This window comes from Mobula birostris, chromosome 24 (assembly GCF_030028105.1).
Source record: "Mobula birostris isolate sMobBir1 chromosome 24, sMobBir1.hap1, whole genome shotgun sequence".
In the NCBI taxonomy this organism is placed as follows: domain Eukaryota; kingdom Metazoa; phylum Chordata; class Chondrichthyes; order Myliobatiformes; family Myliobatidae; genus Mobula; species Mobula birostris.
In genome coordinates this window covers 46,329,961-46,474,139 of record NC_092393.1, presented here as the reverse complement: position 1 = coordinate 46,474,139, position 144,179 = coordinate 46,329,961, and positions in this window count along the sequence as shown.

Here is a 144,179-nt window from a genome sequence, read left to right as displayed (position 1 = left end):
TTGCTGTCTAACCCAAATAGTTATACTTCCTGTCATTGGCTTCTCAAGACAATTCAGCCTATCTCTCCCGTGCTGCCTTTACTCAATCATAACATCCCTGCACTTCCCAGAAATTTCTGCAGATAGAGATTAGGCAAAGTACCTCCTCTCTAACCCAAGAACTGCACTGTAAAGTCAAATCATTCTACAGGCTTCCAGGATTCCATCACAAGTGATGGGATGAATATTCCTTTGAAAGAACAAGAAAGTAATTTCTTTCAATCAAATTGGCTTTTTTTTTTGGTGTTTAACTGAACCTTAAGGATCTAAGGACAATTCAGCACTGAAGATATACACGCTGAATAGTGAGGTCAAGGTTTTACCTAAAACTGAGAGCTTTTTTTTGTTCACTTATTCACTCACAGGATGTGGGCATTTCTGACAACATTACCTTTCATTACTTATCCCTAACTGCCCCTCATCTGAGAGGAGAGTTAAGAGCCAATAGTGCCTGGAGTCAGATGTAGGACAGACTGGCTAAGTACAGTAGGTTTCCTTCGCTGGACAACATTAGGAAACCAAGCATTTTCGTATAGCAACCCTATGACTTCATGGTTACTAGTACTTGATTATTTTAAATTTCAGAATTAACAAGATCTTTACTCCCTTCTAACCAATATTTTCCATGTTTCCAATCTAACATGTAAACTTCACTGATATAAGGAATGATATATACAGTATATGGCTTTGATATTTTTTGATTTTAACTGGAGACAGAAATCATTTTAATATTTAATTAATTTTAATTTAGAGATACAGCATGGCTTAACAAGTCTCTGCCACCCAAATTTCACCCATGTGACCACTTAACCTAGTAACACGCAGGGCTTTGGAATGTGGGAGGAAACCAGAGCACCCAGAGGAAACCCAGGAGGTCATGGGAAGAGGGTACAAACTCCTTACTGACAGCGGTGGAAAATGTACCCCGGGTAACGGCATAACACTAACCACTACTCTACCGTGCTACCCCAATATTGGCATGCTGATTTAAGTGTAGATATCATCTAGCACAGCTGTCAAATGTCTTATTATCAATTATGGATTTCAGATGAACCAACATTTTCACTTTAAACAGAAAATTAACCCAGAATGGAATTGATTTCCAAATCCACATCAATGATTTGGGTGCATATTTAGTAATAGGTTGGTAAGTTATTGTTGTGCCCAAAATAAAGAATGCAAAACAATTTCATTGTTAATTGTCTTATCTATTTGGTAGCGTAGAGGTTAGTACAACACTTTACAGTGCAGGTGACCAGGGTTCAATTCCCGCCACTGCCCATAAGAACTTGGATGTAAACATGTATGTTTTCTCCTGGGGCTACTGTTCCCTGCTGCAGTCCAAAGATGTACCATTTGGTTGGTTAATTGGTCATTATAAGTTGTCCTGTGTTTAGGCTAGGATTAAATTGGGAGGGGGGGTGTTGCTGAGTGGCATGTTTCAAAGCGCTGGAAGGGCTTATTCCATGCTGTATGTCAATAAATTTTTTTTAATTAAATAAAATTTGGCTATAAGAACAGAAATAGATTTTTTAAGTAGTTAAGATAAAAAAGCACAACTGAAGATAAGCAATGAAGCTCATCATAGGCTCAGAAAAAGTGACTTGTCTTTCTGGAGCCATCTGAACACAATAATAAGTTCTGATAATTAATCTGATATGTGAAATTTTTTTGATTAGCCTCCTATCACCCCTTCTACCTTACACCGTTAAATATTTTGCCTTTAGTTCTACTCCACCCCCCTCTTTCCTCATCCTATTCTCTCCTCTATTTCACTTTTCACTCTCCATTTTAAAACCTATTCAAATCTATCTCTCTTCAGTCACTATTAGTATCATTTGCCCTGAGGAAGACCAGCAGTTGGTCACGAGATCCTTCAAAAACATTCCATCATTCAGTAAGATCATGGCTGGTGCATTGCTATTCAGAATCTTTGATTCCCCTCATAACCAAAAACCTTATTTCAGCCTTGAATGTATTTAATAGGCTGACCTCCATATCTCTCCAGAGCAGAGAATTCCAAAGACTCTGAGAGATGGAGTTCCTCCTGATAACTATCTTAAATAGATCTCTGATTATTTGGCCTTGATACTCCGGTCCTAGACACAAATCCCATTTATTAATCCTGTTCCTCTCTCCACAAATGTTGCCTGACCTGCTTAGATCTGCAATATGTTATGATTTTACTTCAGATTTCTGCGATATTTTGCTTTGGCAAGGGTTTTGAAAAATTGCTTCCGTATGCTTATTTGATTCATTATAACTTTATGAGAACAATTCAGTGGCAAATAATATTGAGAATTTGATGTTTCCCACTCAAACAATTAACTTCACAGAACAGAAAAACTAGAGGATTTTTATAGAAATGATTAACTATGATACAAGATTATCTTACCTTGGACAGAATATGAATAAATGAGTGAATATGAGTGGATTTTTTTTTGTTTGGACTTTGCACCTTCTATATTTATAATGAAACAGAACAAGGCCACTCACACCATTAGGTTCATGCTAGCTCGTAACTGCATCATAGAGCAACCCTGTTAATCTCATTCAAACTCCCCTTACTTCTTTGTACCTCTAGGACCTCATCCTCTTCCACACATGCCCACTAGCCGGTTTGCTTGTGTAAAGTCAGGAAAGCGAGATCACTTCCGTGAGAGGGACAAGCGGAGTTCTTTTTATTCACTAAAATCTCATCACACCCATCAGAATGATACACTTCCAATGTTTATGCAACAAGATGCTTTGCGGAGCATCTGCTTTGTATTATTATTGACCACACACACACACACACACACACAGCTGGTTAGGACAGAACATTGCACACAATGACAAACCCCGACAGGTGCTGACTTCCATTTCATTTATCAACTGTTGGTCTAATCCACTGTCTGACAACCAACACTGAATTCTTACATTTTTATTTCTCTTTCTAATTACCCAATCAGTTATTTTTAAATTTAAAATTCAGTATAGATTATATTCCTATTATTGGGTTTGCAGTAGCTTCAATCAACATAATTAAATCACTCTGAACATGAGCAGCAAATCTCAGAGTGGATAAATAAGAAATTCATAATGTCTCAAAGTGCATTTAATGAGTCTGACGTGAGTTGTGCAATTTAACTCCAAAGAAGTCAACCTCATGCAATTTTTTTTACATGAATTATACTTTCAAATAGAGGTTTGAAACTGCAACAGAATCTTAAGGACAAAGTACAGCTCACCATCCACAATCCCCAAATGATTTTTATCATTAGTTTTTTTGTACACTTCTGGTATTGATATGATATAGTCTGAATAGATGCAGGATCGAGTTGTTGGAACTCAAACATTATTAAATCAAAAAGATGAGAAAGTCTGCAGATGCTGGAAATCTAAAGCAAAACAGACAAAATGCTGGAGGAACTCAGCAGGTCAGGCAGCGTCTATGGAAATGAATAAACTTCTCAGGCGAGACTCTTTTTCAGGACTGGAAAGGAAGGAGGAAGATCCAGAATAAAAAAGTTGTGGGAAGGAGAAGGAGGATAGCTAGAAGGTGATAGATGAGGCCAGCTGGTTAGGAAAGGTAAAGTGCTGGAGAGGAAGGAATCTGACAAGCGAGGAGAGTAGATCATAGAGAAAGGGAAGGAGGAGAGGTCCAAGGGGAGCTGATAGCCTAGTGAGAAGAGGTAAAAGGCCACAGTGGGGATTAGAAGAAGAGGAGAGGGAGGGAGATTTTTTTTTTTACAAGAAGGAGAAAATGATATTCTTCCCATCAGGCTGGAGGCTACCCAGACAGAATACAAGATTTTGCTCCTCTACCATGAAGACACAAGAGGAGGTCGTGGACTGACGTGCCAGAATAGGAATGGGAATCAGAATTAAAATCAGGTGCTCCATTATTAAACCTAATAGGTTGCTTTACATTCCCTATCACTTAAGATTTGCTCTGTCCGCCTTCAGTTCACAATATCTGCAGGCCGTACCATCTGTACAATGCAATATAGTATATTCATTAATGATTCCTCAACAGCTTCAGTCAAACCAGTGACGTTGAAGGGCAGCAGGCAACTGAAAATGCCCAACTTCAAGTTCCCCTCCAGGTGCATAATTACTTTCATTCATCACCATTCATTGCTTCATTATAGGTGGATTAAACTTTACACCTTCCCTCTTGGCCTACAGCAGCCGCAGGAAGAGAGCTGACCCCTGCTTTTTTTTCAAGCTCAGTCAGCGCTAGGCATTTAAAGTTATCCCTGCCTCTAAGGCCAGTATCTCACACATGAATAAAAAGAATACATATTGTACATTCAGCACCAACATTTCAAAAATTAACAAAATACACCCTGTTACTTCTACTGGGGAGGAAGTGCAGGAGCCTGAAGATGCATACATAACAAGTCAGTAATAGCTCCTTCCCCTCTGCCATCAGATTTCTGAACGATCCATGAACCCAACTGATTATTCCTCTTTTGCACTATTTTTGTAACTTGAGTGATTTTTATGTTTTGTACTATACTGCTGCTGCAAAACAGTATATTTCATGACTTCTGTCAGTGATAATAAACTTGATTCTGACACGTCTTCACTTAGATTGGCTCCTTCCAGCTCCTTCTCAGAAGTTTCTATTAAGAAAAATAAATCACTTTAAAACGTCCTCCACTACCACTTTCAAACTGAGAATATAAGAAGCACTTTCAGCAACACATTTATGCTTAAATTTTGGGGAATTATTTTAACTTAGTACATAGAACAGTATAACACAGTACAGGCTTTTCAGCCCACAATATTGTGCCTAGCTTTTAACCTACTCCAAGACCAATCTAACCCTTCCCTCCTACATATCCATCCATTTGCCTATCTACGAGTCTCTTAAGTCTCCTTAATGTATCTATCTCTACCATTACCCCTGGCAGTGCATTCCACACACTTACCACTCCGTGTAAAAAAAAAACTACCTCTGACATCCCCCTATATCTTCCTCCATTCACTTTAAATTCTGTCCTCTCATACTAGCAATGGGAAAAAGGCACTGGCTGTCCACTCTATAATTTTACTGCATTATTACAGCACAATTAACAGGGCTAAGACCTCTGCAGATAGAATACTTCTGTTAAAGGGATCTTTGACCCACTTTGTTATTTTTCATGCTGCTTTTGATATTCCACATTACACGTCCTACAAATGACTGTTGAAGGAAAGCAAACTGGTGAGCTGCAGGAAAGAAAATTCAATGTACAGTAGAATAACAAAATTGACCATATTAAGTATTCTCCCACACCCTTAATCAATCGCCAATATTGATTATTACTTGTTTACTTCTAGCCTTGCAAATTAACAATTGCATTGGTCATACATAACTCAATAACTAAGGATCAGTTCATTCCATATTGCCCTTATTTTGTTCTGTACTGCTGTCTAAATTAATTTTTTGTAAATATTTTTCACAACCTAAATGCAAGCTAAAGGTGTATATGTATCAATACAATCTGTCTCTTAAATTCATAATCACTTGACTTTGCCAATTTTACTTCACATTTATATTATACCTTATAATTTCATTTATTACATGTTATGAATTTATCATTTATTTTTCCTTTGTATTTTATTATTTACTTTATACAATTTAAATAACAAATTATTTAATACTTATTTGTTATTAATTAAGTAATAAATGTATTATTAATATACTTTAAAGCATTTTATAGCTCAGTTTATTTTAAGAATGGGGAGAAGGCTCAACAGGCCAGATGGACACCTCCTGCCCCTATTTTTTACATTCATTATTAAACAATAAAATGCACATTCAGAGGATCATTTTTAGCTAGTTTGTTAAACTGATGCAATTAAATCACTTTATAGTGATAATCAAATTGCAATTACCCTGTCTGCAATCATTTGCGTTCCCAAATTCAGTTCAACAGCTGGGGTGAGCGGAAGGTATAATGGAGAAAATGGTGGCATGTAAGCAGAGAGTGCTGGAAATGCTGAACAAGTCAGGCAGCATCTGTGGAAGGAAGGCCTTTTGTCAGAACTGACAAAATATTAAATCTGTTTCTCTTCCAACACATGCCGTCTGACCAATCGGGTATTTGCAGCCTTTCCTCCTTTTCTTTCACATTCCAGCATCTGTAGAGTTTTCACTTTCATTGACTTTATGGCAATGTATCATAAAGCAAAGAGCAAGCACTCTGCCGTATGATTGGCAAGTTTTGTAACAATGTCACTGCTTGATCTATATTATTGTTGAACCACTGTTGGCAGCCTGTTTATTTGACAGATTTTACTTTACAGATTTTATTGGAAATAATGAATCATTCTGAGCACTTCATCACCAACAAAACATCTCTGGTGGGGTTCACTAAGTGCATGGTGCAAACATCAGTACATCACAACATGTTAAATGCAGAACAATCACACTATTAGTCATTTCTTTGGAAAAGTAATTGTAAGTGACAACATTCACTGCAAAGTACCAGAAAACTGCTCTGGCAGCCAACAATTTCAATTTGGATCAAGGTAGATAACATTTCCAGGAAAAGAAACAAAACATATTTCACAATACCATCCCAAAGTGATACCACTTACACAAGACTGTTTGTTTCTTGAGTTATTTGTACATATTCTTGATTATTCTTGCAGCAATGAAAACACTAATTTCTCCTCTACGATGTTTTGCCTTGAAGTGGCCTTTTGTGCTATTGCACCAAAATTCTGGAATAATCTACCAACTGAAATACGCTAGGCTAGTGCTGTGGAACATTTCAAAACACTTCTAGAAACCTAATGTTTTAATTTGGCCTACTTATAGGATTACTTAAAGCTAGTTGATGTTGATTACAGTTAAATAATTCGGTATATTAGATTGCATTTTATTCTGTATAATGTGTGTCTTTACTTATGATATTAAATTTTGTCACATATTTTTATGACTATATCAATTTATCTTTACAATCTACGTAAAGCACTTTCAGCCTGCATCTTAATGTTTGATAGGTGCTTATATAAATAAAGTTATTATTGATGTTAACCATTTATTCTGTAAAACTGAACAAGAAGCAGAATATAGAGAAGAATAATTGGATAATGTTATTTTTTCAGGGAAAAAAAGCTTTTATTCCCAATCCTGGTTGGGATTGGAAGACCTAATGGCATTGTGATAAGAGTTTATGATGAACTTGTACTTTATTCCGTTACACTTGTCCATGTCTGACAAGCCAGTTGTCTGAACAGGTGAGGATCACTTCTTCATCCATCCATTGTGACACGAGAAATCTCCACACATTGAAGAAAGTAACTACCTCCACATTCACCAGCCCCCACCCCCATAAACCCTTCAGGATGAACACTCTCAGTCTCCAACAAGGCAAGGTTGGCTAGATGAAAGTTGGAAAGTGAAAGTAGTTACCAATCAGTAACTTGTGGAAGAGAAGATAGAGGAACTCTGGCTCTGATTACACATCAATGACAGTCTTCTGCACAAGTCATGGCAGGTGTGCATAGTTCATATACAAATGGGGAATACCTGACTGTGATGCTCAAGAAAGAGCATAAGATGTAGGAGTAAAATCAGGCCATTCAGCCCATTTAGTTCTCCACCAATCACAGCTGTCTGTTTTTCAACCCCATTCTCCCACCTATTCTGTTACCCTTAATCCGCTAATCAAGCGCCTATCAAGCTCTGTCTTAAATATACCCAATGACTCAGACTCTGAGGCAATAAATTCCAGATTGACTGCTCACTGGCTGAAGAAATTCTCCCATATCTCAGTTTAAAAAGGGCATCCCTTAATTCTGAGGCTATGCTCTCATATCCTAGACTCCCCTACTAATGGAAGTGCCCTCTCCATGGCCATTCTATCCAGGCCTTTCAGTATTTGCCAGGTTTCAATAAGATTCCCACCTCTTTCATTCTTCTGAACCTCAAGCACAGGCCCAAGGATATCAAGCGCCTGTCGTATGGTAGGCTGGGCTCATTCTTGTGACCCTCCTCTGGAATCTCTCCAGGGGCAGCACTTCTTTCATTAGATACGGGGCCCAAAGCAACACGACATGCTGTAATTCATAAACCAGATGAAGACTGGACATTTTCACTCGAGACGAAATAATCCGACATCAATAACCAGATGGCACGTGCAGGAACTGAAGCAAAAGACAAGCTCGGCATATTCAAACATCAGCAAAGGAATGGACAGTATTCTGCCTCAGATGCTGTTTGGCTCTCACTGTGTTCCTCCAACAATTTGCTTCCAACATCCAGATATGTGTCACTTGGAAGGGAGAGAAGTGTTAAGTGGAAAACTTAATTGTGCAGAGCAAAGCAGATTGCTTATGAGGTTTACATTTTTTTTTGTGTGCATAGGGATGTGTGAGTGGTTGGGGAGGAGTCAAGCAATGGCAAGGGATCCCAGTTATTATCTGAAAGAGCTGTGGAGTTAAGCACATTTGTGCATGTATTCCTCAAACAACATTAAAGATGCTTCCGTTCTTATCCAAAAGCCAGCAAACTTTGAATCATGTCCAAACACTTGATTATACATTGGAAACATTGATCCAGCTACACCCTAGGAGCCTCCAGAGAGGTTCAGGGAGTTGAGGAAAGAGATATACTCTGCAGACTTCATTACTTTCTCTTGCTAGCATCTTTTAAACAGACCCTTCTCGATGCTTAATTCTTGAAAATACCTCATAAACACCATGACGAGTGTTTCATTTCAAGGCCAGGCTGATGGAAACACTTCTAAGAGTGTCTGAGCAATTGACTACAATGTACAAATTGGCTACTGCTTTATAAAAACAATGCTGCTTCAAATGTCCTTCTCTCCTGTTTAGGGCTTAGAGACGCCTCGAGGTTGTACAAGCTGCTATATTTTTAATTGAGCCACACTTGGAGTTATCTCTTCCAGCTATCGAAGCCTATTCTTTTTACACTGGACAACTACAAACTGAAAATGCTTAGTTACTCTTAACAGGAACTTTAAGTGCCCGGGCATTTGATTACATAGCACTATTTATCTCACCACCACCCACTTAAAAAAAAATGGACTTTCCTGGAATGAAGAGTGAAAGCAATAGCTTGTCTACTCGTTTAAAGCACTCTGGAAATCCCACCAAATACTTCACACATTCAAAGACGTGGACGTGTAACTTAGGATTCCGTGGGTGGATGTCAAGCTGAAGAGCGCTGTGAATGAAGATCAGTGAGGAGAAAAGTTGATGGCCCCCTCAATTCACTGAGTCCCTCACGCTGATGAAGTTGAAAGCAGATGCAGAAGTTGAGGCCTGATGGCTAAGGCCCTGAGTCCGCGAGTCTGCGAAACCACTCAGGAAGGGGTGGATCCAATGTCTGCAAGTCCACGAGTCCACTGGAGGCTAGAGGTCTATAAACAGCCTGTCCTGAGCATGTCCTGAGAATGTCTGTAAACACTTGTGGGCTGCCCCAGCATGTCCTTCAGTTGTGCTGGCTATTAACGCAAGCATCCCATTTCACTGTATACTTCAATGTACATGTGATAAATAAATTTGAAACCTAATTCTGCATTAGATATACAGAAAATGCCATCATTCCAGATACAACACTCCTTTTGGAACATTATGTGGGAAATTAAACTATCTCGTTCTGTGGAGCAACATTGCTACTCACACTAAATAAAAATTAATCTCTATAGTGCTTCACCAGAATGGGGGCCTACTAAAGTAAATATTTTCTTTACTTCACTGGCTTTAAGACTGCTAAAAGTCATATTGCAATTCTAACTCAAGTCTTTGGGTCATCAGTCTAGAACAATGGTTTTATATTTTTCTTCCAACTTGATAATACAGCATACTTTGTCTCTCCACAAACGTGCTTGTCAATGCTTGTGAATGTTATCTGCTGTTTCAGTGTAAACCCCAACATGTCCTGGGTTTATGGAAGCGGAGGAGTGGTGCTCTGATCAGCAATGTCTGGATCGGTTCTCCTTGCTTCCAATGAGGACAATCTCTGCTCAGGTGCAAGCCTAACTGACAGGCAAAGTTCAAAGTAAGTATGGTATGTTATCAAAGTACAGATAGTAGATGCTACCAGATCCTACATTAAGATTCATTTTCATGCAGGCATTTACAGGAAAAAAATACAATAGAATTTGTGAAGAACTATACATAAACATACAAAGACTGACAACCAATGTGCAAAAGAAAACAAACTGCAAATAAAAAATATACTGGGAACATGAGTTCCTTGCTGTGTGGGGACTGTACAAGGAGCAGGTAAGGTTGTAAACTGGTAGAGAGATGCTGTAATTTTCAGGGATCTAATCATGGAAGAGTTATATCACTAGAAATTCTGATTGTTGGGAAGTTACTGGTTGAAAACAGTCTCCATCAGAGAAAATCTAGAAAGCTGCTTACCTTGGGAATGCTGGGAGCCTGCAAGCTAGTCTCAAAAGCCACTTAAACCCTTCAAGAGTATGGATTTCTAGTAGGCTAAATCCTGAATAAAATCTGAAGTGTGTTTAAAATATTTAAATAGGCCACCCACCTCCTGGGAGCTGATTAATTGTTCAGCATGAAGGAGTGGACTGCTTAAACATTGTAAGTCCAAGTTCCTTCCAGCATAAGCACAACACAAACTCAAAGCAGCCAGAAGCAATTTAGATCCTGCAAAAACGGTGAAGAAAGTTTAAAATCTACGGAACTATTGTTGCTGAAAGTCTAAAGTAATACAAAACAAAATACTGGAAAGACTCAGAAAGTTGGGCAGCATCTGAAGTAAGAGGAACAGAGGAAACATTTCAGGTTGAAGGCCCATCACATAGCAAAGTGTATCTACCTGAACTGCAAACACTTCCGGGTTTATGGTCCAATTCTATTGCATTGTGTGCAAAGTCATACAATGTGACAGAATTCTGAATCTTCTTTATTGCCTCAGTTTCAACAATAATAAAGCACTCTTTTCTGTCAACATTTTACCAGACAAGCTTCAAAAGATTTTTACAAAACAAACTTTAAAAATGACAGTGAGCCATGAACAGTGCTGGTCATAAAGCAGAAGAAAATCAACAACATAGCCTTGTGTGTGCACTCTTCAACTTGACTTTCCATTAGAGGGGCCTCCAGAAATGAGTGGAAAAAAATACAGGAATAATGTCCTCTCAAGATAACTAGGGTCAAAAAAGCAATTCTTTTGAGGAAGACAATAAGATGCAGATCATCTCTGGAAGCAATAAATGCATTGGGAACATTTGCTTTCCATTTACTAAAATTGGCAGCCCTTTTTTTTCTTGCATAATCTTGATCTTAAACTGAATAAACCCTAAAAGTCTTGCTATTGAAAATGCTTGTGCCATTCTTAAAATCACTCCCTTTAGTAGATTACATGATTAAGGTTCTAAGAATGTTAATCCAATCAATATACAGTAATTATTCAATATTGCTGTGTTCAAGAAGATAAAAGAGTTCTTTTTTAAGCTTACCCACTTGCAGATAACCATGACTTATAACTAGATCGTGTACAGGTGTCAATGCAATTTGTCTGTTATTTCCTGGGTATAAGATGCATGGGCAGAATAGTTGGAAACAAGGCCTCGCTGAACAAAGAATTGCAAGTGGTCTGGAGCTCAGCCAGTATCCAACTTCTATCCTTCCAAATAAATGTTACCGCTGATGGTTTATGTTTAGGGGAAGAGATACTCTGGTGTTCATTCAGTAGTTATAGAGCATTTTAAATCATCTCATTTTCATTCATATTATACATCCCAAGGCAAGAATTCATTGGCAAATAGCTAGGGATCTATTAAACATTCCTGATCAGTAATTTGACAATGCTGTATACTTCTATTGCCATTTGTATTATTCAAATGTTCTGACAGAAGGAGGGCATTTGGCCCATCATCTCTATGAGAACAGAAACAAGGACCTCTCCCACCAGAGTTATTCTCTCCTCACCACTGCTCTGTATTTAATATTTCAATAATACTTGAGTAATCTTGGATATATATTGTTTGATTAGGCATTCTTGTTCATTTAAGTAATTATGAGTTGTGTAAGAATACATTAATTGCCTACATTTTCATGCTACCATGTGATTCATGTACACCTCGATTAAAGTAAGCTTGAAGTTACGCCCTTATTTTCGTACTCTGTGTGTCTCCTTCGAATTAATTTAATATTTTGAAGTTACAAAATGTAACACTCATCTTTCCCATTGGGGAGAAGGTACAAAAGTTTTAAACACACACTAGCAAACTCAAGAACAGCTTCTATCAGACCATTGCATGGGACTTTCATATACTATAAGTGATTTCTTGATCTCTCAATCTACCTCATCATAACCCTTGCACTGTATTTGTTCACCTGCACATCACTTCCTTTGTAGCTGCAACACAATATTCTGCATCCTGATTTATTTTTTACTGCTTGATGCACTTGCATATCACTTAGAAAACGGAACACTACAACAGAGTGTAGGCCCTTCGCCCACGATGCTGTGCTGAATGTTTAACCTACTCTAAGATCAATCTAACCTTTCCTTCCTACATAACCCTCCAGTTTCCATTGACCATGAGCCCAAGAATTTCTTAAATGTGTCTAATGTATCTGCCTCTGCCATCACTCTGGCTGGGCATTTCATGCACTCACCACTCTGTGTAAAGAAACTTATCTCTGACACCTCCTCTCTACATCTGTTCAATCATCATAAATTTATGCCCCCTGGTATTAGCCACTTCTGTCCTGGGAAATACAGTAGTCTCTGGCTATCCACTCAATCTACAGTATGTCTCTTATCATTTTGTACGCCTTGATCAAGTCACCTCTCATCCTCCTTTGCTCTAAAGAGACAAGCCCTAGCTCGCTCAGATCTCCCCTGCACCCTTACTAAAGCTTCATCTTCCTACCTACCTATAATGAGGTGACCAGAATTGAACACAGCATTCCAAGACATGCTCTGCCTGGGTGGCAGCAAACAGAAGTCCTTCTCTGTAAATGAGAAAATAATAAAGCAATTCCAGATGCTTTAGTCCCTGCAATCTATTCTTCCTCACACGACTGTCAACACCCTTGTTTCTCCCACTACTCCCCTGCACTTTGGGCAATGAACCTACTAGATCATTAATTCCTGGGATGTCCGGACTGTCTTACGCAGAGAGGTTAGAGAGACTGGGCTTGTACACGCTGGAATTAAGGAGATTGAGGGGGGATCTGATTGAGACATATAAGATTATTAAGGGATTGGACAAGATAGAAGCAGGAAATATGTTCCAGATGCTGGGAGAGTCCAGTACCAGAGGGCATGGTTTAAGAATAATGGGCAGGTCATTTAGGACAGAGTTGAGGAGGAACTTCTTCTCCCAGAGAGTTGTGGAGGTGTGGAACACGCTGCCTCAGAATGCAGTGGAGGCCAATTCTCTGGATGCCTTCAAGAAGGAGCTAGAGAGTTATCTTATGGATAGGGGAACCAAGGGTTATGGGGACAAGGCAGGAACCGGGTATTGATAGCCATGATCTCAGAATGGCGGTGCAGGCTCGAAGGGCCAAATGGGTATTGATCAGCCATGATCTCAGAATGGCGGTGCAGGCTCGAAGGGCCAAATGGTCTACTTCTGCACCTATTGTCTATTATCATCTTTGGAGTGTGGGAGGAAGTCAGAGTCCCTGAGGGAATCAGGATTAATATCACCAGCATATGCCGTGTAATTTGTTGTTTTGCAGCATAAGTAGGTTGCAATACATTATAATAAAAACTATAAATTGCAATAAGTATATATAAGAAATTAAACTAAAAAAGCAGTGCACAAAGAGAGCAAAAGAAAACAAATATTGAGGTAGTATTCATGGTTTGGTTCATTGTCCATTCGGAAATCTGATGGCAGAGAGGAAATGTTGAACATGTACCTTCAGGCTCCTGTATCTGCCCTTTGATGGTAGCAATAAGAATAGGGCATGTCCTGGGTGATGGGGATTCTTACTGATGGATGGCACCATTTTGAGGCATCTGCTGTGCCTTCTTTGTACTTGCATCAATTTTGGGCCCAGGACAGATCCTCAGAGCTATTGACACCTAGGAATTTGAAACTGCTCACCTTTTCCACTGCTGATTCCTCAGTAAAGACTGGTGTGTGTTCTATTAACTTCCCCTTCCTGAAGTCCACAATTACTTCTGTCACCACATAACCAATCCTGTACGCCTCATCACCATCTGAAATTCTGGCAATAACAGTTGTGCCATCGGCAAATTTATAGATGACATCTGAGCTGTGCCTCACCAAACAGCAGTAGGTGTGGAGAGAGTAGAACAGTTGGCTATGCACACATTTTTGAGGTGCGCCAGTGCTGATTGTCAGTGCGGAGGATATGTTATTTCTGATCCCCGCTGACTGAGGTCTTCTCAAGTGGAAATCATGGATCCAGTAACAGTGGAAGGCACAGAAGCCCAGGTTTTGGAGCTTGTTGATTAGAACTGAGGGTATGATGGTGTTGAACGCTGAGCTATAATCAACAAACTGCAGCCTGACAGAAGTACTGCTATGTCCAGGTGATCTAAGGCAGAGTGGACAGCCAATGAGATTGCATCTGCTGTAGGCTTATTGTGGTGATAGGCAAATTGCAGCAGCTCCAGGTCCTTGCTTAGGCAGGAGTTGATTCTGGCCATGACGAACCTTTCAAAGCATTTATCACAGTAGATGTGAGCGCAACTGGCAATAGTTATTGAGGCACCCAAGCTTGCCCTTCTTGGGCTGAGGAATGATTGTTATGCTTTTGAAGGAGATGGGAACTCTAACTGCATTAGTGAGAATGAAGTTGTCCATTAACACTCCTGCCAGTTGGTTGGCACATTTTCAGTGCCCTACCAGATACACCATCAGGCCCTGATGCCTTGTGAAGATTCGCCCTCTTGAAACTTGTCTTGATGTCTGCCTCTGAGACAGAGATCCAGGGTTTTGCACAGGTGTAGTCTTAATTCTCTCTTTCAAAGTGTGTTATCTTTGCAGCCACAGGGAGGACTGAAGATCAGCACAGAATCTGGGTCACTGGAACTGCAAAGGTTCCAAAACGGCATGTAATATTCACCTATACTGACAATGTTGAGTTGAGGTAGTATGACAGATCTTCAAGATCCCAGTCATTATCTGAAACCCTGTGGATGAACCAGCATACCTTAGTAAGTAGATTCTTCAACATCATCAACATAGCATGATGAGGAAAATGAAGAGGGTAATGCAATGTCAATTTCATTTTGTAATAGGAGCAGAATTAGGCCATTCAGCCCATCATGTCTGCTCTGCCATTCCATTATGGCTGACTTATTATCCCTCTCAACCCCATTCTTCTGCCTTCTCTCCATAACCTTTGACGACCTTACTGGTCAAGAACCTATCAACCTCTTGTTTTAAAGATACCCAATGACTTGGCCTCCACAGCCATCTGTGGCAATGAATTCCATGGATTCACCACCCTCTGGCTAAAGAAATTCCTCTCATTCTAAAGGGATGTCCTTGTATTCTGCGGCTGTGTCCTCTGGTCCTAGAGTCCCACACTATAGGAAACATCATCGCCACGTCCATTCTATCTAGGGCTTCCAATATTCAAGAGGTATTCTTCTAAGACATTGCTTTCATTTATTTATTAATATTTAATAGAAATAAATTTTAAGGAAAACAAGGAGAGAAATGCAATCACGTTAATTTGATATACTCGCTGTGTACATTTCCAAATGGGAAAAGAAGTTACTGTACTCAAAGTGATCCTTGTGTTCTTCTAACCACCAAAATACTTTGGCTGGGTACACGCTGAACATGAGTGGAAGAAATGTCTGTGGATTTTCAGTAGAAATCAGAACAATAGTTCAGAGTGCTACAACTATACAAACAAAATCATCACAAGCCAGCAAATGGCAGCAAAATGATCATTGTGGGATTAAGAAGCACAGCATTACACAAAGTATACCCAATGAGATGGGGCAGCAAGTGAAATTAGGTGATTCTGAAACATCTGTTCCTCATTGAGAGTCAGAGTCATAGAACACTACAGCACAGAAACAGGCCCTTCAGCCCAACGAGTTCATGCCACACTATTATTCTGCCAATTAACCTGTACTTGTCCATTGCCCTCCTATTCATGGACCTATCCAAATTTCTCTTCAACGTTAAAATCAAACCCGTATCCACCTCATTCCACACTGTCACCCTCCTCTGAGTGGAGTTCCCCCTCATGTTCACCTTAAACATTTCACCTTTCACCCTTAACCCATGACTTCTCGTCTAGTTTCACCCAACCTCAGTGAAAAAAGCCTACTTTCATTTAACCTATCTATACCTCTCATAACGTTATACTCCTCTACCAAATCTCCCCTCAATCTCGTACACTGTAGGGAATAAAATCCTAACCTACTCAACCTTTCCCTAGAACTCAGGTCCTCAAGTCCTGGCAATATCCTTGTAACATATCACTGACAGTTCTGTAAGGCAAACCTATTCTGAAAAAAACAATTCGTTTTGAATTAAACAACATGAAGAAAGCAGGCGTATAAAAACTGTATCAGTATAGAACAGAAGTAAGGTTTATGCATTCGCTTTATTCCAGTTCCAGGTATTTTATAATGATTCTTAAAAAACATTTATATTCCCCATTGGTGCTGACAAATTGCCAATACAGATAATAGATTTCTACAGGGTTGTTGCATTTTATTACTTCAGGTTTCAGTTCTACATCAATCGTCCTCTTCTACTTTATAGATCTCACTGTCACCAAAACAACATTGCCTCATGTCTAAAAGCACGAGAACTAGATTATTCCCAGATGCTTAAATTCACTGAGCAGCCACCTCTCGTCTTGGGCCAAGGCTGCCGTGATCAGAAACAGAAGAAAGAGGAACTTGGCAGAATGTCAAGACATATCTTGACAGCAAACTCATCCTAACATAGCAACCGATACAGTGTACTCATTCAAGTGGATAGCCCCGCCAGAACACAACCTATTCCCATTCCTGTTCAGTGCTCCAACTAGAACAAGCAGGCTGCACTGAAGTGGGTTGTATTTCAGCTTGCTTAGGGCACACTGGCACACTTCTACTTGTCAACAGCACTTTACAAACAAAACCTCAGGGTTTATATCAGGCTCCCCTTAATTATCAAAGTCGCTGTTATTTCTGTTTGCTTATGAGATGTACTGTCACGGTGAATATAGGCTGCTTAAATGCAAACAAAAATTGAGGATGATCACAGAGCAAAACAAAAATCACAACATGATGCATTTTCAAAATTAAAGGCAGGCTTCAGCTATTCAGCTCTTGAACCACCTAGCTCAATTTTAATCACTAGGATTTAGCGACACTGTGACCACTATGATCACTTTGCACTAAAATGTTCATTTTTATTCATATTGTGTTCTTTTTAGAAATTGTGCCCAATTTACATTTAATTTTATGACGCCAAATACTCTCGGAAATTTCTACAAATGTACCATGGAGAGCATTCTAACTGGTTGCTTCGCTGTCTGGTATGGAGGAAGGAACACAGGATTGGAAAAAGTGACAGGAAGTTGCAAACTGAGCCAGTTCTTTCTGCTCTTTCTGCACTTCTTATTTACATGATTTTTAAAAAGCATATTTTTTATTGTAATTTATAGTTTTTATTATGCATTGCAATGTACTGCTGTGGTAAGACAACAGATTTCACAACTTATGCCAGTAATATTAAACCTGGTTCTAATCTATGTGTTTCTGATCAATGCTGATTATATGATGCTACTGCCAGTGAATTGTTATTGCCACTGTACATACAGTGACATGCAAAAGTTTGGGCACCCCTGGTCAAAACTTCTGTTACTGTGAATAGTTAAGTGAGTAGAAGATGAACTGATCTCCAAAAGTCATAAATTTAAAGATGAAACATTCTTTTCAACATTTTAAGCAAGATTAGTGTATTATTTTTGTTTTTAGAGTGAAAAAAAGGAAAGGAGCACCATGCAAAAGATTGGGCACCCCAAGCGATTTGAGCTCTCAAATAAATTTTACTAAGGTCTCAGACCTTAAATAGCTTGTTAGCACTATGGTTTATTCACAATCATAGGTAGGAAAGGCCAGGTGATGAAAATTTCAAAGCTTTATAAATACCCTGACTCCTCAAACCTTGTCCCAACAATCAGCAGCCTAGCACTCTGAAAATTAAAATAATTGAGCCCACAAAGCAGGAGAAGGCTATAAGAAGATAGCAAAGCATTTTCAGGTTGCCATTTCCTCAGTTCGTAATGTAATTAAGAAATGGCAGTTAACAGGAACGGTGGAGTTCAAGTTGAGGTCTGAAAGACCAAGAAAACTTTCCGAGAGAACTGCTCATAGGATTGCTAGAGAGCCAAATCAAAACCCCCGTTTGACTGCAAAAGACGTTCAGGAAGATTTAGCAGACTCTGGAGTGGTGGTGCTCTGTTCTACTGTGCAGCGACACCTACACAAATGACCTTCATGAAAGAGTCATCAGAAAAAAGCCTTTCCTGCATTCTCACCACAAAATTCAGCATCAGAAGTTTGCAAAGGAACATCTAAACAAGCCTGATGCATTTTGGAAACAAGTCCTGCCAACTGATGAAGTTAAAATAGAACTTTTTGGCTGCAATGAGCAAAGGTATGTTTGGAGAAAAAAGGGTGCAGAATTTCATGAAAAGAATACCTCTCCAACTGTTAAGCATGGGGGTGGATCGATCATACTTTGGGCTTATTTCGCAACCAGTGTCACGAGGAACATTTCACTTGTAGAGGGAAGAATGAATTCAATTAAATACCAGTAAATTCTGGAAGCAAACATCACATCATCTGGAAAAAAAAGCTGAAGATGAAAAGAGGATGGCTTCTACAACAGGATAATGATCCTAAACACACCTCAAAATCCACAATGGACTACCTCAAGAGGCACTAGCTGAAGGTTTTGCCATGGCCCTCACAGTCCCCTGACCTAAACATCATCGAAAATTTGTGGATAGGCCTCAAAAGAGTAGTGCATGCAAGGCGGCCCAAGAATCTTACAGAACTAGAAGCCTTTTACAAGGAAGAATTGGTGAAAATCCCCCAAACAAGAATTGTAAAACTTAGCTGGCTACCAAAAACTTTTACAAGCTGTGATACTTGCCAAAGTGGGTGTTACTAAGTTCTGACCATGCAGGGTGCCCAAACTTTTGCTTCAGGCCCTTTTCCTTTTTTGTTATGTAAAAGATGGAAATAAAAAAGTGATCTTGCTTAAAATATTAAAGAAATGTGTCATCTTTAACTTTATGCCTTTTGGAAACCAGGCCATCTTTTACTCACTTAGCTATTCACAGTAACACAAATTTTGAGCAGGGGTGCCCAAACTTTTGCATACCACCATACATGTAGTTGTTCATATGATAAATAAGCTCAACTTTGACTTTTGACCTTTATAAGGTCTGAATGGGTTTTTTTGAAAGAGGGGCTTGAATTGGCAGTTCTTCACCTGTGACTTACTGCCAGCCAGAGTGTTACTGGGAAATGGACAGGCACACAAATCCATGGGGCGAAAGGAAAAATGAAACACTGTACAGCACGGCACAATGATACTGTGCCAACTTCTTAACCGATTCCAAGATTAATCTAACCCTTCCCTCATACATAGCCCTCCAATCTTCTTCCATCCATGTGCCCAACTGAGAATCTCCCTAATGTCCCAAATGGATCCACTCCCATGCACTTGTCACTCTGTAAAACTGAAACTGCCTCTGACATTCCCCCGATTCTTCCTACTTTAAAATTACGCCCTCTCGTATTAGCCATCACCACCCTAGAAAAAAGGCAATGGCTATGTTTCTCATCATCTTTACACCTTTATCAGTTCACTGTTTATCATATTTTCTTCAAAGAGAAACACCCTAGATCACGCAACCTTTCCACACAAAACGTGCTCTCAGATCCATACAGGATCCTGATAAATCTCTTCTGTACCCTCTGTAAAGCTTCAACATCCTTCTTATAATGAGAGAAAATAACTCAAGCTAATCACTGAAGTTAGTACTCACACTTCTCTAAACAATCAATGGTTCACTCTCCCCATCCTCAAATATACCACTGCTCCACCACACACCCAATCTCTCTTCGCACTACTTTCTCTTGGTCAGAAATGCTAACTAATAGGCTTGCATCAAGAATGAAGCAACAACATTACCACTGGAGCAAACACAAAATGCTGGAGGAACTCAGTAGGTCAGATAGCCTCCATGAAGAGGAATAAACAGCTAGCTTTTCAGGCTGAGACCCTTCATCAGGACTGGAAAGGAAGAGGGGGAAAACCAGAATAAGAAGGTGGGGGAAGGGGAAGGAGTATAATCTGGCAATTGATAGGTGAGACGAGGCGAGGGGGCAAATAGGTGGGTGGGGGAGGGATGGATCAAGTGAGAAGCTGGAATGTGATAGATGGAAAAGGCAAAGAACTGAAGAGGGAATCTAATAGGAGAGGACAGTGGACTATGGAATAAAGAGAAGGAAGAGGGGCACCAGAGGGAGGTGATGGACAGGTGAGGAGAAGGGAAGGGGATAGAGGAGAGCTAGAATAGGGAATGGAAAAAGAGAAGAGGGAGAGGGAGTTTCCATTGACCTTGAGGAAAACGATTCTGTATGGAGAGACTGATTCCACTTTCCGTCTGGCTTCAGTTCAAAGTGAGCCCTGATGTCAATTATCTTATCAAGTTGGCTAAGCTGCCAATTATATTAATGAGTCACACATATACTAAACAAGGAAGCAACAAGGATGATTATAATTACTTTTATAAAATGATGAAGTAGAACATGCACATTAAAATAGAAACTTACTATCATAATATTGTTTTGTTTTAAATTGAAGGTCTCTTATATTATCAGAAATTAAAATACAAGACACCAGAATGCAAGTTATAGAACTGGTACCAGTGCATTTATTTGCATTTTTGCTGCTTGATTCTTGCTGTAGCTGCTAAAGAGTGAAGTTCCAATGAACCAGAAGGTAGCCTTTGTACAAAGCAATCTGTACTCGTTCTCTCATTACCTGACCTGCCTTCACCAATCTCCAAATAAAGATCTTCTTCCCCTCTAATATCAGATTTCTGAATAGACATTGAACCCATGAACACTATCTCGCTATTTTGTTTTGTATTCCTGATTGGGTTGAGTTAATCTCAGATTTTAGCAAGTTACATGCAAATGTTTCCTCGCCCTACAAAGAGACATCATCAATGCGCTGTTAATTGTGGTGTGTCTTCCAAATGCTTGACCTTTATATACTTAATAGGCTGATTGGTCATTACAGAAACTCAATTGTAACGTAGGAATATTTCTAGTTTTGCTTTACTTATTTAAGTTTTATATATACACACACTGTAGTTCGTATTTTACTATTATTACGTATTGTATTGTACTGCTGCCACAAAGACAGCAAATTTCACAACATATGCCAGTGATATTAAATCCGATTCTGATCTTGTCTTTCATTTTACACGTACTGTGAAAAGCTTGTTTGTATTCTATTCATACAGATCATTTTATTACAACTGTACATCAAGGTAAAAGGTGGCAAATCAATAATAGAATGCAGCCTAAAGTGCAACTGCTTCAGAGAAAATGCACTGCAGGTGCAAGATCATTATGAGGTAGATTGAGGTCCAGAGTACAACTTATGGTACTAGGGAACTATTTAATTCTTACTACATAAGGGTAGGACTAGTTCATGATCTTAAGGCTTTTGTATCTCGTGCCCAATGGGAGAGAAGAGATGTTTCTTCTCCCCTCTCCAAAGAAGAGAGAATTAAATGTTAACTTCTCTTAGCTATTGCTTGACTGAATGAGTTATTCCAGCATTTTTGTTTTATTCTAACCTTAGTATTCCAAGGCTTTGTCCTTCAAGGCAGCATGAGCAATTGAAAATGTCAAACAGAGTGGAATTCCTTGGGAATGAAGGATCATGTTGATTCCTGAAAAGACAGCGTTCACATGAAGAATTTCTTTAGGTGATCCAATATCTGCATATTAGTAGAGTGGATACAATTTGTATTCATCAAATGATCTGGGTTACTCAGAATGCTGATGATGGCTGCTTTCTCTAGTGGGAAGCCATCAACACTGGTAAATTTCGTCTCCAAAGCGCCACCTCTTCACAGAAATAAAAGCAGAAGAGAAGATGAGATTATTTCTTCACAAGCACAGTGGCTGAGAGACCACCTCCCCACCTCCCCGCAACCGATACAGCAAACCTAAGGTAATAATGTTAACTTTATTTGTCACACGTACATTGAATCATCGTTGTTTGTGTCAAATCAAATCAGTGAGGATTATGCCGGACAGCCTTTAAGTATCGTCATCCTTCTGGCCAACGTAGCATACCCACAACTCACTAACCCTAATCTGTTCCCCTTGGAAGGTAGAAAGGAACTAGAGCATTCAGAAGAAACTCACTCAGTCACATGAAGAATGTACAAACTCCTTACTGAAAGTGATGAGAATTGAACCCCAATAGGTGAAAGCTGGCACTGTAAAGTGATCTGCTAACTGCGACGCTGAAATTAGGAGACATGTTGGATTAACTTCCTCCTCAGGTTATAACAGGGTTCCGCTTGTAACCCAAACAGTTTACAGCAACATATTTAAAGGAAAGGATAAGCCAACGAAAAACAATGTGTAAGTAATCGAAGGCATGAAACTCAACTTTCCAACTTTGCTGCAAGGTGCAATGGATAACATAGTAGCACAGCAGCACGATGCTTTATCACAGCTAGCTGTAAGATCGGGGCTCGATTCCCGCCGCTTTATATATGGACTTCATACATTCACCCCGTGACTGCGTGGGTCTTGGCAGGGTGCTCCAGTTTCCTCCTACATTCTAAAGACGTACAGTTAGGGTTCTTGTCGCCAGAAGCTTGGCAACACTTGTGGGCTACCCGGCACAATCTTCACTAATCTGATTTGACACAATTTATATGTTTCAATGTGAGGCCAGTGAGACCCCCACAGCTGGTCGGGGTCAACCTTGAATATTATAGCCTAGCTATCTATGTGATACACAAGCCAAGGCAGTACGCTATGGAGAGCAGGCTATTAGGTCAGATTAGATTAGATTAGATTCAACTTTATTGTTATTGTGCCGAGTACAGATACAAAGCCAATGAAATGCAGTTAGCATCTGACCAGAACTGCAAAGAATAGTGTCATTTACAAAATAACTGCGAATAAAAAGTGCTACAGCACACAAATATAAAAGTACCGATATAGTACAATATGGGTGCATTACTGCTTAGCGCTGTGATGTGAGGTTCAGCAGGGTCACAGCCTCAAGGAAGAAGCTCTTCCTGTGCCTGTTGGTGCGGGAGCAGCGGCTCCTGTAGTGTCTACCGGATGGGAGGAGAGTAAAATGTCCATGGTTAGGGTGAGATGCATCCTTGATAATGCTTTTCGCCCTGCCCAGGCAGCGTTTATGGTAGATGTTCTCAATGGTGGGCAATTAGGTACCGATAATCTGCTGGGCAGTTTTCACCACACGCTGGAGTGCTTTGCGGTCCGATACGGGACAATTGCCATACTACACTGAGATGCAGTTGGTGAGTATGCTCTCAATTGTACAGTGGTAATAGTCCGTCAGTATCCTGGGACAGAGGTGAGCTTTCCTGATGCTCCGCAGGAAATAAAGGCACTGTTGCGCCTTTTTGATTAGGATGGAGGAGTTCAGGGACCAGGTGAGATCCTCGGAAATGTGGACACAAAGGAATTTGAAACTTGATACACGCTCCACTACAGCTTCGTTGATGTAGATGGGGACGTGAGTGTGGCTCCTAGTATCCCTATTGCCCAGGCAGCAGGCTCCCCCTCTCCAGGCAGCTGATGAATTCAAAGGAATGGTAGAGACTGATACAGTTTGCTACCAGTGGCATCACTGGACTGCGTCTCCAGCTCCAGATTTTTCCTCAGAGTTTACCCCGAATCCTTCCCCATGATTGGGTATAGCCACAAGACAGCTGAGGCTTGAGAAACAGAGCTTTCCTTCTCCTGGATGAGACGTCAACCATGGCTGACGAGCCCCATCTGCCCAAACTGACAGGTTTAAGGCACCACTAATCCACCTTTGTCCCTTCTCCTGTCAGTAGAAATGGTTCCGCCAGACTTGGAAGCTAAACCACACGTGAAGGCCAGGAGCTGGAGTTGGTTGTCAGAGGCTATTTGAGATGCACACCATAGGGAGCATTTAATAAGAAATGGGAGCTTATCCCTACTACCTTTCCCAGCTATGACAACACGAAGGAACCAATGTTTTGACATGCGTGTGACAAGCAAAACTTTATCTTCAGTCTAATATTACGGCAAACAGAGTTCCCACATGCCCGTTATGTCCTCAACTCAATAGCAGCCAGCAAATCCATCCTGTTGGTCTCCCAAATGCTCTCACACATATTAGGCTTTTGTAATCCATATCAGTTTTTAATCCATATAAACATGTTTATAATCCATATAAACATATCAGGATTTTGTAAACGGCAGCACGTGCAGCCTCTCCGGTGAATGATATCTGTAATCTGTCAAGTAAGGGACCGTGCACAATTCTGATTTGATGGAGACAGACGTGAGAGCACAGAGGAACATCTGGAAAACTTCTGAAATGCCCGCTTCGCTGCCGCTGCTACTGTGTGGTGACCGGAATCTCCGGAGCAGAAGGCCCTGAATCCTCGGGTTTGCTTGTTTCAGCGGTCGGGACGAGGTCGAAGGCGCTCAGCAGAGGATGGCGCTCCGGAGGCTGTATCGGAGCGGCTGGTCGGAGGCTCGAAGTTTTAGGACAGACGGACTCAGTGTCGGCTGTGGTCGGCTGCTTCCAAGGCATTGGAAAGTTGACGGTGCCTGGAGGTTTATGGCAGGGAGTTTCTCCCTTTTGCTGCCTGCTATTGGGGACTCGGGAGTCGATCAACTCGGGGACTTTGAGACTTTTTTTTCCGTGCCCATGGTCTGTTCTTCATCAAATTATGGTATTGCTTTGCACTGCTGTAACTATATGTTATAATTATATGGTTCTGTCAGTGTTAGTCTTCGGTTTGTCCTGTTTTCTGTGATATCACTCCGGAGAAACATTGTATTATTTCTTCATGCATGTATGCATTTCTAAATGACAATAAAAGAGGACTGAGTGTTCTCATAACCTAATCTAATCTGGGAAAGATGTTTATTTAGACATACCTGTTGTGAAGAAGCTGAGAATCAACAAGATCTGCCCTCCTTGAATAGAGCAGTGCAAGTATAGGATATTTGCTGAAGATTTTTACACAGAATTTCAATATCTCAGTGATGACTGCCTTGGAAAATCTGAGCACAAAAATACATTACCTCCGGTAAGGCCCTCTTGGAATGAATACCTCAGCAGCTAAATGCTGGAGACAACAGCCCCTGTTATTTCTCACGCAAATTGTGGACTTCGCAGGGTGCTGGTCTCTGAATGTCAGCAGTCCCCCCTTGAAAAGCAAAAAACAACGAACACATGAGGTGTGCTCCAATGAAGACTGTTCCAGAATTGTCGCACGTTGCAGCTCTTTGTTTCCACTGATGATAGTCAGGCAAAAGCTGGTGTCAGGTGAATAATGAAACCATTAGGTACACTAACATGAAAAATGTACAGAAATGCCTAGTCCAATTTCATGTCTAGTGTTATTTCACCTGGAAGTGATCTCCAATATGATCTATGTAGCTTCCCGAAATGAATGCCACATGGTTCAGTTTCTAGGTTTACTTCCCACCGTTTGCTACTTTGACTCTCTTTAACCCCAACATTTAGTTTCAATTTTGCAATGATCTTTCTACTGGTCTTGTTATGTTACCCCTAACTCCATAGGTGGTGTGATGCAAAACTACACAGAGCAACCATCCTAGCCTTCACTGAGCTTGTTACTCAAGAAGCCCCCCTGGTCATTATGATCTCTTCAAGGAAAGACATTTATAAGTGGCAGGATTGGCCTGTATGTAATAACACTGAAGATTAATAACCCACCCATTATCCAACCTTAATGCATAAAGAATGGTTTTTTAGGATTCAGTGAACTGCCAGTGTTCAGAGCATATTTCTTTCTAAATCATGTATCTCAGGGGAAGGCAAAAATATGGAGGAAATGAGACATCTTTCTTTTTAGTTCTATCTGTCTCAAGGATCAGCTGTGTTCTGGTAGTACTCTTAACTCTGTGTTAGACAGTGTGGCTTTAGTTCCAACCACAGGGATGTTGGGATAAAACTGAACTTCCACCAATCCAATATCAAGAGTGTTACACACTGTTGGAGGTGCTGTCTTTCTGATAACTAAGACCCACAAAGATCCCAAAGTGTTATTCCAAGGAGCAGAAAAGTTGTTGTGGGTCTCCTATCCAATAGTTAGCTCACAGCTGGCATCACCGAGTTTGTTTGTTTATTGGTCACACTGTGATCTGTGAGATCATACTGCACACATGTTCTTGCTGGGGTCTCACATTGCTACAGGGACTACACACCAATTTCGGGTATGCTGATTGTGAGATGATAGGATGCCTAAAGCCCTTTCACAACTTAGCTATGAAGAAGAAGAAAAAAAGTTTCTTCAAAAGTTCGGACATTCTCTCTTTTGGAATTAGGTGAAAAATTGAGACAAAAAAATGGAAAATGATCTCAAGATTAGATTACTGAGCTCAACAATCTCACTCCAGGTGAAAGAATGTGATGGCTGACAGGAAGTCAAAGTTCAAAGTAAATTTATTGTTAAAATACATACAGTAAATGCCACGATATCCAACCTTGGGATCCATTTTCTTGTGGGCAATCACAGTAAGTGCAAGAAACGTAATAGACTCCATGAAAGACCTCACCCAGCAGGGCAGACAGCAACCAATGTTCGAAAAAATAACTAAGCAGGTAAAAAAAAAAGAAATAATAACAAATAAATAAACAGTAAATATTGAGAACACGGGATGATGAATCCTTGCAAGCGAGTACAGTTCAGTGATGGAATGAGCAAGGCCGAGTAAAGTTATCCCCTCTGGTTCAAGGGCCTGATGTCTTAGGGGCAATAACTGAGCCTGAACTTAGTGGTGTGGATCCTGAGGCTCTTGTACCTTCCTCCAGATGGCAACAGCAAGAGAGCACGGGTATCCCTGATGATGGATGCTGTTTTTCTGCAACAGCACTCCATGTAGATGTGCTCAATGGTTGGGAGGGCCTTGCTGGACTAGGCCATATCCATTACTTTTTGTAGGATTTTCCATTCAAGGGCAATGTTTCCATACCAGGCTGTGATACAACCAGTCAATGTACTCTCCACCACACATCCATAGAAGTTTGTCAACATTTTAGATGACATACTGAATCCTTGCAAACTTCAAAGAAAGTATAGGCGCAGCCATGCTTTCTTCATAATGGCACTTACATGCTGGCCCCAGGATAGATCTTCTGAAAAGACAACACCAATTCAAAGTTGCTGACCCTCTCCACCACTGATCCCCCCCCACAATAAGGACTGGGTCAAAGACCTCCAGTTTTCTCCTCCTCCGTGGTCTTGCTGACATTGAATGAGAGGTTATTGCTATGGCATCACTCAGCCAGATTTTCTTTTTTTTTGGCGTGTGCGTCCATGCATGTGTGCGTCTGTGCATGTGCGATGTTGGCAGGACGATGTCTTTTTCATGCCTTTACAAGGCGCAGAGCGAGAGAGAGAGAGCCTGGGTGGTGCGCCACTCCTCACACAGATATTTCGCAGTATTTTTCCTTTTATGTTACGAGGTCGAGTTGCGATCTCGACACTCAACTTGGCACAGATGGAAAGCATACTCGGGAGCAGACCCAGCTGGGTTTGAACCCGGGAACCTCCGCTCCAGAGTCCAGCGCTGATGTCATTGCGCCACCAGCCGGCCCCACTCAGCCAGATTTTCAATCTCCCTCTTATATGCTGATTTGTCACCACCTTTAATTTGGCCAACAACAGTGGCATCATCAGCAAACAAATATGGGACTGGAGCTGTGCTCAGCCTCACAGTCATAATTACTGTATAAAGCAAATAGAACAAAGGGCTGTGTATATCTGTGCTGAGGGAGGTTGTGGAGTAGATGTTGTTGCCAATCTGAACTGACTGGAGATTGCAAGTGAGGAAATTGAGGATCGAGTTGCACAGAAAGTCTTGAGACCTTGGACTTGAAACTTATTGATTAGTTTTGAGGAGATGATAGTATTGTACACCAAGCTGTAATCAATTAAGAGCATCTTGATATATGCTTTTTCACTGTCCAGATGTTCCAGGGCTAAGCAAAGAGTCAATGAAATAGGATCTGCTGTTGACCTGTTGTGATGGTTGGCAAATTGGAGTGGATCCAAGTCACTTCTCAGGCAAGAGTTGATATGATTCATCACCAACCTCTCAAAGTACTTCATCACAGTGGAAGTAAGTGCCACTGGACAATAGTTATTGAGGCAGGTTACCACGTTCTTCTGAGAGCTCAGTGGGATGAAGGCCCATTTCCATAATGAATGACTTTTACAGTCTCTATGACAACAAGAAAACCTCTTCTATCTTTGAGCGCTGCTAAAGTTTGTAACATTCTGAAAGCAAAGACAGTTTCATGAAATTTTGGATGGAAACCTCAAGGCTAATTAGTCCTGAGTAAGTAACAATCCTAGCTGCCAGTCACACTGGAACTATGATGAAAACAATAGCACTCAAACATCTTCACTTCTTTCCTCAGATACTTGTGAGATGCCTTCCAATAAATCAATTTACAAGGTCTTTGTTATCTTTAAGGGAAGACAATTCCATACATTAAGCACTCAGAGCAAAAAAAAATGTTCATCACTTAGTTGAGGCTTCCACTTGCTCAGTCTACACCTGTTTCCTTACATTCATCCAGGGAACTGGTAAATCAGTTTTAAAGCTCAAATAATGATGATAATGAATTGCTACATCTTGACACACACACACTCAGAGGGAGAAATTGGGGAGCCTTTTTTTTAATCTTAGAAAAACACATCTCCTTTTAGTTAATGGTTGAAGTTTTACTATTACAGGCTAGCCACCCATAGTCAATGCCTGTAGAGACTCCTTGCCTAAGTTTAACAAGGCAAATGCAAAATACTGATTTTCTTTGACCAGTCTTTCTGAAGTTGAGTGATGCAGCCTTGTGTTGAAGATAGGTCTTCAAATCACTTCATCCAGTTACGTGGGTGGATCCAAACAAGCCTCACGCATGGAACTTACCTGTAAGTCAACTGTCTGATCCCACAACTACTTTTGCTTGCTGTCTAGGCTGCCAATATTTTTCAATGCTTCTGCAACTATTAAAAAATAAACCAACTACACAGTTTTAAAATATAACATTTTTGTTTTAATAACTTAAGATTAAGTTATTAAAACCATTAAAATCACAAATAATTTGAAAGAAAGGAACTTTTTTGCCACTTCTCCATAATCCCTTGAGAACTCAATATGACTCCAGAGCACATTCTAAACCTTAGATACTGGAGAATCTCAAAGTTCAAGCCTCCATGGGACGTCCAGTGAGAAAACATAGACCGGTATTCTACCAATAATTGACTCTTCTGTCCAGATTTGCCACAGAGAGTATATGTCAATAATTTCTGAGAAAATAAACAAATAAATTACTCTTCAGTTCCCAATCATGTTTTTGTAAATCTTTGCTATCTCCATGCAATCCTCCTGTCAGTATTTCCTTGATACCAACTGACTCTCATATGTTAGATGCAAATTGAAAGAAGATCTCTCCACCAGAGCACAGCAGGCTGGCACATTCCTGTCTTCACAGTTATCTATTTATCTTGAAACACTGAATTGTACAGGTGGGAGCTATTAAACCCATCAAGTGTGTATTGGCCTTTAATTGAGCAATTGGTCAGTTCATCCCAAAACTCTTTCCCTACAGTCCTGTAAATCATATTCCCCCAAATGCCTGTCCAATTCCCCTTTGAAGGCACTGATTGATTCTCATTCCACCACACTTAAAACAGTGGGCTCCATATCATAACTATATAGATCAGTATAACAGAAGCCACATTTCACTGTATGTTTCAATGTACATGTGATAAATAAACAGATCTGAAGCATGAAAGTAGGATCATCTATTATTCATGACAAGCCTTTTATGCAGCTGTTTGAGAAAGTGAAACCACCAAAACTATTTTGATTTAAAGACTCTTCCCAGTTTATTTTTCCCCTGTTACCTGAAAAGGGAATTAATTTTAATTCTTGAGATGACTATTTTCTTCTCCAAAGGATTTATCTTTCAAACTGCAAGGAGATGTTCAATAGAAATGAGTTCATCTGATAGATTATGGTTAAACCACTCCAACTGGGCAGCAGAAAAATCCCCAGGAATATTTCATTTATTCAGCATAATGACACAATGATTCACTCGGGAAGAGTCTTTAGCAAAGCTGGAATGTCCCTAGCCCTTGATTGGAGCAAACAAAAGACACAACTGGCTTTGCAAAAAAAAAGGTAGCACTCAATCAGATAACCAACATCAAAGGAATTATAGAACTATCAGGATATGAAGGTTTCAAGTGTAAATTTCAGATCCCAGCAGCTGAAGGCACCAATGTTGAAGAGATTAACTTCAGAATCAGATTATGCTTTAATATCACTGGTGTACAATTATGTCATGAAACTTGTTGTTTCTGGCAGCAGTGCAGTGCAAGACATGCTAATAGCTATGAATTACAATAAGTATATATAAAAATAAATTAAATATGTAACGCAAAAATGAGGTAGTGTTCATAGGTTCGTTGCCCGTTCAGAACTCTGAAAATGAAGGGGAAGATGACGTTCCAGAAATGTTGAATGTGTGTCTTCAGGCTGCTGTCCCACCTCCTCAATTGTAGCATTGAGAGCAGGGCAGGTCCTGAGTAATGGGGGTTCTTAATGATGGATGACACCATTTTGATGCATCACTTTTTGAAGGTGCCCTAGGTACTGGGGAGGCTATTGCCCATGATAGAGCTGGCAGAGTTCACAACATTCTGCAGCTTTTTCTGATCCTGTGCAGTGACCTCTTCATACCAGGCAGTGATGCAACCATTTAGTATGCTCCCTATGGTACATCTGTAGAAATTTGCAAATATCTTTGGTGACTTGCCAAATCTTCTCAAACTCCAAATGAAATGTAGCCACTGTCATGCACTCTTTGTAACTGAATCAATATGCTGGGCCCCACGCTCAGAGATACCGAAAGGTGAAAGGCGTTTGTGGAGTGGATGTAGAGAGGATGTATCCTATGGTGTGAGAGGGTAAGACCAGAGCACACAGCCTCAGAATAGCGGGGTGTCCTTTCAGAACAAAGATGAGGAGGAATTTCTTTAGCCAGAGAGCAGTGAACCAGCTCCAGGGACCAAATGATTGTGCTCATGCCAGTCGGTTTAGCGAACAGAGCGGCGGACACCCCTGATGAAATCTGGAGGAAAACACACAGAGGATGCAGAGGGGGATCAAAAAGGCGAGGGAAGAGGACCGGGTCGAGACAACAGAGACTGATGGAGAAGAGGAGTTATAAGCCGTGTCGCCCCTCTCTCATTATGGACAATGTGATATCACTGGGTAATAAAATGGACGAGTTGACGGTGCTAGCCAGGAGTCAGAGAACATGTCGGGAGTGCAGTGTTATGTGTTTTACTGAAACGCAGCTGCACGAGGACATACCCGACCAAAACGTTTCCATAAAGGGCTTCCAGACTGTTCGGGCTGACCGGAAGTGCACTGAGAGCGGTAAGCGTAAAGGAGGGGGGCTTGCTGTGCTGATTAACAACAGATGGTGCAGTCCTGGTCATATTACGATCAAGGAACGTGCTTGTAGCCCGGATATTGAACTTTTTGCTGTTGGACTCCGACCATATTATTTGCCAAGGGAAATCTCGCATGCAATTGTGGTTGTTGTGTGCATCCCTCCCTCTGTCAACCCGACGTTGGCATGTAACATCATTTACACCATTGGGCACAGGAGTACATTCAACCAGAGACTCATTCCACCGGGATGCAGCACTGAGCGTTATGGGAAGTCATTCCTGCCTGTGGCCATCAAACTTCGCAGCTCCTCCATTGGAGGGTTGGACACCCTGGGCCAATGGGTTGGTCCTGGACTTACTTCCGTCTGGCATGGTTTACGTATTATTACTTGATTGTTTGTGCTTTTGTATTGCTATGTTTGTACTCTGTTCTTGGTTGGTGCAACTGTAACGAAACCTAATTTCCCTCGGGATCAATAAAGTATATCCATCTATCTATCTACCTATCTAACCTGCAGAATTCTTTGCCACAGGCAGCTGTGGAGGCCAAGTCCTCATGTATATTTGAGGTAGAGGTTGATAGATTCTTGATTGGTCAGGGCATGAAGTGATATGGGGAGAAGGCAGGAGATTGGAGCTGAGGGGAAAATTGAATCAGCCATAATGAAATGGCAGAGCAGACTCAATGGGCCAAATGGCCTAATTCTGCTCTTGCATCTTATGGTCTTATAGTGACACACAGGAACTTTAAACTGCTCATCCTTTCCACTTCTGATCCCTCAATTAGAACTGAGATGTGTTCCCTTGACTTCCCCTTCACGAAATCCAAAATCAATTCCTTGGCCTTATTGACATTGAGTGCTAGGTTGTTACTGTGACACCACTCAACCAGCTGATCTAACACACTCCTGTACGCCTCCTTATCACCACCTAAAATGCTGAAAACAAGAGACGTGTCATCCGAAAATTTATAGATGACATTTGAGCCGTGCTTAGCCACAAATTGTGGGCGTAGAGAGTGTAAAACATTGGGCTATGCACACTTCCTTGAAGTGCACCAGTGTTGACTGTCAGCAAAGAGGAGATATTATTACCAATCTGCACAGATTATGGCCTCCTGGTGAGGAACTCAAGGATGCAATTGCAGAAGGTGGTACAGAGGCCCATGCTTTGAAACTTGTGGATTAGAACTGAGGGTATAATTGTACTGATGTAGGTGTTGCTATTATCCAGGAGAACCATGGCCAAGAGGAGAGCCTTTGAGGTTGTATGCACTGTAGATTTATTATGGCAATAAACAAATTGCACTGGATCCAGATCCTTGCTTAGGCTGGAGTAGATTCTATCCATGACCAACCTCTAAATGCACTTAGTCGCAGCAGATGTGAGTGCCACTGGATTATAGTCATTGAAGCAATTCACTCTGCTGTTCTTGGGCACTGGTATGATTGTCATCCTTTTCACTGCAGCAGCAAGATTGAAGATGGTCTTGAACACTCCCACTAGCACAGGTTTCCAGAATCCCACCAGGATAACCTTCATGGCCTGATGCCTTGCAAAGGTTCACACTCTTGAAAGATGTTCTGACATTGGCCTCTGAGACAGAGATCACAGAGTCACCAGATGCTTCAGGAATTTGCACGTGTAGTTCTATGCTCTCTTACAAAGTGCACATAACAGACATTGAGCTCAACTGGGAGTGAAGCATCACAGCTATTCACGATGTCAGATTTTGCTTTGTTGAAAGTAATTATCTGAAACCCTGCCAGAGCTGCCATGCAACAGATACTGTCTAACCTCAACTGGAATTGTTTTAGAACATAGAAAACCTACAGCACAATACAGGCCCTTTGGCCTACAAAACTGTGCCGAACATGTCCTTACCTTAGGACTACCTAGACTTACCCATAGCCCTCTATTTTTCTAAGCTCCATGTACCTATCCAGGAGCCTCTTAAAAGACCCTATCGTTTCCGCCGGCAGCCCATTCCACACACTCATCACTCTCTGCATAAAATACTTACTCCTGACATCTCCTCTGCATCTACTTCCAAGTACCTTAAAACTGTCCCCTCTAGTGTTAGCCATTTCAGCCCTGGGAAAAAGCCTCTGACTATCCACATGATCAATGCCTCTCGTTATCTTGTACACCTCTATCAGGTCACCTCTTATCCTTCGTCGCTCCAAGGAGAAAAGGCTGAGTTCACTCAACCTATTCTCATAAGACATGCTCCCCAATCCAGGCAACATCCTTGTAAATCTCCTCTGCACCTTTTCTATGGTTTCCACATCCTTCCTGTGGTGAGGCAACCAGAATTGAGCACAGCACTCCAAGTGGGGTCTGACCAGGGTCCTATAGAGCTGCAACATTACCCCTCGGAGGTAATTTATCATTTTTAAAATAGCCTACCATGGGTCATTCCTTGTATATTTCTCGATCACTGATCTTGAATGCCACAGATCTAGCCCTCAGCATACTACGAATCTTCTTGTTCATCCATGGCTTTTGGTTTCTGCAGGTGCGGTACATTACCGAAGGCATACACTCGTTCACACTGGTCTTGATGAAATCAGTGACAACTGTGTATATTTATTCAGACTCAAAGATGAATTGCAGATATCGTCCAGTCCACCAACTCAAAGCAGTTCTATAAGTGGACCCATCTCCCTTGACCATACCTTTTTGATCCTCTCCACTGATGCTACAGTCTTTAGATTTGACCAAAATGTTGGGAATAGAATTACAACCAGATGTTCCGACTTTCCAAAGTGTGGCCATGGGATAGCATAGTAAGCGTTCTTGATGGTAGGAATAACAGTGGTGAAGTGTGTTGATTCCTCTGGTTCCACAGGTGATATATTGGTGGCAGTTGTTCAGAGACTTCTTCAAGCTGGCCTGATTAAACTCTCCTGCAATGACAGGGACAGCATCAGGGTGCGCAGTTTCGTGCCTGCTGAATGTATTGCTCATTTCCTCCTGTGCCTGCATGATGTTGGCCTGAGGTGGAATACAAACCACTACCAGGATGGTGGCAGAAAACTCCCTAGGCAGAACAAATGGAAAACAGTTTACTGCTGGACGTTCCAGGTCAGGTGAGCAGGACTGAGACAGAAGTGCCAAGTTTGTGCACCATGATGAGTTAATCATAATCAAACTCCACCTCCACTGACTTTAAGAATTGTAAAGGCAAGAACAAGGCACAATAAGCTAAGATGGATGCCAATATGCGCAAGCAGGTACAAAGACTTGTGGCATGATGTGGTGTATTTAATATTTCAGTAATATTTGGATAATTTTGTAAATATATTGATTGGTTAAGTATTTGTTGTTGACATAATGTATGTCGGTTATCTGTAAAAGTACGTAAATGGCATATGTCATCATGCCACCATGTATTAAGTACCTGCTTCACTTACAGTAAAAACTAAGTCAGACTCACAAGTCAAACACTCCTTCTTTTCCTTTAAAGTATTTTTTTTATGTTTTGGAGTTACAAAACGTAACAGTGGCGATGAGGAAATTTTAAAACAAACTTAAGACAACTACCTACCTGTTGAAGCACAGCGAGAGGAAAGATTTAAAAATAAGCACAATGAACATACAAGTTTAAAAAGAAAGGCAGAAAGTGGACTGATTCATAGGTTTATAAACAGTGAGTACTGGAGTACCGGGTATAATAATCATAAATTAAAAAAAGAGCAGAAATGGCTAGCTACATTGGAAAGATATACAAATTCAAATGCTCAACAGATAACTGGCTCATGTATACTGAACTAATTGAGTAATATTTTGAAACAAATGAAAAAGGCAATGAGAAACAAATGACTGTCTTGCTGAGTGCACTTGTTTTAAAGTCATTCAGTCTGCTTAGAAGTTAGACTTCTCCAACCAAACCAGCCAAAATAAGCTTTGCTGATATCTTGAAAGTACTGCAGGAACATTTAGAACCAAAACCATTGCTGTTTGCAGAAGCCTTTAGGTTTCGTAAGTGGAACCAAAAGAAGGGAAGCACATTGCAGCAAACATGGCTGAATTAAAAAGATTGTCTAAACATTGTCAGTTCAATTATGGGCTTAGTGGTGCATAAGATATCTTTCAGTTTGTGGAATCTAACAGCAAAACATTCAAAAACAGCTCCTAACTGAAGCACAACTGACATTTAAGATAGCAATTGAAATAGCTGTATCAATGAAAACAGGATAAAGAGATAATTGTATCAGGAACATATCAGGATTTGTCATCAGGAACGAAAGTGAGTGTGAAAAGAATTGCAACATCCAAACAGAAACTGGGGAGGCCGAAAAAATTGTGTTAACCTTGTGTCGGGCTCACATACACCAGACCAATGCCGGTTCAAAGGTGTAACTGGCAGAAAATGCAACAAAATAGGACACATACAAAGAGCATGTTAGACAGACAGAAATAAATAGGCTGCACAGGGAAGAGAAAAATCTAAGAAGTCAAGTTTCAGTTTCAAAAACAGCATTAATCTGCACGCAATTGATGAAAAATCTGATAATGGGAGTGACACAGGATGGGGTAGCATTGAGATTTACAATATGAAAACTAATAATGGACAAGCAATATGGCTTACACCAGATGAGAATGGCAAATCAATTAAAATGGTATTGGACACCGGGTTTGTTGTTTCAGTCATTCCACAAAATGAGTTTGAATTGCACTTCAAAGATGCTAAACTGAAGTCTCCAGATATCCAACTAAGAACTTATACTGGAGAAAAGGTAACTCCCGTAGGTATAACATTTGGAACTGAGATATAACAACCAACAAGCTATTTTACGCTTGTATGTGTTTAAAAAAACCAACAAAACAGGAGGGCCAGTATTGCGAGGTGTAATTGGAAATCCACACACCATTTGTATACCACATCACCTGCAGTCGACTGAAGGCAAATTAAGAAAGGTACTGGGTGATGCCACGCAGTGTTCAAGGATCTTATTGGAAAACTCAGTGCTAAATAGTATTAAATGAAAATACCACACCTACATTTTACAAAGTCTGTTCGGTTCCTTATACCAACTGTGATAAAGTAGCCAGTGAGCTAAATTACAGGGAGGCTGAAAGAATTCTTCTCAATGTTGAGTGGAGCCCATGAGCAAAGTCCAGTTGTCACAGTAGCCAAGAAAAATAGGTCTGTCAGGATCTGTGACAATTTTAAGGTTACCATCAACCCAGCACTGAAATTAGATCAATACTCCTTCGGCCAGGATAGAGGATATCTTCTCAAACCTTTCTCGAGGTAAAGACTTCAGCAAAGTCTGCCTTGCTGAGACCTACTTACAGATGGAGATGGAAGAAGAGTCCAAAGTGTTTCTCACCATAAACACTAATAAGGGAATTTATCGCTACAGTAGACTTACATTTGTAGTAGCATCTGTACCTGCACTCTGACAGAAGGCCATAGACCAGGTGCTGCAAGGCTGTCTAGGCACTCAGCGTCACTTGGATGGCATTATTATTACCAGGAAGGATGACAAGGAACATCGCCAAAATCCCAAGACAGTTTAAAAAGATTAGAAGATTACGGTCTCAGAGCACTATGCATCAAGTGTGAATTCTTAAAACCAGTGGTCCCCAACCTCCGGGCCGCAGACCACTACATTGCCATGAAGCATGCAGCGGTGCAGCAGTAGTTGGAACGCACCCAGCACATCTTTAAGAAAAAAGCCGAAATAAACAAGCTAATTAATTAGGTGCTGCCCGGCACGTAAATGTTGGCCCAGATCAGAGGCGATTGCCGATTGCGTCGCCTCTGATCTGGTCTGACATTTACATGCCGGGTGGCACCTAGTTGTTTACTTCGGCTTTTTTCTTAAAGATGTGCTGGATGTGTTCTGACTGCCGCTGTACCGCTGCATTCTTTGCGACAATGTACCGGTCTGCGGCCCGGAGGTTGTGGACCTCTGCTTAAAACGATTTACTGTGGTTACACCATCAACACACAAGGATTGCACAAGTATACTGAGAAAATTTAAGCAAGGGAGAATGCCCCAAGGCCAAAGAATGTGTCACATTTGCGGTCCTTTTGAGGATTTGTCAATTACTACAGCAGTTCTTGCCAAATCTGGCTACTGTGCACCACCCCTTGAACTCATTACTATGGATCAGGAAGAAATGGCAATGGTCAAAGCAGTGTGAGGTGGCTTTCCAAAAGGTAAAGGAAATGGTGGCATCAGACATGGTACTCACACATTATGATCCACATCATCCAGTGAAGCTTGCCGTGCACTGTTCGGCTGCTAACACGTACAGAAGAAAGGTATCCAGAGTTGTCAGGACCCTTTTCCTGCAGTCTCAGAGTCAACTCCTACAACCACCATGGAGGGGGCCGCAGAGCCTGAGATTGCTTCACAGCCAACAAGTCACTCCAGCAAACAGAGACACAAGTCTTCCCTGCAAAACCCCTTGTCAGGAAAGACATTATCCCACAAAAATAAGAACACCTCCACAGCAATTTAATCTTTAGGCATGAATATGACAATTTTAAAAATTACTATGCTGTGGATACATGCACGCACACACACACACACACACACACACACACACTATATACATATAAATCATAGCCTCACTCTTTAGCCAAGAACCCAGTCACCAGTCAGAATTTTGCTCAAAAATTCATCTGTAACATACCTGTGTGTGTCTTTGCCTTTATATAATGAAATTGTCAGTGCCTTTAAGTCTGGAGGGCAGTCATAAACTAAATACAATTGAGATCACATTTTAATTTGCCATACAGAAAGACTGAAATTACTGGACAAATTCAATCAGGGACTGCCAACAAATTTACTCATATGGTTAATGACATCCTCAAAGTAGTGAGCAACTTCCTCTTTTGGACTAGATTCAATTTTGGGGAATCTGTATCACATTATCATCAAAAGCAAAATATTGTGAACAGGAAAGAAAGACAGTTTCCATAACTACATATTTGCACAGTTTTCCATTATCCATTGACCCCATGTCAATAGTTTACTGCCTAACATGAGTACTGTGCCAAATGCACCAAACCAATCCAACTTTATAACATACAGTAAGTGTTTAAATTGAGAATTAACACCAATTGACTTTTAGTAAGTGAACTATAAAGGATATAAAGAGAGGTATGATAGAATAGCGATTAACATAATGCTTTACAGCGCTAGCTGTAAGATCAGGGTGCAATTATCACCACTGTCTATTAGGAGTTTGTGTGTCTCCCTGTAACCATGTGGATTTCCTCTGACATTCCAATGACGTACAAACTAGGGTTAGTAAATTGCAGGCATGCTAGGTTGGTGCCGGAAATGTGGCAACATTGGCGGGCACCCCCAGCACATCGTGGACTGTATTGGTCATTGTCGCAAACAATGCATTTCACTGTATGTTTTCATGTACACATAGCAGATAAAACTAACCTTCAACCTTTATAGCTAATCTTGAAGAATGCTGAATGTAAGAAAGAGAGGCTTAATTCCAACAAATTGCTTTAAGGCATTACATGGATCGGTAAGGTTAGGTGTTTATGGGCCAAATGCAGTTAAGTGGGACGAGATTTGATGGAAATCCTGGTCAGCATGGACCAGTTTGGAGGATGACCTGCAGGAAGATTGTTCCTAATGTTGGGGAAGTCCAGAACGAGGGGTCACAATTTGAGGATAAAGGGGAAGCCTTTTAGGACCAAGATGAGGAAAAACTTCTTCACACGGAGAGTGGCGAATCTGTGGAATTCTCTGCCACAGGAAACAGTTGAGGCCAGTTCATTGGCTATACTTAAGAGGGAGTTAGGTATGACCCTTGTGGCTAGAGGGATCAGGGGGTATGGAGAGAAGGCAGGTACAGGGTTCTGAGTTGGATGATCAGCCATGATCATACTGAATGGCGGTGCAGGCTCAAAGGGCCGAGTGGCCTACTCCTGCACCTATTTTCTATGTTTCTATGTTTCTGTGCTGTATGACTACTCCATTCAGTCATCAGCAAATCCCCCCTTTCTCCTAGGGTGTTTTTCCCTGTGTGAGTGATCGGTCTGTATTACAGATGGCACAGCCTAAAAGCTGTGACCCAGATCTTGCAGCCAGTGCCCTCACCACTGATCTGAATAAAAAACTCTCCATTAAGTAATAAGTAGTCTCTGAGTAATTGCCGTCTTCTGAGACTTGCTACCGAGATGTGCATCGGTTCACAGGGGAACCCTAACATTCCAAAATAATGATGTCATCAAGTTGCCAGAACAACAGCATTCTCACAGCACCACTTTGGGAGGTGTTTTTTTTTAAAAAAAGAGGACATTATATAATCTTTGGTAGTAACTCAACATTAAAAATGAACTTGGACATTTTTGTTCCTTTTATCATTTCCGTTTCTACAATCTAGTTTCTACACAGCCAGTCAAGCAGGTTTTCTTTTAATGTAGATTCCAGGCAGACATCAGTGCGCATTGGAGAATGGCCATGATCAGCAGCTAACAGTTAGGTGCTCTCTGTTAATTACTGATTAGATCAGAACTAATGTGTGTCCCACGTGAAGGCTTCCAAGGCAGAAACGACGGGAGGAGAAGATGGCGGCGTGACGTAGCTCGCAGCGGCCACTCCGGTGGTGATGTCTGTTATCTGTCAAGTAGGGTGCCGTGCACAATCCTGATTTGATGGAGACAGATGTGAGAGCACGGAGGAACATCTGGTGAAACTTCTGAAATGCCTGCTTCGCTGCCGCTGCTACTGTGTGATCCAGAATCTCCAGAGGAGAAGGACCCGAGTCCTCGGCTTTGCTTGTTGCTCAGCGGCCGGGGTGGGGTCAAAGCGCTTGGCAGAAGGGGGTGCTCGCTGCTCAGTGTCGGAGGGCTGGTCGGAGGCTCGAAGTTTTCGGACGGACTCAGAGTTCGCTGTGGTCGGGTGCTTCCAATGGTGCTGCATCGGCAAGTTTGCGGCATTTGGAGGTTCATGGCAGGGAGAGTTTCTCCCTTCTACCGTCTGCGTGAGATGATGGGGCTATCGGGACTTTGAGACTTTTTTTTACCATGCCCATGGTCTGTTCTTTATCAAATTATGGTATTGCTTGCACTGTTGTAACTATATGTTATAATTATGTGGTTCTGTCAGTTTTAGTCCTGGTTTGTCCTGTGCTTCTGTTATATCTTTCTGGAGGAACATTGTATCATTTTTTAATGCATGCATTTCTAAATGACAATAAATGAGGACTGAGTGTCCTCATAATCTAATCTAATCTAGTCTCACAATCGTTACAATTCTCCCAACATTAGAACGCAAGAAATAGGAACAGAAAGTGGTGATATGGCTTCTTGATGCTGTTCCACCTTTCAATGTGATCACCATTGATTTGATCTTGACCTCAGCTCTACTTATTCCCTCTAACCTGTTACTCCTTAATAGACTTGTGAAATTTGTGAATCTGAATTTCTAAGACTTTTTGGTTACAAATGGTTAAAGTTGATTCTCTCTGCACTTTCCCTGACTAATTTTTCAGCTGCAAGCTGCAGCAATGGTTGGCTCTTTCACTGTAGGGGGCTGTCCGAGCCTCCTCACCCCACATCCCTGATTGTTTGCTTAATAAAATGTGCAATTATAACACATAGTCAAAGCCTTATACACAAGCAGCTGATTTAATGTGCAACCCAATGGTAGTTTGCAGCTTTAGGCTGAACACTTTTTCTGCGTACTGTAAACAGGATAGTACAGTATATATAGCTTGGCAATGGACTGCTTCCTGCATGTAAGTCAATGCCAGGGTGGCTGCTTGTCAATTCCAGGCAAGACTGCAATGAGGCAGAGACAATCGTGATTATTAGCCAGTATTTTGCAACTTGCCCTACCCACAGAGTCATTCAGCACAGAAGCAGACCTTTCAGCTCATTACGCCCATGCAAACCTTCTGGCCCAGCTGCATTAATCCCTTGCTCACATGAGGTTTCCACAGCAGTTCAGTAGTGTAGTTCATATACTGCGATAGTGCCAGCAACCTGGGTTTGTTTCCTGCCACTGTCTGCTTGGAGTTTATATGTTCTGCCTGTGACCACCTGGGTTTCTTTAGGGCACTCCAGTTTCTTCTCATTTTGCAAAGACTTATGGGTTGGTAGGTTAGTTGGTCACATGTGTGTAATTGGGCAGCAGGGGCACTTTAGTCTGAAAAGGCCTGTTAACGTGTTGTATATCTAAATAAAAATAAAATCTCTTATACGAGGAAATCTGCAGATGCTGGAATTTCAAGCAACACACATAAAAGTTGCTGGTGAACACCGCAGGCCAGGCAGCATCTCTAGGAAGAGGTACAGTCGACATTTCAGGCCGAGACCCTTCGTCAGGACTAACTGAAAAAAGAGCTAGTAAGAGATTGGAAAGTGGGAGGGAGAGGGGGAGATCCAAAATGATAGGAGAAGACAAGAGGGGGAGGGATGGAGCCAAGAGCCAGACAGTTGATTGGCAAAAGGGATATGAGAGGATCATGGGACCAGAGGCCTAGGGTAAAAGAAAGAAAGGGGGGAGGGGGGGAATGCCCCGAGGATGGGCAAGGGGTATAGTGAGAGGGACAGAGGGAGAAAAAGGAGAGAGAGAAAAAGAATGTTTGCATATAAATAAATAAATAACGGATAGGGTACAAGGAGTAGGTGGAGCATTAGCAGAAGTTTGAGAAGTCAATGTTCATGCCATCAGGTTGGAGGCTACCCAGACAGAATATAAGGTGTTGTTCCTCCAACCTAAGTGTGGCTTCATCTTGACAGTAGAGGAGGCAGTGGATATCAGAATGGGAATGGGACGTGGAATTAAAATGTGTGGCCACTGGGAGATCCTGCTTTCTCTGGCAGACAGAGCATAGGTGTTCAGCGAAATGGTCTCCCAGTCTGCATCGGGTCTCGCCAATATATAGAAGGCCACATCGGGAGCACCAGACACAGTATATCACTCCAGCCGACTCACAGGTGAAGTGTCGCCTCACCTGGAAGGACTGTCTGGGGCCCTGAATGGTAGATCTCTTATGGCTTGCGCAGTCTATCTGAACGGTTCTTAAACAGATTTCACCATCTCCTCTGACAGTGAGCTTCAGATATTAGCCATCATCTGTGTACTCTCCTCAGCTCCCATTTAAACCTTCCCCCTCTCACCTTAAACCCATGTCATCTTGCTCCATCAAATTACTTCCCTGTTTTCTGGAAATTATTTGGTACCTTGTGCTCTGGGGGCCTGTCACTTGGGGCCTTTCCCTGAAGGGGATTTCCCTCATCTGTGCCTTGCTGTCCCAAGACTTAGTGGAGCACCCTCTACCCATGATGTACCATCCCATTCATGGCATCCACTTGGGTCAACTGTTCAATAAATCAAGCTTGGTAGAAGAAACAAAGAGCCTGCCACTGAAGTCACATTTATGGAGCTCAAAGTGGCAAAGGTTTATTATTGATTGAGGTTATGGGCACACATTACCAGTGTTAGCCAGCTTCTCTGAATGCACATTGCATATATAGGATTATTTTTAACTGCAAAATGTAGATATCACAGTGAGGACAAGCAATCATTTACTTAGAGACTGTGGCATGGTTAACAGGTCCTTCTAGCTCAACAATCCCATAATGCCCAATTATACCCATGTGATCAAATAACCTTCTAACCCGTAGGTTTTTGGAATGTGAGAGGAAACCAGAGCGCCCAGAGGAAACCCACGTGGTCATGAGAAGAATGCACAAACTCCTTAGAAACAGCAGAAGAAATTGAACCTGGGTTATTGGCATTATTGACGAAACTTTTGCGACCTAACCTCCAGGCTCTGTGAACTCTACCAACAATTTGCAACAGCATTTCACTAACTGCTATACTACCATTGCACTCGAAATTCAATGGCTTTGTTGTGACATTTCAGAGGAAAATTATGAGTCTAGAGTCACATCCAGGCCAGATTAGGAAAGGCTGCCATATTTCCTTCCCTGAAGGACATTAGTGAATCACATGGGCTGTATTTAACGAGCCCAATAATTTCAAGCTCACCATTACTGATATTAGCTTTATACTCCAGTTTATTTAACTTAAATTTATGATCCCCAGCTGCTATAGTGGGATTCAAATTCATGTCTCTGGTTAATAGCGCAGGCCTCTGGATGCTCGCCCGGTAACAACCACTAAGCTACCATATCCTTCACACCTTTTCATGTCACATGACTGCCAATAAATTGAAATCCAACCCCATTTCTTCTGTTATATGCCTTCCTCCTTGAGCTGTCTTGAACCTGAGTACTTTCAATTGGGGAAAGCAAGTTACCATAAAAGATGACGGATGTTTGCATATAATAGTGCAGAGACTGGAGGGGATAGGGAGAGAGGAGGTGCCTTTGGGATCCACTCAGACCTTCCCACTACAGGACTCCTAATACAAGCCAAAGGCCAAGTCTGCACTCAGTGCTAACTCTAAGATGCCTGTGGTTTGTCTCCTCGGGCAGTCCACAGGGCAGCACAGATTTCTTTTGGTACCTGAGGAAAATCTGCTGCCTGAGGCTCCGTTGAAACCAATGGTAAGAAGTTGACCCTAGAGAACAGATTGCATTTGACTGAATTTAATCAAAATTTCTTAATTGTTTTAAGTGTGTTTGTGCAATTAAAAACGTAATGTTGTCATTTGTAATCAGAGATCTTAAAGCGCTTACAAATGTTGAAATTAAACACAAGCTTTGACAGCTAGTGAGCCTGATTGCAGGGAGTCGCTGACTGCCGGCAGCAGTCTGGGAAAGAAACAAGTCATGAGCTGAGTCAGGTATTGTGCTATTCTGTGGTTCACCTCACAGAAGACGACTGAAACCATGACCACTCTCGAAGCAAAGGTCTGGCAGTGTAGACCTTTAGATAGGTTGAGTGAGCTGAGGCTTTTCTCTCTGAAGCCAAGAATGAGAAGTGATTTGATAGAGATGTACAGGATGGAGCATACAGTAGCTCGAGTAGAAAGAAGTACACCCTTTCCCAGGATGGAAGTGGCTAAAATGAGGGGACATAATGCTAAAGTAATGGGATGAAAGTAAAGGAGGGATGTCAGGGGCAAGTTTTTTCTTTAAACACAGAGTGGAGAGTGCATGGAACACCCTGCCAGAGGTGGTGGTAGAGGCAGATTCATTAAAGACATTTAAGGCATGAGGATGATAGAAAAATGGAGGGCAATGTGGGAGGGAAGAGTCAGGTTGACTTTAGACTGGATTAAAAGTTCAGCACAACATTGTGGGCTGAAGGGCCTGTACTGTTCTATGTTCTATTATATATGCCCTGCTGCCTGATCAGTTGGCCCTCCAATGGAAACTCTATCCACTGACTGGCTGCTGTGGTTCCCACATTACATCCAAACACACATGATTGGACGTCTTCCCCTTAGCTTTTCAAGTGTACCCTACAGAATTTTTAAAAGGGTAGCATTATTTGTAATACGTGCTTTGAAACATACAGTAAAATACATCGTTTGCATCAATGACCAACACAATCCAATTTGCTGGGGGCAGCCAGCAAGTGTCACCACACTTCCAGCATCCATAACTCCCTCAGTCTAACAGTACATCTTTGAAATGTGGGAAGAAAGTGAAACACCAGGAGGAAACTCACGCAGTTATGGGGAAAATGTTCAAACTCCTTACAGATAGTGGCAAGACTTGAAACTGATCAGTGATGCTGTAAAGCATTGCCCAGACTGCTATGTTTCCATGGGCACTCCATGATTTCATTAAGTATTGGGAGAGGGACAGAGCAGCAGAGAGCAAGACATTTTTCAGGGAGCATCGTACATACTGCAGGTCTGATCTACCAGTTTAAAAATGGTCATCCTCAACAAGGAAGGAATTTGAGCCAAGCTAAATCTAATAGATTAGCAAACGGAGAAGGTGGTGGCACGACGGCAGTGTGCACGGCCTTTCAGGTGATGAATATCTGTTATATGTTTAGTAGGGGACCATGCACAATTCTGATTTGATGGAGACAGACGTGAGAGTACGGAGGAACATCTGGAAAGCTTCTGAAATGCCCGCTTCGCTGCCGCTGCTACTATGTGGTAACCGGAATCTCCGGAGCAGAAGGTCCCGAAATCCTCGGCTTCGCGTGTTTCAGCGGCCAGGGCTAGGTCGAAGGCACTCGGGAGGCTGTATCAGAAGGGCTGGTCGGAGGCTCGAAGTTTCCAGACAGATGGACTCAGTGTCGGCTGTGGTCGGCACAAGTTGACGGTGCCTGGTGGTTTATGGCAGGGAGCTTCTCCCTTTTGCCGCCGCTATCAGGGACTCGGGAGTCGATCGACTCGGGGACTTTTGAGACTATTTTTACCGTGCCCATGGTCTGTTCTTCATCAAATTATGGTATTGCTTTGCACTGCTGTAACTATATGTTATAATTATGTGGGTCTGTCAGTGTTAGTCTTTGGTTCGACCTGTTTTCTGTGATATCACTCCAGAAAAACATTGTATCATTTCATAATGCATGTATGCATTTCTAAATGACAATAAAAGAGGACTGAGTGTGCTCATAATCTAAATCTAAATCCGTTGCCTTAACCTCCGCCACTTCACCAGTGCATACAGTTGGTAATTAGGCACACAAATGGTTAACAATTAGGCTTGTTCAACAGCAACTCTTATAAGAAAAGGTGAAAGGTGAAGGAGTTCATGTATGGACAACCAGCTGCACACAGAACAAGGAAAGCTAAATAAGGAAAATGATCAGGCAATGGAGAAATGTGTCAGCCACGGCAAATTTCCTGTGAGACACCACAGACTAGGTGAGAAAGGGACACCTGGGGGGTTGCCAAACAGCTCAGTAGTCAGAACATGCATTTTAAAAAGTTTGTATTATAGTCCCCTTCACGAGGCCAAAATATTTATTGCTACAATCCACTTGCCTGCTATTTTTAAAATCTGCACTAACTGTTCCTGCTCTGAAAGATTAAGGACAGCTCACACATTTTCTGGTGGTGATTCAGTAAAAATGTGCTACCAGCTTCTTGACCTTCAGAGCCAGGTAGTTTCTGAAATAAAAATATTGTCACCCCCCGCCACCTCCCAGTCCCTATGCTAGTCCTTTAATTTGAGGAGTGGTATTATCTCCCCTAGAACCCTATACATGGCACGAAATGAGGGCAGATTTCAATCCTTCATTTTCAGAAATGATCCTTATTAACACAGAGCAATGCAGCACAGTGTTGTGCTGATATATATAAACCCACTTGCTAATCAATCTAACCCTTCACTCTTACACAGCCTATACCCTTTCATGTTTTTTCAACCCACATGCCAATCTAGAAATCTCTTAAATATCTTCATTGTATCAACCTCTACCATGACCTTAGCAATACAATCCAGGCATATACCATTTTGTGTAAAAAAAACAGCAAAAGATCAGATCTCTTTCTCAACAAGGACCTTTGGTATGGTCACGGGACACTCTTGGCCCACTGAAATCCATCTCATTTGTAGACTGTCAGCATCATTTCCTCTATATCCCTCTCGACAATCCATCCACCATTCCAGGCACAAGAGATTCTGCAGATCCGGAAATCTCGAAAACCCAAGATTCTGGGGGAGCTTAGCAAGTCAGGCAGCCTCAATGGAGAGAACAAACAGATGACCTTTCAGGCCCAGACCCTTCATCAGGACTAGAAAGAAAGGGGAGAGAAGCCAGAATAAGAAGTTGTGGGGAGTGAAGGAGTACAAGCGAAGAAGTGACAGGTGAGACCAGGAGAAGAGGGGGCTGGGGAGAGGGAGGGAAAGTTGTAAGAAGCTGCAAGGTGAAAGGTGGAAGAGGTAAAGGACTGAAGAAGGAATCTAATAGGAGAGGACAGTGGACCATAGAAGAAAAGGAAGGAGGAGATGAATCAGAAGAAGGAGAAGTGTGGGTGAGAAGAGGTAACCAGAATGATGAAGGGAAAAAAAGGGAAGTAGCAAAGTTGGGGTGGGGGGAGTGAGTAATTGTCAGATTTTGTTGCTCATGCCATCAGGCTGGAGGCTATCTGAACAGAATATGAGATGCTGATCTTTCAAATTTATCAGAGAAAGCAAAGCATTATTAATGTTACATCCAAAAGACAGCACCTTCGACGTTGCAGCAATATCTCTGTACTGCAGTACAATGTTCACAAAGGTTCCTTCACAAGCAGCAGGCTCCTGTTTTTGTACTAAGATATTTAAAGAGTATTCAGGGGCATTTAAAAACAGGAGCCACAAAGTTTAAATTAGGAAGAACTGCTGTCAATTGTTAACATTTCTATGTGTTTTGCCTGCTTACTTACAAAGAATTTGTATCTCTCCTTTCCGACTGCTACCCATTTCACTGCTGCAGTAAGAACAGTAAATCTGACTATTGCACTCCTCCATCTCCCATGGCCAAACAAATACGACACATGGTTTTGGAAACTGGACTTTCAGTTCAATCAAGGTACTTCCCTTGATAAACCGCAGACAACAAACTCTAAATTGAAACCATTAAGCAACCAATTGAGGAAATGTGATTCAGTAATTTCAATCCACAGCTGGTTGTTTAAGGTAGGAGGTGACTTGGTTGTACAAAAGGTCGATGAATCTTGCCTCCCAAATTCAGATGGCAATCAATTATGAAAGTAAAGTGTTAATGCAATGAATCTGAAATAAAAATAGGGAAAGCTATTTTGAAACAGTAAATTGCCTAGGGATCAAATGTATAAATTACCAGCATGGTAGCGCAGTGGTTAGCACAACGCTTTATAGCACCAGTGATCAGCAATCGGGGTTCAATTCCCACCGATGTCAGAACTTCATATGTTCTCCCCAAGACTATGTAGGGTTAGGAAGTTCTGGGCAAACTTTGTTGGTGTTATAAGCATGGAGAGAATTGCAGACTGCCCCCAGTATCTCCTCAGACTGTGTCGGTTGTTGACGCAGAGTGGCGCATTTCACTGCATGTTTCAATGTTTTGATGTACACGTGACAAATAAAGTTAATCTTTATAACCTTTATTAAAAACAAAGTCAACAATGACCCTTCACCAGAGAGCTGCTTAGATTGATCTAATAATAAGACCTTGAGGCTTATTCCACCTTTCCTTTGACATTCTCATCCTGGTGTTTCCAGTATTGACAGTTTTTATTAATAATTCAGATTTGAGCATGAATAACAATCCCTTATACACCATTTGTATCAAATATGTGTAGAGACAAAGGTGTACACTCAGTGTCCACTTTATTGGGTGGAGAATGTACCTAATAAAGTGGTTACTGACCGTATTTGTGTATTTTCTGTACGTTAGTGGTCTTCTGCTGCTGTAGTCGTTGACTTCAAGATATGGTGTGTTGTGCGTTCAGAGATGCTCTTCTGCACATCACTGTTGTAATGCGTGGTTATTTGAGCTACTGTCACCTTCCTGTCAGCTTGAACCAGTCTGGCCATTCTCCTCTGACCTCTCTCATTAACAAGGTGTTTATGGTCACAGAACTGCCTCTCACTGTTTGGTTTTGTTTCTTACATCATTCTCTGTAAACTCTGGAGATTAAGATAGATACTTTATTGATCCCAAAGGAAATTAGTGTCACAGTGGCATTACAAGTGCACAGATAAACAAAAATGAGAAAAGTAACAAATAATTTAAAAAGTTACCTTAAAAATAAGATGTATGAGATTTATAAGTCAAACGTTACAAGAATTACAAGATTTCGAAGTTCACACTGATAAGATGGTAGCGCAAGAATTACCGTAATATTATACAGTAATGGGTGCACACTCACACTGTCCAGATAAGAGTTGATGGTAGTATTGCACAGTATTTCACAGGGTGTCCGCTATGGCAGGGTGTGGTAAACAGAACTAAACAGAGCTTTGGTAAACAGAGGTTAATAACAGTCTAACAGGAGGGTGTCATCACTTCCGTGGCTATAGATTGGCTCATGATAAAGCCTAATTACCAAGGGTAAGAATTATTTCATATAACGCTCTTTAGGACAGCACAGTTGTCTCAGTCTATTACTAAAAGTGCTCCTCTGTTCAGCCAAGGTGTCATACAGAGGGTGAGAAACATTGTGCAGAATTGCCAAAATTTTTCAGAGGGTCCTTTGTTCTATCGCAGCCTCCAGTATGTTTAGTTTGACTCCCATAACAGAGGCAGTCTTTCTAAACAGTTTATTAAGCCTATTGGCATTACCCATGTTGATGCCACTGCCGCAGCATACCACTGCATAGAAGATTGTACTAGTGACAGACTGGTAGAACATGTGAAGGAGAGGCCTGGACGCTCTAAAGGGCCTCAGTATCCTCAGGAAGTAGAGGCGACTCTGGCCCTTCTTGTACACAGCCACTGTGTTGGTGCTGCATTCAAGTCTGTTGTCCAGGTGCACCCCCAAGTACTTGTAGGTCCTCACCACATCCACATCCTCACAATCAATATTAACAGGGAGCAGTACAGGTTTGGTCTTCCTAAAGTCCATCACCATTTCCTTTGTCTTATTGATGTTGAGCTGCAGATTTGACAAGTCCTCCACCTGGGCCCTGTATTCACCCTTCTGTTCTTCCTTTATACACTGAACTATGACATGACTCAGTGTTGTGTCTAAAGTCTGAGGTATACAGGGTAAACAGGAAGGGAGCCAATACATTCCTCTGTGGGGCCCCGGTGCTGCTTATAGCCACATCTGACACACAGCTCTGAAGCCACACAAACTGTGCTCTGCCACTCAGGTAATCCATTATCCAGGATACAATGGAAGTGTCAAACTGCATTGAACAGAGCTTTTTCTCCCAGCAATGAGGCTGCATGGTATTGAAGGCACATGAGAAATCAAAAAACATGATCCTCACAGTGCTACCTTGCTTATCCAAACAGGAGTAGACTCTTTTCAGCAGGTACAGTGGGTGACAGTATCATTGACTCCAAAGTGCTCCTGGTAAGCAAACTGCAGGGGATTGAGGGCAGATCTGACCAGGGGTCAGAGGTGAGCCAGAACCAGCTGGGGTCTTCATTATGTGTGAGGTCAGGGCCACTGGACGGTAGTCACCCAAGACTTTCATCGGCCTTCTTGGGTACTGGGACCATGCAGCCAGGACCATTTCCAGGCTGAGGCTCAGATTGAAAATGTGCTGGAGAACTGCACACAGCTGCTCAGAACACTCCTTCTGGACCTTGGAGTTCCCACCACCCGGTCCCGATGCTCTGCCGTGTCTAAGTTTCCCCAGGGCCCTTCTCACCTGCTCAGTATTGAACTTGAGTCCGTAATGGCTGGGTAAATTGGTGGAAGGTGGGGGCCTAGAGGTGGTAAAGATCCAAACAATAGCCGTTGGTATGTGAAGGTGTGGATGGTAGGTGCAGAGCAAGGAGGGGATGTAGACAGTGGCAGCCTGTGTTGTTCATCCACATGTTGAACTGGAGGGGGGAGGAGGAAGAAGGGGAGGTGTTGGTACGAAGGGATCATTGGGTATCTCGGTACCTGGGCTGGTCTGCTGAGGGGGTTGTGAACAGGAGGTCGATTGTCAAACATGTTGAAGAATTGCTTTAACTCATTAGCCCCTTCACAGCTGCATTCCGTGGCTCTATAGATTAGATGAGATTCAACTTTATTGCCATTGTGCTAAGTACAGATACAAAGCCAATGAAATGCAATTAGCATCTGACCAGAAGTGCAAAAAATAGTATTATTTACAAAACAACTGCAAATAAAAAGTAAGTGCTACAACACACAAATATAAAAGTACTGAGACAGTACAATACGGATGTAATACTGCTTAGCGCTGTGATGTGAGGTTCAACAGTGTCACAGCCTCAGGGAAGAAGCTTTTCCTGAGCCTGCTGGTGCAGGAGCGGAGGCTCCTGTACCACCTACCGGATGGGAGAAGAGTAAGAAGACCATGTTTAGGGTGAGATGCATCCTTGATAATGCTTTTCACCCTGCTCAGGCAGCGTTTATGGTAGATGTTCTCAATGGTGGGCAACTGGGTGCCGATATTCCGCTGAGCAGTTTTCACCACCCGCTGGAGTGCTTTGTGGTCCAATATGGGACTATTGCCATGCCACACTGAGATGCAGTTGGTGAGTATGCTCTCAATGGTACAGCGGTAAAAGTCCATCAGTATCCTGGGACAGAGGTGTGCTTTTTGAATGCTCCGCAGGAAGTAAAGGATGGAGGCGTTCAGGGACCAGGTGAGATCATCGGAACTGTAGACAATAGCTAGGCTGACTGAAGCCAGTAATGTTCTTCATGCCTCTCCACACCTCCTGTGTGTACTCTGCCCAAGCTTGTTCTCCAGCTCTCTCCTGTATTCCTCTTTAGCCACCTTGGTCTTTTGTTTTAGCTCCCTCTGCACATGTTTCAATTCCTCCTTGATCCCTGATCTAAAGGCTCTCTTTTTGTGGTTGACAAGAGCCGTTAGTTCACTGGCGACCCATGGTTTGTAGTTAGGGAAGCAGCAAACAGTCCTTGATGGTATTACAGTGTCCACACAGAAACTGATGTAGCCAGCGATGCAATTAGTAAGTCCATTAATATCCTCCCCATATGGTTCACAAAGCACATTCCAGTCAATAACCTCAAAACAGCCCTTCAAGGCCTCAATGGCCTCTGGAGACCACTTCTTTACTGTCTTGGTGGTAACTAGCTGTTGCTGTACTTTTACAAAGGCATGAGGTGAACCAGGTTGTGATTTAATCTTGCAAGTTGGGGTAGAGCTGTAGAGCAGTTTGCCTCTTTAACATTTGCATACCAGAGGCCCAGTGTTTTATTTTCTCTTGACAAACTGATCAAAGGTGGGTAGGGTTGTCGAGAGGTAAACATAGTTGAAGTCTCCCGATACTGCAATTAACTCATTTGGATGTCAAGTCTGGAGTCTCGCGATGGTAGTGTGTATGACGTCATGCACTGCCTTGGGACTGCGTTGGGAAGGCGGAATGTAAACAACGAGCAATATGGCGTGGCTGAACTCGCGCGGTAGATAATACGGACGCAAACTCACAACACGCGGTTCGATGTCCAGACTGCAGATACATTCATTCACAGAAATGTGACTGGCATTACATGATCTGTTGTTCACAAGTACAGCAAGCCCACCTCCCTCCCTCTTATCGCACAGTAGGTTAACTCTGTCTGCTCGTAGTGTTGAAAACCCATTCACAGTAGTGTTGTAATCCAGGATTGGCTTGTGTAGCCGTATCTTGGTGAATCATATAACACTGCATTCCCGATATCCATTCTGTGTCCTCGTGAATACTGCTAATTCCTCCATTTTATATGCCAGAAATCTTACGTTTCCCACAATGATAGACAGGAGATATGGTTTATATCTCCATCTGTTGTTGCACCACTTGTTACCTGATCTGCAGCCTCAATACCTCCATCTCCGCTCGTCTGGAATATCGAGCTTCTGCTGGGCAAGCAAAGTCTGCTTCCGGCTGCTAGTAGCTGCCCCCTCATCTATATAATATTGCCTCTGCTACTGTAGTCACAGCACTCGATGGAATAAAGTATCCCGAGAGCCAGAAAGATGGTGAAAACGCTCTTACACAAATTAATATCCATTGTTATTTTGCAGTGTTGCTCGCCAGTATAAAAACAAACGAAAGAAACACACTAAATAACCTTCAGACAACAAACACACGGAGCTACTGTAACGTGCTGCTCCCTCGAATGGCGCACACATATAATTTCATAACAAATCATTTTTGCCAACAGAAATCCTGAAATTGTTTATTCATTTCTACAGATGCTGCCTGACCTGCTGGGTTCTTCCAGCATTTTGTGTGTGTTACTCACTGGATCTCCTTTCTTGTTTTTTGCAGCATTTTCTGTAAACTTGAGAGATAATGGTGCATGAAAATCCTAGGAGATCAGCAGTTTCTGAGATGCTCAAACCACCCTGTCTGGCACTATCATTCCACAGTCAAGGTCATTTAGATCACATTTCATCCCCTTTCTGACACTTGGTCTGAACATCAAATGAACCACTTGACCATGTCAACATGCTGAAATTGAGAACATTGAGAACATCCGAACATACTGCATGACTGCATGGTATGAAAACTGCACAATGGTGGAGAGGTTTAACAGGTTGTCAAAACTGCCCAGAGCAACACCAGCACCATCCTACCTACCAAATATACAGACGGGTGCCTGAAAAAGGCTGGCAACATCATCAAGGATCCCACCCACACTGTTCATGTACTGTCTGACCCACTCCCCATCAGTGAGGCTATGTAGCATCCATAAAGAGACCACCAGACTCAGTTACCTTCCCCAAGCAGTAAGGCTGATCAACACCTCCACCCACTAACCCATTCCCACTACTTTATCCTCTCCTATCAGTCACTCCTGTGCCTAGCATCACCTATGGACATACAATCAATCTATGTATATAAACTACCTTAAACATTTATATATATTTTTCTAATTATTGTGTTCTTTACCTTATTGTGTTTGTGCTGCATCTGATCCAGAGTAACAATTATTTCATTCTCCTTTACACTCATGAACTGGAAATGACATTAAACAATCTTGATGCTGAGATGCTGCCAGATGACTGGCTGATTAGGTATTTGCATTAACGAGGAGTGGAGTTTATTTCCTATGGAGAAACCAATTAACTGGAAGGCAAGTATTTGGATTCCATGTTGACTCAACCTCTAATCCAATTAAGTTTATGAGAAGTAAGGACAAGCAAATTGCAAAATAAGAATTTTATAAAATGCAGATTTTTTTCCTATCTTTTTGGGATTGGAAAAACAATTATAATCTCATGCTAGTTTAAGAAATGCTGTTTTAAAAATTTAAAAAACATTATATTTTAAGTTATTACAGAGTTACTATATTTGTTGCTGTGCTGATCATACGCAGTTGTCTATGTATTGGAAAGCTGTGTGTTCAAGTACTATTTAACAGACTTTAAGTTCATTTACTGAGGTAGCATTTCTGTACAGTACAGAGAGCTTGTTGCACTATTAAACAGAGTTCCTACTCAAATAAAAAACCTGTGATGCTTATTTGAGATGAGAACAGCAGGAGGTACAGAAACCTTTGGTCCCACACCACAGGCTGAAGAGCAATTATTACCCTACAAAAATGATTCCAAATGGGGGCAGTTAAGGGGGTATTAGGAAAAATAGAAATCATCAGGGGGCATTCCAGCTTCTTGGGGGGAGGGCGGTAAGCAGTAACCCTAACTTAAGGCACGAGACCTGACTGACTGTCAATTTGCTGCCGTCCTCAACATCCAACATTCCCAGTTTGTGCTATATTTTAATTTTAATTTAGCCCTGTTAATGATGGATAAATATGTATGGCGCGACCTCTGTGAGTCTGAAGGAGGTGAAGACTTGAATTCTAATCCTGCTAAGAAATGGAAAGTACAGAATGTGCATCAATGTCCTGACGAAGGGTCTCGGCCCGAAACGTCGACTGTACCTCTTCCCAGAGATGCTGCCTGGCCTGCTGCTTTCACCAGCAACTTTGATGTGTGTTGATAATGGTCGCATTGTTTCTTATAACAGTTCAAAAATGACAGCAAATTGTGGAAAATCTCATACAATTGGTAAAAGATTAATAATGCCTGCTGTATCAGAAGTGCTAACTACTGTTCTCAAAATGGATATCAGTATTTAAAATCAGCTCCTCTGAGTAATAACTCTGTAGCGCATCAAATAGATGAAATGAGTGAAGACATTGAGTATCAGTGATGTACAGACCTACAAAAAACAGAATTTGGGATATGACAGAATGAGTCAACTGTGCAAGACAATGAGGCATTGGTAATGGCATATGTATTCTTTACCAAAAATGGAAATTTTATGAAGAGATTCTCTTTTGTAAAAGGGTTAAATCAAATATCAATGGAGAGTCAATCTATGACAAGCACAAAATATATATTGAAGGTAATAGTATTCCAGTTAGGAACATGATTTCTTGTTCAACAGATGGAGCACCATATATGTTAAGTTACCATGCTGGTTTAGTGGCATTTATGAAAAGTGGAATTCCAAATCTGTTTGCAATCCATTGTGTAATTAATCATCAAGATATTGCAGCCAGTAACGTTTTTCAAGTATGACTCTTGTAATATCTGCTATCAACAAAATTAGCTGTCAAACGGCTGCTGCTTAAAACATTCCTTTGACCTTTTAGACACTGTGGTTGAATTTTTGCTTAAAGTGGACAAGAGCTTGGGAATCAAGATTGAACTTTTATATGGAGATGTGGCTACCTGACAGATCCGTATGGCAAAAATGAATATTCTAAATATAAACTGCAGAGCGAGAATTTCAGTTTAATCCAGGCAAAAAGTGCAGTGTCCTCTTTTAACAGAAAATTCGAAATATATAATTAGAACATTGGGAGAAGAATGTTCTCACGGTTTCCCTGCATGGAAAGTATGGCACTCTCTTTCACAGATGGTGATTTATAAGAGTACTGCTTATACCTGCAGTAACTGAAGAAGGGTTTTCAGAATCGATTCAAGGATTTGAATGATCTGGAAATTCTGGACTGGGTAATTAACCCATTTCTTTGCAAGGTGGAAAAACAGGAAAAGAGCTTTCAAGAAGAGATGATCAAATTTCAGAACGATGAAGAAGCAAAACTGCTTTTCAAAAATGTTGACTTTTGTGGTACGTGGCCTCACTGTCACACGAAGGTTCCTGGTTGTTGGAGAAGAGCCAAATTGCTTTTCATTACATTTCCATCCTCCCACCTTGTTGAAAGAGGTTTCAGTGCAGTGAACCACATACTCACAAAAAACAGAAGCTATTTGGACTTTGTTACACATGGGGACTAAAGGCTTTTGCTGTCACAACTTGAACCAGATAGCTCAACTCTTGCCAAAACCCATCAAGCTCAAGGACCAGATTGATATTGATGCTGCTGTACAGTGCTCAGGTACTGCGTAAGCTAGGTTTAAAGACAAATAAAAATTTAAAGCAGAATCATTTTTCTCATGATGGCATATGGTAGACATGTTTTTACCCTATGGGGGTGTCGGAAAGTATATTGTACCTAAGAGGGCTGTTAGCAGGTATGAAACTGCTTTAGCGGGGTGTTGTGCTAAAAACTGTTGGGAAACACTGACCTGCAAACCATCCTCCTGAACAGCTGTGGATAATTTCATTTACCACAACTCTGAACTGATTCTACGACCCGTAGACTCACTTTCAAGCACTGTTTTACAATGCCTGTTCTCAGTATTATATTGTTTTTGTTTGCACATTTTGGCTTCTTGTGCACAATGATTATTTAGTCTTTGTTTATGTAGACTCTATAGTATCTCTTTATTTACTTTGCCTAAATTTACTTTGAACTTTAAGGTTAGTCATTCTACCTAGAGCATATTTACCCTTCAACCAATATGGTAGATTGTCTCATTAGTGTCTCACATGATTGTGGAATCATGATGCACATTAATTGATCACAAGCTGCTTGTGTGTCAACTGTGTTAAGTCACAATTAACTGTGTTAACTATGTTAGGGCTTTAAAACATCAAAAGATGTGAAAAGTGTTTTTTCTTGCTAAATACTTAAATTAATAACAATAAAAAGTGTTTTATGTTCTCAGGGATCTCGTCAACTTATTGGGTCAGGTGTGTGAAACTTGAACAGAAGTATCATCTTGATATGAAGTATTAAGTCACCTATTCGAAATTAAGGGATACAGTTCAAAAGATGTCATTTTTCTGCAAACCAGCTTCAGGCTCAAGTAAACATAGAGTCATAGGCAGATGCAAGCGTCTATTCTTTTGTTTTGAAATAGAAGCATTTTTCCAAAGTTATAGCAAAATTAGACACATATTAAAAGAAAACAAATTGACTTAATATAGCATCACTGATAAAAATGGCAATTTAGATTGGAAAGCCAATAGCATAGAAGACTATGGTTCACAAATAGGGATTTAATCAGAATTATTATAGCTGTCAATACTTCAGGCTCTCTGGGTTTCAATAATCTTGCCCGTACCGATTATAAAATAACCGTACTGAATGAAGAAATTACTTAGTTCTTCAAGAGTTATGAAATTACCACCAAAACAGGCAAAACATTTATTTCATCCAAGCATTGTTTTACATGCCTGACTTGGTCCAAATTATAAATGTTTCATGATTTAATCTGTAGAAAGATTGTCATACTCTCTTTTGAAATATAGAAGTTTCAGCAGCGACAGCCCAGTTTCCTAGCCCATGCTAATAAGTTACAAATCAACCACAGGCATGCTTCTTTTCCAGGTGTATATTCACCACACAGATAAGTTTAACTTACAGTTTTTATTCACCAGCAGGACAGAAATAAAACTGATCACAATCTTCAATGCAAAAAAGATTTTTTTTGGAAAAGAGCAATATTCAAACAACTGTGCAAATAAAATAAATAGACGTGTAAATAAACAGTTCTTTTGGACCAGGTCATGTGGATATTGGCGTGAAGCATGGCAAAACTCATTGTTTTTTGAACTGATAAAATATTTTTACAGGAGAAGTTTGTTTCTTCACCAAATTATTCTCATAAAATGGAAAGCAATCTTTTGGTTTGGTGAAGAATGATAGGCCAAATAACTTGTCTGTCAAATACCAGCATGTGGTAAATTAACATGAGCTGGAAACCCAAATGGGCTTCAATTTATTTTCACACCATACAAAAAAAAAGTCTTGTGGCCAAACACAGGAAGAGTGAAGGCAATACCCGATGTTCTCTCTGGGGCGACAGAGAGACACATACTTCTCTCTCGCAAGGTTTACAAGATTTTCCTTCAAACACTCATTGTACGCACAATAATAATCTGCAACATGAGCTCTCATGGAGTATTTACAACCAGGTATAAATTTGAGTTTCCAATTTCCCTCAGCGTAATAAATTCCATGGCACTATTGCTAGAAAAAAAGAGGTTTCCACAATTGCCTTCTACTTCTTGAGGTGATTCCAAAGTCCAACAAAGGTGCCACTTAAACACACATGACATTGCTGTGAGCACTGCAGGTAAAAATGTATTAGGACTATTAAGAGGATCCATTGCAAGCCACAAAAAAAAGTTTTTGTTTACCCATTGCCACAATTTAATGCAGCTTCCTTAAAAAGATGCTATTTATAAAAGGAGGGTGCTTTCAATAAAGACAGACCCTCTGCTGGCAGACCATGTGATGCTGGAGCTGTAACCCCAGAAAAGACTCTGGAAGAAAGAGTATCAGGTCTTGGCTAACTGTGCAAATAAAACCAAAGCAGAATTTTTCAGCCCCCAAACACAATGCTACTTCTGTGACAACAAGAATAACAGAAATTGTATGAAATTATTGTGGTTACAGAGTGCTCTTTACTGGAGTCCGTATTCAGCAGACAACTCTTAAGTTGGGAATGTGGTAAGAAAGGGAATTCCGAAATACAAGTCAAAGTCGAGTTTATTGTCATATGCATAAGAACTTAGGACAACATCACAGGCACGTAGCATCATATACTCAGTATTCACAAGAAAAACAGATTTTTAAAGAGAAAAGATAAGCTTTACTTGCCACATGTACATTGAAACATACAGTGAAATGCGTTGTTTGCGTCGAGTCAAATCAGTGACAATGGTACTGGACAGCCCGTTAAGTGTCGTTACGTTTCCAGTGCTAACAACTCACTAAACCTAACTCTAGGTTTATGGAATATGGGAGTACACCTGAGCACCTGAAGAAAACATGACTCTTTCTAAGTGAGCATAACTAGTAAACCTCCAAAAGGATCACAAACTTGACATAGAGTTTGGAGGCTTGCATTCTTCAATGACCCAGAGAGCTATGTTGACAGGAATCAGAGCCTTGTGCTTTGGCTCTTGGTAGAACCACCCATACTACCAAACAGGTCAATGGGTAGAAGCCAAACTAAGAGAGGTCCACTAGTCCTCCAGGTTCAGGAGTTCAGCTCAGGGCTAACAACCCTGACTGCTCAAAAAAGAACTGTTACAGAAATAGCAAAGAAGAATCCTTCTATATCTTTGTGCGACAGTATGACAGAGATGGAGGACTTTCGGTGCAGCCCTAAATGCCGATGGCCTAATGGGCAGTAAGTAAGTAACAAGCAAAAAGTCATGTCTTTTCACTGATACCAACTTGGCTGCCCTAAGGAATGACCACAGCAGTGCATCCTGTGTTGGAACTGGGTAAAGCTAATAGCAAGTACTGATGCCGGGCTTCAACCTGCATGACCATCAATTCTTTTCCTCCTGTAAAGCTGCTGACCTGCTGGGTTTCTCCAGCAGATTGTTTGTTGCTCCAGATTACACTATCCACAGTCCTCTGTGTCTCCAATTGCAAACCCTGGATATCCATATATAATTGCACACGTGTAGATGCCCGAAGGTTGGTGTCAGCATCATGGAGGTGTAATAGTGAATGCTGTCCATTCTGCTTACGCTGTGACTACATTTTTTTCCATTACTTTTGTAATCTATCAAATGTTCTTTTGTGGTCTCAGCACAACATCGCAAGACTTGCTGTAAAGAGTCACCGCTGGCGTGAGGGTGAGAAGCTCCGATTGTTGCAAGATGCTGCTGGAACCTCTGCCACGGCATAAAAGGAGCATCCAACAGCTGTGCGGAAATTGTCTTGACATAACTTTGTTTTAAAACAGCTGCATAATGCAGTCAAGCTGTGTCTGTACCAAACAACCACTTGCAGGTAGCTTATACAAAGCAAACTCTAAACCTCATCCTATGTTTTATCAGGCAGGAAGAAATATAATCCTAATATGAAAAAGGCTATCATTTCCTTGAAAGAAAACAACAAGCTTCATAAAGATATGCAAGGTCACGGAGATGGACAGGATTGCATCCACAGCTGCTTTATAATACTCAGAAGCCAACATTATTTCAGCTTGGCTCCATCCTCACTTGTCATAGCTTCTGAATCACTTTGGTTAGGCCTCAATATTGTTTAGTCAAAATGCTATCTGATCTATATCTATAACCTTAAAATGGGATACAGTTCTACCATCACTTGATTTAATGGAATCCACTATAAATGTTTCCAAAAGCACTGGTATTGTAATAAACTGGAGCTCTAGTTTTTAAAATTGTTTTTCTTTGCACAGTTCACAGACTCCACTTTAATTATTTCATTTACATCATAAAATTCAGAAGGATCAGTATTTATTTATTTCTAATTCAATCACCTTCTTTTACAGTAATAAGTTGTAAATGAATGAACCCCTAACCCTAATGAATCTTTGTTGTTGGCACACATTTTGATTTTACTGTATTAGCTATTCCAACAAAGAGGTATTTGAAACTCTCATAAAATAGCACTTTTTCACCACGTAATATTCTCCATGGATGCATCACTCATCTCCTGCTTATTTATCTGCTTCACAGTTACTGTCAGGAACAAATAATTCCAATGTGTTATCTGCAGGGTTTGAAGGATTTGAGAGGAGCAACCTTGGAAGACTAGTTATTGCAATCTGTTAGAAGTTCCTTCTTCTCAGGCTTGGGTTTAAATCATTTCATTTGGAAGAGTGACGTCCCTTCTTCCTATGAGTTGAATAAAATTTCTTTTTAAACAGCCAGCCCAAATCTTTTAAGGAAAAGGAAACATGGAAAGCATGCAAGTACAATTGAAACTCTAAGCCCTTACACCCCCACTCCCGACTATCCAGCTGTACAGTCTCTGGAAAATAAAAATGAAGACCTCAGAGCAAGTTTGCAGTACCAGATAGACATCAGGGATGCTGTGTACTTTTCTTCACGGAAACATGGCTCATCCTCACCATTTTGAATGTAATGCTGCAGCCTAAGGGCTTCAGATACAATGCAAAGACAGAACAGTGGAATCTTTTAAAGCTAGAAGAGGCTAAGTATACTTCATGATTAGTTCGCCGTGGTGCACAGATATGGCAGTTCGGTCTCAATTCTGTTTAAGTGACCTGGAACATCAAGTGGTCAAGTGTCGTAAATTTTATCTGCTGAGGGAGTTTTCCTGGTAGCAGTGTACATTCTATGGCTGGCCTATGTCAAGCAGGCAATGGAGGAGCAGAGTACCATGACCAGCAGACATGAAACAGCACACCCTGCTGCCTTTGCTATCACTGCAGGGGATTTCAACCAGGCCAGTTTGAAGAAGTTTCTGACCAACTACCACTAACATATTACCTGTGGACAAAAAGAGCCAACACTCTTGACCCCTCTTACGTCACAGTCAAGAATCTTGCCATTCCACGCCCACACTTCAGAAAGTCTAATCACCTGGCTATACATCTACCCCCAGGACTAAAGACCACAGCATCAGTGGTGAGGACTAAGAAGATATGGTCAAGTGAGGTGGAGGAGTGATTACAGGACTGCTTTGAATTGTTGGACTAAACAATATTCAGACATTCATCCTCGAATCTGAGCGAATGTGGCACAGTTGTCACTGACTTCATCATGACCAGTGTGAATGTGTGTGTGCCAACATACTGGATATTCCCAAATCAAAAGCTGTGGATGATCTTGAAGATTCATAGTTGGCTGAGGGCTAGGTCTGTGGCATTCGAGACCAGTGATCAAGAAATATACAAGAGGTCCAGGCACAACCTTTGGAAGGCTATTCTAAGAGTGAGAAAGCACTTCCAATTGAAGTTAGAGACGGAATTGGATGCATGTCAGCTCTGGCAGGGTTTACAAGCCATTATTTCCTGCAAGGCAAAACCTAACATCAAGCATGGCTGTGATGTTTCATTCCCAGATGAGCTCAACGCCTTTTTAGCATGTCTCGAAAGGGAGAATAAAACTACACCTGTGTGAATCCCTGCAGCATCTGTTGACCCTCCTGTGATCTCTGTGTCAGAGAACGACGTTAAAACATCTTTCAAGAGGGTGAATCCTCACAAAGCATCAGGCCCTGTTGGTGGAACTGGTGGGGCACTGAAAACCTGTGCCAGCAAACTAGTGGGAGTGTTCGAGGACATCTTTAGTCACTCTCTGCTGCAGTCAGAGGTCCCCACCCGCTTGAAAAGGGTGATAATTATACCAGTGCCCCAGAAGAGCAGGGTGAGCCGCCTCAATGACTATCACCCAGTGGCGTTCACGTTTACCATGATGAAGTGCTTTGGGAAGTTTGTCATGGCCAGAATCAACTTCTACCTATGCAAGAATCTGGGGCCGCTCCAATTTGCTTATCATCACAACAGGTCCACAGTGGATGCAGTCTCACTGGCTGTCCACTCAGCCTTGGATAACCTGGACAACAGCAAAACCTACGTCAGGCTGCTGCTTATTGATTACAGCTCAGCATTCAATGTCATCTAACCCTCAGTACTAATCAACAAGCTCCAAAAATTGGACCACTGTACCCCACTCTGCAACTGGATCCTTGACTTCCTCACCGGGAGACGACAGTCAGTGTGGATCGGAAGTAAGATCTCTTCCTCATGGACAATCAACACTGGCACACCTCAAGGATGCGTGCCTAGCCCACTGCTCAACTCTCTCTACACCCGCGACTGTGTGGCTACACACAGCTCAAATGCCATCTATAAATTTGTCGATGACACATCTATTGTTGGCAAACTTTCAGATGGTGAGGAGGAAGCATACTGGAGCGAGATAGATCATCTGGGTTGAATGGTGTTATAACAACAATCTTCTACTCAACGTCAGTAAGACCAACAAATTGACTATGAACTTCAAGAAGGGAAAGTCAAGGGAATGCACACCAGTCCTCATTGAGGGATCAGCTCCTGGGGGGTCAACATCTCTGAAGATCTATCCTGGGCCCAATATATTGATGCAATTACAAAGGAGGTATGACAGCGACTATATTTCATTAGGAGTTTCAGGAGAATTGGTATATCACCAAAGGCTCAAACAAATTTCTACAGATGAACCATAGAGAGTGTTCTAACTAGTTGCATCGCTGTCTATTATGGAGGGGCTGAGGGCTCATAGGTAGCTGCAGAAAGTTGTAAGTTTAGCCAGATCGATTATGACCACTAGCCTTTCCAGTTTCAAGGACATCTTCAAAAGGTGATGTCTCAAAAAGGCAGCATTTGTCATTAACGGATCTCATCGCACAGGACATGTCCACTTCTCATTGTTACCATCAAGGAGGAGGTACAGGACCCTGAAAACACAAACTCAATGTTTCGGGAATAGCCTCTTCCCCACCAACATCAGATTTCCGAATGGACAATGAACCCATGTACACTACCTCACTGTTGCACTTTCTTTTTTTTGCTCTATTTTTGCACAATTAATTTAATTTAATTTTATACTGTACATATACATTTTATTATAATTTATAGCTTTTTAAAATTATAGATTGCACTGTACGGCTGCCATAAAATGACACATTTCATGACATATGCCAGTGATATTAAAGTTGATTCTGATTCTGAATCTGATCTGATTCCTAGTCCATTATATATCCATAATCACAACAAAAATGCCTATAATTTGACGTCCTTGCATAGTCTTTAATTATCAGGATTAAATCAATCAAGGCTTACTTTTGGTTAATGGGATTCAGGAATTTATCAAGGTTTTGTTAATTGAAGTTGTAATAATCTTTTAGAAAACAATAGTTTAGCATCAACTGAAATACTGTATTTAGTTTTGGATCTTACATTTTAGGAAAATTGTCAAAGCTTTAAAGATGGTACAGGAGAGATTGACCTAAATGATTTCAGGGATGAGGAATTTCAATCATTTGGAGAGACCAGAGATTGTGGGATTTTTACTCCTGGAGCAGAGGAGTTTTCAAGGAGATCTGATAAAAATATTCAAACACATTCACCATATGAACAATTCCCTTTGAAAGAGGGGAATAACGAAATTCCATGAGACCATAAGATGTAGGAGCAGAATTAGGCCACTCATCCTATTGACTCTGCTCCATCTTTCCATCAAGGCTGATTTATTATCCCTCTTAACCCCTTTCTCCTGCCTTGTCTGTGTAACCATTGACCCCGACTAACCAAGAACCTCTGCTTTAAATATATCCAATGACTTGGCCCCCACAGCAATCCGTGGCAATGAAGTCCACAGATTCACCACCCTCTGGCTAAAGAAAGACCTTCTCACCTCTGTTCTAAATGGACGCCCCTCTATTCTAAGGCTGTGCCCTCTGGTCCTAGACTCACCCAAAGGGAACACAGGATGAAGCTGATTGGCAAAAGAACCGGAATGAAATGAAAAGAGAGTGGTGAGGATCAGACATGTTGACAGATGTAGTAATGATGAGAGATTCAATACATGCTGTCAAAGGGGAGGTGGATAGCCATTGGTGAGGAAAGAATTTTCAGGGCTTCTGGGAAGGGACAGGAAACTGGGGCATCTGGATTGTTCTTACTGTCATGAGCCCGATGGCCTCTGTGGCTTGCCATAGAGCATTGAGCTTCTGTGGTTCTTGAGCACCTGTATTTTCTAATCATTATCTTAACTACAGCCATCAAGCCTTTGGGCTTTCGATTTAATCTTGTCAATTTAATTGGGACTGGCATGTGTTTCCCGCATTCTATGATTATTCAAAGAGGAACCTTCGTTTAGTGCCTTAGCAGAGTCATTGTGTTGGAGAGAGTGAACTGTCTCTCAGAGCCGCTCTTTTGCTCCTCTGACATTCTGCTGGGGTATTCCTACATCTAACCTCTTGTTTCCATCTCTTCATGGGGATTCTGCCGCTCCTCCACTCCTGGGTTGAATCATAAGCCTGCCATTCCTTTGCACTTGCGTCCAGTCCTTCAAGAGCGCACTACGGTACTTACATAAAGTTAAAGACTGGTTTTACTTATCATATGTACGTTGGAACATCAAGACACACAGTGAAATGCTTCAGCTTGCGTCAAATCAAATCAGCAAGGAACGTGCTGGGCAGGCTGCAGTTGCTGCCACGCTTCTGGTACCACAATTCAATAACTATAACCCTACGTCTTTGGAATGTGGGAGGAAACTGGAGCATCTGGAGGAAACCCACACTGTTACAGGGAGAACATACAAATACCTTAGATTCAGCAGCTGGAATCAAACCCTGATCAGCGATAACTGCCGCTGTAATAGCATTAAACTAACCTATACACTACCTTGCTATCCGTACATAAAAACAGTGTGAACTTTATAGGCTAAATTGCCTTTGTAGTGCCATAACCATTCTATAATTTGATGATTCTATACACCAGAGCTTTCATGGAGATACATAGTCAGGATCCAATCTAACCACTGCCATCATTTACCTCATCACCAAAAGCACTCACAAATTTCTACAGATGTGCAATAGAGAACATTCTAACTGGCTACATCCACCATCTGGTATGGTGGAAGGGGGGAGGTGTGATGGGATCTCTGCACAAGCTCAAAATAAGCTGCAGAAAGTTGTAACCTCAGTCAGCTCCAGCATGGGCACTAGCCGCCGCAGCATCTAGGACATCTACAAGAAGCAATGTTTCAAAAAGGTGGCATCCATCATTAAGGACCCCCATCACCCAGGACATGCCCTCTTCTCATTGCTACCATCAGGGGGGATGTACATGATTCTGAAGGCACATATTCAACAATTCAGGAACAGCTTCTTCCCCTCTGCCATCAGATTTCTGAATGGACATTGAACCTATGAACACTACTTCACTACTTCATTTATCTCTTTTTGCACTACTTATTTAATTTAACTATATATATATATATATATAATGTAATGTATAGTTTTTATTATGTACTGCAATGTACTGCTGCCACATAATAAGTTTCCATGACATTTGCCTGATTCTGATTCTGATTAAGTTTCAACGTCCTTTTTAACCACTATTGTTCACTTATCTATAAATGTGTAAGGGAAGAAAACATATTGTTCAGTAAACTTTCTAGCCATTGATTTTTAATTCCCAGTTTCGACAGGTATATTTTGTTCAAATTATACAGAGTTCATGTCCTTGGTTGGGCTCTTGCATTGCTCTGTTCTCACCCATATGATGCCAAGGCTGGAAAATTAATCCTCATATATCATAGCTTTCATCTACAAAGTGGCTGGTATAGCTCAGGGAAAACTATTGCAGGAGACAGCCTTGGTCTTATATAGCAAAGTGAAATCATGGATGAAAGAGCAAAACATTAAATCAAAATCAAATCAATTTTAATTATCATTCAACCATACATAGATACAGCTGAACGAGACACCATTCCTCTGGGCCAAGTTGCAAGAGGTTCAAAATAGCGATTAGCGTGCTTCAAAGCCAGTTATGCATAACGCTAAGAACCCGAGACCAGAGAAATAATGCTAATGCAATCCCATTTATGGGCTCATATTAGTATTTGGTATTAGTTTATGATTATCACATGAACCTCATTAAAGAGAAAAGCTTTTGTTTGCATGCCTTGCAGAGAAATAATGCCATATTTTATATACAGTAAGTACATTGGGTAAGGAGAAGATAAACAAATATATCAGATTGTTGAGCATAATCTTACCTTTTCATAATGTACAATTCCAATAAATACAATTATAATTTTTTTTTAAATCCCAAGCCTTGGGGCCCATCAGGCTGATGCTTATGCCAGTTTCTGTGGCGTGAACAATATTCCCCCCCCTCCCCACCCCAGACAGGACACCAGTCTATCACAAGGTTAACCTCCAGCATTTGGAGGTACCCATTTTCAGCTGGGTGGACTGGAGCAGTGTGTGACAAGACTCGGCCAAGACTCAAACCCACGACCTTCCGATTGTGAGCCCAACACCCTAACCACTTGGCCACACACCACACAGTTACAAATACTGCTTAAATTTAGGTGGCAGTAGTGCAATCACTCGAGGCAAGGATGATGCTGTCCGAAGGCAGGGGTTCCCAAACAGGGGTCCACGGACCCCTTGCTTAATGGTATTGATCCATAGCATTAAAAAAAAGGTTGGGAACCACTGTCCTTAATGGAGAATGCCTGTGCCTGACGTTGCATAATGTGGGGAGGCTGATGCATGGGCAGCCACCACATGGTTCTTTACAGGTTCAAAGATTCAAAAAACTTTATTGTCATTCTAACCGTACATCAGCTCTGCAGGGCAGAATGAGACAGCGTTTCCCAGGAGCAGTGCAATCATAACATAACAAACGCAACACTAAATAATAAACATAACAATAAATAGTAAAACACAACAGCCACATGTCAGTTAAGATCAAGTTATAAGTGTCCAGTGCAAGTTAAAAGTGTCCAAAGCAGAGTCAGGTGGAGCAGCTATTTAGCAGTCTGATTGCCTGTGGGAGGAAGCTGTTTAGTAGCCTTGTGGTTTTAGTTTTGATGCTCCTGTAACATTTGCCTGATGGCAGAAGAACAAACAGTTCATGGACAGGGTGTGAGGGGTCTTTAATGATGCACCGTGTCTTCTGGAGGCATCAACTCTGAAAGAGGTCTTGGACAGAAGGTAGGGAGACCCCAATAACCTTCTCTGCTCCTCTAACCACCCTGCAAGATCAGGGTTAGGGTCCACTGGCATGGAATGCAAGTAGGCTGTAGACCCTTAACTACTTCAGCCTTCCTCCAACTTTACTGTCATTGTGATGTCATTAATTTCTGCCAGATCCACCGCTGAGGTCATTGCTAGGTCGCTCTTTGTCTGGAAACCTCCCCCTTGGCCTGACTCTACAAGGTACTAAGCTCCAGATGGCATCGCTCTTGGGATCTCAGAACCTCACAAGCACCTCCACTACGACAAGGTGACAATCTTCAGAGAAGGATTAATGGAACACTTATAATTCCCTGTAACTTTAACTGACTATGGTTAACAAGCATATCAATTTAAACATGAGTTAAATTAATAAGTTACATGAGTTACCGTGGGGCGACATGGTAGCATAGTGGTACAGGCGACCCGGGTTCAATTCCTGCCGCTGCCTGCAAGGAGTTTGTATGTTCTTCCCTTGACCAGGTGCTCCAATTTTCTCCAGCAGTCCAAAGACATACCAGTTAGTAGGTTACTTGGCCATTGTAAATTGTCCCATGATTAAGCTAGAATTAAATTGGGTGGTATGGCTTGAAGGGCCAAAAGGACTACTTCGTGCTCCACCTCAATAAATAAATTACTAAGTAAAATAAAACTGCAGAAAGGTGGAGGAGAGTACTTCATTGAAACAGATCAGAAAAAAAAATGCAACTTAGACAGTCCTCAAAGCCTAAAGCAATCAGAATTTTCACAGTACTGGTGTTTCAATTCTTACAATGCCAGAAGATGACAGGAAATTATTTCATCTTTTTTTATTTGTATCTTGGGGAAATAATTGATTTCCAGCTTGGATTAAATCAGTCATTTATGAGTTTTAATTAAACAAGAAGAGCAAAGATCATCATGTAAATCTTCGAATGAGTCCGCTTGGCACTGAGTACTTTCACAATTCACTTGAGGCCCAGAATAAAACTCACACTAAAACCCCTTCAAGTGACACATCATAAAATCTGAAGAATGACCTTGAAAAAATATTACAGAGCCAGAAGATCCAATTTAGTGGTTGCAGCGTGTTACTAAAGGAAGAGCGAAGCTAAAAAAGTCAGTGTAAATAGTGTTAGACTTTCAGAGTGAGAGTCAGGAACCGTAGTTTCACTGTTTATGTTACTGTGCTAAACTAGTTGGATTAAGCCAAATTGCGAATAAAGAACAAATGTGCTGTGAAATGAGAGTCTGGAGGATCTGTGATGAATGCAGAGATTAAATGCAAAAAAAATCATAATAAAAGGACCCAGTATGGGAAAGCATGCATTAAACAAATCAGCATTTAACAATTTGTCTGTTTTCTGTGTTTTATGATCTTATGAATGCATTCATGAAGACTTGCTCTGCAACATTTCAAGTGAACTGGAGAACACATTCTGTCCTAACAAATTGCAGATTTTCCTAAAAAATTTCAAGTGCTGATAAATGCAATTATATTATGTCTATGCATTGTAACTGATTAAATTCATGGTCTCCCCCCAGAACCACGTCATCAATTAAACCTTGGGAGGATGTGCCACTATGGCTAGTTAGGAACATTGCCCTTTGACCTCTGAACCCAGTACTGACTATAGCCTGAAGGGGAATAAAGTCATTTATGTCAAATGTGTAAGATATATAAATTTAATCTCCCAATTATAAATCTTCTTATCTTAAAAATCTCACAGTACAAAGCTGCCCATAAATTGGCACAAACTGACACCAAGTTGGCAAAGTTACTGGTAGGATTTGCAAGGATTACCGGTACAGCAGGATAAACCTCTGTGAGGTTATGAATGAGGGGCATTGTTAGGGCAAAGCACTACCCTGCACCTGGTCAAACTGCACTTGACCTGAGAGTGCTTAATGTCAAAAACAAGGGTTTCTCTACTCAGCCCCACAACTGCCTTGCAGTCTGCATAAAGCATCAGCAAAAGACAGGTGTTTTAGAAAGTCATGCAGAAGCAGAAATGAAAAACAAAAGAGGAAAATAAAAGTTAAACATATCACAGACATAATAATATGAAAGGAAAGGGAAAGTTACTGAAATAAAGGATTTGCTTCTTCTGAAACAACAGCAATTACACTCTAAAAATTGATTGTATATCATATTGTGACATCCTGCGCTATATAAATTCTCTCCTTTTTTCCTTTGACAAGTACACTTGCACTGGACAGAAAAATTATGAATGGGACCATGCTAAACTAGGCCTCACTGAGGACTGGTATTAGTTGAGACTGTTCATTCATATAGTGGTGCCCTAAGGGAACAAAATATTTTAAACTGAATGTTACCCAAATCCAAACATAATCAGATGTTTTACTAACTAAATAAGTGTTTTGCCAACAGGGCTTAAAATGAATCCCTTCTCACCTCATTATTTTCTAATATGGCTTCCCGGTCTCCCAGAATATGGAGCATTTACTGTGGCCCTGTGCACTGCCAGCATCAAATAAAAACTTCTAGAACAACTCATTTTGATAATCAATGGCAAAACTGCTATTTTAAACGTTTAAACTTTAAACTGCCATAAGTGTCGCTATAAAAAAAAAGATGTATATAACAGCTGGAATCCATCTGCTGCTGCTTTAGGGAATTATTAAACAGTTGCGCTCAGCTGTTTAGAATGCGAGAGGGTTAAGCCACGATTTGCTGATCCCCCATTAACCTGAATACCGAATGTCGCTTCCAGATTGAAAATTAAGCTTTTTTCCCCCCCAATTACAGGATTTTTCATTTACCCTGGTAAAAATTAAGAGAATTCATGTTAACTAACTGAAGGGATCACTAACAATGTCATCCCTTTCTGTTATATCATCGATAACAGGTATTAACTGAAAAGCAGAGCTAACCTTATAAATGTCCGGTAAGACACTTCCAGTCTCATGTTCTGAATCGTACTCCTTGTTTTACCGCTGTGATATTTTCATTTCCTGCACCACCTCAATTAGCCCTAATCAGTGCTGAATTATGAGTACCGGAGGCTTATATTCACTGGAGACAGGATAGCAAGCAGCAAAACTCCTATCACTTTGGACTGTTACCAAGTCACCATTTATCTTCTCAGCTTGGCTGGAATTTAGCTGACATCACACCTCAGAAAGGATGCTCTCCTTGCGAACTAAATTCTGCAGTTTGCCGTACATTTCTAATGTTGACTCATTTTAATTATCACAATTTTAGAGAAATATATCAAAACTAATTGCACATTTTAACTGAATTCAAAACTACAGAAAGTCCCTGTTAGGTATTAGCCTCATTCAGTAATGTTCCAGCATACAGTAAAATCATTCAGCCAACTAAATCCACCCGCCTTTCCAAATAATTCAGTGAGAGTATATATGATTATGAATCTACACTTCATATTAATGTCACTTCATATTAGCTAGATCAAAACTAGTTAGGAGACTTCTATTTGTATTTGCTCTGAAGACATTTGCTTCTTCCTTGCAACACAATTATCTTTAAATACCAGCTCAAATTGGACTTCAGTTACACGGTGTACCTGGAGTTTCTCCAGGTAATTCCAGTTTAGTTCAATGGAACCAATTTGTATGTCAGCAGATTTGGCCTATATGTAAAGATTTTAAACTGTAGCCATAGAACCATAGAACCATAGAACCATAGAAACTACAGCACAGAAACAGCCCCTTTGGCCCTTCTTGGCTGTGCCGAACCATTTTCTGCCTAGTCCCACTGACCTGCACACGGACCATATCCCTCCATACACCTCCCATCCATGTGTCTGTCCAATTTATTCTTAAATGTTAAAAAAGAACCTGCATTTACCACCTCGTCTGGCAGCTCATTCCACACTCCCACCACTCTCTGTGTGAAGAAGCCCCCCCCTAATGTTCCCTTTAAAGTTTTCCCCCCTCACCCTTAACCCATGTCCTCTGGTTTTTTTCTCCCCTTGCCTCAGTGGAAAAAGCCTGCTTGCATTCACTCTATCTATACCCATCATAATTTTATATACCTCTATCAAATCTCCCCTCATTCTTCTATGCTCCAGGGAATAAAGTCCTAAGCCATTCAACCTTTCTCTGTAACTGAGTTTCTCAAGTCCCGGCAACATCCTTGTAAACCTTCTCTGCACTCTTTCAACCTTATTTATATCCTTCCTGTAATTTGGTGACCAAAACTGAACACAATACTCCAGATTCGGCCTCACCAATGCCTTATACAACCTCATCATAACATTCCAGCTCTTATACTCAATACTTTGATTAATAAAGGTCAATGTACCAAAAGCTCTCTTTACGACCCTATCTACTTGTGACGCCACTTTTAGGGAATTTTGTATCTGTATTCCCAGATCCCTCTGTTCCACTGCACTCCTCAGTGCCTTACCATTAACCCTGTATGTTCTACCTTGGTTTGTCCTTCCAATGTGCAATACCTCACACTTGTCAGTATTAAACTCCATCTGTCATTTTTCAGCCCATTTTTCCAGTTGGTCCAAGTCCCTCTGCAGGCTCTGAAAACCTTCCTCACTGTCTACTACACCTCCAATCTTTGTATCATCAGCAAACTTGCTGATCCAATTTACCACATTATCATCCAGATCATTGATATAGATGACAAATAACAATGGACCCAGCACTGATCCCTGTGGCACACCACTAGTCACAGGCCTCCACTCAGAGAAGCAATTCTCTACCACCACTCTCTGGCTTCTTCCATCGAGCCAATGTCTAAACCAATTTACCACCTCTCCATGTATACCTAGCGACTGAATTTTCCTAACTAACCTCCCATGCGGGACCTTGTCAAAGGCCTTACTAAAGTCCATGTAGACAATATCCACTGCCTTCCTTTCATCCACATTCCTGGTAACCTCCTCAAAAAATTCCAACAGATTGGTCAAACATGACCTACCACGCACAAAGCCATGTTGACTCTCCCTAAAAAGCCCCTGTCTATCCAAATGCTTGTAGATTCTGTCTCTTAGTACTCCCTCCAATAACTTACCTACTACTGACGTTAAACTCACCGTCCTATAATTTCCCGGATTACTTTTCGATCCTTTTTTAAACAACGGAACAACATGAGCCACTCTCCAATCCTCCGGCACTTCACCCGTAGACAGCGACATTTTCAATATTTCTGCCAGGGCCCCCGCAATTTCAACACTAGTCTCCTTCAAGGTCCGAGGGAACACCCTGTCAGGTCCCGGGGATTTATCTACTTTAATTTTCCTCAAGACAGCAAGCACCTCCTCCTTTTCAATCTGTACAGTTTCCATGGTCTCACTACTTGATTCCCATAGATTTCATGCCAGCTTCCTTAGTAAATACAGACGCAAAAAACCTATTTAAGATCTCCCCCATTTCCTTTGGTTCTGCACAAAGCCGACCACTCTGATCTTCAAGAGGACCAATTTTATCCCTTACAATCCTTTTGCTCTTAATATACTTGTAAACGCTCTTTGGATTATCCTTCACTTTGACTGCCAAGGCAACCTCATGTCTTCTTTTTGCCCTCCTGATTTCTTTCTTAAGTATTTTCTTGCACTTCTTATACTCCTCAAGCACCTGATTTATCCCCTGTTTCCTATACATTTCATACAACTCCCTCTTCTTCTTTATCAGAGTTGCAATATCCCTTGAGAACCAAGGTTCCTTATTCCTATTCAATTTGCTTTTAATCCTGACAGGAACATACAAACTCTGCACTCTCAAAATTTCCCCTTTGAAGGCTTCCCACCTACCAATCACATCTTTGCCAGAGAACAACCTGTCCCAATCCACGCTTTTTAGATCCTTTCTCATTTCTTCAAATTTGGCCTTCTTCCAGTTCAGAACCTCAACCCTAGGACCAGATCTATCCTTGTCCATGATCAAATTGAAACTAATGGTGTTATGATCACTGGAACCAAAGTGCTCCCCTGCACAGACTTCTGTCACTTGCCCTAATTCGTTTCCTAACAGGACACCCAATATTGCATCCCCTCTAGTTGGTCCCTCTATATACTGATTTGGAAAACTTTCCTGAACACATTTTACAAACTCTAATCCATCTAGACCCCTAACAGTATGGGAGTCCCAATCAATGTATGGAAAATTAAAATCCCCTACCACCACAACTTTATGTTTCCTGCAGTTGCCTGCTATCTCTCTGCAGATGTGCTCTTCCAAGTCTCGATGACTATACGCGTTACCTTGTCCCAGGGCAATTGTCAGCGATGAGATCATGACTTCCATCATGCAGGCTATGCTCTATTCTCATTGCTGCCATTGATAAGGAAGTACAGGAGCCTTAGGATCCATGCCACCTGGTTCAGGCACAGTTATTACCCCTCAACTATCAGGCTCCTGTACCAATGTAGATAACTCCATTCCCGCCAACACTGAATTGATTCCACAACTTCTGGACTCACTCTCAAAGAGTCTACACTCATATTCTTGATATTATTCAGAAACATAGAAACATAGAAAACCTACAGCACAACACAGGCCCTTTGGCCCACAAAGTTGTGCCGAACATGTCTCTACCTTAGAAATTACTAGATTTTCCGATAGCCCTCTATTTTTCTAAGCTCCATGTACCAATCCAAAAGTCTCTTAAAAGACCCTATCGTATCTGCCTCCACCACTGTTGCCAGCAGCCCATTCCACGCACTCAGCACTCTCTGCGTAAAAAAACTTACCCCTGACATCTCCTCTGTACCTACTCTCCAGCACCTTAAACCTGTGTCCTCTTGTGGCAACCATTTCAGCCCTGGGAAAAAGCCTCTGACTATCCACACGATCAATGCCTCTCATCATCTTATACTCTCATCTTCCGTCCTCCAAGTAGAAAAGGCTGAGTTCTCTCAACCTGTTTTCATAAGTCATGTTCCCCAATCCAGGCAACATCCTTGTAAATCTCCTCTGCACCCTTTCTAAGGTTTCCACATCCTTCCTGTAGTGAGGCAACCAGAACTGAGCACAGTACTCCAAGTGGGGTCTGACCAGGGTCCTATATACCTGCAACATTACCTCTCAGCTCCTAAATTCAATTCCACGATTAATGAAGGCCAATATACCGTCTGCCTTCTTAACCACCAAAGCAGCTGCTTTGAGTGTCCTATGGACTCAGACCCCAAGATCCCTCTGATCCTCCACACTGTCAAGAGTCTTACTATTAGTACTATATTCTGCCATCATATTTGAGCTACCAAAATGAACCAGCTCACACTTATCTGGGTTGAACTTCATCTGCCACTTCTCAGCCCAGTTTTGCATCCTATTAATGTCCCGCTGTAACCTCTGACAGCCCTCCACACTATCCACAACACCTCCAACCTTTGTGTCATCAGCAAACTCACTCACCCATTCCTCCACTTCCTCATCCAGGTCATTAACAAAAATCATGGAGTAAGAGTCCCAGAACAGATCCCTGAGGCAGACCACTGGTCACTGACCTCCATGCAGAATATGACCTGTCTACAATCACTCTTTGCCTTCTGTGGGCAAGCTAGTTCTGGATCCACAAAGCAATGTCCCCTTGGATCACATGCCTCCTTACTTTCTCAATAAGCCTTGCATGGAGTACCTTATCAAATGCCTTGCTGAAATCCATATACACTGCATCTACTGCTCTTCTTTCATCAATGTGTTTAGTCACATCCTCAAAAAATTCTATCAGGCTCGTAAGGCACGACCTGCCCTTGACAAAGCCATGCTGACTATTCCTAATCATATTATGTCTCTCCAAATGTTCAGAAATCCTGCCTCTCAGGATCTTCTCCATCAACTTACCAAGCACTGAAGTAAGACTCACTGGTCTATAATTTACTGGGCTATCTCTACTCCCTTTCTTGAATAAAGGAACAACATCTGCAACCCTCCAATTCTCCAGAACCTCTCCTGAACCAACTGATGATTCAAAGATCATCGCCAGAGGCTCAGCAATCTCCTCCCTCGCCTCCCACAGTAGCCTGGGGTACATTTCATTCTGTCTCGGAGACTTATCCAACTTGCTGCTTTCCAAAAGCTCCAGCACGTCCTCTTTCTTAATATCTACATGCTCAAGCTTTACAGTCTGCTGCAAGTCAGCACTACAATCACCAAGATCCTTTTCTATAGTGAATACTGAAGTAAAGTATTCATTAAAGTATCTCTGCTATTTCCTCCAGTTCAATACACACTTTCCCACTGTCACTCTTGATAGGTCCCATTCTTTCACGTCTTACCCTCTTGTTCTTCATATACTTGTAGAATGCCTTGGGGTTTTCCTTAATCCTGCCCTCCAAGGCCTTCTCATGGCCCCTTCTGGCTCTCCTAATTTCCTTTTTAAGCTCCTTCCTGTTAGCCTTATAATCTTCTAGATCTCTAACATTATCTAACTCTCTGAACCTTTTGTAAGCTTTTCTTTTCTTCTCGACTAGGTTTATTACAGTCTTTGTACACCACGGTTCCTGTACCTTACCATAACTTCCCTGTCTCATTGGAACATACCTATGCAAAACTCCACACAAATGTCCCCTGAACATTTGCCACATTTCTTCCGTACTTTTCCCTGAGAAAATCTGTTCCTAATTTAAGCTTCCAATTTCCTGCCTGATAGCCTCATAATTCCCCTTCCTCCAATTAAATGCTTTTCTGACTTGTCGGTTCCTATCTTTCTCCAATGTTATTGTAAAGGAGATAGAATTATGTTCACTTTCTCCAAAATGCTCTCCCACTGAGAGATCTGACACCTGACCAGGTTCATTTCCCAATACCAAATCAAGTACAGTCTCTTCTCTTATAGGCTTATCTACATATTGTGTCAAGAAATCTTCCTGAACACACTTAACAAACTCTATCCCATCTAAACCCCTTGCTCTGGGGAGATTCCAATCAATATTTGGGAATTTAAAATCTCCCATCACAACATCTCTGTTAATATTACACCTTTCCAGAATCTGTTTCGCTATCAGCTCCTCGATATCCCTGTTACTATTGGGGGGCCTATAAAAACACACAGTAAAGTTATTGACCCCTTCCAGTTCCTATGCTCCACCCACAGAGGCTCTGTACACAATCCCTCCATGACTTCTGCCTTTTCTGCAGCCGTGACACTATCTCTGATCAACAGTGCCACGCCCCTACCTCTTTTGCCTCCCTCCGTCCTTTCTGAAACATCTAAAACCCAGCACTTGAAGTAGCCATTCCTGTCCCTAAGCCATCTAAGTCTCTGTAATGGCCACCACATGATAGCTCCAAGTACTGATCCATGCTCTAAGCTCATCCGCTTTGTTCACAATACTCCTTGCGTTAAAATAGACACATTTCAAACTGTCCTGTTCCTAACCTCCACCCATAGAGACTCCATGGACAATCCCTTCATGACATCCACCTTTTCTGATAAACAGTGCCACGCCCACACCTCTTTTGCCTCCTTCCCTGTCCTTTCTGAAACATCTAAACTCTCTCCAGTAGCCTTAGCAAACCTCCCTGCCGGGATATTGGTCCCCCTGGGATTCAAGTGAAACCTGTCCTCTTTGAACAGATCCCACCTGCCCCAAAAGAGGTCTCAATGATCCAGAAATCTGAATCCCTGCCCCCTGCTCCAATCCCTCAGCCATGCATTTATCCTCCACCTCATTCTATTCTTATACTCAATGTCACATGGCACAGGCAATAATCCTGAGATTACTACCTTTGCAGTCCTGCTTCTCAACTTCCTTCCTAACTCCCTGTAGTCTTTTTTCAGGACCTTTTCCCTTTTCCTACCTATGTCATTGGTACCAATATGTACCACGACCTCTGGTTGTTCTCCCTCCCACTGCAGGATATCTTGGACACGATCTGAAACATCCCGGACCCTGGCACCTGGGAGGCACACTACCATCTGAGTTTCTTTCCTGCGTCCACAGAATCGCCTGTTTGACCCCCTAACTATAGAGTCCCCTATCACTACTGCCTTCCTCTTCCTTTCCCTACCCTTCTGAGCCACAGGGCCAGACTCTGTGCCAGAGGCACGGCCACTGTTGCTTCCCCCTGGTAGGCTGTCCCCCGCCCCCGCAACAGTACTCAAACAGGAGTACTTATTGTCAAGAGGTACAGCCACAGGGGTACTCTCTAGTACCTGACTCTTTCCCTTTCCCTCTCCTGACTGTTACCCACTTGTCTGTCTCCCGTGGCCTCGGTGTGACCACCTGCCTATAACTCCTTTCTATGACCTCTTCACTCTCCCTGACCAGATGAAGGTCATCAAGTTGCATCTCTAGTTCCTTAACGCGGTCCCTTAGGAGTTGCAGCTCAACACACCGGGTGCAGATATGGCTGTTCGGGAGGCTGGGCGACTCCAGGACCTCCCACATCTGACACAGAGCACAGAAAACCGGCCTCACACACATACTACTTGCTTTCCGCAATGAACACAGGTAAGCCTACCCCGCCTCATTACCGCCTAAGCCCATTGAGCCAAAGCCCTACCACTCTGCTACCTCTCACTCTGCTGCCCACTGGATATGGCAGTCTTCTTTTTAAACTTTACCCGCTCTACTGGCTGATGTCACACGCCTGCACAGTCATGCTTCTCTTTTACCCCAAATAGTAAAATGCCTTCACTCCAGAAATCCTTAGCCGTTCCACTCACAGCCTTCTTGCTATGAATAAATATATTTATTACATTTTTATTTATAGTTTTTTTTTGTATTTGCATAATTTGTTCTCTTTTCCACATTGGTTGTTTGTACATCATTATAGTTTTTAAAATTAATTCTTTTGTATTTCTTTATATCTGCTGTGAATGCCAGCAAGAAAATGAATCTCAGGGCAGTATATGGTGACATAAATGAACTTTGATAATAAATTTATTTTGAATTTCGATCAAATAATAAGTTACAGAAAGGAAGATTCAAAGATAAATACTGGAGATAACTCCCCTCCTTCTTATTTCTCAAATTCATCTGATGGGATCTTCTCACAGCTATTACAGCCAGTTGTCTTTTTGGATACTTCTTTTAGCTTTGTGGGACACGATGGAGCAAGATTTGTCCATTCCTTGTTGCAAAATCGCTCAAGCTGTGCTAAGTTAGTTGGGGAATGGTGGTGGTCAGCAATATTAAGGTCTTGCCAGAGATCTTCAATCGGTCAGGACTCTGAATGGGCCATTCAAGGACATTAATACACAGTGCTAGATTTACGTCACATGTACTGCTAAAATAAATATCCTCACTCGTAAAGACTTTACAAAACGTCACTTAGGAGATACTGTAAAGCTGTGGAAGAAGGTCGTGTGGTTGGATGAGACTGAAGTGGAACTTTTCGGCCTTAACACAAAGAGTTAAGTGTAGCATTAATCTAATACTGCACATCAGCCAGGTAACATCATCCCAACTGTGAAGTATGGTGGAGTAAGCATCATGCTATGGGGATGCTTTTCACATAGATTTCCTTGATTTGTCACCTTCTTCTATTCGGCCAGTGACACTAGTGATATCAGCAAACTTAGATATGGCACTGGAGCTGTGCTTAGCCACTCAGTTATAAGTGTAAACTGAGTAGAGCAGGGGCTAAGCACACAGCCTTGTGGTGCACCCATGCTGATGGAGATCATGGAGGAGATGTTGTTGCCAATCCAAACTGGCAGGGGTCAGCAAGTGGGGATATCAGCGATCCAGGTGCACGAGGAGGTATTGAAGCCAAGGTCTTGAAGATTATTTATTAGTTTTGAGGGGGTGATAGTATTGAATGCCGAGCTGTAGTCAATGAAGAACATCCTGATGTATGTATTTGATGCAGAACAGGAAGAGGTTGTTCCTAAAGCACTGAGTGTGAGTCTTTAGGGTCCTATACCTCCTCCCTGGTGGTGGTAATGAGAAGAGGGCATGCCCTGGAAGGTGAGAGTCCTTAAGAGGTGGAGGCTGTCTTCCCTCGGTTCTACCTCTTGATAGTGTCATCCATAGTGGGGGAGGGGGTTGTGTCTGTGATGGAGCTGACTAAGTCTACAACCCTTTGCGGCCTCTTTTAACTATTCATGTTAATTATCATTTAAAAATCAGCACTTGACTTTATTGCAGTAAGCTTGACTTGTGCAACGTTATTTCTCTAACGGAGTTCACCTCCATACCCTCTTTTGCATTGCCTAGGTAGATCACTCAAAGACTAAAACAAGTTTTGGAATGTACGTAAAATGAGGTTCATGTTATACTAAGGATTATGATTTTTAAATAATCCCTGACTGCAACACAGAACAAAATCTAGCCAGACAAGTGTTTGTACCTACGTCATTTCACTATCTAAGATGTTCCTTTCCTTTTGGCTATAGATTTAAATGCATCTGAGGAAACAGCTGGAATAGAATCAGAATCAGGTTTAATATCACTGGCATACGAGAGGTGATTGATAAGCTTGTGGCCTAAGGTAGAAGGAGTCAGTTTTAGAAAACCTAGCACATTTATTTTTCCTACATTTACACATTTAGTCCAGCAGTCGTGGAGCATACGGATCCCTTCTTTGTAAAAGTCGGTGTCTTGGACCTCCAGAAGTGGTCCACAGCAGGGGTGATTGATAAGTTCGTGGCCTAAGGTAGAAAGAGATGAGTTATTAACTTCAAACTTTCTGCATTTTCACTCAAAGAGTTGAACTGCACGTGAATGTAACGAGAGCTGTATAACTCATCTCCTTCTACCTAGGCCACAAACTTATCAATCACCCCTCGTACGCCATGAACTGTGCTGTTATGTGACAGCAATGCATTCCAATACATAATAATAAAAACTGTAAATTACAGTAAGGAGTATATATATTTTGTTAAAACAAAGTTACATAAATAGTTCAAAATCAAAAAACGAAGTAGTGAGGTAGTGTTCGTGGGTTCAATGTCCATTCAGAAATCTGATGGCGGAGGGGAAGAAGATATTCCTGAATCATTGAGTGTGTGCCTTCAGGCTCACAGTTTGAGCACTACACAATAAATTTGCTTATATTCTCATTGCCTTTACAAAAGATACTTCAGGGAATATGGTTACATCATATTATTTTGTTTGGAAAGAATTAAGCGTTAACATTATTCTTCAAACTCCTTACACTTCATTTCTCTGCCCAACTGCCTAGTCTGTCCCCTAAGTACGGAACACACTGACACACTAAGAATGACCATGCAGTCAGTCATGATGTAAACAGACTTTGATAACCTATGTCTCCTTATCAAATAATACAATTTACATGTGGATGCTGGTCATAATTAGGAATATGTATCAAGTGGCTGAAAATCTATTACCAATGTTTTGATCTATACAAATTATTGTATTGCATTAAGTGTAACTACCTGAGTTTATAACTTGCAACATGTTCCCTTTCTTCAGCCTTTTCCTTCTGCACGTTCCCAGGTTACTTAGCTCATAAGGAAAGCCGGACAAGAATGGCTTTGCTCGGAAATATCATGATCTGATCAGTTGTTTATTTCTGATCATGTACTGAATTATCCTAAATGCTGACCTTGCTCCATTCTTGATTAACTGCGTAAGAAAAGTACCCAGATTCAGATGAAATGCCAAAACCAAAAGTCAACATTCCAGAAATTCAGACAACCCTCAAGACATTAAGGCATGGAGGTCATTCACAATATGAACCCACACCTTCATCCTGCACCAAAGCTAGATACAAAAAATGAAATAGAGGCTTCCATTTCTAAATATCCAACCCTATCATCCTCAACCTAGCTTAATGGAACATTGTCGTCCATTCTATAAAAGAACAGAAAAGAATCTGCTCTTCCGTTCTGTGAATACAGATTCATACACACAGATTGCTCACCACAATTAACAAAATGTGACTCATTATAAGACATTTCAATCACATTCTGAAGGAACCAGCTGAAAATATAAGCACAATACCACAAAAATTGAAGGGTATACATTAGACAGCCTAACTAAAGATTATTTGTAACAAGTCTGCTCTCACAATCCATTTTGGTATCACAAAACTTAAATAAAACACAATAAAATACAAATCTGTTGTGTGATTATAACTTTTTTAGTGAAGGATAACAAAAGTCAATTTTAGTAAAATCTTGGAAAAGACTTAGTATTCAGCTTCAGAACCAGAGGAGGTAAAAACTGTTGACCTAACCAGATCTCTTTAGTTCATTCATAATAGAAAGTCATAATTTTCTTCATTTGAAAATCCTTGATGAATAGCTGCCAAAATAATTGGCATTATTTCTGAGTGAAAAATTCCTTTTGCCTCCATGCCAGCATTTGTTATTTTTATAAACACATACATTAGAAGAACTATAAAAATTTCCAAACTACCTGTAGTTCCTTGGTGACTTAGTGCTAAAACCACAAAATCAATTTTCTCTGGTCCAAAGGTCCATCTGGTTGCTCTGTTCACTTAAATTTTCACTGAACTTTGGCTAATAAATATACTTTGCATTTCAAATCGGGAGTATTTTATTGAAAGGTTCAGGACGAGAAGGTGTGAGTGAACATATACAGCACACAAGCAAGTGAGAAGGTTCATATGAAAATATTACCAGATTTGATAAGGCAGTTCAGTGGAAAAATACTCACACATCTGTCTGCCAGGCTAATGCCTGGCTACACTATATAATACTACAGCATTCCAATTCAAAACCCAGTGCTATTTACTGAGCACTAACATCCTGGAAATTTTGGCACTGGACAGGTATATTTTCCACCTTTTATGAAAGAGGACACTTCTTATTGAAATTAACAAATTTCCAGTTACAAGCGAGCTGAATAATGGATTAAGTTGAACTTCAGCGTAAAATACACATCAAATGATTCTTCTTGTCATTTGTTTCAGCAGATCATATATTATACGTAGTTCTTATTTAAATGAATTTGGATGAAAATATTTACAGTGTGGCTCATAGAATTCTACCGGGTCACATGGGAGGCAACTAAATTCCAAACTGTGGATCAACTTGCAAGTTGTGCTAAAATATATGATAATCTGAATGCAAAAGCAAAGGTCAGGAGTTGAACCATAGACTGAAATGACCTATGAACTCACATTTGGTGCTACGTTTACACTACCAGGCTGATGAAGCACTCAATATAATTTTGACATTCTGGCACCTCCTAGGACTGGGAGAAGGGAAAATGGGATACTTGTTAGATCAATGTCGGCAGATATTATTGCAATGGCCATTTGTCAATACCAAAGTAAGAGGAAAGATGCCTGGATACAAATGTAATATTTATATCAATCCAATAATATTCATAGATAATGCTAGTACACAAAAACACTACAAAATATATTAGGATCATTCTTCCTCAACTCTGCACTGGTTATTTCCATGTACAGTTTGTATTGTCCATTTACTGCACACTTCTACAATCATTTGGTGGCTATAATTCTCTCTTTTTATGCATGGTACTATTTTCTTTTTAAACCAATTCTGTACTGCGACGTGTTTTGCTCACATTCTCTATATCACAATTGTTTTCACAAACTATCTTCTTATTCCTACTTATTCATCCACCATCTTAATTACAGCGTTATTTTCCATAACTCTCTGACATTCTCTCTCCCTCCGCTCCCTCTCCCCTCCCCTCCCTCCCTCTCACACTCACTCTCTCTCTCTTCACTCTCTCTCTCTCTCTCTCTCTCTCTCTCACAGCCCCCCCCCCCCACCCCGCTCCATTTATCCATTTATTTTATTATCCTCTCAGTTTTGGCACCATTTTCCAGCATCTGGTTTCTTTCCTGAGATTTACAAGCTTCGGGTCAGCTTGCTAAACACTTCGGTCTGAACTGTCCCAGCAGCTGCCAGCGCTCTTCTCTGTTTTATCTACAGTATATTCTATATTATAATTGGGTTTACAAAGAATAGGAGCGATGAAAGTTGACTTCAAAGTCATAGGTGATGATAATCAGTTTTGAAAATCCTGAGCAACCAATACATTCCCTTCAGTTCAGATGACACAGGGAGCAATTTAGCAAAACCAAAGATTTATAATAGGATTTTCTTCGACGGAAATAATTGCTTTATCTCAGGAGAGATTGGAGACAATTTAAATCTGCTGATATCAGTGTTAACTGAGTGCTAAATAGACTGGGTAGCCTTTTGTCCTCAGAACACCTGCATAAGGACCACCGCTGGACAGCTGAAGCACCAATCATTTTCATACAGCAGTCCCCTTAGAATATTCAAAGTGAGATCCAATAGAAGTAAAGGACCAATATTATCATTTAATTTAGTATTCTCTGAAACAAATACTGTACTGTTCTGACTAGTTTCAGAGTTGAAAGTGCTTAAGAGGATCTGGAAGGCAAGTTTCACATGTACTACGAGACAACCGGTATCAGTGGGGAAAGAATTGTTAATCTTTCATTATGATGACCTTTTGTCAGACTATTTTCAGCATTGTTTGCTTCAACTTTGTGTTTTCATCACCCATCTCACTTGCTTACAAATTTGCATCTCATATTCATGGGGCCAAGCATAGCAGGAAAGTTTCTTTGGTTCATTGATCTGATTTGCAAAGAGCCTGGACCGCAGCTCTTTGCTCCCCCGAAGACAAACCATTCCCATTGAATTCTAATGCACCAAGCGCACACTAATAATACACAGAATTAGCTGATCAACTCAAGAGGTGGCTTGACATTTGCAAAAATTCAGGAGCATCTCATTCTATAAGCAGGCAGAGGGATGTGAAAGGGTTAAAGACAACAGAAGAATGGGCAATTTATTAGGCCAAACGGAGGCATCCTGAAATTTTACTTCGGTTGACCGTTATGTCACCGGTGGTAATCTTCAGGCACATACTTTGTCAAAACAATGAGAAGATCGTTATTTAATTGGGCCATCACTTAGAAAATGCAGGGAAGTCTTAACCTTAACTTAACCTAAAATTAGCACCACATAGAGTGTGGTCATAAATTGATGAACATGACCTATCCTGCCCTCTGCTGCCAGATTAAGAGCTGATAGCTCTCCAAAGCTCCCACTGCGGGCTCTTGTCCCCTGTGACACTAAACAGTTGCCTCACCCAGCTAGGTTTCAATGTTTGAACAAATGGGTGGGAATGCCTTCAAATGAATTTATCTAAAGTACCTTCCCAAAATGTTACAGATTAAAAAAATATATTTTATCAGCTAGGGTGCCGACTAGAAGGATGTAGGCATTCCAGAAAGATTACTACGTTAGGTGTTTAAGTCGCTGCCCCATTAGACTTGCCTGTGGAAAGTGCACTGATCTGATAGATAGCTGGATTTAAAGTAGATCTAATCTGTGAAAATAATCAGATACAAAGGTACTGAAAGAGAAACATCAGTGGTTGATGCCACCAGCAAAGTTGCATTATGCTTATGCATGCTGCCTGTCTCACTAGATTTTATATGCGTCATCCAATGAGAAAACCTCATGAATATTAAATATTCTTCCAAGAATCATTAGATTAATATACTTATGAAATAATAAAAGCTTTGGAAACGTGTTTGCACCTTTCAAATTTCACAAAAATTAAGTCTGTGTTATGATTACAAGGGAAACTATGAGTGTTCATTATTTGCATAATGCCATCAAGACAGACATGTTAGATGATTAAGACTGTTTTGGCTGCTGAAGGTATAAAGAGAACATTTATACTTCACTTTCTCCATTTTCAATGTCTCAATCAAATTCAGTATGCAAACTGCTTGTCCCAAGTGTATCACAGTATTATAGTCACAAATTATTTCTTCTGATCCCTCACATCTTGACTCTGTACTCACTTAGTTTTTAAAAGAACAATTAATTCAGCACAAGCTTCAGCTCCAAGAGGGAAGACAACCGTTGCTTGGCTTAGATTCAAGCAACCTCTGGTTCAACCACATACTTCTTCCAATCTGAACCTTGCAATTATACAAAATTTCACAAATTAATCACAGCAAACATTTGGAAACCTTGTGAGTCACACACTGAGGTGCCCAGAGGACTGAAGATCTACTGCCACATCTCAACAGTTTGCAGGTCAGTTTATAAGAACCCAGATGGAGAAAGCAATCTTATTGTTAATAGAAATGAAGAATCTTGTTATTGCCAGTAAAGATTTATTTCTGTCTTTCCAAGTGACCACGTTTCAGAGCTGTCCTCATGCTCAGGAAACAGGGCAGGTCAAGTCAATTAAATGAGGAGTCAGAATGGCAATATCACCACCTGGGACAAAACTCGCTGGAATTCAGAAGAATGAGAGGGGTTCTTATAGAAACATATAAAACAGATAGATAAGACAGAGGCAGGAAAGTTGCTCCCACTGGAAAGTGAGACTAGAATGAGGGGACATAGCCCCATGATTCAGCGGAGTATATATAGAATGGAGATGAGAAGAAACGTTTTCTCAGAGTAGTGAATCTGTGTCATTTTCTGCCCAGGGAAGCAGTAAAGGCTAACTCATTAAATATATTTAAGACACAGTTGGATAGATTGTTGCATAGCAGGGGAATTAACGGTTATGGGGAAAAAGCAGGAAAGCAGGTAGATGGAGCTGAGTCTACTGCCTGATCAGCCATGATCTTATTGAATGGCAGACCAGGTTCAACGGGCCAGATGGCCGACTCCGTCTGCTATTTCCTTATGTTTCTTATGTTATGTAACAGCTCAATCTTCCTGTTGTGCAAATGTTGACCGCTGTTCATACCTGTGAAAATCTCATGTCATTTCCAATACAGCCAATATTTCTCTACTCAAAGCTTCTGACTATCTGCAGTCCGTCCTCACTAGACCAGGGAAATGCCATATACGGGAAGTACTGTCTTTAAAATAGCTGTGCAGCATATTGGTGCATCAATTGGAGCGAATGCTATGCAGCTCCTCTGATCTGGATGTGATAGCGACCGCGGGCAGTGTCTGTCTGGAATTTGAATGTTCTCCCTTTGAAGATGTTAATCTCCACTTGGCTGCTAACAAGCCTTCCTACATCCCAAAGTCGTGTTGTAAGGTTAATTGGCCACTATAATTTGCCTCTGGTGTAGGTAGGTGTGGTAAACCATGCATATAGGTTGTAACTGGGTTACCTGTCCGGACACGCCCCTCTGCTGACTGCTCCTGTAGCTCCTCCCACAGAACCCTGAATAAAGGCGATTGTGCCACTGCTCCTCCCTCAGTCCGGGACAGACATATAGCATGGACGTGGATCCATTCCTTAAAATTACTGTTAATAAAATTGATGCACTATCAATTACCCCAAAAGACTGGAAGTAGAGTAAATACTGAAAGGCTTTTATTAACAGTAAAATGGATCCACGTCCATGCTGAGTATCTGCCCTAGACTGAGGGAGGAGCAGTGACACAATCGCCTTTATTCAGGGGTCTGTGGGAGGAGCCACAGGAGCAGTCAGCAGAGGGGCGTGTCCAGACAGGTAACCCAGTTACAACATATATACATGGTTTACCACAGTAGGGTGGGTGACAGAAAAAAAGGGAATATGTGTCTGAGAGAATAGAATAGATGTGATATAGAATCTAGAACTATAGAGCACAATATGGGCCCTTAAGCCTACAGTGCTGTGCCAACCATTACCCCAGTCCAAAATCAATCGAACCCTTCCCTTCCACATTTCCAGTTCTGGTCGCCTCACTATAGGAAGGATGTGGACGCATTGGAAAGGGTACAGAGGAGATTTACCAGGATGCTGCCTGGTTTAGAGAGTATGCATTATGATCAGAGATTAAGAGAGCTAGGGCTTTACTCTTTGGAGAGAGGGAGGATGAGAGGAGACATGATAGAGGTGTACAAGATAATAAGAGGAATAGATAGAGTGGATAGCCAGCGCCTCTTCCCCTGGGCACCACTGCTCAATACAAGAGGACATGGCTTTAAGGTAAGGGGTGGGAAGTTCAAGGGGGATATTAGAGGAAGGTTTTTAACTCAGAGAGTGGTTAGTGCATGGAATGCACTGCCTGAGTCAGTGGTGGAGGCAGATACACTCGTGAAGTTTAAAAGACTACTAGACAGGTATATGGAGGAATTTAAGGTGGGGATTATATGGGAGGGAGGGCTTGAGGGTCGGCACAACTTTTGGCCAAAGGGCCTGTAATGTGCTGTACTATTCTATGTTCTATGTTCTATGTTCTACAGTCCTCCATTTTTCTTTCATCTATGTGCCTATCTAAGAGTCCCTTAAATATCCCTAATGTATCTCCCTCTGCCACGACTTCTAGGAGCATGTTTCTCGCAACTGCCACTCTCTGTGTAAAACACCTGCCTCTGACGTCCCCCCATACTCTCTTTCCAATGCCTTAGAGTTCTACTCCCTTCTATTAGCCATTTCAGCCCTGAGAAAAGTTCTCTGTCTGTCCGCTTGATCTATGCCTCTTATCATCTCGCACATCTGTAACATCATATGATTATGAAGGAAATGATTTGAGAGATGGTATGGACTCAAATGGCCTTTTACATGGAGATATGAGTGAATGCTCCTGAGGTCTATCTGTTTCCTTGGGTAAATATAAAAGATTGTGAGACACTGTTTTGGAGAGAAGAGGATTATCCCCAAAATCCCGGCCAATATTTATCCTAGAACCAACATTTAACTGAAAATATCTGAAAATCTGTCCATTAGCGTTGTTTGTGGGGGCTTGCTATGCAAAAATTAGCTGCCACCTAATCTGCATTGCAATGATGACTACACTTAAAATTAAATTATAAAGTGTCAGCGGAACATTATGGTAAGAAAAAGAAATATACAGTACTGTGTAAAAGTCTTATGCACATATATATAGATAGGGTGCCTCAGACTTTTGCACAGTACTGTACTGTAGTAATTTTATGTATTACACTGTACTGCTGCTTCTGCTGCTGCAAAAATAAGTTCTGTAACATTTGTGAGTGTAATAAACCTGATTCTGATATGGGTCTCTATCGTGGATTGAGAGCAGGAAGGGGACAGGCAGAAGGGAAGGGTGAGAGCAGGGAGCAGGATGCACCATTGAGACATTCTGTAATGATCAATAAATGAATTGTTTAGAATCAAGTGACCTTGCTTAGTGTCACAGGGCTGGGTGGGTCTGCACCCACCCCACCCCCAGCCCGGAACTCCTTCTCTGCCACCTGCCCTACACCCCTCCTGTGGTGCTCCATCCTCACCATTCCCAACATCCTCTGCTCCTGCTAGTTTTACAAACTCGCTCTCCACTCCACGTTAATAAATACAGCACTGTGCAAAAGTTTTAAGCACACTAGTGTGCCTGAGACTTTTGCACAGTACTGTGTTGTATTTTGAGGAATAAGCAAGAAATTTAAAGTGAGGTGGAAGAAAAGAAAGAGTCAGAATAAAAGCTGAACAATAAATAGAAATTATAAGAAAAGAGCAGAAAATTAATAAGAGTGTTGTCATCCCCTAATGTTTGCTTGAGATTAGATTGAGGGGAGTTGAGTTATCTCCAAACAAGGTTATCTGTATGAAGTTTGCACCTCCTCCCTGAGACAGAGTGGGTGTTCGTTAGTGCTCCAGTTTCCTCTCAAATCCCAAAGACAGACAAGCTGGTAAGCAAATTCCCCCTAGTGTATGGATAAGTGATAGAATCTGGGAAAAGTCAATGACAAATTGGAAAAATAAAAAAAAATGTATGATTAATGTAAATGCATGTCTGATGGTCAGCAGAGACTCGGTGGGCCTAAACTGGTTTGCACACGATGTTTCTCTATGACGCTGCTTACACCTAGTGCTTGGAGAATTCCTATCTGACTTGTGTCTATATCAGCCTTTCTGATTTGCTGTTTGCTGAATGAGGGATAATCTCATTTCTTGTATATATTTCTTACACCATATAAAAAAAAACTTCAGTAGTGCAATCACTCAAGTCGAGCAAGATGGCCTTTCTCCTGAGGAGCTGACAATTGGGTTTTCAGATGTCTGAAGAGGCCGATCCAGGATCCACATATCCAGGATGCTAGGGTGCATTCTCTTAATGGAGAATGCCGGTGCATGACTTCGTTTAATATGGGGAAACTAATACATGGGCAGCCTCCACATGTTCCTTGACAGGTCGGGATCAGGAACCAGTGGCATGAAAATGCAAGAAGACTTGTATGTATTTGCATTACTCTACATCTCTGTTTAACGTTCTACTTGCCTTTCTTTAAGACAAGAAATAATTTGCTCAAGTATTCTCTTCTGCACCACGCACCTGATCATGTTGCTTGGCATTACCTGTGCATTTCATTCCTTAAAGAGTGCCTTTCCAGTCAATGTTATGAAATGGGCTGGCTATACAATAATACTTAACCAAGTATATGGAAGAGTATAAATGATCCAAGCAATTAAATACTTGAGTGAAAGAAAGACAAGCAGAAAGTAAAACAGGAATTCCAAAGTGGTGCAAATTTATATGAGAAATATGAAACTATCACTCCTTCAGAGAACCATACAAAAGTGATTCTTAGATGTAACTGACATTTCTATGAAAAATTGTTATTAAGTATTTGATCTGAAAAGTTTCTCAAGAATTGGAATAGATTGTACTAACTCTAGATTTCCATTGGTTACCAATTTGCTGTTATTACACAGTCTAAACAGATTCTCAATGTGTTGCCACCTAGCCTCTCTGAAAAGAGAATCATGCTCCAATTTAACACAGGTACAATTTTTATAAGATAAAAAGATATGCCAATAAGTTGCAGACTAATAAATTGTCCATAGCAGAAATTGAAGGCAGGAGTATGGATTCTTGTCCCCACATCTTTCTGTCATTCTTCTTGATATTCTTTGACCACTCCTAACAAGTATGACCGTCCTTTAACATTTATACTGTTTTTCTTTACCTGGTAACCTCACACATATGGAATATTTTTCAATTACATTCCTCAAGCCAGGTGAATGAACTGTTTAATTAAGTTGAAGCAGACCACTTTGTCTTCTCTTGATTACATAATGGGCCAACAAGGACCCTATTATTCACTTGTTTACAACAAGGTATATTGGTTGCAAGTTCAACTTACACAAAATCAACTCTTTGACCCCTAGATGAGTCAGCTGCTGTATTAGAAAGCTGAGCTTGGTAGAAAGGCCTCCTAACCCTGGACAGTGAATATCCATCACACCTGCAAGTGTCAACGTGTTCTGGCACCAATGTAGCATGGCCACAACTTACTAACCTTAATGTATACGTCTTAATTTTCGGGAATGTGGGAGGAACCTGGAGCACCCAGAGGAAAGCCATGCCACGGGGAGGATGTACAAAATCCTTACAGACAGCAGTGGGAATTGAACCTCAGGCTTACAACTGGCGCTATACAGTATTACAAAGACGAGCAACACAGAGTGAAAAGCAACACAGAGAGGAATGGAGTGGAGAGCAGAAAGGGAAGAAAAAAGAGAAGACACCAGAGCCAGGAGTAGCAAGACAGGATGAGTAGTCCAAGTTACGAGGGGAAGTAAGGGTTGGGATAGCTGGAGTGCTGAGAAAGATTACTACAACTTCAATAACCATAGGAGAAGTTCCAGAAGACTGTTACTGCTAATGACGTTATTTTACTTAAGAAGGGCAACAGAAGTAAGCCAGGTAATGAAAGGCCAGTGAGCCCTACACTAGCGGTAGGAAAATTATTGGAGAAAATCCTAAAATTAGGATTTATGTAGATTTGGAGAGACAAAGGGTGGTCATGGCTCATATGGAGGAAATCCTACCTCACAAACTTGAGTTTATTCAGGAGGTAACTAAAAAGGTTGTTGAAGGCAGGGAGAGCTTCCTAACCTGGAGTCCATGGACCTTTTGCTTAATGGCATTGGTCCATAGCATTCAAAGAGTTTTGGAAACTTGGCTCTACAGGAACTTTAGAAAGATATTTGTCAAAGTCATGCATGGTAGGCTAGGCCAGAAGGTTAAGGGAAGTGGGATCTAAAGCAGGCTAGCTAATTGCATCCAAAATTGGCTGGGAAGTAGAGCGGTGCTTTGTGATTGGAAGTCTGTGACCAATAGTGTGCCATAAAGATTGGTGCTGGGGCGCTTGCTATTCGTAATGTATACTAATGACTGTAGAAGCTATGATTATTAAGTTTGCAAATCACCTGAAAGTTAGCAGTATTGGCAGGAAGATCAGCTGGAAAAATGGATCGTGTGTTGGCAGATGGAATTTATTCCCAACAAGGCCAATAGGATTTATTTTGCAAAATCAAATAAAGGTAGGACATATACAGTAAATAGCGGATGCTAAGGGATTCTGATGAACAGGGGCAATGTGAGGTTCAAAAATATAGCTCCCTGATAATGATGAAGGGAAATGGCATGCTTGCTTTCATAGGTTGAAGCACTAGAACATAAAAGCTAAGACATTATATTGCAACTTTATAAAACACTGATTGGACCACACTTGGAATATTGTGTACTGTTCAGCCAATGAAGAAATTTTGGGGAGCAGACTCGATGGGCTGAATAGCCTAATTCTGCTCCCATCTTATGGTCACACAATAGCAAAGATCTAGCTGTACTGGAGGGAGTAGAGAGGAGATTCGCCCGGATTTCTGCCTGGATTGAAGGACTTTAGTTATGAGGAGGGAATGGATAGGCAAAGCTTGGTTTCTGTGGAGAAAGGAAGTTGAAGAGTGAACTGACAGAGATATATAAAATTATAAGAAGTATAGATATGGTAGCTGGTCAGAATCAATTTCCCACCATGGGGGTACAGTACTGCGTAAAAGTCTTAGGCACATACAGTATGTATAGCTCGGGTGCTTCAGACTTCTGTGCAGTATTGTATTTGTCAATGCGAAGCAGAGAGGGAGTTTGTAAATTTGGCAGGAGCAAGGTGTGTTGGGAATGGCAAGGGTGAAATACCGCGGGAGGGGTGTAGGACAGGTGGCACAGAAAGGAGTGGTGCTGCTGTAGACACACCCAGCCCTGTGCCACCAGGCAATGTCAATTGATTCCAATCAATTGGTTTATTGATCATTACAGAATGTCTCTCTGGTGGTTCCTACTCCTTCCCCTGTCCCTTGCCCTTTTCCCAGCCACGATTCCCCTCTCCCTATCCCCTTCCCATTTTCAGTCCATGATAGAGAACCATTATCAGATCAGGTAGGTCATGTAGGTCATGAATTTTTTTTTTTTTGTGTCAGCAGGTACAATACATAAAATTACTACAGTACTGTGCAAAAGTCTTAAGCACCCTAGAGATATAAATAGCAACACATATCGGCCTCAGACTTTTGCACAGTACTGTATCAGAAACAAGAGGACAGTGCTTTAAGTTGAGAGGAAGGAATTTTAAAGAGGGTTTGAGGGGAGGCTTTGCTTTACACAGAGAGTGTTGGATATTCACTACGCTTAAGAAATATTTAGACGGACACTGAAGTAGGCAAGATGGAAGCATAAAAACATAGAAAGCCTAAAGCCAATACAGGCCTTTCGGCCTACAAAGCTGTGCCGAACATGTCCTTACCTGAGAAATTACCGAGGGTTACCAACAGCCCTCTTATTTTTCTAAGCTCCATGTACCTATCCAGGAGTCTCTTAAAAGACCCTATCATTTCCGCCTCCACCACTGTCGCCGGCAGCCCATTCTATGCACTCACCACTCTCCGCATAAAAACTTACCCCTGACATCTCCTCTGTACCTTCTTCCAAGCACCTTAAAACTGTGCCCTCTTGTGCTAGCCATTTCTGCCCTGGGAAAAAAGCATCTGACTATCCACACGATCAATGCCTCTCATCATCTTGTACACGTCTATCAGGTTACCTCTCATCCTCTGTCGCTCCAAAGAGAAAAGGCTGAGTTCATTCTACCTATTCTCATAGGGCATTGTCCTCAATCCAGGCAACGTCCTTGTAAATCTCCTCTGTACCCTTTCTGTGGTTTCCACATCCTTCCTGTAGTGAGGCGATCAGAACTGAGTGCACTGCTCCAAGTGGGGCCTGACCAGGATCCTATATAGCTGCAACATTACCTCTCTTAAACTCAACCCCACGATTGGTGAAGGCCAAGACTGACCAGGATCCTATATAGCTGCAACATTACCTCTCTTAAACTCAACCCCACGATTGGTGAAGGCCAATGCACCGTATGCCTTCTTAACCACATAGTCAATCTGTGCAGCAGTTTTGAGTGTCCTATGGACTCAGACTCCAAAATCCTTCTGATCCGCCTTACCATTAATACTTCTCCAAATGTTCATAAATCCTGCCTCTCAGGATCTTCTCCATCAACTTACCAACCACTGAATTAAGACTCACTGGTTATAATTTCCTGGGCTATCTCTACTCTCTTTCTTGAATACGGGAACAACATCCGCAACCCTCCAATACTCCAGAACCTCTCCTGTCCCCATTGATGATGCAAAGATCATCACCAGAGGCTCAGCAATCTCTTCCCTCACCTTCCACAGTAGCGTGGGGTACATCTCGTCCAGTCCCAGTGACTTATCCAACTTGAGGCTTTCCGAAAGCTCCAGCACATCCTCTTCCTTAATATCTACATGCTAAGCTTTTCAGTCCACTGTAAGTCATCCCTACAATTGCCAAGATCCTTTTCCATAGTGAATACTGAAGCAAAGTTTTCATTAAGTACTTTTGCTATCTCCTCCGGTTCCATACACACTTTTCCACTGTCACACTTGATTGGTCCTATTCTCTCATTCTTATCCTCTTGCTCTTCACATACTTGTAGAATGCCTTGGGGTTTTCCTTATTCTGTCCGCCAAGACCTTCTCATGCCCCTTCTGGCTCTCCTAATTTCATTCTTAGACACCTTTCTGCTAGCCTTATAATCCTCTAGATCTCTATCACTACCTGGTTTTTTAAACCTTAGCTCTTCTTTTCTTCTTGACTAGATTTACAACAGCCTTTCTACACCACGACTCCTGTACCTTACCATCCTTTCCCTGTCTCATTGGAATGTACCTATGCAGAACTCCACACAGGTATCCCCTGAACATTTCCCATATTTCTTCCAAACATTTCCCTGAGAACATCTGTTTCCAGTTTATGCTTCCAAGTTCCTGCCTGATAGCCTTATATTTCCCCTTACTCCAATTAAACACTTCCCTAACTTGTCTGTTCCCATCTCTCTCCAATGCTATGATAAAGGTGATAGAATTGTGATCATTATCTTCAGAATGCTCTCCCACTGAGAGATCTGACACCTGACCAGGTTAATTTCCCAATACCAGATCAAGATAGAGAAGGATACAGACCTGATGTGGGAAAATGGGATTAGTGTAACTGGGCAAAATGTCCAGCACTGAAATGGTGTGCCAACTGGTTCAATCCTGTGTTGTACAACTGTGTGACTCTGTAAATCCGCGTTCACAGTGTATGGAGCTTAATGGTTAACACAGCACTTTACAGGACAGGCAACCAGTATTCAATTCCAGCCGCTACCTGTAAGGAGTTTATATGTTCTCCCTGTGAGCATGTGGCCTTGCCCTGGGTTCTCTCGGTTTCCTTCAAAAATCCAAAGATTGGTTGGTAAGTTAATTAGTCATTTTAAATTGATTGGGTTAGGGTTAGATTGGGGGAATGCTGGACGTCAGGCTCAAAGGGTCGGAAGGACCGATACCATGCTGTATCTCATCAACAAACAAATAAATAAATAAATTACTGAGACTTATGGTTAGGTTTAGTGAGTTGTGGCCATTCTATGTTGGCTCCAGAAGTGCGGTGCCCAGCAAAATCCCCGCTGATTTGATTTGATGTAAACATTGCACTTCACTGTATATTTTAATATACATGTGACAAATAAAGCTAATCTTGTTTAATTTTTTAATGTGTGTTGGTTCATATGTACCTTCTGCACATGGGACACTCCTCCACAATACTTCAGACACTTTGGTGAGAGCATCAATGCCATTTTTACTTCATGGTACTTGTAAAGGATATTCCAGCTGACAGTTTATGAATTTAATTCAATTCAAACAATTCTTCTCTCACAAGACGCTTATATGTGCTTTTGCAACAAATACAGGTAGGGATCAAAATGTTGTCACCTGCACTTTACAAAGAAAGTTCTGACACATTCCTACATCAAATTTGTGCAGTAGTTTAATTGGAAAGTGATTTGATATTTTTACTGTGGCAAAACTGTTTAATGTAAATACTTGAACGTCAGACATCAAATAAATCAAAGGTAGGTTAGAAAGACTGGGACAGGGAGATGGAGCTGTAATTTTCTCCATGAAGAAGCGCATGTGTTCATTTGGGAAGCTCGAGAAGGAACTGTTCCAAGAAAAAGAACGTGCTTTCTTTCCAGTTGCGCAAACATTTCAGGCAACATATTGCAAGAATGCAAACACAAAGCCAGAGTTGTCAAATACTGTGTAAAAATGCCAGGAAAGATGGAAACTGGAGTAGTACAAATGGAAACCTCAGACTATGTGTATACAAGCTAACAAAGATGGCTTCGTTTAAGCTTGCACACATAACACATATGTGAAACTATCCTGAAACACTATCTTCGAAAAATTAAACCATTAAATGACTGCAAAATAAAATAAATGTCAGCCATAAATTGCTGGTGTAATCCACTGCACAAGTTAATATATTGGCACCTCAGAATGAAGTCTGAATGGTGCATTGGACGTACAGGAGTTTCCCACATCTACTGTGAATTTCCTGCTGCTTTTATTGGCCATTATGGAACAGGAAACGCTTGTATTGCCACATTCTCACTCTTCACACACCCAATACCAATCTCAATTATTCACATCCGCTTCTGCTTAAGCGAAGAACTCCTGCTTATATTAATGGTGATTCCAAGGAGAGCTTTCTAAAGCAATTGAATCAGTGTTGTACATTATCCTTGTCTATGCATTTGTTTTTTCAACATGATGGATATTTCAAGTTAAAACTCCTCAACAAATTGATAAGAAGATAAGGGATTTCTGTTGGGCTTTGCTCAATGGATAAAGCTCTCACCTTAGAATGTAAACATTACAGGTTGAAGCCCCACTCCAAAAACTTGGGGAGGGATGTAGTGCCTAGAAAATATTACACTCTTCCATGGATGGGTTGTTAAATTTGTGCGCTCAGCCTTCATAATTAAAACCATTGTTTGCAGAAGAGCAGAGATTTTCTGGCTATTGGCCAAGCCATTTTATAACCCTCAATTAATAAAATGGTTCATCTGGTCATTTATCTAAATATTACTGAGGGCTGCCCACCGCACATTCCTAAGCTGTGTTGGTCTTGATGCAAACAATGCATTTCAAAGTTCAACGCACATTTACTATCAGAGCAGGTATAAATTACACAACCTTGACTGTATGTTTTGATGTATACGTGATAAAAAATCTGAATCTGGATATAGTTCGGAATGTAATTGTGGGTAAAGTGGCTCATTTCAAGAGGTGACTACACTTTGAAAGTCCTTTAGTGGCTGTGATGCTCATTTGACACCCTGGGGCACTGATGCATGACATCTCTTTCATTCTTCCTCTGCCAGAGATTATGAAGGATGGCACAGAAAATAAAATCTGAGGAAGGCGTACTCTGCTGACCCTTCAAAACCTGGTGACATACTTTGTGTTGCAAACTTCGCAGATCAACCAGCAGAGTGCCCATCCAACATGTTTTCTTACAAGCTTTACAATGCAGAAGGCAAATACATCAATCAGCTGTTGTCTTCTATGTGTATCATTCAGGACATGGCAGCAGGTTAACAGCTTGGTTTGAATAGTTTGCATTGAATGAAAGGATTATGTTTTCTTGACATCAGGACTAACAACCTACTGTGAGGTTACCATGCACTTTTACACTGTTAAAATGTGATAAAGGAACAAAAGTAAGTACCATGTTACAGAAGCAGAGGGATATGAAGATTGGAATTTACAAGTTCCTGTTCTAAATGTACCAATGCAGACAGCCTAGCTGGAGCAAGCAGGGGAAATTCAATCAGTCAAACAGAAGTTGTTTGCGAGAATACAAGGATGTCCCTTTATAACTGAGCTGAGGAGGAGTTTCTTTAGCGAGTGAATCTGTGGAATTCATTGCCACATACAACTGTGGAAGCCAAGTTATTGGGTATATTTCAGGTGGAGGCTGATAGGTGTTTGATTAGTAAGGGTATCAAAGATTACGGGGAGAAGGCAGGAGAATGGAATTCAGAGGGATAAATCAGCCATGATGGAATGGCAGATCACAATATAATCAATGCACTGAAACTAGAAAGAATGGATAAGGATAGGTAGTCAGAGATTAACTTTGCCCATGCCTCTAGAACAGGGGTCCCAATCTTTTTTTATGCCATAGACCCCTACCATTAACCAAGGGGTCTGCAGATCCCAGGTTGGGAATGCCGGCCCTGGAACAAAATGTTATAAATACAGGAGTAATAACAAATGAGGTAGAAGCAGGATAGGCCATATGACAGATAATTTATTTCAACATTCAACAAACTCCTGGCTGATTAGATGCCTCAATCCTAGCTCCATATCTTCAGACTACCTAAGTGTCCAAAAGTCTTGTCATGGTCCAGTCCGTGAAATCTGCATTCCAGTTCATCGATCGGTATTCCAGGTTTTCCCTGTTTTCCCCGGTTCTGTTGGGTTCCTTAATCGAGGCACCTGATTCTAGTGTTGGGCTGGCTATGTAAATAGCTTCAGGATTCAGCTTCACCCCGGCAGTCAACTTGGCAAGTATCCTCAGCAGTCATCCCGGCCCTGCATCGAAGTAAGGGTCCCAGCTTTGCTTCCTAGAAAGCATCCCGGCCCTGTGTCCTTGAAGGGTCCCAGCCCTGCGCTCCAAGGAGGGCCCCGGCTCCGTTCCCAAGAACTGAGCCAAACCTAGTCCAAAAGCCACATCCTGTGCTGGAGCTCCTCGCCCATCCCAGGAGTACCTCTCCCAGCCTGGTGCTGGAGTTTCCTCGTCATGAGCTGGAGATTCCTCATCCTGTGCTGGAGATCCCTCATCCAGTCCAGGAGTCTCTCATTCAGTCCATGAGTCCCTCGTCTAGTCGAAGCACCTCGTCTAGTCCAAGCCATGTCCAAGAACCTCGTCTAGTCCAAGTCAAGGCTTTGTGTTCTCATTCTGTCCATGTGCCTCGTCCTGTGCAGGGGTTTCACGTCCAGTCCAGGAGTCTCTCGTCCAGTCCAGGAGTCCCTCATCTAGTCCAAGCCATGTCCAAGTACCTCGTCTAGTCCAAGCCAAGTTCAAGAACCTCATCCTGTCCAAGTCAAGGCTTTGTGTCCTCGTCCTGTCTGTGTGCCTCGTCCTGTGCAGGATTTCCACATCCAGTCCTGTAGTCACGTCCAGTCCTGTAGCCATGTCTTGTCCTCGCCTAGATCTGGGGTCCGAGCCCGAGTCAAGACCCAGGTTCCGGGTCCCTGTCCAGTCTCTGGCTCGGAGTCTACCCAGGCCCCTAGTTCCAAGTTCCTTGTCCTGGTCCCACTTTCCTAATTTTAGTCCTAGCCCAGGCCCGGTGTCCTTGTTTCGTCCAGGGCCTGTGTCTATGTCCAGCATCGTTTCTTCCAGACACCCCTTGCTTTCTTAATAAACCTTGTCCTGTTTCTAGTACTTCAGTATTCCCTGTCGTCCATAGTCTGGGAAAGCCTTTGCATTGCCAGGAGGCTCCCATGGGGGGTGGGGAGCGGCGGGGGGGGGTACTGTCACGGTCCGGTCAGTGAAGTCCGCATTCCGGTTCACGGCCCAGTCCATCAATCCGTATTCCGAGTTTTCCCTGTTTTCCCCAGTTCTGTTGGGCTCCTTATTCGAGGCACCTGATTCTAGTTTTGGGCTGGCTACATAAATAATTTCGGGATTCAGCTTCTTTTGCAGGACTGCTCCCTTCCCCTCCCCATCTGAATCCCTGACAGTTTCCTCTGCGGTTTCCTTGGGAGTTACCTTGGCAGTCACCTCGGCAAGTATCCTCGGCAGTCATCCCGGCCCTGTGCCCAAGAAAGTGTCACGGCCCTGCATCCTAGAAAGCATCCAAGCCCTGTGTCCTAGAAGGGTCCCAGCCCTGCGCTCCAAGGAGGGTCCCAGCTCCATACCCAAGAGTCTAATCAAGCCGAGTCTAAGAACCAAGCCAAATCTAGTCCAAGAGCCACGTCCTGTGCTGGAGTTCCTCGTCCAGCCCAGTGCTGGAGATTCCTTGTCCTGTGCTGGAGTTCCCTCGTCCTGTGCTGGAGTTCCTCATCCAGCCTAGGAGTACCTCGCCCAGCCCAGTGCTGGAGATTCTTTGTCCTGTGCTGAAGTTCCCTCGTCCAGTCCAGGAATCCCTCGTCTAGTCCAAGCCACATCCAAGCACCTTGTCTTGTCGAAGCCTAGTCCAAGAACCTCGTCCTGTGCAAGTCGAGACTTTGTGTTCTCATCTTGTCCATGTGCCTCGTCCAGTCCAGGCATCTCTTGTCCAGTCCAGGAGTACCTCGTCTAGTCCAAGCCATGTCCAAGTACCTCATCTAGTCCAAGCCACGTCCAAGTACCTCGTCTAGTCCAAGCCACGTCCTAGAACCTCATCTTGACTAAGCCTAGTCCAGGAACCAAAGCTTTGTGTTCTCATCCTGTGCATGTGCCTCGTCCAGTCCAACGGGCTCTCAACCAGTCCAGGAGTCTCTCATCCAGTCCAGCAGTACCTCATCTAGTCCAAGCCCCATCCAAGTACCTCGTCTAGTCCAAGCCACATCCAAGTACCTCGTCTAGTCTAAGCCACGTCCAAGTACTTCGTCTAGTCCAAGCCAAGTCCCAGAACCTCATCCTGTCCAAGTCAAGGCTTTGTGTTCTCGTCCTGTCCTGTGTAGGAGTTCCACGTCCAGTCCTGTAGCCACGTCCAGTCCTGTAGCCACGTCCAGTCCTGTAGCCACGTCCAGTCCTGTGGTCACGTCCAGTCCTGCAGCCTAGCAACCTCCAGTCCTGTAGCAACGTCTTGTCCTCGCCTAGATCCAGGGTCCAAGCCCGACTCAAGACCCAGGTTCTGAGTCTCTGTCTCGGAGTCCTAGCCCAGACTCCTAGTTCCAAGTTCCTTGTCCTGGTCCCGCTTTCCTAGTCTTAGTCCTAGCCCAGGCCCGGTGTCTTTGTCTCGTCTGGGGCCTGTGACCCTGTCCAGCGTCATTTCTTCCAGACTCCCCTTGCTTCCTTGATAAACCTTGCCCTGTTCCTAGTACTTCAGTGTCTGTGTCTTGCATTTGGGTCCGCCATCAACGCCCCCCGTATGACAAGTCTATTGTTCTTTGAAATTACTCAAGGACAAAGCATCCACATCTTTCTGGGGATAGCTAATTCCCAAGTTAAATAACCTCTATATAAATGCATTTCTTCATATACAGTACTTCCCTAAATAGGGATACCCCTAACTCAGATCAGCCATGATCTTTTTAAATGGCGGAGCAGGTTCGATGGGCCAGACGGCCTTCTCCTGCTCCTATTTCTTATGTTCTAACTCACAACCATTTGGCACCTGCTATGTCAAGCCCACTGTGGATTTTATATATTTCAATTAGATTATCTCCTCTCCCTCTAAACTCCAGTAAGTACTAGCCAGATTTACTCAATCAGTTCATCTTCCTTCGTAGAAAAACCTCTCCTGTCAGGAGTCAATCAAGTGGCTCTCCTTGACAATGATCCCAGGCAATTCGATCTTTTTCAAGGGACAGGGAGAGGGGCAAAAATGTATGCATTACTCAAATGCAAGCTCATTAAAGCCCTGCAAAATCTTAGCAAGGTGTCTTCACTTCTGGACTCTAACCTCTTTCAGTAACGGCCAACATGCTATTTGCTTTTGTAATTGCTTGCTATACCTGCTGCACTGTCTAAGTATCATTAACCAGGTAATTAAGGCGTACAGCAAATAATCCCAACTGACTTCTCAGTTTGAAAGTTGCTTCAAAGTAACAAAGCCCTTTTCGTTACAATGAACTTTTTCCAAAACAAATAGAGGAATCATGCTTTGTCTTGTGAAACAGAGAAAACATCAAAGCACAAGGGGGCAGACATCCCACATCAGCCTGTTGTCAGCAATAACTCAGAGTGAGCTCTGTTTGTTTTGCTTGAGAAGTAAGTGACAGATGTATCTTTTCACTCAAACCCAACAGAACAATTGCCCAATTAAGACTTCGACCTTCAGGATTATTCCAGAAATGAGATTGCCAAAGTTACGAGCTTTATAAAATTGTCACAGTCAAGCCAAAATGACTTAACAGTTAGCATGATGCACAGTCTTCCAAGAAAGTGACATACTTGTGCTTGGTTTATGCTTCTTCATTTATATTATTTCAAGAAACCCATCAAACAATTCTATATTTTTAATTTTAAATTGTTAATCTTCGTATTTTTTGACCGAGCATCAATATGATGTAAAATCGTTTTTACACCAAGGAGACAATCAGAGCACAGCCTTCAGTTTGATCCTGAAAATCTCAAGTTGCAAAGAAAGGTCTCAAAATTATTCTTAAGGCATTTCAGCCAAAGGAGAATGCAGACTTCACTTGTTTCATATTTGTGGATAATAATAATTATGTTCGATTTCCACAGGCAAAATATTAGTTAAAGAGGGTAGAGAAAATAAAGAAATTTTGCTTGGAAGTGCCAACGGACAAGAATGAGGAATTCGGGACATGGAAAATACAACAGGTGTTTTCATCATTGCAAACACAGCTCAGGGGATGCATTCATAGATTTCCGAGTTTATTGGAGGAGATTAAACCACAGCACCTCAGTCTCTCAGAGAAATAAGTCTTTGGGTAGTGTTTGCTCCTGGCCATGGCCATTCAAATCCAGCTACCGGGATAACTTGTCTAACAGCTATGAAGGTCACCACTATGTTGAAATCTCTGAGGTTGATATTATCCAGGTTATCAGAAAGTGGGTGGGGAGTGGGAGTCATTTATCTTTCCATAAGTACATCAAGGACGTGATGAACACTATGTTAGAAAGGGAAAATCTCCCCTTCATCTACACTTTGGAAACAAAGTGTCAAACAAATGGGCAGCAACATCTTCTGGATAAAGGTCAGCTCCTCACATGAACTGTTAAGGCTTAATGAACAAAGTTGTCTCCATTAATGAGTAGATCAAAACCACAGTAAAATCATTGTCCAGTTCCATTCCCATTATTCTAGAATAATCAATGGTATCTTGTCTCTTTTCACCATTTCTAGAACTTTTGATGATTAGATAGTCAAGATGCAGCTGAGCAGAGATGTCTCTATTGCGGTTGTGGCTCCGGCAGTTTTTTTTTAAGTTCGTGGGGATGGTTTTGGGGACAGAGAGGAATGTTAGGGATCAGGTTAGGATTTAGGAACAGGAATGTAGGGGAGTTGAGGTTAGATTAGGCTTTAAGGACAGGGATAGAGAGGAGTTAAAGGTCAGCCCAGTGTTTAAGCCTCTGCTCCATGCTCTGCACACAAAGGCCAGTATCAAATCAAAGCAGAATAATCATTTCCTTTCCCCTTTGGCTCTTCAACTGCAGTTGTGGAATAAATATTGGCAGTAATGGGGGTCTCCGAGCTCACACCATGTTTGGGAGACACATGATTGGAGAGCAGATTCCCCAGCATAACAAGGGTGGTGATAGCGCTGACCCCTCCAAAGTAAGTTTATCCTTAATTGTTTATACAATCGTGAAGATGAGGTTTTCCTCCTCCTGGGCCTGTTTAATCAATATACTCATGTGAACAAACTTATGGGCTACAATGTTCAAACAATGTACTCTGAGGACTTAATTCAACTTGAATGACTGATTTATGTTAGTTCAGAATCATTGGCTTCAGCCAACAGGAGTCATCTCATTATTTATTTATTTGTTTGTTTGTTTGTTTGTTTATTATTTATTTAGCGATATAGTGTGCCCTTCCAATCCAATGAGTGACACTACCCAGCAACTCAACTATTTAACATGAGCCCAATCACAGGACAATTTACAAAGACAAATTAACCTACCAGCCAATATGTCTTTGGACTGTGGGAGGAAACCATAGCATCAGGAGGAAACTCACGCGGCCACGGGGAGGACGTACAAATTCCTTACAGACGGCACCAGAATTGAGCTGTAATAACTACTACATTATCATGGTGCCCTCCATGACAGTTTAACACAAATTGAAATTAAGCTGCATTTCGGAAAACACAAATAATTTATTGCATACATTAGCCTGAAGATAGTCGCCAATGAATTGGCTAGGCTGAAGTATCCTGGCAAAGCTGGCAAAGGAAGGGGAAAACCCCAATCTTTGTGACATGCAGAAACCTTGAATTCAAGACTTATAGAAGTACCCTGTACGATTTCTAAAGCTTTAAAAATCAATTTACAACCTAATAAATTGACAGTCTTGTTTGGTATAATTTCTCAATATATTCACAGTATTTCTATATCAGACCAATACATAATTGCATTTGTCACATTATTGGCTAGAAGGGCTATTTTATTAAAATGGAAAGATGCCTCTGCTCCCACTTTGATACAGTGGTTCTCTCAGGTGATGTTATGTCTTAGTTTGGAAAAAATTAGAAGTCGAACTTTTGATCCTAGATTTGACTTCGAGAAAGGGTGGGGTTCTTTTGCCCGTTATTATCTTTGATTTGAGATAATAAAGACAGTTCTTTTCTGATGCTTCGGTATATGGATTTGGTTGGCAGATTGATGTCTTTTTTTTATGGAAGCTTGTATGGCGTATTGCTCCGGGTTTGTGCTCCAAATGGGTTTTTTTCTCCTGTTTTTTTTTGTTATTAGGGTTTTTTTTTTCTCTTTTAGTTAGCAGGGGTTCTTTTTTTCTTTCTTTCTTTTTTCCATAAAAGAAAGCTTTAACATTTTGTTTTTTTTTATTATTATTGCTATACTGTTCAGCTTGGTTGATAGTTTAACTCTTATTCTACATATGGATATGTTGTCTTGAATATTTTGATGTATTTTTCCCTGTTGTTGGTTTTCAATAATAATTAATAAAAAGATTTTTAAAAAAGAAGTACCCTGTTGGAACATGGGAAGTTTTTTGCTTTCTTCTTGAATTCTTGCCATAAATTTATTAATACAGCATTGAGAATAAAATTGAATGAGATGCTGTTTCCTATTTTTCCATGGATATAAGAAATGGAAGTAGTTGCACTTGCAAGTCACCTTTCATTCAAGAGCACTTCCCTGCAGCAACCAGAGCTCCAAGCACACTGGGAGAATTAATATGTTTATTTTATAGTTGCTCTGCTCTTAAAGTAGGGAAAACTTTATTGCTACTGATGCAGAGACACTGTGTACTCTGTCTGTTGATTTTCTTTATTATATTCAGCTGACACAGCAGAAACTACTACTTAAGCATTTTAAATTGCTGTGGAAAGTTTTGAGTTATTTGTTAAACTTCCAGGAGTCCTGCAAATCAGGCAGCAACTAAGAATAATGGCCAGATGCACAGCAGAGGTGGTATTACCGTCAATGCACCTGTAATTAGTTTTTAACAGTGGGTGGAAGTTCATAATGGCTGAAAGGAAAAGGTTCATTACTGAGGTGTAAAAAATAATCCATTGAGATTATGCATGAATTGTAGTTTCTAAATAAAGATAGTGTTATTGACATATTACTTTCCAGAGAAGGAACAACATTGTGGTAGAACTAGATTCTTTCTCAGTTATTAAACACTGCCTTCAATTTTATAGTCATAGTCATATAATATAAAAGCAGGATCCATAGCCCAGTTAGTCCATGTTGACTGAGATTCCTATCTAAATTAATCTCATTAGACTGTGTTTGGCCCATCACCCTCTAAATCTTTCTTATCCATGCAACTGTCCAAATGCTTTTTAAATGCTGCTCATTTACCTTCCTCTGGCTGCTCATTTTGACCACTTTCTAGGTGGAAAACATGCATCCCAGGTTCTTATTAAGTCTGTCCCCTCTCATCTTAAACCTATGATCTCTGGTGGTAAGCGGAACAAGTGCCACACATGCCCTTACACTTCCTCCCTTACCACCATACAGGGCCCCAGACAGTCCTTCCAGGTGAGGCAACACTTCACCTGTGAGTCGGCTGGGGTGATATACTGCGTCCGGTACTCCCGATGTGGCCTTCTATATATTGGTGAGACCCAACACAGACTGGGAGATCGTTTTGCTGAACACCTACGCTCTGCCCGCCAGAGAAAGCAGGATCTCCCAGTGGCCACACATTTTAATTCCACATCCCATTCCCATTCTGATATGTCTGTCCACGGCCTCCTCTACTGTAAAGATGAAACCACACTCAGCTTGGAAGAACAACACCTTATATTCTGTCTGGGTAGCCTCCAACCTGATGGTATGAACATTGACTTCTCTAACTTCCGCTAATGCCCCACCTCCCCCTCGTACCCCATCCGTTATTTATTTATATACACACATTCTTTCTCTCTCTCTCTCCTTTTTCTCCCTCTGTCCCTCTCACCTGTCCCATCCTCTGGGTTTTTCCCCCCTCCCTCTTTTCCTTCTCCCTGGGCCTCCTGTCCCATGATGCTCTCATATCCCTTTTGCCAATCACCTGTCCAGCTCTTGGCTCCATCCCAACCCCTCCTGTCTTCTCCTATCATTTTGGATCTCCCCCTCCCCCTCCCACTTTCAAATCTCTTACGAGCTCTTCCTTCAGTTAGTCCTGACGAAGGGTCTCGGCCCGAAACGTCGACTGTACCTCTTCCTAGAGATGCTGCCTGGCCTGCTGCGTTCACCAGCAACTTTGATGTGTGTTGCTTGAATTTCCGGCATCTGCAGAATTCCTCGTGTTTACAAACCCAATACCAACACAGTTTACAGAGAAGTTAAAGATGTTAACACAAGAGCACGTTAGATCATTCCAGGTGTTATTCAAGTAGCTAAGGACATAATGACCTGAATGTTGGACATTGGAAAGAAAACCAGATAAGGCAAGAGATGCTCATGGGGAGCATCCATGGAGTGAGAATCAGATTGATTACCTTTCATCAGAATCAGTAGTTTTCAGGGTTTTGAATACCCAGTTTTGAACTTGCTCTGCCTATACACTTCTTTTAAATATCAGAAAACAAAGTAGAAATCGCCAGATCTAGCAAGGTGCGAAAAAGCACAGAATTTACTACCAGAAGACAAGACCAGGCTTGGATTGTAAGGAAGGAAGACAGCTGGAAGTCGACAAGTCTTATAATTTCCTAAAAGGATGAGTCAGAGATGATGACACTACAAAGAACTTCCAGCTGAATTCACAGCCTATGCAGGTAGCAAAAATACATAAGGGTGGAAGGACTGAGATCTGCACAGGGATAACATTCACCATTGAGTCAAGGCACTGAATGGAAAATGTACTGTATTACTGTTTCTGTTCTTCATCCTAGAACATCCTGTCTAATAATATCTTCAGATACCTGTCCTTCCTTCTCTATCAGATGTTATAAAAGTGAGTTCAGAGTTCAGTTCTGGTTCTGTAAGGAATCTCTGTACATCCTCCCAGTAGAATATGTGGGTTTTCCCGGGGTGCTCCAGTTTCCTCTTATAGTTCAAAGATGTACCAGGTAGGTTAAATAGTCATTGTAAATTGTCCCGTGATTAGGTTAGGGTTAATTGTAGCCGTGGGGTTGTTGGGGCAGTGTAGCTCAAAGGGCTGGAGGGGCATATTCCACATTGTATTACTAAATAAATAAATATTCTACTTGACACAGGCTGATGTCATGGAATGTGAGGTGCAACGTACAATATTTTCCTTTTACTTATAGAATAACATGAAAGGAAAATTTGCGGGAGTAATACTAGAAATTGTAGGTGTTGAGACTGAGCAAATATAATTGATGGTCATCTGTCTTGTTTTCTCCTTCTTCCCTATGCTGTTCTACCTGGGAGTGCAGGATGGATCCAAGACAAGATCTCTGCAAGTCCACTGGGAAGTCGAGGCCCAGTGTCTACATAACAACGAGGCCTCTGGAAGCTGTATGTCAAGGATGGCCTGCCCTGGGAGTAGAAGTCTACACATGCCGCTGGGTGGGTGAGTAGGAGTGAGTGAGGTACGGGGTTTGTTTCACTGTTGCTTCTTTGTCTCTTGGTCTGTTCTTTTGCTGAGTTCTGTGTTGTCCTGCAGAGCATTGTGAGTGTGCTATGTTGGTGCTGGAATGTGTGGTGACACTAGCCGCATCCTTAGGCTTGTTAGTTGTTGATGTAAACAACGTATTTTGTACATGTTTCGATGTACATGTGATAAATAAATCAAAATCTGAATTTGAATCCTATTCCAGATATACTTGTTGTGTTCAAGCCTTCCATGGATTGAAGCTTCATAGTTCTTATGAACTTCCTGCCTTCAAATGCAGGTAGGAACTATAATTGGGCATAAATTCAATATTTGAGATTAATGTTGAAAAATCTTATACCCAAAGATCCTTCTTTGAAACTCATAAAGGAGAGACAAAAAAAAAACAAACTAAACAAGTGGTCATGCAGACATCAAGTTGTTATTATTCTTGTGCTGTATAAAGTCACAAATGAAGCATTTTGTTTAGCGATTTGCAACCCACATGATTGTCTTTCCTAGCTTTTGTGTTCTCCCTTGCCCAAACCGCACATTTCCCCCCACTGCTAGAACAGCTGACAGCTGGCCATGGAGATGCTGTGTCTGCCAAAGAAGCACATCGCTAATTAATAGGAATCTCTTTATTTCATTCTGCTGCTTCTCGGACAAGGTCACAATGAAGGGATCTGCGAACCTGGTGGGAATGTCGCTTCTTGTGGCATACGAATTGAGTCACGTGCTGGTTCTCATTTGTATAACAACAGCTAACAAGATGCACTGCCGGTGATGTAATCAGTCACGTGACCAAAGAGGGCAACGGAATGGGAGAGAGCTGAAAGCATTTACAGCTGCAAATGTTTTTTTTTGAGGAGAAAAATGAGGAAAACATTTAGGCAGACATTCCTGAAATGTCCAAATGTCAAATGAATCTTCAATATATCCTATATCTATTATCAGGTCCAACAATGAAACAATATAAAGCAAATTCTAAAAGAAAAACAAATAATTGTCCATAGCTCTTTGTTACAAATGAAGAAGCTGCATATCTTTGTATCAGTGATATTTATTATTCTATAAAATAACATAACAGATACTTGCTCTACATCTGAGTTTTTAATAGTATAATTTTTCTTTAGGAATATTGTGAACATTTTTCCCCAAAGGAACAATTATAATTATAATGGTAATAATTAATGTAGAATAGGGTACAATCTTATCATGATTTACAGAGATTGCTGGGGGGAAAGTAGCAAATGTTAGGGTTAATGCCTTTGAACAATACTCTAACTATCTGAGCAATGAATATGCCATCTGGAGCAGCATCCTGACATTCACACATTGTACTGCATTTCCGAAATGTCTGTTTCCATGACAGATCTTTGGCAATTCAACAAATGGAGTCACATGAATACAAAGCACAGTTGCTCACTATCCAATACACTTGTTTTGATTCACAAATTGACAAAAATGTCAGTAGAACTATCTCGCCATGCTTTTTTTTAAATATATAAAATATTTTTCACATTTATTTATTTGGATGGTTTACTTAGTTTCAGTATTGTTCATTATATTGCAGCATCCGATTTCTGCTTTTCAAATGATAATATTGAGTACCATGATCATCCTCAGGAATTATGGCAGTGAAATAAACTTGCTTCTGAGTAAAACTTACTTAATCTATGGAAAACAGTGAAATATCTTTACATCATTTCTGTGTAATCATCATCAGGGTAACATGATAGCATAGTGGTTTACACAATCCTTTATACTGGCCAGCAATCACTGATCAGGTTTTGATTCCTACTGCCGCCTGTAAAGTGTTGGTACATTCTTCCATGACTATGTGTGTTTCCTCCAGATTAGATTAGATTATCAGATTAGATTAGGTTATGAGGACACGCAGTCCTCTTTTATTGTCATTTAGTAATGCATGCATTAAAAAATGATACTATATTCCTCCAGAGTGATATCACAGAAACACAGGACAGACCAAGACTGAAAAACTAACAAAAACCACATAATTATAACATATAGTTACAACAGTGCAAGCAATACCATAACTTGATGAAGAACAGGCCATGGCACAGTAAAAAAGTTCAAAGTCTCTCGAAAGTCCCACATCTCACGCAGACGGGAGAAGGAAGAAAACTCTCCCTGCCATGCCTGACCACAGTCCGACTCTGAGTCATCCGAAAACTTCGAGCTCCGATCAGCCCTCCCACACCGAGTACCGAGCACCATCTCTGCCGAACGCTTCAACCCCAGCCTCGGTTGCCAGCAGCAGGCAAAGCCGGGGATTTTGGGGCCTTCCCTCCGGAGATTCTCGATCGCACAGTAGCAGCGGCAGCGAACCAGGCATTTCAGAAATTTTTCCAAATGTTCCTCTGTGCTTCTCACGTCTGTCTCCATCAAATTAGAATTGTGCACAGCATCCTACTTACAAATATGATATCATGATATCAGATGTTTTGCTTTCCTCCTACATTCGAAAATCATACGGTTGCGGTTAGGATGAGTAAATGTTATGTTGGCACGGGAAGTGTAGGAACACTCGTGGGCCACTCTGAACTCTGACTCCTTCGGTCGTTGACATAAGTGATGCATTTCACTGTATGTTTCGATGTTTCAGCATACATGTGACAAATAAAGCTCATCATTAATCTAATCTTCAATCTTCCCTTCAAACAGAAAAAGATAACTTAATTGTTAAAGGATCAGATTTCCAACACATGAAATACACATGTAGGTAAAGTGAAGTAAAACTGCCGAGTCACCTGATTTTATTGAATAAATAAAGTTACAATGAAAAGAATTTGCAGATTTATCACTTGTGACTGACCGAAAAATTAAAGCAACAGGTTGCAACTTGCACTGAGGAGAAATGCAACACACATCAAAGTTGCTGGTGAACGCAGCAGGCCAGGCAGCATCTCTAGGAAGAGGTACAGTCGACATTTCAGGCCGAGACCCTTCGTCAGGACTAACTGAGGGAAGAGTTAGTAAGAGAAATGGTGAGGTTCCCTCCTTCTGCTGTTAAAATGACAGAAACTTGTCAGCACCACCGGGAGAATATGAACCGATGAAGTCAATGCCAGTAATTCTCATGATGCTACTTGAGGTATCATGCTTCTTTTCGACAGCAATATTTTGTAGTCTTCTCCAGCATAATCTGCAGAAATAATCAGAATTTACGGTAGATACCAACCACAATCCCCATTAAAACAGCCTTATGCTCTGTTGCATGGGATGACAGTTGAGTCGAGTCGGGGCTGACTATCGATATTGCATCCTGGCTGTCTAGATACACAAGCTTGGACAGTACAATATGGAGAGCAAGCTGCTGACCATGTAGCAAGCTCCCCCTCCTCACACAGCTGGCAAACCCAAAGGGACGGCAGTGACTGATACAGTTTGGCACGAGCCATATTGCAGGAGTTGCCAGTCAGCGTTGCACTGTCTGAGGGACCCAGCTGTGGATTTCTTCCTCGAGGTACTCCCAAAGCTTTTCATATGAGTGGTCATAGCCACAAGGCAGCAGAGGTTTGAGATCAGAGTTTTCCTTCTCCAGGATGAGCTGCCAACCACGGATGATGAACCCCATCTGTACAAAGCGACTGGTTTTGAGGCTCCAGTAACCTGCTTTTGCCCCTTCCCGTCAGTAGAAACAGTTCCGCCAGGCTGAGTAGCTAAGCCACACATGAAGGCCTGGAGCTGGATTTGGTTGTCAGAGGCTACTTGTGGTGCAACACCCTGGGAGCATTTAATAGGTAGTGGGAGCTTGTCCCCATTACCACCTCTGGCTATAACACTTTAAGGAACCATGGGAGCATACTTTATTGACACACATCAAGCCTCTATGATTGCTAGGTGTTCTTTCAGACATTAAAAAAAATAAACTCGGGTGAGCTGTCATCCAGGAAACAAATAATAAAAAAGTAATACTTTATTTTCGAAACTTCGTTCTGATATTTCAGCGCCTATCAAAGCCAATTATGCATGTTCCAGCACTGTTTTCTGCTTTGTAAAGTGCTTGAAATAGTCACTAAGAATACTGACGAAGGGTCTCGGCCTGAAACGTCGACTGCACCTCTTCCTACGGATGCTGCCTGGCCTGCTGCGTTCACCAGCAACTTTGATGTGTGTTGATTAAGAATACTGCTTTATAATCCTTGGTTTATAATCTCAGAGAGTGTTTCAATATGTCATGCTAGTTAGCATGATGAGATCTCTCTGGACCGAGGTCTAATAGCAAAAAACATTGGAAAAGGTTAAATGTACTCCCCAAGTCTGCGGACTTTTGTGGACAGATTTGTCAGCTGAGCAAACTGAGTTATCACTTCACTTCTGACCACAAAATGTGGATGATTATATATCTGATCAAAACTTGCAAAATCCTCCTTCTTGTCCCTTCAGGGAAATACCAATAACAGCAGTTACAGTGGCTGTCATCCATGGTGTTGAAGCTAAAACTGGCAGCAATAAGCAAAATTATGAACTCCTAACATCAAAACTTGAACAGAGTTCTCACTAGCACTAAATAAAATGGAATAAGGAGTATTTTCCACAGAATTTTAAATTGATCACACACTCCAATAAGTGTCACATTCTTAAGGTTTAATTGTATAGTTGCAAATTGTTGGATCATTTCCCTCATAATATCTAAGTAGTACTAACTCCTTTAGCTCACTTTCAAACACACTCTTTTATCTAAAAGTATAACTTGAAATGTGTATATCACTTTGACACATGAGTGAGTTCTGGGCTGAACGTCCTGCTTGCTTAAGGAAGGTGAAGCATCTCCCAAAGCCTCTCCTTTCCGGGTGTAGTGATCACTGCAGGACCGCTTTTTGGCTTGGCGTGCAGGAGGTCATTCGCATATGAATTCTCCTACACTACTGTGTCCATAGCAACGTCTTCACATGGTGTCCCTGTTCTTATTGAGTTTACTTTGTCATGGCGTGACCGAGTGTCCAGCGGTATAACTGGGCGGGCAGGCTGAGCTCATCAGCCTTGGTTGGCAGCCATTTTAGGAGAAGGTCAACGTCAATTCCAAACCCAGGTAGATGGCACTCATTAGCTTTGCCAGGCAGTCTGTCTAGGAGAAGGAAAACTCCGATACTCAACCTACAGCCTTGCGGTCACCGCAGTTGTCGTAGCTCGCTGTGCCATTGTGGAACGTCCCCCCAGGCCTAAAGTTTTAGAATTGGTTCGCACGCACTGATCCTCTCTATGCAGCACGGTGGGAAGAAAAGTCCTACAGTGATGGAGAAGGGGTGAAATGACTGGTGTTAGGTGACACTGGAAGCCGCGGTCTCAACTCCGCATGTAGGCGGCTCTGAGCCATGGGTTATCTGTCTGTTTGCCTGAGACAATACCAACATTCAGCAGCCCTCTGAGAGGCCAAGCCGCCCTCTTCAGGGATAACAGAGCTTGCTCCGGGTGCAGACGGACCTAGAAAAGGTGGTCCAAAAAAAGCTTGCCTCACCACCACCTGCTGGTTCGCCACAGCCAACGGGCATCTCCCTTAAGTGGTAAGTAAAAGGAAAATAAAGTAAAGGAGTCAACATATCTCAAAATCGTGCGTTGGAATGTACGCGCAATGTGGCACAAGAACTAGCTCGGCTGGGCATTGACATCCCTGCTGTAAGTGAAGTACGTTTTGCAGATCAAAGATCTTTGATAGAGTATGGTGCAGGCTCTGCTCTCTTCAGGTCAGGCAGAAGCAACAATGAGAGCAGACTAGCAGGGGTGGGCTCATGGTCAAAAACACCATCATTAAAAAGCTTCAAAGCCTACCGGTTGGACACTCAGACCAACTTATGTCTCTGCGACTCCCGCTGCAAGACAACCAGTTTGTCACCTTTGTAAGCATCTACACTCCCACACTGCAAGCACACCCTGCTGTCAAAGAGGAACTCCATGAGTCCCTCCTATTGGAAACACAAGGTCATCGTCCTAGTGACTTCAATGCCTGGGTGGGTAGAGATGCCGACATATGACCAGTCTGACCCACTCCCATCAGTACCAGCGTGAAACAAGGCTGTGTTTTTGCACCAACGCTCCTTGCCATTTTTTTCAGCATGATGCAACAGGAAGCAGAAGAGACCACCTTGAAGATGATCTACATTCGGTTCTGCACTAACGGAAATACCTTCAAACTCCACCACCTCCTGAAACCATTCTTGAGCTACTATATGTGGTCGACTGTGCTCTTCTCATGCACACAGAGGATGTGCTACAGGCTGCTTCACTCAGTTTGCCAAGGCTGCAAGGGCTTTCGGGTTAATTAACAGTCAGTCTAAAGAAAACAATGACCTCCATCAGAAGCCCCCTCGTGGCACTTACCACCCACCTCAGATCACCATTGACAACCGCCCTCTCGCCACGGTTGGGCAGGTCACCTACCTCTGCAGCATCATCTCCAACGGCGCTACATGAGTATGACTGACTCGCCAGAGCCAGCAGGGCTTTCGGGCATCTCCAGAAACATGTGCAAGAACCACCGGCTGCATCTGTCCACAAAAATCCAGGTGTGAAAGGCTGCCATCGTCACAACATTGCTATACGGCTCCAAAGCCTGTGTCTTGTACCACGAGCAAACCCAGTTGCTCTAGTGCTTCCGTCAGCCCTGCCTCCACTCCATCATTTTCTTGCAAACATACTCAATAAATTAATCATTCAACTCAATAAAACCAGTATCTGAGAGGTGCTATAATTAACATCAGGGGATCACCGTGCAAACCTGAATCCAAAGTCTCTTGTACCATAGTTAAATTAGAAATGATGGAAATACTCTCTGATGAAGGCTAAGTGTCAAATACATCAGAATTCAACCTAAATTTTTAACTGTGTTTCTCTTCCCACAGATGCAGCCAGACTTAAAGAGTATTTCCAGCATTTTCTGTTTTTATTTCAGATTTCCAGCATTTGTGGCTTTTTTCTTGACTTCCTCTTGCACCAGGCATATTTGTAACACTATAAATAAGCATAATGCCAGAATCCCATAAACCTCCACACCAGAGTAATTACCATGGTGGCACGACAGTAGTAGATACTTCAGCGTGTTAACTTTGTAGAAACACATGACAGGAAATTTTAACACAACAGATTCTGCAGATACTGGAATTCCAGGATAACACACACAAATTGCTGGAGGAACTCAGCAGGACTGATGAAGAAGGGTCTCGATCCAAAATGACGGCTCTTTATCCTTCTCCATAGATGCTGGCTGACCTGCTGAGTTTCTCCAGCATTCATCTTTAGGAAATTTTAACCTTGCCTGCTCAGATTAAACAAGAGGCTTGTAGACAATGCTTCTCACAACATTTTATCTAACACTGGCAAGAACAGCTTAAAGCTTTTAAAAAAAAAACCTAGCACCATATTCAATACACTTGTTTTAACAAAACCAAAGTTTTTAATCAAATAAAATTAAGTCTTTCAAAAAACTGAATTGGAAGATAAATACATTTGTTGAATTTATAAGAAATGTATTTGGAAAGTACATTGTAAAATGTCTGTATTGAGGTAATAAATAATCCAGAAACTAAAAGAAAGAAAGAAATGTCAACCTTTCCTGGAATTCACAGTCAGATATGGTACTATTACTTGGGGTCACTTTTATGGCCTGGTTTTACTTGTGCTTAAAAGGTTAAAGTTTGTTTTAAATTACCTTATTGTTATATACACAAACTTGGTGAGGTTCAGGCACAGGTTCATGGGCATGTTCAATGTACGAAGGATTTGGATTTTCTAACTAATCAGGATCATGAACAGATCATTTTAAACTCTAGAAAAGCCTGTTGTGCTTTTGATCTGTGTGATTTTATTTCTTGTTCTAGAATATAATGATTTAGAACCTCCCTCCATCCATTCTCTGAGATATCCCTCACTCATTTAAACCCCATATTTATTTATTGAGATACAACATGGAATAAGTCATTCCAGCCCTTCAAGCCATGCCACCCAGCAAGCCTCAATTTAACCCCAGCCTAATCATGGGACAATTTAGAATGACTAATTAACCTACCACCCAGTACATCTTTCGACTGTGGGAGGAAACCAGAGCACATGGAGGAAACCCATGTAGTTACAGGGAGAACATACAAACTCCTTACAGATAATGGTGGGAAATCTTAGTTAGTATCTCCCTTGGTAGTACTGAAAGTTTTCACAGTTGAACCATCAAACGTTCCTGCAACAAGGTCAACCTAAGTCCAAGGCAACATTGAAAGAACAGCTGATGATTTACTGAATACCTCCAATAAATGTTTCACCCGTAAATACAAATGGTATAATTCACTTCACAAAATAATCTTTGGTTCCTACTATGGCATCAGATGTGGTGCAGTCATAACCACGATAGATGACTGATCTCACTTACAAGCTAATGGAGACTGGCTCCTTGTACAGTAAGTTCAGTAAAGTTGCATGTTAACCACTAAGCCACAGCAAAGTCATTTCAGGAATACCACAAGTTCCTGAGAACTTATAATAGTTTCATCATCTTGCTCAATCTTCATTCTATCTTGGTAGACCATTACAGTTTCAGGGATATTAAAGATTGCCAAAATGTTAAGATATTGTCTGAATGTCATAACGGTATCTAAAAGTGAATAATATTTGTTATGCAATGCCCTGGTTAAGTTTTCTACTGCTATGCTGTGAGGTATTTTTATTTTAGCAGTTTTCTGCAAACGCAGTGTGTCCTGTTGGTAAGCTCCATAGTTTTGGCTAAGAATAAGGAGGCATTTGCCCAACCTAGGAATGTTGTGTCAACCAGTTGGGTTTGGCTTGGTACTGTAGTTGCAGCATTTTTCCGAATGGGATGCTGTGGAAGGTTCGAGAGAGCTGAGCGGGATCAGATTTCTGAAGGACAGCAGCCTGGTTTGGGGTCTTTTTAGAGAGGAGGTGTGGAGAAGAGCTCAAGGAAAGATGCTCGCAGAATGCTGCTTGAAGGAGATATCTTGCTGTATGAAGGCCTTTGTGCAAATGAATGTTTCCAAGGAGGACGTGCCAATACCCCTGAGTTAGCTAGTTCATTGGAGATAGCTTTGTGGATCCAGAACTGGCTTGCCCACAGAATGCAAAGAGTGGTTGTAAATGGGTCATATTCTGCATGGAGGCCGGGGAGCATGCCTTATGAGAATAGGTTGAGTGAACTCAGTCTTTTCTCCTTGGAGCGACGGAGGATGAGAGGTAACCAGATAGAGGTGTACAAGATAATGAGAGGCATTGATCGTGTGGATAGTCAGAGGCTTTTCCCCAGGACTGAAATGGCTAGCATGAGAGGGCATAGTTTTAAGGTGCTTGGAAGTAGGTACAGAGGAGAAGTTGGGGTAAGTTTTTTATGCAGAGAGTAGTGAGTGAGTGGAATGGGCTGCCGGCAGTGGTGGTGGAGGCAGAAACGATAGGATCTTTTAAGAGACTCCTGGATGGCTACATGGAGCTTAGGAAAATAGAGGGCTATGGGTAAAGCCTAGGTAGTTCTAAGGTAGGGACATGTTCAGCATAGCTTTGTGGGCCGAAGGGCCTGTATTGTGCTGTAGGTTTTCTATGTTTCTATGTTAGTCTTCTAGTGAAGTTCAAACTGGGGATGATGTCTTTCACACAGAACGTGGGTTCAGTGCATGAGTAAAGCGATAAACCTGGCTACTCCAGAAATGAGCTCCAACGTTTATGTGCACATTAGGACTGGTTTAAATGTAATGAGCCCTTTTTATTTTTCTTTTCTTTTCCTGTTAGCTTTTAAGTTGAAATATTGGTAAATATATTTCCTTTGTAATTTTATGGTAGTGTACGATCTGTTATTTTTCTGCTGGATGATAACGTTGCATGGGGCAGTATTTACACAGCATTCACTACAATTCTCATCCCTCCCCGAAACATCTGAACGTTCCTGAATGATTGAACCCAAATCATCTCGACTCCAGACGTGTGTTGCTTATGGGTGGTGGCCTTCTCACTGCTGAGTAATGCGGCTGTTTGCAGAGTTAGTGAACTGGCCAAGTGAGAGGGTTACGGTTGAATAAACCAGCAATTTTCTATTGTTCAGAACAGCTTAACTACATTCCAACAGCCATATTGTATATATGAACAAAGAGGTTGATAACCAGACACAGGTCTTTAAGTGACTTGGTGGAAATGTTAGAAGGAAGCTAAAAATGTTACTCATTTCGGCCAATGTGAAGTAGAAACCCGGAGTTCACTGCTTTATATGAAGAAGGAGACGGAAACACTCAACAGATTTAAGAGCCACTTGGAAGTCCAGTTGAGTAGCTGAAAGCTGCAAGATTATTGATGTCAAGCCGAGTTTATCTTTATATGCACAAATCTGGTGAGGTTCAGGTACAGTGAAAAGCTTGTTTACAGCAGCAGCATAGACACGTCCATGTAACTGCTTTAGTTGAGTACGATGTTCTCTTAAGGCAGGAGGTCCCACCCTGGCGCCTACAAGCCCCTCAGTTAATGGTAGGTGTCCATGGTATAAAAATGGTTGGGAACCCCTGTTCTAAAGGGTTGTATATTCCCTTAATGGAGAACACCTGTACGTGACTTTGTTTAACGTGGGAGGCTGGTGCATGGGCTGCCACCACATGGTCTTTGACACATCAGGGTCAGATTCCAGTGGCATAGAATGCAGGACAGCTTCACTGCTGTAGCCTTCCTCCATCTTCTCTGACATTATGAATGTCATCAACTTTTGCCAGCTCACCGATGAAGTCTTGGTTGGATTGCTCTTTGTAAACACGAAATAATCTGCAGGTGCTGGGATCAAAGTTCAGAGTTCCTCCAGCGTGCTGTGAGTGTTGGATTGTTCTTTGTCTGGGACCTCCCCCTTCACCTTACTAAATGGGTAACTCTATTAGAATTGCAGCCCCTTGGTAAGCCTCAGGCTCGCTCAACTCGCTGTCGTCTAGGGGAGCAGCCTTTGGCCCCGTCAAACTGGGTAATCAAGTTTGTGTGGATGCTGTGTGATGTACCCCACCCCGCCAAATAACAGACAGTACACCATATGCGATTAAATGATTACACTTTATAGATCTTGTTGGAACTATGTAATTAATAGAGATACAATATAAAAGGAAAGTAAAAGGTGCCAAACTTATCAAAGTTCAACCACTTCTTGCACAACCATTGGAGCTCAATTAACGCGGTCTTCTTTCCACCATTCGATCCCCTCCGACCTCCTCAACCCGCCGCCTGGGACCAACCACGGTGGTCGACCAGACGCTCCACACGAGTCTGTCTTCATTTCCTCTCCTCGCCAAAGACCCTGAGCTTCGGACTCCCGCTCGGGGTCCTTCCCGCTGCCCAACTTACAGCATCGCGTCTTCTCTCTCTGTCCCCATCACGCCTTCTGTCCCAAAGCCCACGAAAACAATAGCTTACAGACACACAAGAAGGAATAACATCTATCCCATCATCTATATTTGGTTAGCAAATGAATACAATTCTCTTATAACCCAAACAAGCTGTGAGAGAGAAGCACTTTCTCAGCAGTTAACATAACAAAGAAGCCATGTTATTAGCCTTAGCAGTAACATGAAAAAAGAAACCCCTTACACTCTCCGCCCACCAAATTTAGTTATGTCCTCATGACTTCTAAATAACTCGCCAACCATTCCTGCAGACACAAAAACCCAATCCAGGTACAAACAGTCACATTGCTCCCCAAACAGTAGACCTTACGCCCTGTTCCATGGGCGCTACATAGGCCAACCTATCTGGGAGTTTCCTAATCCTCCGAGACCTCCGTACCCTCTCACCTAAACCCTTCAGGCTTGGGCACTACTGGGGATACCTCGGGTCTGCTTGCCAACTCCTCTCTCAATCTCTCACTCATGCCCCACTGCAACTTGGAGCCTCCGTCCCATGTCTGGGGCCCTGCTTCTTTTCCTTCAGGGTCCTGCAGTAACCCAGGCTGCCCACAGCTGGCCTTCCCCACTACACCTGACTCAGTGGGAGAAGGGCCAAAAGTCTCTTCATCAATCAAGGGGAAGTTAGCGAAAGGCAGGATGTACCACACATCCAGCACATCATCCTTTGAATCCGCATTCTTCCTCATTTCCTCGATCGGTAGCTGCTGTTTGATTTTCTCCAAACTGAAGCACTTAGCCCAGGCTGCCTCTGCAGCCTCTTCAGCCTCCTGCAGTCGAGACGTCAGCTTCTTCTCTGACTCCTCCAGCTCTCGCCACAGTCTCAACAGTTCAGACTCATGCTTCGTGTCCATCTCCATCTGGGATGCCATTACACCACCAGCTTCTTCCAATCTGTTCTGGATCGATTTCTTGAGTTTCTGCTGATCCTTTCGAAAGTTGGTCATTGTTTCGTCTCTCTGGATTAATTCATCAGTAAATGACCGCCGCTTCGGCTCGGAATTCCGTTTCCCCGTCTCCACTTTGACAAGCGTGAACTCCAATTCTTCAATGGTTGTCCCGGGCTCCAGCACTCGCCTCACATCATCGTTCCCCAAGGCGAATCCAAACCCTAGGCGATCATCCACATATGCCAAAACTCCAAACACCTCCACATCCCCCATGGTCTTCCTCATGCCCCACGAGAAGGTTGCAGGGGCTCTGGATATGCCCTGTGGCAACTTTTTGGATCAGGAGAATCCAAGGGGACCTGTAACGGCCATCTTCTCCTTGTCAACCTCACTCATCGGGACCTAGCAACATCCACCCCTCAGATCCAGCACATTAAACCATGTCGCACCACACAAACAGACCATCGTGTCTTCAGCCCTCAGGACCGCATTCTGGTCAATGACAGTGCGCCTGTTCAGAGTCCTATAATCCACACACACGCTACCTACGTCTTCCACGGCTGCAGGGTCCAGTCGCCACGACCTCTCTCTCACCGAGGTGTCTTCAATGATCAACTCCCCTCCCTTGTGGTATTTCAGAGCATCTACTAAGAGGGTCTCACCCTCAGATACTTCCCCTAGGCCGTACCACAATCGGTTCTCGTTTAAATTCGGTACTGGTCTAAGGCTGCTACACACGTCCTCACAAGCAGCTCAAAACAGTGGGTGCACAGACAATGCCCCCAAGAACTCCAGTTTCACTGACCAATAATCATCTTCTGGATAATCATTGGCACTGGTACCCCAAATCTCCAGTGCCCTTAATGTTGTCAAGGGTAAATGCTTCAGATACCGGTTGTAAAACGAACTGTCCAACAACTTGCCCTGCACCCCGGTGTCGAGGATGGCTTTAGCATAGCTTCCATCTATCTGTAAAGACACACGGGGGCGTGGTCCCTCTAAGCCTTCAGGAATAGGGTCTTTTCCTTTCGGAAGTTCCTTGCTACATTGCTGGGAATATGCTCCCCCAGAGACCCCAAGCCATTCCCCCACTGGGCCTTCACTAAGTTTCCCGACACCTCTCTGATCAGCTGAACAACTGAGGGAGCTGCTGATCCCCGTAAATGATCCCTCTGGCACTGCATTTTACTTCCAGTTGAACCAAACGCATTTTCCCCCGCTTTCAGATAACTGGTAGCTGTCACTACAGGGTAATTGACCCTGACAGTTCTAACACCGTCACCAGCCCACCTACTCAAACTTTCAACCAATCCCTGTCGCTCTCCCTCAACCGAGCACTGCCACTCATCTAACAACTGAGAGATCCGCTCCGCCCACGTCTCGTATGCCTCTGCTACTTTAGGGGTGGAAATTATCTCAAAAACCAGGTGGAGCCTGCCATAGCTGGAACATTTATTCGCAGACACTACCTCTGAATCAGACGGCTCTTTCCTCTCTGTCCTAATAGTATGGACAGCCCATGGTCCCACCTCACCCAGGGCACCAATAGACACTGGCAGTCCCACCACCAACTCATCAGCGCTAGTGTGAACTCAAACAAAGACCTCCAGGATACCAACAACCACCCCACCCAACACGCACGCAGTAACAACCAGCAATTCCACAGAGGCACACCAGCTTTCTATCTCCGCAGTATGCATAATTTAAAGAGGGCGATCATACAGTTTCCTACCGAATCAAATCCACAGATGAAGCCCCCAAATGTAGCCCCTTCGTAAGCCTCAGACTCACTCAGCTCACTTTCACCTGGGGGGAGCAGCTTTCGGCCCCGCCAAACTGGGTAATCAAGTTTGCGTGGATACTGTGTGATGTACCCCACCCCGCCAAATTACAGACAATACACCATATGCGATTAAATGATTACACTTTATAGATCTTACTGGAACTATGTAATTAATAGAGATACAATATAAAAGGAAAGTAAAAGGCGCCAAACTTATCAAAGTTCAACCACTTCGTGAACACGTGAACACAGTTGGAGCTCAATTAATGGAGTCTTCTTTCCACCAGTCGATCCTCTCTGATCTCCTCAACCCGCTGCCTGGGACCAACCACGGTGGTCAACCAGACGCTCCACATGAGTCTGTCTTTGTCTCCTCTCCTCGCCATAGACCCTGGGCCTCGGACTTCCGCTCGGGGTCCGTCCCATCGCCCAGCTTACAGCATCGCATCTCCTCTCTCTGTCCCCATTATGCCATCTGCTCCAAAGCCCGCGAAAACAATAGCTTACAGACACACAAGAAAGAATAACATCTACCCCAATTAGTTAGCAAATGAATACAATTCTCTTATAACCCAAACAAGCTGCGAGAGAGAAGCACTTTCTCAGCCGTTAACATAACAAAGAAGCCATTTTATTAGCCTTAGCAATAACATAAAAGAAGAAACCCCTTACAGGAGCTAAACCCCTGACAGCATTGCACTTCCGATCACAGGAACAGACAAGCCTCTCCATCGTAACAACATGATGCTGCTCAGAGAGAATCATAGATTCAGATTTAAGCAACACGCAGAAGTCCTATACAAATTACATAAGACAGTGAACAATATAAAAGAATATGCAAAGCAAAACAACAGTGCAAAGGAAGCACATAAGAGGTAAATCCATGGTGATGCAAGAAATACTTTCAAGATATGGGAAGTCTGAATACCCTAATTAGGCGAAATTTGGTTGGCATTTTATCTCATATCTCATATACTAAAAACAAATATAATCATTCAGTGAGGGATTCATTAGTTCATCTTCCATTTGGTGAAAGACCAAAAATCATAAGACAGTAAGACACAGGAGCACAAATTGGCCATTCAGCCCATCGAGTCTGCTCCACCATTCAATCATGGCTGATTTACTTTCCCTCTCAACCTCATTCTCTTGCCTTCCTCTGTAACCATTGATACCCTTACTAATCAAGTATCTATCACTTCCTCTTTAAATATATTCAATGACTTGGCCTCCCCCATCATTCTTCTAAACTTCAGCAAGTGCATGCTCAGAGCCAACAAACACTCCTCACATATTAACACGTTCATTCCCAGAATCATTCTCAACAACCTCCTTTGAACCCTCTCCAATACCAGCACATCTTTTCTTCGGTCAGGGGCCCAAAAGTGCTCACAGTACTCCAAGTGTGGTCTGACCAATGTCTTAAAAAGCCTCAGCATTACATCCTTGCTTTTATATTCTAGTGATCTGGAAATGAATGTTAACATAGCATTTACCTTCCTTTAACTTTAGAGAATCCTGCGTTAGGACTCACAAAACCTTTTGCACTTATGATTTCTAAAATTGTTCCCTGTTTAGAAATAAAAACCCTGGGTGTAGCCCATCTGGTCCAGGTAATTTACCTAACCAGACCTTTCAGCTTCCCAAGAACCTCCTCCTTAGTAACAGCTTCTTCTCCTTTGGGATGAACTAATTTTGTGTCTTCCGAATTGTTCCCAGAAACTCCAGCTGTTCTACTGTTATCCCTGCTAGTCTCCCCTTCCAATCAACTTTGGCCAGCTCCTCTCTCATGCCTCTGTAGTTACCTTTACTCAACTATGATAACAATACATCTGATACAAGCTTCTCCCTCTCAAACTGCGTGGTGAATTCTTACATATCATAATCACTGGCTCTTAAGATTCCCTTTGCCTTAAACTCCCTAATCAAATCTTGTTCATTATACAACAACACCTTTTCCAGAACTGCCTTATCCATAGTGGGATTAAACTAAAAAATGCTGCTCTAAAAAATCATCTCATAGGCATTTCATTTCAGTTCGAAGAGAAATCTACACGTGAGTATCTCTACAAGATAACACTTTAAATCAACCAAGTTGAAAATCTAACTATAGTGATTGCAGCTCAAAAGTACTTCATTGGCAGGAAAATCCTTCAAGAAATTCTGAAAGAAACACGAAAGGATGAGAATGACAATCTTCTCACAACAGCACACATTTATTCCTCTGAAGTAAATCATCCAATTGCATTAATATTGTTCCAGCCAAATCTCAATGTCAGGCGTAAAACTCATTCCTAAAAGTAACAAGTAAATCTGGTAACATTAAAATATATATGCATAATGACAGTGTATATTGTAATTTTCGAATAAAAATTTGATCAAGACATTTTATCTTCTTAATGTTCTCTTTATCAGCCAGGTCTAAGAGAATTAGGCTTTAAAAAGCAACGAATTATGCTATTGGTTGATTATGTCAAATGGACTGCCTGTTGATACCATTTGTCATGTTTTGGTAAACAAAGGTACACAGAATAGCATTCAGGAGAAGATTTCACTCATTCCTATTTGTTGCTGACCTATCTATTGTCTACTATTTATGTTTCCACTATTGGAAATTTACACAGAGCAGCCAATTGTTGTGATACCATGTTTAGAGGGTGGCGGCGTGGAGATACGCATCTACCAAAGGAGCTGTAAAGTGCTTCTTTCCTCTGCTAGCCTGCATGTCACCCTTGGGCAAGGTGTAGCTCCTGCTTATCCCCCACCTTCCCCTGATCAGGGTTATGTGAATCCATGGGAGTAGATGGTGGATGGTCATATGAGCAGCTGGTGCCAGTTATGCGACTACTGATGTCAGGTAGACCACCTCTGAATGTATTGATAAAATGGCTGGGGTCACCCATCTTGTAAGGACACTGCCCAGAACGCAACATCAAACCACTTCTGTAGAAAAATGCCAAGAACAATCATGGTCTTGGAAAGAGCATGATGGGCCACTTCATACGACATGGCACACGATGAACAAAAGCACCATGTACGGCAGTGTCACATTCTGTCATGTATATGGCATTGTATTTCAGATACGGTAGGCAGAGTAAACCCTCCCATAAAACCATTGTGAAAACTTTGAACTGCTGGCAACGGTATTCCGTCTTCCAGAGCTATTTTGGATATTCAGGCATATTCAAACAACTTAATATTATTTTAAACATTAAAAGTTATTAAAGTAATAAGATGAAGAAAATGTTTCTTTAAAAAAATTCAAATAATGAAAATAAAATCTAAAATGCTAGTACTTGCCTTGCATTGCCCTTCTATGCTTCACTCCATGTGGAATTCAACTTCAGAAATTTGGAAGTCTCACAAAGGGTTGCCAGCATATTTGCCAATCCCATGTTTGCATAGTATTGAAGGCAGTCACATGAGTAACTCTCAATATTCCTGTGAAGTACCAGAGCACTAAATTTTCTTGGAAAAGAGAGAGCACATTCCCAGGAAAAATGTTAGATTGGAGCTTTAGAGTGTCACAGAAAACATAAGCATTCTTCACTAAGCCAGATAACAAAGCTTATTAGAAAATCATAACTGCTCATTATTCACTTGGTTTTCACTGTGTTTGGTATAATTATAGATCAGCAAAGTGAAACAAGTTCAGAAGGCTTCTTCTAGTCCACTGCCTGAAAATTGTGCAAATTAACACAATTAAGCAATTTTCCTTCATTAACCAACTAGTCATTATCCTGCTGTAATCTCAACTCACAGACTGCCAAGCAGAGTTCCCCTACAGCTCTTTTCAAATTATCAGCACCATCATCAACACAACTACTAGCTATCCCACAAATCAAATTTACACTGACAGAGCATTTTAATTGTATTTTTAATAAAATAGACCTTACAGTGCTGGACAGTAGTAAACTGCACCTAGATGATTGCAGTTAAATGCATCCTAATACTCTGAAGGTTTCCTTACTTTCCTGCAGTGTCCAACAAGCATTTTGCTATCTACCTCTGGTGGTTGTGTCTTATCTGTATATTCAGTCATCATACCTGGACAGTCAAACTTCTTGTAAATCCTTTCAAATATCTTTATATAGTGTCTTCCATTTCTTCAGGATGCCCCAATGCTCAATGCAACTAAAAGTTCATTGTGGTATGGTAGCATAGTGATTAGAACAATGCTTTACAGTACCAGTAACCTGGGTTCAATTTCCACTGCGGCTGGTAAGAAGTTTGCACGTTCTCCCTGTAACTGCATGGATTTCCTCCAAGTGCTCCAGTTTCCTTCCACAGTCCAAAGGTGTACCAGCTGGTAGTTTAAAAGCTCATCGTAATTTGTTCTGTGATTAGGCTAGTATTAAATTGGGAGTTGTTGGATAGCATGGCTTGAAGGGCCAGAAGCGCCTATTCTGCACTTTACCTCAACAAATAAAAATTAAATTAAAAAAAAATAGGACAAACTCACTTCAAAGTCCACTAAAAATCTTTGTTAACATGATTCTGTGATAAAAGTAGTATGGCATTTAAAGAGATTGGTTGTTCAAAAGTTCTTGCGAATTACGTTTGTGAGCTAAACTCAGAAATTACTCTTAGACTGATAGCCTCAATGTATCGAAGCTGCCTTATGCATAGAAACTACATCAGAAGTAGGTAGGTCTTCAAAAGTGGCCTTTTAGTTGCATTGAGCGTTGGGAGATCCTGAGGAAATGGAAGACACTATACAATTGAAAGCATCCTTTCTCATTCAAATCAACACAAAAGCTGCACTTTGCAATTGGGGATGGTGCAAAGATAGAGCAAGGTAAGGTGAAGCATGCTGGAGTATAGGGGTTTCCACTGGAACTCGATCTGACCATGTCTCTGGATTTCCACTACAAGATATTTGTAGCCATTTTACCATAAAAGCAAACTGAGACAATGTTTAGTCTATTTGCTGAAGTCCTTGGGAACATTCATACTGTCCTTTAGATAAAACCTCTATAAAACTTCTGGGGTGGCATGGTAACTAGTACAGCATCAGCGACCCTGGTTCAATTCCTGCCACTGCATGCAAGGAGTTTGCATGTTTTCCCCGTAACCACATAGGTTTCATCCAGGTGCTCCAGTTTTCTCCCACGTTCCACACATGTACAGATGGGTGAATGCGAGTAATTGGTCACATGGGTGCAATTGGGCAGCACATGCTTGTTGGGCCAGAAGGGCCTGTTACAGTGTTGTATCTCCAAGTAACACCGCTGGCTAGACCACACGTAGAATATTGTGTTGGGTTCTGGTCACCTCATTCAAGAAAGGACGTGGAAGCTTTACAGAGGGTGCGGAGGAGATTTACCAGGATTCTGCCTGGACTCGAGGGCAAGTCTTATGAGGGTAGGTTGAGTGAGCTAGGACTTTTTTCTTTGGAGCGAAGGAGGATGAGAGGTTACTTGTTAGCAGTGTACAAAATGATAAGAGGCATAGACAGGCTGGATAGCCAGAGACTTTTTCCAAGGGCGGAAATGGCTAATACAAGGGAGCATAATTTTAGGGTGATTGGAAGAAAGTATAGGGAGGATGTCAGAAGCTCTTTACGCAGACAGTTAGGAGAGTGTGAAATGCCCTGCCAGGGGTGGTGGTAGAGACAGATACATTAGAGACATTTAATAAACTCTTAGTTATGCAGATGAATGATAGAAGAATGGAGAGTTATGTAGGATTGATCCTGGAGTAGGTTAAATGGTTGGCAAGGCATCATGGGGCAAAAGGCTTGTACTGTGCTGTAATGTTCTATAATTCTCTGATTCTATGATACAATAAAATCCTGCCTGAAGGGATTTACCTCTGTTAATCATCCTACCTAGATTTATGAACATTTACCTTGTAATGATGCATTGTCTGAATGGATGAAATTCACTAGGAATAGGAGACAATGTCTGCAAGCGGTAACCCAATGATTTTACATCAGAAATGCATTTAAATTTACTTTAAGTTTTGAACATTCACTGGAATCTTGCTGTGAATTTCCAAGATAAATTTATATCCAATTACGTGATCTTGCACTAGATCAAATCTTTAAGGGTACATCAACCTATTCTGAAACCATAGTTCCCACCAATTGTGAGGCCTTGGTCCTCTGGCCCTCAGTGGGACTTCTCTCAAACTGTGCAGATAGTGGCCTCTCTCACAAACTGGCAACCTTCTGATAACTCTTTGTGTCAGGTGCCTTTTACACTCTTTACAAAGTTTTCTAATCATCAGAGACATACAAAGATTTCAAATTTTAAAATAAAAGTTGATAAATAACCTAAATATAGGTAACTTTTAATTAATTTAATGAAGTGAAAGAAAGAAAACAAATCACAGGATTTTGCTTACCCTTTCAACAAAATTTGGCATCCTTATGTGCGCGAATTGGCGCACTTTAGCTGCTCCAAGTATAAATGGTATGAAGTTGAGGGCCCAAATACTAAATGTATCCATGCCTTCTCTCAAGCTATCATAAAGCACTCTGACCTCAGTGGGGAGCCAAGAGACAGGAGGTCAGATTTCCACAGTGCAATGCAAAGTCATGTAAGTCTAGAACACACTGATGCTCATTTTACAATAATCCATTCTCTATGGACCCACCAGTTAGACATTAGCTCAACCTGGCACATTATGTCAAGACAGCAACCATTCAGTGGTTGAGTCTAAAGAATAGCGATAATCTCTTAGACACAAGAGATTCTGCAGATGCTGCAAATCCAGAGCAACACACACAAAATGCAGGGAACTCAGTAGGTCAGGCAGCTTCTATGGAAATGAATAAATAAGAAGTCAATGTTTTGGGCCGAGACCCTTCATCATGACTCTCTGGAGTAAACACTTAACAAATGATATTTTATGCAGAGGCAATTAGACCAGTAAAATGTGACATGCTTCTGGGTGGAACTTGTCAACGGACTGAGTTGTAATACTGAATGGAATAATAATTGTTTAGATATAAATTTTATATTTATCTGTTCTATTGAGAGGTGGGGTTATGAAGAATGTAAACAGGTCAGAGTAGTACGTTAGGAAAACAAACAATATGAGTAAAGATGTCAGTGTAATTATAGAGAACATTGGAAAGGTTAAATCATGAATATAGTGAACAGATTTGGACTGCCTACATAGATGGCACTACCGAAGATGTGCAACAGTTTACTGATAGAATGAAAGCAAAGGAATTTGATTAAAAACATTATTAATAACACTTTTTAAAAAGTAAATTGTGGTGAACTATCACCATAAACATTGAAGAAGTGAGCGAAGGCAAAGCAAATTCACGAGCGCTGCTGGTCCACTGCAAAACCGATGCATTTGGGTTTGGAGCCATGCTGGATGGCGTGAACGATTTGGAAGGGAGAACACAGGACAGAGAAGTTCCAATGCCTGTCCAGCTGGCCTGGATACGAGGGTGGATCATTCTAAGTGCTGAGCCGATTTGGAGAGGTTGAGAACGGTTTCTTCAGCAGTGAAATCCAAGTCCAAAATGAATCACTGGGTGGCGTGTTCAAGGCCTGGAGGGATTCGCTGCAGCAAGGCCCGGTTCCTAATTCGAGGTTCAATCTGCTGTTTGGACAATCTAAGTGCCCACCCAGATAGACATGAAAGGCAGGCTGTTGAGAGTTGGGCGAGGTTGGATTGCTCTGGGCATCGAGCTGATTTATAGCAGTCGGGAACAACTTTTCCGGCAGTGAAATCTAGGCCCAGAGTGATTCAACAGCAATGGGGCCAAGTCCTAGTGTGATGTTTGAACAATTGAAGTGCTGGCCCAAATAGTGTGGGGGCTGTTCTTTCCATGATGCTATGCTGTGAGACTGCTCCCCGGCTGCTGTGCTTCATGTCTGCAACTTTGCAGTGATTTCCCCACTAATTTGATTAACTGAATACTAAAGCTTTGGACCTACTCTGGGATTTGGATCTAAGGACGCAATTTGGTTCAGAATATTATTGTAGCTGCTCACTTCTGTTGTTTACATGATTTGTTTTTTTTTTCTCTTTCTCTGTGCCCACCGGGGTTGGTCTTACTTTCATTAATTGGGCTCTTACGGGTTCCTTGCTTTGCAACTAACTGTAAGCAAATAAATCTCAAGGTGTATAATTTATACACTTTGATAATGCACTTTGAAACTTTGAAACTTTAAAAATTGTTTACTTTCATTGATATGGTGCTATAAAGATTCACTATATTAAGTGTCATGGAAGCCTGGTGGTTAGCGCGACGTTATTGCAGCTTGAGGCATTCTGGAGTTTGGAGTTCAATTCCAGCCCTGTCTGTAATGTGCTTGTATGTTTCCCTGTGACTGCAGGGATTTCATCCATATGCTCTAGTTTCCTCCCACAGTCCATTGATCTACCAGTTAGTAGGTTAATTGGTCATTGCAAATTATCCCATGATTAGGGAACTGTTAAATAGCTGGGTTGTTGGATAGTGCAGCTTGTTGGGCCAGAAGGGCCTCCTCTGTGCTGTATCTCTAAGTAAATAAAAATATATTGAATCCTGGGATGGCAAGTTTTTTTTAACTGAAAGAGGAGGAATTAACTAGTTTGCTTGAAACAGGAGAGATTAAGTGTGTTCTCTAAAAGCGATATCTCATTGGAACTTACAACATTCTTTTAGGACTCAATAAGTCGGATGCAGGGAAAATGTTCTTCCTGGCCAAGGAGTCTGGACCAGAGACCACAGAATCACAAATGTTGACGGAAGGATATTTAGGACCAAATTGAAAAAAAAAATGTTATCAATTGAAGGTTGGCAATCCTTTGGGCTTCTGCAAGCCAGAGAGCTGTGCAGACTGAATCACCGAGTTAATTCAAACCAAGATCAACACTGTTCAGGATAGCAAGAGAATAACGAGGATAACAGATAGAATGAAATAAGTGCAAGGTAGAAGATTAGTCATGATCCTGCTGAATGGTAGAGTAGACTCGACTGCATGAATCCAAAGTACTACAAAGTGACAATGAACCAGAAGTGTTTTGGCCTGCTTTCTAGTGCTAAATCAACAACACTTTATGTACCTTTTATGCACACATTGAAAAGGAGAATAAATCTACCCCTGCAGCATCTGGCAACTCTGTGATCCCTGTCTCGGAGGCTGATATTAGATTATGAGGACACGCAGTCCTCTTTTATTGTCATTTAGTGATGCATGCATTAAGAAGTGATACAATTTTCTTCCAGAATGATATCACAGAAACACATGACAAACCGACTTAAAAACTGACAAAAACCACATAATTATAACATATAGGTGTCCCCTGCTTTTCGAACGTTTGCTTTACGAAACCTCACTGTTATGAAAGACCTACATTAGTACCCTGTTTTCGCTTTCAGAAGGTGTTTTCACTGTTACGAAAAGGCAGTGCATGATAAAAAATCAGCGCGCGATAAAAGGCAGCGCGCACCGAGTAGCTGCTCTGCCCCAGATTCGGAACGGCATTGTTGAAACACGTTGCATTGAGCAGCTGTTAGCAAGATCAGTTCTAAGGTGTCGGAAAAGCCTGAAAGAGTAAAGGTGTTACACTTAGCGTAAAACTATATATAATTAAGCGTTTCGATCGTGGTGAACGAAGCAAGGACAAAGTGAGTTTGGCTTGTGGGAGATGGCGAAGATGATGTTGAAGAGGTTTTGGCATCCCATGACCAAGAACTGATAGATGAAGAGCTGATGAAATTGGAAGAGGAAAGGATAACAATCGAAACCGAATGCAGAAAGTGAAGCAACTGCGTGAGATTTTCGCTGCAATGATAAAGTACGACTTTAATTTTGAAAGGGTACGTAGATTTAGGGGATATTTGCAGGATGGTTTGAGTGCTTACAAACAACTGTATGATAGAAAAATGCGCGAGGCTCAGCAGTCAAGCAAGCCTTCCACATCAGCCACAGCAGACGTCGAACGTTGATTGATTGTCGAAACATCTAGGCGGGCAGTCATAGGAGAAGATGAGCTACCTGAGCTGATCGATGATGAGATGACACCCCTGTGTCCCACCACCCCAACACCCGGGCCGTGGACAGATACTGTACCGATTCGCAAAGAACACAGCGGTAGCCGGGAGGCACACAGCACATCTTTAAGAAAAAAGCCGAAGTAAACATGCTAATTAATTAGGTGCCACCTAGCACGTAATTGTCGGCCCAGATTAGAGGCGATGCAATCGGCAATCGCTTCTGATCTGTGTCGACATTTACGTGCCTGGCAGCACCTAATTAAATAGCATATTTATTTTGGCTTTTTTCTTAACGATGTGCTGTGTGCCTCCCGGCTCCTGCTGCGTTCTTTGCAGCAATGTATCAGGTCGGCGGCCCGGAGGGTGGGGGCCACTGCACCACCCAGCCTGCGACGACTCAGTCTCACACACCATCATCAGTGTGCTCGGCGCTGCTTTCCCAATTCCAGTAAGTGATACCACACTGTACATACATTATTTCTACTTTATATAGGCTGTGTATTTTTACATGTTATTTGGTAGCTTTGGCAGCTTCGTAGTTTAAAGGTTACTGGACAGCGCGTTTATGCCAACAGTGCTTGCGTGAAATTTTCTGCCGAGAGTGCTTGCGTGAGATTTTCGCTACGGAGATCTGTGCAGGCAATTGTTGTAGAGAAGTATTTCTACTTTATACAGGCTGTGTATTTATCATATCATTCCTGCTTTAACTATATATTACTGTTATTTTAGGTTTTATGTGTTATTTGGCATGACATTATAGGTTATTTTTGGGTCTGCGAACGCTCACAAAATTTTCCCATATAAATAAATGGTAATTGCTTCTTCGCTTTACGACATTTCGGCTTACGAACCATTTCATAGGAACGCTCTACCTTCAGATGGTGGGGGAAACCTGTAGTTACAACAGTGCAAAGCAATACCGTAATTTGATAAGAACAGACCATGGGCACGGTATTAGTCTCAAAGTCTCTCGAAAGTCCCATCATCTCACACAGATAGTGAACCTCCAGTGCCACAAACTTTCTGATGCAGAATCCTGGAAGCATCCGACCACAGTCTGACTCCGAGTCCGTCCGAAAACTCCGAGCCTCCGACCAGCTCTCCGACACCGAGCACTGAGCACCAGGATATCCTTCAAGAAGGTGAAACCTTGCAAGGTGTCTAGCCCCGGTGGTGTACCAGGCATGGCACTGAAAACCTGTGCTAACCAACTGGCGGGACATCTTCAGCCTCTCATTGCTGCAGCCAGAGGGGCCCCTGTTTCAAAAGCACCTCAAGCATATCAGTGTCCAAGAAGGGAGTAGTGAGCCACCTTAGCAACTATCATCCAGTAGCACTCACATCTGCTGTGATGAAGTGCATTGAGAGAATGGTCAAGGCTAGATCTAACTCCTGCCTGAGCGAGAACCCGGAGACACTGCAATTTGCCTATTGCCACAACAGCTCAAAATCAGAATCAGGTTTACTGTTGCCGACATACGTTATGAAATTTGTTAACTATGCAGCAGCAGGACAGTGCAATAAAAGTCTGTGAATTACAGTAAGTATATATGTAATTATTATATAGATAAATTAAATAAGAAGTGCAAAAATAGAAATAAGAAAGTAGTGAGGTAATATTCATGAGTAAATTCTGAAAGCAGATGGATGAGGGGAAGAAGTTGTTCCTGAATCATTGAATGTGTGCCTTCATACTTCCGTACCTTCTTCCTGATGGTAGTAATGAGGACATGTGCTGGGTGATGGATGCTGCCTTTTTGAGGCATTGCTCCTTGAAGATGTTCTGGATACTACGGAGGTTCATGTCCATGATGGAGCTAACTAAGTTTACAACTCTCTGCAGCTTACTTTGATACTGTGCAGTAGCCCTTGCCCATACCAGATGATGATGCAGTGAGTTAGACTGCTGTCCACAAATACACCTGTAGAAATTTGCACGTATGTTTGGTGACATGCCAAATCTCCTCAAACTCCTAACGGAATATAGCTGCTGTTGTGTCTTCTTTGAAGCAGCTTTGATATGCTGGGTCCAGGTTAGATCCTCAGAGATATTGACACCCAGGAACTTGAAATTGCTCACTCTTTCCACGTCTGATTCCTCTGAGGACTGGTGTGTGCTGGAAGCAGGTGCGATCTTGTTGGTTCTCCAGTCAGTTCTAAAGCACCTAAATAACAGCAACACATACATCGGGCTGCTGTTCATCTAATGCAGCTTAGCGTTGAAAGCCATCATCTCCTCAAATAGTAATGAAAAGGCTTCAAAATCTGGGCCTCTGTATCTCCATCTGCAACTGGATCCTTAACTCCCTCATCAGGAGACCACAGTCAGTGCATATTAGGAATAGCATCTCCTCTTCGCAGACAATCAACACAGGTACACCTCAAGGATATGTGATCCGCTCACTACTATACTCTCTCCACCCACATGACTGTATGTCTAGGCACAGCTCAGATGCCTTCTATAACTTTACTGATGACACTACAGTGTTTGGCAGAATCTCAGATGGCAATGAGGAGGCATAAAGGAGTTATTTAGATCAGCTGGTTGAGTGGTGCTGTAACAAAATCCTTACACTCAGTGCCACGAAGACCAAGGATTTGTCTGTGGATTTCAGGAAGAGGAAGTTAGGAGAACAAACGCCAGTTCTCATTGAGGAGTCTACAGTGGAGTGGGTGTGCAGCTTCAAGTTCCTGGACGTCAGCATCTCAGAAGATCTATCCTAAGCGCAACGTATGGATGTAATCATGAAGAAGGCCTGCCAGTGACCATGGTTCATTAGGAGCTCGAGGAGAGTTGGTGTGTCACCAAATACTCTGTCAAATTTCTACAGATGTACAGTGGAGAGCATTCAGATAGGTCATACTGCTGCCTGATATGGAAAATCCAATGTCAAGAATCAAAAGAGGCTTAGCTAGCTCCATCACCACTCTCCCTACCATTGACATCTTCAAGGGGTGGTGCCTGAAGAAGGCTGCATCCCTCATTAAGGACCCTCACCAACCAGGACATGCTTTCTTCTCATTGCTACCATCAGGGAGGAGGTGCAGGAGCTTGGAGACACACACTCAACGATTCAGGACCAGCTTAATCCCCTGCACCATCAAATTTATGAACTGTTTTTCAACCCATTAACCTAACTTAAAGTAGTTCTTATGTCTTGTTCATACATCAGTGATAACAATCCTGTTTCAGATTTACATGCAAGAGAAAATCTTCAGATTCTGGAAATCAAAGCAACACGCACAAAAAACTGAAGGAACTCAGCAAGCCAGGCAGCACACAAACAAGAGAAAATCTGCAGATGCTGGTATCGGCCGAGGGACCTCGATCCAAAATGTCAACTCTACTTTTTTTCAATGGATGCTGGCCGACTGAATACCTCCAGCATTTTGTGTGTGTTGGTTGTTATGACTTACATGTTTAACTGTTATCTCGGGCCTTACATTGACCTTTAAAAAAACTGCTTTAGGAATGAGATAGCTGTCCTCAAAAGGTTAATTGTAGCCTTTGATTCTTAAAACACTGCAAAAGGTGAAAGCATGTTATCAGCCATTCACACCTCAGGAGGCCTTGGACCTTTGTTATCCATGGTCAAATCTCCAAGTTCAAGACATCTTGGTCAAAGGCCAGCAAAACTGGCTGCTCCCCTGCAGCATCATGGAGCTCAATGATGGTGTGATGTCATGAGCACAATCCTAAACACAAAAAAAAAATCCTGGAAAAATGGATCTTGCAGACAATATCAGATAGCTGTCCTCGGATACCTGGTGGACTGAATACACTTACTTCTATATAATGGTAGACAGCTATTGTTTTTAAGAAACTGTTTGATCATCTGTGAAATCTTAACACTATACCACAGAGTTAGTGGCATATTGCTACTAAATAATCAAATATTAAGGCCTGAAACCCAAGTGACAAGACAGACCATGAGAGTCATGTGTCAAGACAAAATTACACCAAATAGGAAGGATCAAATGCATCTCACACCTGGCTCTCCGCTTCACATCAGACAAAGCTTCGGATTGGATTACTATGTCAGCATATATTTTGTTATTTTTAAAAATTATTTGTTGATGCATGACTGGTACTAATATTTAAAAACTTTATATTTGCTTGAAATAACTTTAAATATCTTTGCATATGGAAGTTGTTCATAGACTTAGACAGTGAAGTGAGCAGCCTGAGACATAGTCACTGGACAAAGCCGAGTGTGAAACACAGTATACCATCAGCTCTGTCTCTGTGGCCCTGAACATTCAAGAAGATGTGGGCAGACGCCGAGTCTCATATGTTTTTCTGTGTCGAGCTGGATTTGTCCCCTCACCTTGTCCGAGGTGCAAAGATTAGGTGAGGACATTCATTAGTTGTGTAAGTTAGATGTTTCTGGAAAACATGAAGTTACAAAGTTCAGTAAATCCTTAATGGGTGGTGGATGTTGAACTTATTCCTAATCTGCAAGCCAAAACACAGAATATTAGAATAAAGGAACTTGCTGACAGTATGAGATAAATGAACTCATTATATGATAGCACTGAGTCATTGTTTTTAAGGAACTATTTCACCATTCGTCAATTATCATTTTGCACTTTGTGGAATTATCAAAAACGTACACACATACAGTACTTTGTAAATATCTTAGGCACATGTAAAAAATCTGCAAAATGAAGATGCTTTCAAAATAATGAAATGAAAAGATTCTAAATATCAAAAAATTACTATACAGAGTAGTAAACAGTAAAAAAACTAATCAAATCAATCAATATTTTGTGTGACCACTCTGCTTTTAAAACTGCATCAATTCCCTTGGTACACGGTTGGGCAGTTTTATAAGAAAATCAGCTAGTAGGTTGTTACAAGCATCTTGGATAACTTGCCATAGTTCTCCTGCAGGCTTTGGCTGTCTCACTGGCTTCCATCTCTCCAGGTGATCCCATACAGCCTTGATTATGTTGAGATCAGGGCTCTGGGGAGGCTATGAAATCATATAAAAATCATGGGTGCTACGTTTCTTGCTCAGTACTGTATATTAAGGCGTGAAGCCTAAGTTAAAAGGCAGGCTATGAAGAAAGACATACCAGGGGAAAGCTACACTAAAAATATTAAACTGGTTGAAATAGAAAATCCGACTCATATTTACCACCAGAAGAAGACAAGCATGCACAATCAACATACAGGGTAATTCATAGTATGATTTAAAAACAAAACAATTTCCGTGAGAGCATTGCATTAACTAGTCATCTAGGTTAGGAGTGGACCATATTATTGCCACGCTTGTGCAAATACGGGGCTACACCTTGGATTTTGCAAACAGCTGTGATGGAACAGCTTTGGCCTTCTCTCTGTTGGTGGTTGGCAACAGATATTTTCAGGCGTGTCGTCAGAGAATTCCTCCTTCCTGAAGCTGACCAATGCAGCAAACGCTACAGCAAGTCTGTGGCCACTGTGAACAGGAAAAAGAATGGGGAAGCTCTCCAACAAATCAAGTGTGATGAATCCTCAAAGACAGAGTTTAATCCCAGAAGTATAAAGCAGGAATTATAAATCAGAATAATAATGCCCCACCAGCCTCCGCGCCCGGCACATAATCATCCGAAACTTCTACCACCTCCAGCAGGATCCCACCACCAAGCACATCCTTCCCTCCCCCCCACTTTCTGCTTTCCACAGGGATCGCTGCCTACGCAACTCCCTTGTCAATTTGTCCCTCCCCACTGATCTCCCTCCTGGCACTTATCCTTGCAAGTGGAACAAGTACTACACCTCCTCCCTCACTACCACCTAGGGTCCCAAACAGTCCTGCCAGGTGGGGTGACGCTTCACTTGTGAGTCTGTTGGGATCATTTACTTGTTCGGTGCTCCTGGTGTGGCTTCCTGCATATCAGTGAGACCCAATGTAGCGATGTAGACCGCTTCCCCAAGCATCTACGCCCCGTCCGCTAGAACAAGCAGGATCATCCAGTGGCCACCCATTTTAATTCCACTTCCCATTCCCATTCTGATACGTCCACCCATGGCCTCCTCCACTGTCGCGATGAGGCCACACTTAGGTTGGAGGAACAACGCCTTATATTCTGTTTGGGTAGCCTCCAGCCTGACAGCATGAAACTTCCAGTAATGACCCGCAGCAGCCCCCCGGCCCTTCACCATTTCCCTCTCTCACATTATTTCTCTATACGCCCATCCATCGCCTCCCTCTTGTGCTCCTCCCCCGCCTTTTAATTTCTTCCATAGCCTTCTGTCTCTTTCACCAATTAACTTCTTAGCTCTTTACTTCATCCCTCTCCCTCCAGGCTTCACCTATCACCTGACGTTTCTCTCTCCCCTCCCTACTCCTCAGCTTTTTTTCTCCAGTCCTGATGAAGAGTTTCAGCCCGAAATGTCAACTGTAGTTTTATCCATAGATGCTGCCTGGCCTGTGAGTTCCTCTCGTATTTTGTGTGTGTTGTTGGAGAAGGTAAATAGCACTTTTGGAAAACGCAGATATATTAAGTAGATAAAATTAAAAGAATAAAAATAATTTAACTTCCAAAACTTTCGCAAAACTGTTTTTCTGAGGGAACTAAGCTTTGTATTTGTACATATCTTTTGGGCTCTGAGAGATGCAAGACAAAAATTATCTTAACTATTACTGCAGAACTGATGTTTTGAGTCAAGTCTGTCACCATGCCCAGAAGAGCAGGGTACCTTTAAGAGGAATCTCTGGCTTTCCATGTTTAAATATCCATTAGCATGCTCCAGAGAATGCTACAAGATTTATCCTGTAAAAACAGCAGCCACTGATAAACTTGCCAATATTATTACAGCAAAAAAAACGGTGCTCAATTATATTAATCAACCATTAACTTACTAAGCAGTGATTAGCTCCAGCAATCTTCATTTCAACAAAAATTACATTGTACAGCTAACATTGCAACAATGGGAAATCTTCCCCTTGGCCCTTGAAAAAGCAGGGGATACAAAGTGCAGTTTACTCTCCCACTAATGGAAGTTCAGATTTGTATGTTATAACTGTGTTGATTTTATTGTTTAAATAAGTAGGGCACATACAATTATTTCGAAAGATGATGACAAAGAATAACAGTACTTTTACAAAGATTTTGGATTTATCCTGAATGTTACTTATACACACATACCAATGATTTATAACTATTTATTCTGTCTGTTGCTAATTGAAATATAGCCACTGCAGCAATGATGTAGTATATTTGTTTGGGTTAGGCTGGCACAGGAAGAGGATTTCAAACTCACTTGCAGTTATTAGTGATCTCATCTGTATGACATTATCAGTGCTACAGGTTTCCCTTGGGTTACACCATCTGGTTAACATCTGGCAATGTGTACACACACACAAGAGTGGGCCTCCAAGATGTTCATTCTTATCAAAGTTTATAGCCCAGGCAGTGAAGCAGACACCTCATAGGACCTGAAACCTCTGAACATCTGGCTTTCATCTTGCCCGTCAACTTTATCAAAAAGCTTTTTTTTTGGTTCCTGAAGTTATACAGTCATAAAAAAAATAAGAAACGGAAGTTTAATAGCCAACTAATATGTTATGCACTGTGCATCTTCAGTAACGTCACATAATAGGCTATAGCATTTTAACTCTTGCACCAGCCCCTACATATATGCAAAATAAATAAACATGTTTAACCCTTTCCATGTTAAACTGTATCAGTTTTGAAAGTTGTGCTGATTTTGTTATCAAATCTCTATCTCTTGCTAGGAAATATGCAGAATATGACTGAATAGTATCTGAAAAACATATTTATTTGCTTTTGTACTCACAATGTATTCCTGATGATCTGCATTTCTGAACTTGCTTCTACAGAATTCAGTGGAACCACAGTTCAAAAGCAATGTACATCCATCAATAAATCACACATTTACATTATGCAGAAGAGGGGACATTTTTAATTCATTGACTTTCAGATATTTAAAAATAATTGCACTTCTTGTGGCAAATCATATCTGAGAAATAAATTATCAGATAAATAAATGTACTTCACAATAAATCATCACCAGTAAATGTCACAAATTACTTGACCAAACTAGGCACCATGGTAGTGTAGTAGTTAGCGTGACACCATTACAGCTTGGAGTGTTGGAGTTTAGAATTCAATTCCGCCGCTGTCCGTAAGGAGTTTGTACATTCTCCCCGTGACCACGTGGGCTTCCTACAGATGCTTCGGTTTCTTCCCACAGCCCAAAGATGTACCAGTTAGTAAGTCAATTGTTCATTGTAAATTGTCCTGTGATTAGGCTGTTGTTAAGTAGATAGGTTGCTGGGTGACTCGGACGGTCCTGCCCCTCGCTGTATCGCTAAAATAAACCAATGCAACACCACCTTGAACAGAAACTGTTTCTTTATGACTGAATGGAATAAAAAAGAAAAGAATTGCATTTAGAAACTGCACACAGGAACACTGCTGAGCTGAAGGGCATTCCCCTGCATTGTGTTTTATTTTTGTTTTTTACACAATCTGCCTTTGGAAACCTTAGCAAGCCCATTCTATGGTCAAATTGCTCATGTTTATGGGACTCCTTCTAAAAAGCAGAAGTACATAACTTTTTCATGACTACATTTTAAGAGAAATAAGGCAGCATTATACCCAACAAGAACTTTTCTTTTTCTTCTTTATATACATTGATAATTACTGAAAAATTATTCAATGGCCATTAAGACTTGGGAGTTTAATTTTCTGCCTTTAGCACTCATTAGTGCATTCCCATAAATCCATCTCTCTGCTTTGCTAATTCAATGCATCTGTTAAGTTTTCTTGAGCAGGTACACATCAGGGTTAATGTAGCATAAATAGGAGCTGATGCATAAATTGAAGTGCTAAAATACCCCAAAGAACAAATTAAATGCATTGAAAAGTAGTACCAGAAATATACAGTCTAGAAGTTTTAATGATGCTCGATGTCATCAACGTGCAGATTCCTATTCAGAGCATATTACCCATAACGTCATTCTTAGCTTTTCTAGTTTCAGCTTCCTCTATGCCATAGAAACTCAATAATTTGCATTTATCAATGAATATTAGTCTGAAAATGCTTCTTCTAAGTTGTAAAGGTCCCTTTTCTATTACAATTAGGAGCTTCCTGTATTGGCAGCTGCCTGCCCCCATACATGTCAGCACTCATTTACAGAATTGAAGCTACCAGGAATTTATATTTTTGTTTTGAACCAGGCTAGCAATTAAAACAAGTAAATTACTTGCATCACTTTACATTATTATTTTAGTAAAAATGTTACATGCTTAAAAAGAAGTATATTCAGGAATAGTAAAAGGATGAAAGAAATAACAGACTAAATGATATGGCTTGATTATTGTTTCTCTATCTCCCCATTTTTCAGTCTGAACATGGCTCCAGTGAGAGGAAAATAATAAAATAAACTCCCCGCCGACTTCCCCCCACCTTCTCCCACAACCAACCCCCAACCGATACCCCTGTCAGCATGATTTTCAAAAGGACCTTGATTTAGTAAACTATCGCTCCCACTGGAAACATTATTCTGCACAAACCTGGATCTGATTACATTTTTAGGACCCAATGGCATTTTTATCATCATCAATGAGGCGGCCGCTGTGTGTTCGGCTTCCCCTTTGCGATGCACGGGCCTGGTTTTGTTTACCGCTGTACATCATTCCGTCGTGCAGGAAGAGTGATTACAATGGCATTGTCAGTGAGAAGCCCAAAACACTATTCATGGGTAGCACAGGGTTGGAAATGGGTAGGTCCAGTGCAAATGATATGGTGCGTAAAGATGTCTAAGGATGCTGGCAACAGGGTCAATTAAGGCTTGGACAAGAATTTCAGGGAAAATGAAATAGTGTGGGGAATGGGACAAACTAAATCTCTTTATTTACTGGTTACTTCTCCTCTATTTTTCTGGCTATATGGAAGGCCCTGATCTGAAATGTTGACTGTCCTGTTCTCTGTACAGATGCTGCCTGACCCATTGAGTTCAATAAGCATCTTGAATATTGTTTGAGATATCTTTTTAGAAGCTGGTATGTACACATCAGCCAAATAGCTTCCTCCTGCACCATAAAAACTCAATAATTTCCATTCTATTAAAGGGATTCTGGAACTGGATATAAGAATACTTCTCAACTGTTGGTTTTGAAACCTTCAAGATTACCTGAATAGCCCTCTCCACTCCTGCAAAGTATTCAGTTCCTTAAAATTAAGCTTTCCCTCACTCTCCCTTCCACCAGCCCCAATCTGTACAAGCCACTTGGGCGATGTATTGACCAAAATGGGCAAGTGCTGCTATAACTCTTCCCTTTGCCTGCCTGATGTTTGCCAAAAAAACAAACAAAATAATACTGGCCTCTCTCTCAAAGTTGGTCCAAAAATGATTGGCTGCAATTGCCTCTCAGACTTATAAATCAGCCACGGCATTTAGCATAATTAGTCCACAATTAGAGACAAAATGGAGAATAATGTTGATGACTTCATTCCTACCTCAATCTTGATCTCTCAGGAATACTGCCTTGGACATCATCTTTTGCAAAAAATTAGCCGGTTTGAATTTCATTAGGCTAGAATTATGCCTTTTTTGAAGAGCCCCAGAAAAACAGATTTGTCCTATGTTTGTGACTATGCTAAAGCCATGATAAAACAGGGTACAAGCGAATTTTATGATTTACAGAGTTTGCTGGCAGGCCAAAGGTTCATTTATCAACTTGATGAATCCCAGATTTTGGAGCAAAGCTTTTAATACACTTCACTGCAGTGCAGCCAGGCTTCAAGATGGCAACACTCTCATTACTGAAGTGTTTCTAACAAAACGTTCAATTGTGACAGCAAATTTTCTTCACAACAGAAGCAGGGCTCCATCTCGGGACTCCAAAACCTCACCCACTTGTGTTTCCTTTCTGTGGGCATTACATTGCAGGAAGGGTTATGCTATCAAAAGGTTAGCTGCAATTTACAAGTCATGACTGTCAGTACACCCAGCCTATGTAAAATATTTGCAATAGCACAAATAGCACTCTGTATATTTATTGGAATTCAAGACACATGGTGACAGCGATTAAATCAAAACATAACCTTTTACAGATGTTCAGTCAACCTAGCCTTTCCTTGTTTGTTTACCTTTGGATCCACCACTGGCAGAAGGCAGATTGACTGAGGACCCATGCCTTGCTGATATTGGCTATTCAACCCAGCTCTAATCTGGCAAACTGATTTCTTTGGCTAAATTATACCTACCATAATAGATATCAGAATCAGAGTCAGGTTTATGATCACTAACATATGTAGTGAAATTTGTTATTTTGCAGCACCAGTACAGCGCAAGACGTAAAACATTACTTTAAGTCACAATAAAAAATATAAAAAATAAGTAGTGCTAAAACTGATAGCAAGAGAGGTCATGTTCAGCGGTTCATGGTCCATTCAGAAAAAACAATAGTGGAGGAGAAGAAGCTGTTCCTAAAACATTGAGTGGATGTCTTCAGACTCATGTAACTCCTCCCTGAGGCACGCCCTGGATACCAAAAGTCCCTAATGATGGATCCCCCCCCTTCCTGAGGCACCACCTTTTGAAGATGTCCTCGATGGTGGGGATGCTAGTGCCCATGATGGAATTGGTTCAGTTTACAATCCTTTGCAACATTTTCCAATCCTGTGTATACCAGGTGGTAATAATTTATGTAAAGAAGTACTGTAGATAGTTCATTACTTTCCACACATTTAAGCTAAAAGTTTAAAACTTTTCTACACTTGAAATACTGCTTATAATTTTGACTCTGTACAATGGCAGATTTTCCAGAGTAATATTTAACACTACTTCACCAACATTTGGTGGCGGGTGTGGGAAAACTTCACCACCTGACCATCACCTCCTACCATTGAGCTGCACTGGTTATTGGCTATGCTTGGCAAAAGTATGCATTAAATGTTCTACATCAGGGCTCCCCAACCTTTTTTGCACCGCGGACCGGTTTAATATTGACAATATTCTTGCAGACTGGCCGACCGGGGTTGGGGGGGTGGTGGGGGTTGGGTGCTCAAGTAGGGTTAAACTCACCTCAACGTGTATTTTACAGTTAGGGTTGCCAACTTTCTCACTCCCAATAAGGGACAAAAGTAGCAGTCAGATCCCGGGACACTTTACCCCAGGAAAGACTACCATGACCATGAAGCCTTACACGGGCATCTGTGTGCGCATGCATGACATGCGCCTGTGCTGTGCGCATGCGCGTATGTGCCGATTTTTTTCACCCACAAATTGGCTTTGTCTTCATCTTCCCGACTATACTGTACATACCTCATTTTTACTTTATATAGGCTGT